This window comes from Falco biarmicus, chromosome 3, assembly GCF_023638135.1.
Source record: "Falco biarmicus isolate bFalBia1 chromosome 3, bFalBia1.pri, whole genome shotgun sequence".
Lineage (NCBI taxonomy): Eukaryota > Metazoa > Chordata > Aves > Falconiformes > Falconidae > Falco > Falco biarmicus.
The window spans coordinates 33,226,533-33,370,711 of NC_079290.1; the positions used below are offsets into that span (position 1 = coordinate 33,226,533).

Below are 144,179 nucleotides of genomic sequence, written 5' to 3' on the forward strand. Positions count from 1 at the left end.
TCTTATGATCACAGGGCTTTTCAACTGACGGGTCTACAAGTACTATTCATTTACCTTGTAAGTAAAGTGGTATTTAGCCCTGAAAGACAAAAGTGAAGTAATACATGCTGTTCAAATTGGCAGTAAAAGGAGTGTTCTCTATAGAGCATTGTAACACTTCCCATACTGGATTGAATGCTCAATTAGTTTCATTAGCAAAAAACACCAAACCAAACAAAAAAAACCAATCTTATTGCAAAATTAATAGATAATTTTTAAGCAAAGGAGACTTTCATTTCCAAGTTTCTTGGAAGTACTGAAGCATCTTACTTGCAATGAAGGACCTACTGCAAAGCATACATCATTGTGTTTTGTGTACTCTTTATTATGCTAGTAAATCCTTCAGTTCCCTAGCGTAGGTCAGCATACCTTTTGTTTTCAGTGCGTAGGCATTGTTATTAAACCAAGGCTCTTGTTAGGTATTGTCTGTAGTAATTCACAAATAAATAGCAGCACGCTTTGCTCCAGCCACTGCTCCTCTGTGTGTGAAATACATGTTTTCTTTTTGGAGTCTTATGCTAAAAGAACTACTATCAGTCCTTTTCCTCTTCCTTCACTCTCCCTTCTCTGGGGAAACAAACCAAACCATTGACCCTACATCAGCTGCTAACTGGCCAGCTGGAGAGCGGGGAGCTGTGAGAAGTCTTTTTTGCTCATAAGTCAATTTGTTGTTTCATACAAATAGCTGAGTTCAGCTTAAATTACCAGATCTACAGTTGGTAGTAGCTGGTGTTAGCACTTTTTTCCTTGAATCCAGACCTTTTGCTAGAAACAGTTGGAATCTGGTTGTTTTCTGGAAATTCTATCTGCTGAGAAGAGCTATCAAATTGGAGCAGAGGGCGATGGGGCAATGGCAAAAAAATATGACATGCAAGTACAGCTTAGTGGTAAGTTACAGCTTCATAACAAAACTACCACTAGGATATAACTTAATCTGTTTAATTCAGTCAGATCTCAAGTGTATGTGATACAAAGTATGTGCTTGCGGTGATAAAAGTCACCATGGCTAGACAGATCAAGTGAACAATATTGCCAAAACTTTATTTATTTGTGATAAAGGAGGGATGTTACAAAAACTGTGTGCATATCAGATTTGCTGGTCTAAGCAACTACTTTTTCGTTAGGATTCTCAGTCTTATCAGCCTTATCAGCCTTTGAGTCTTACTTTTTATTATGCTTGCAAAAGATGTCCTTATCAAAGTTACTGCAATATTACTTTACTGATTCTCAGTTTTAATGCAATGCTAAATACGTGGGGGGGAAAAGAAATAAAAACATGCATGTGACATAAGGCATCTCACGTCACTGTAGACAAATAAAATGGTATATCCAGATAGGCAGGTAGAAACTGGTGTGTGTTGGTTCTGCTTATAGTCCATGGTGGCTGGATTTTAATTTTGCTCTGGTCTGAAAGCAGAACAGCTGTACAAATGAAAAGCTGTGTCTAAGCCCTGCTCTCCAGAAGACATTATTAGCAGAAACACAACATTCCTTTAGTGAAAAAGTTACACACAGACAGGCAGGAACAAGGTCATGATGAACTGCCTGTACCCATCAACAGAGCCTAATCATTTTATATTTTAAGTAAGAAATATAATCTAATTGGTGGATGCATTGTTGCATGGTCTGCTTGTGGTCAGAAACAAGAATGAGATGGCAACTGCGCAGATGTCAGTACTTAAACCTGCTGTTGGTAAAAGTGTTTTCAGATTGTAGTCCACAAGTTGTATTTATGTAAGACTTCTGTTCATACCAACGGATTCATCAAAATGGAGGTAGCAAAAGGTGTAATTTGGGAGTCTTTTCTGCAAGTATTACTAATAATTCATTTTAGAACAGAAAATTATGAATTTTGAGGTCAGGGCCATATTTCACTATAGGCCACTTTTTCATTGTATTTGCAGTAGGTTTCCACTGCAAATCTCAGGACTGATTTAATGTTCCTTTCATCAGGTACCATGTTATGACATGATTGTTTGAACTGACACTACTTGCAAAAAAGCAAAAACCTCCATTTGTATTTTTGGTAAAACCAGAAGGAATTCATTCTTGTGGCTTGGTTACCTAAGAGAGAGCAGCACAGTAGTCGTATTACAGATGTTCATTTCAATGAGCGAGGAGAAATTCTCTTGTACGTTAATTGCTTGAAGAGCTCATACATAAACAGATTTTAGCTAATAAAGGAGAGCTAAATTTTGTCATGTTGCCTGACCTGAACTAATTAGATTATATGTCACAGTTTAAAAATATAAACAATCATAAAAATAAATGTTGCACAGTAAAAAGTATTATATTGGCAGAAAATTAGGATTTTAATTTTATTTCTATAAATATTATCATACAAGACTGTTCAACTTGTGGGTGCTCAGCATTAAAACATAACTTGGAAATACTAAAAAGCAAAAATACTGATATTTTGATTGCTTCTTTTTGCTTTTTGAGAGCACCTATAAAGAAATCTTTGTTAAAAATTATCTGAATTGAATACAAAACTTACCAACATAGTTTTGTTTTAAATTGACATCATACATTTGCAATCAGACTTCCCATTATTGTAATAAGTTGATACAATTGCTGAATTCCAAAAGTTATTTTGAATACAATATTTTGGAATTTTAATACAGCAGTTATTAAGCTTGGTTGATAAGTGGACATATTTCCCATTACAAATGAACGCTGCTGATACTTCACTCTCGAGAAGGAAAGCTGCTACCCATTATTTCATTAATATGATTACATGAACAAAAATGAAAGGCATGACCAGAAAATCTAACAGGAATTCTTATGAAAAAAAACTCAATTGAGTTTTCTGGAGACCATATCTTCTGCCTGCAGACTGGCCAATGAGTTGCCTAAATGTAATTTTTTATTTTTTTTATAAAACTTCCAGAAATTACTTTGGCCATTCTGCATTCTTAAAGGTGGTGAAATAAAAACATGACTTCTATCTGTCTGATTTGATGCTGGATTCCTTAGGCCAGCAGAGGTCCTCCTGAAGCCTGTTGTAGTCTTGTCCACTACAGGCTACCTGGGGACACCTCCTAAACCGAAGCCGGGTCCATAGAGGTTTAAAGCAGGAGTCTGGCTTTAGGAAAGCTTTTTTGATACATTTCCATGGCAATATACATTCCACCCACCCCATGCTTTAACTTTATAGAGCCTGGGGAAGCATGAGATGTTTCCAGAAATGAGATTTCTTGAGTTTCTTTGGTAGTTTCAGAAATGAACAGCATGAAAGTTGTTCAATATTAAAAAGCGAAGAGATTTAGGATGGAGTTTTCAGATGCACCTGAAGGACTTTTCCTTTGCTCTGAGCCCTTTATTTTCTTAGGCATACCTGAGGACACTGCATGTAGACTACGGTTTTGTCTGTGCTTTGTTGTGGCACTGTGTAGTTTTGAGTGGGATGTGTAAATGAGCTAAGGATATGCATATTCAAGTAATACCCCATTCAAAACCAGTCTTACCAAAGCAATTTTAAGATTACCTGAATCTGAAATTCACAAAAGATGTATCAGTACATATAGGCCACAAAGAAAGAAATAGCAGCTTTATTTTAGGAAATTACATGTTTTTCTGTAACACGCTAGTATCTTTACAATTGTTGAGACTCTTGAGAAAAAGGTGAATGATGTCTATTAACTAACCAGTGTAGTTAGCTCATTAGTCTGTGGGGATGCGTGAGACTTACTAACAAGTATGGAAAGTATGACTGTACATGCGGTAGAGTTTCAACAGGCCCTGTCTTGATGATTATCCATGCTCCAGTGGAATAAAACTCAGGCTCAGTAGTCATAGAGGCTGCTAAAGCCTCATAAGGAGAGAATGTGGTTGAAGTTCAGAGTTCTATATTAACAACAATACTTAAAAAAAATTGAAACCCACAAAGTTTAGGTTTTGGGGGACTCTCAGTATATGCTTTTAGAGTGAGATAGGCATTGCCGTTGCTTGTAGGTGCTGTGAAAATTGGAGAGGTGAAACAAAAGGAATTAGTCATGACATCAAGGCTGAGGTATTCTGCGTTTTTAGGGTTTTTTTTTACAGGAGAACTTAAACTTTAAAAAAGTAAATGGGATGCTAGAGAGTTAGAAAACTGGATGTGGTGGAGTGTATAAAAACTTTGAAATATAAATGAGAAATTAAAACAAGCTTCTGGCAGTTCAAAGCAATATCTGAGAAGGAAAAAGATCAAAGACAAGGCTTACTGTACCTGAAACAGAGAAAAGAAACTCCTGCGGGGCAGATGAGGGAAATTATTTTGCAGAAGAAAACTAATGCAGAAAATGTTGTGATTTTACTGTGTTCTCACTGATCAGTTCAGTGCCTTTTTCAAGACATATCCCCTCCTTGCTTCTCCGATGATGTTGGGGAGCTCAGGATTGTTGTCTCAAATACCCTGAGGAAGAGTGCAAAACAGTCTTTCACATATGATAGCTAATGCATATCTCAAAGCTTTTGTTATGAGTTCCATGTCTTTATGGAGTGGAGCACTGAAACAGGCATTCTTGATCCTTTTGACTAATCCTCTTTTTACAACTGACAATGCTGTCAATTTGCTTTTCACTTTCTTGTTGACTACAACTGCACCTGGGTGGTGGATGATGCTCTCTATATATACATGCTTATTGTGGAATTCAGTTGTCTGGTTGTTATGACTGTCCTTTAAAGAAGGCTGAAGAATGAGTGACTAAAGCTCTGATGGATCCAGGTTGGAAGTCTGAAAATCTTTGTGAAGATCACCCCACGCATCTCTGTAAATAGGCTTCTTATTCAAGGAAGTAAATACTTGGGAAACAGGCCTCTGTTACTCATTAAAATCAATTTGGTAGTCAGTGAAAGAAGTTTGATGTGATAGTGTTTGCTTTACCTTTAGCAGATCAGGCATTTAATAAACTAATCTGAATATGCAAAACAGTTATCAGGTCCAGAAGCAACTGAGGTTTATAATACCAGCAGAATCTTGAGATTAAATTTTACTATTTTATGATAGGAATTGTGTGAAAACATTGGATAAAAATCAGCTTTCTTAAATTTGGGGGTTTGATGCATAATTACTAAAGCTACTATTTGTTTCTTTTTGCTGTATGGTCTTGGATGGAGGTTACAAAGCTAATACAGGAATCAGCTTCCTCTCTCACTGATCAAGCCATGTGTCATTCTCCTCCACCTCCTCCAACAGATCCTTTTGATCTACATCATGCTTCTAAGAGTCACCAGTTTTTTGTTCTATGGATATCTAGTTAAAATATTTGCATATCTTTTATTTCCTCCCTGTTCCCTTCCCCCAGTGTGTACTTATTCAAACACTCCTGACAGGCTGCCTCTCTTGGCAGCCTCATTTTGCTTATGTCCTTTTTCATTCTGGGCTTGTGTTCTCCCCTGTGTTTGTTTGGCAAATGATCTCCTCCTCTTGTTACAGCTGAATTTTCTCTTCTGTTTCTCCTCAAAAAGGTGCTCTTGACAGCTGTCAGCCTTTAAAAGAAGTAAACAGAAATCTGGAAGCAAAAGTATCCAACCTTACACTGTCTGTGTTCGATTAAGAATAGCATTCAGTTTAATTCAACATTATAAGTTTCCCACAAATAATACCTATTTCATTCATGAGTTTATTTGATATATAGATGTCATTGGTTGAGCATATCTCTCTGTTCTTACCTTACTCTGGTTCTGAATTTAATTTTTTAATTCAGGTGTTTGTACATGCCTTTTGAAACCACAGTTTCCCCTACCCCTGCCCCTTCACTGCCCACACACACTTTTTGTCTGAATTATGGCTCTGCTTGTTGAAATACTATTTGTAGTACACTCTCCTCTCTCTGAGCCATCAGCCTAAAAAAACCCCAGTGCCTGGTTTATTTTAGCTTTGTGCATCACTTATGGAAAGACAAAAAATAAAGCATCTACTGATTGACTGTGTCATGTGAAGAATAATGGTGGTGCTGCTGTTGTTATGACAGCCTAAAGTCATAATCAAGACAGATTTTGTTGGTGGAAGCAATATCTTTTATTAGACCAGCTTGTATCTCTGGCAAAATTAGACAAGTTTTGGGGCATGTGAGTCCTTCTTCAGGTCTGAAATAGAAGCAGCATACTTCAAAGCCAAGTAGAAGTTGAAAGTATTCTTATAGCTATTACGTTAGTTATATCTCAGACCATCTCAAAGAGAAAGTAGCTGATGCTTCTGAAGGGAAAAGGATGTTGGAGGAAGGAGCAGTGAAAGGAAGAGGAGTCTGAGGAAGCGAGACATCTTGAGAGTGGTGGGAGATATACGGTCTGTGAGTTCATGGGTTTTGGTATCTAGCAAGTTTATGAAAGCACCCAGGTTTTTATTTGGAAAATGTTGTAGGATTCCTTGAGGTGCAGGCCTAAGACATTCAAAGTGCAGTGATTATTTTCTAAGAAATGTTCCCTCCCTGATAACTGGGTGCTTCTGTCCTTTGCAGCTTGAATTTTGCTTCTTTTTTCTGGTGCAGAGTAGTTGCTTAGTTTCACCTGCGTAGTTACCCTGAAAGCACTTGATGCACTCAAATGAAACGTATTATGACCCCAGAAGTACAAGCATAGGAGTTGATGGTTCTGTGTTAAGGGGTATTTATTGTGCTAGTAGTGGAGACACGTTGGTTATGTTTTGTACTTGGGAAGGGCCTTAGTATATTTAGTTTGTTTTGACCACAGGAAGCTTACTTCTCGTAAAGGGTTTAGAGAGGTTGGGGCCTGCATAATTAGAAGGGTGGTTCTGGAGAGCCCTGTTTCAAAACAGGATTGTCTTCTAATAAATCTTTCAATGATTGTGTGTGTGTAGGTTCCAGTACACGAAATTGCAAGTGGGAAGGATGTGCAAGAGCTTGATCAGTATCTGCTACCACTACAAGGTGTCAACATTGTGCATATCTGACAGTTTGTCTTGCTTTTCTACTTGTGGCAGTCTGATAAAATATATTATTAATACATACAAACAAAAAGAGTATGCCCTTGCCTTTTAAAAAACAGGTCGTAATGGCAAGAACAGGGTAAATGATGCTAACATTAGTTTTTGTACAGTCTGCATCACGATGTGTCAAGTATGTTGATTGCACTATAGTTAAAACGACATTTATGCAACCGATTGAATCACTCTGTGGGGGAGGATTTGTTAATAGTGTTGCATTTAACCTACTCTCTAAATCTTTTTCTTTAGTTAGGAGCCCAACATGATGATCTACTGATCTTCTATACAATACTATAATCTATACTGATCTACACTATACAATCATCAATAATGTCTGCTAACCTCATCCACATGTTGGCCTTTTTCATTTCTGCTACTGATGGTCATTCTTGGTGACTACTGGCAATGCTGAAACACAGTATCTATATTGTTTAAGTGAACAGCTCACACCGTCCTCTTCACTGTCAGGCATCCAATCAGTGTCTAAACAACCAGACACCTGTATATAGTACTTTGGCCTTTTCCAAGAAATGCCTCCTCTATTTGGGCAATGGTTTATAATCCAGTTCTCTTCGGTTTCTTATAAGCTGTCCCATGATGTCTTCTCTTTCAGCCAAAAGTTTTCCTCAAATCCTTGTTCCCTGAATTTTTAGATGTATATTCTGCCCTTATATGACCAAGTTCTCCACAAGAGGGAAGTCTTCAGTTTCCTCAAGTACATAGTACAGCTGGATAGTTTGCCTTTGTGATGCATCAGTATTACACCAATTAATATTAACAATATTATTTAGTATTAAACCTTGGAAGATTTAGTGAAGTGGTCCTATGAGCACCTGTAATTCTTTGTGGCTTGGGGATGACAGTGCTTCGTAGGACGACTTCAACATAGCTGTTGCATTTCTTAGTGGAACACAGGAGAAAAGAGCTAGTTGTTACTTTGCAAATTGCAGTGAAACTGGTCTCACTATGTCACATCTGAGAGAAGGATCTTGGCAGTGTGCGGTTACTGATCCCAGGAACTTAGAGCCTGGGGCTAAATCTGGGCAGTACTTTTTTTGAGGGTTAGTTGGTTAAAAACTTAGAGTAGTAAGGAGGGATGAAGTCTAGACAGACCATGGATTTTGGGAACATAAAGATATAACTTTTCCATGGAAAATATAATAATAATAATAATAATAATAATAATAATGATGATGTAGCATGGGGAATCACAGCAGTTCTTAATCTGTAGTTCTTCCTGACCTTGAAGTTGTGTCACTCTACTTCTCACCAGAAGTCAGCCACAACCAAATCAATTAATACCATGGGATTTGCTTATCTCCAGTTGGGACAATGTGTTTCCAAAATGTCTTTCCTCTTTTTCCACCCTACAACAACATGAGAAACATGGAAAAGTATGAGGTATTTAATAATGGTGTTGTAGTGTGCTGGTGTTCTCAGCATTTATGGACTACTAGTTTAAGAATAAAAGCTCTTGTGACCTGTAAATTATAGTCTGATTTCAAAATACTGACCAGAAATATTTTGTTTTAAATAATGTCTTCTGTCATGATAAAACTTCCCACAGTAGTTTCTGTATTTTCCATCTGGCTCTACCAGAATCTTTCCATTCTTTCCAAGGGGAGACTTATGTTGTAGAAAGCCATTTGTAAGGCTAATGATGTATCTTAATACAGCATATAACATGAGATTAATTTTTAGTGCTCTTTGGAAGACAAAGTCTCTGGAAACAAGCAGTCCCCAAGATTATAGCTGCAGAGGCTCTCCCAGGGTGACACTCTCGAAGGTCCTCTCCTTCCCCTTGGGCAGGACACTAAGCCAGATCCCAGTCTTGACAGATCATGTGGAATTTGCCTTATTACATAGTTACATCCCATACAGGACACACTCCTGAACACAGTTGCCCATCACGCCCAGGAGGATGAGAGCACAGCAATTTCATTGTGTGGGGTCTGCAGCTGCCCCATATGGTTTGTCCATCTCAGACTGCCCCAGCCCTCAGTCACCACCAAAAGCTTTGAGATGGCCCTTCCCAGGGCAATGTGGGGCTATTTCTGCTGAGGGTTTGGCTTAGAGTGGAGGACTGCTTTCCTTTGCAGGCTGTGGCATGCAGGACTTGCTGGCCCCAGAGCACTGCTGCAGTGGTGAGGCTTGATCTCACACTGATATAATGAAATAGCCATTATGGTTACACTGGCCAGGGTCTCAGCCTCTTTGACAGCCCTGGGCTTCCCTTTATGAAAGGGGGAATCGATAATAATCTTTAATTAGAAAATGGGGTATTAGTCAGCATTGTTTAAAGAGATGTCATACATTATAGCCATATAGTAATTAAAAAAAAGAAAGGAAGATTTCTTCACTATTTTGTTTTTGTCTTTGCAGCTGTGGACCACACATATTCAAATATGGGTCAAGCAAACTGCAAAACATCCTTGGTGACAAGATAACAGGGTAAGGTTTTCACTACAGAAACAAATTTATCAAATATTCTTAGACTCAGTCTAAACTTTGGTCATAAAAGAATGGGGAGGCGATAGATGGCATAAATTCGAACGTACCATTTCTGTTTCAAGTAAGCACATTCAGCTTATTTAACAGAGGTTCATCTATTTCAATCAGCATGGATCTTGGCAGTCATATTTGGTACACATGGCTCAGAAAAATCTCTTTAAAATACAGAAATCCTGAAGTGCATTGCAGAAAGCCAATACTGTGGACCGATTACCTGAAGAACAGAAGGGTGTTCAGACCTTTGAAGACATAGTAAGCCAAGGAAAACTTATTTGGTCAGTGTGTTTTAGGGGAAGCTGATGACTCAATACTTGACTTCTAACAGTATTCATATACAGTCCTGTACCACCTCCGTGTCCAAGTCTTCCACTCTCCTTTTTCAGTCAGGCAAGTCTGTGTTGCCTGCGTGCAACAGTATTACTGCTAGGTACCTCAGTCACAGGTTTTTAGAGCTCTTTTATCACTTGTGCGTATACAACTTAAAACCCATTGCAACACAATGTCTTTTGGGTACTTACCCAGTCATCCTGTTTATGCTCACAAACCGCTCAGACTAACGTCAATGATTGAATTAGTAGAACTAATCCCATTTTCTCTGTCACCTTATTTTCAAATACTAGGAAATTAGTTTCTGAGTGTGTGATGAGTGGGATGTTCTTGCCTTCACTTTTACAGCCTGGCAAAGAAAGTCAAACAGATGAAGTCTCTTGTCAAGGACGCACCAGAAGAGGGTGAGGTAGCTGGGAAGAGCTATTTTCTGCTGCTGAGTCCCTGTGCTTTAACCCCAAGGCCAGACAAATGAACGCAGGCAGAAGCCTGACCTGAAAATAGCGTATTTTCAGTTAAGATCACTAATGAGGATTTTAATTAGTTGAGTAAGCCAGTGTCAATACAATCAGTAAGCCAATCTCCATGACCTAGCAGCCTACTTCTTTCTAAAGGAAACTGTATTGTAGACATGTGGATATCGGGCACTTCTCAGCCATTTTTTACCGTTTATTGGCACAAGACTAGCTTCATTAATTTGTATTTTAATTAATTTTAAATAACATGGCTTTTCTTATGGTGTAGATCCATTCTGAACTCCCTCCTCTGGACTGGGGCAGCCACCCACTTCCAGCAAGGGCTGGTACCACTGTGTGGCTTGCTTGCAGGGACCTGCTAGCCCAGTCTCCTTCTTCCCTGGCAGCTGGGCTTTCCCCACCCAGCCCCCTCCAGGCTGCCATCACTTGCTTTTCATCTGGTCCCAGCAGTCACCCTCGCTGTGTTACAAAGGGAATTTTCTGCTCCGTGCCAGTGGTTGTGGTAAGGCCCCTTCCCAGCATTGCTGAGGGTTTTCTGTTCTTGGCCACCTGTCTGCTCCTGAGGTAACAATAACTGAAATCAACTTTTCATCAGACATCACACCTTACTATGATTTTTAGCACGTTACCGATAGTGAAAGGCTTGGAAATGGCTATATTATTACAGATTTAAATTAATCTGGACAATCTAGATATATTCTGTGATGCAACAGGGTCTTTATTCTTTCAAAGTAGCATAGCCATCAGTGGAAGCGGTTGCTCCATTGAGGTGATTTGTTATTTCTGTGGTGTGAAGTCATGGTTACAAGAAGTCAGGGATACTTTCTAGCTGAAAGTGTGTGAATATGCAATAAAATAGGGAACTTTTGAGCTTCCAGATAGCTTAGGTTGGCTGTGTGCATTCTAAACAACAGCCTTGCAACAATCACCAGCAATCACAAGTGCAATACATTGTGCAAACGCTGAACAGGAGACTTCCACATTCTACCGTGCTTCTAAGTAAGACTGGGTGAAAGAGAGGAGGAAGGCTGAAATAAAGAAGGAGAGAGAACAGCATGATAGCTGGCAATCATCAAGGCAACAGCAAGGATGAATTAGCAAACCAGAAAGGGAATGGAAGGAAAAACAGGTAAAGAAGTTTCTTTGCAAGCTCCCTAGGAACAGAGGAGAATAGCTGGAGAGAAAAGGAAATGTGGAAGGGATAAAATAGTACTGCTTTGCTGTACTCTGTTGTGTGAGGTGCAGGATGTCCCTGTTGTGACTGCACTGAGAAAGCTATACTAGCCTGGGAATAGGCTACATGAAATGACCATAGGACAGAGCTAATGCTGCTACCAAGAGCTACTTCACCAGTAGGATTGATTGCCTTGCACAACAGCAGTATGCAGGAAAAGCCCTGTGTGATCCAAGCCTGCACAGAACTAAGCGAGAGAGTCCTGCCGCTGGAAACGGTGTGTTGGTGAGGGCTGCAGGAGGTTTTTGCAACTCCCCCTGTTCCACGGGCAAGTCTGCATTTCATAAGAGTGAATACAGACTGAAACATAAAATACAGACATACTCTCAGGAATAAGAACGCAGAGCAAATTGTCAGGCTAGGTCTGATAAAGAAAAAGTCTAGAATTAAATCAGACCAAATCATCTACTGACAGTTGACTTAGGTGAAGGACGACAGGTACAGACACCAAGTCAATAACCTTTTAAAAGCTTTTACCCATTTTCTAGGTGCTATTGGGAATGAAATGTTAAATGCACAAGAAATACTACAAGCAATCAAAGACAAAAATAAAAAATGTTGTAAATTACTTCCTAATGTCTTGGTTATACAGACTATTAAGCAGCAATAGAGCAGTTTCAATTTGTATTAACTTCTGCCATTTATAGCAGATGAAAATGTGGTTCTACTTTTAGCCAGCATCAGTGTTGTGCTGGTAATTAAAAAATACTACAGCTTAAAATAATTTTCTAATTCAGTAACTTTTCTTCTACCCTTCTAATCTGAGTTCAGAGTGAGTGAATGAAAGAAAAAACAGTCTTAAATGCTTGCCAATTAAAACTTTAACCAAGTTCTGTGAAGATTACTAGATTTGTATTTCATGTCTGAAACTTTTTACAGAAGCATGAATTTTCTGAAAAAGAAGTGACAGTTTTTAATGGTGTTTGTCAGCCAGCCAGCCATGCAGGGGCAAGAAGAGCTTGCATACATATCCAGGATTTGCACACTTTTCTAAACCAACCCTACAGGTTTTTGGAGCCTGTTTTAACTGTTCCAGAGGCTTCTTTCATTTTTTGCTCATCCTTTCCTTCCTAGAACAAACTCAGATCGATTGTTTTTGAGTTTTTTCTGCATTGCGGGGCATTCCTACAAAATCTTTAGCTCAGGTCTCAAACGGCTTTCTTCTTTATATGGAACACTGCAAGGAAGTTAAGTTACTGCAAGGAGGCCCGTACCATCCATCACTCATCTTTTCAGGGAAGAGTACTAGATTTAGTAATGCAACGGTGAGGCAAAGCTGCCTCTTGAAAATGTCTTTGGTCAAATTTTCAGTTAGAGTAAGTCGTTTTGACCCCACAAATATTGGTTTGATTTTTGGTCCATTTCCAATATGCTCAGAAGCAATGGTTTTGTTTCCAACTGTGGTCTAATTTTTTTCCACGCTTATTCAGATGTCACTCTTTAAAAGTTAAAGACTTTATATGAAAACAATATGCATTTGGAAGACAAACATGGTTCCTTTAGGACAATGTATCCTGTTTATTCCTAAAATGGAACTATTTTAGTTTCCTTGAGTATAAAGCTATAATGAAAACTAAAAGGAAGGTAACAGGTACCAATTATAATAATCAGTCTGCATGGGTACCAAACCTGCAATTATATTTTGCAGGTTAAGTGATCACACCACAGAAAATCTGGGAACATAATAAATAATTTGTTCAATCTTAATTAGGACAAGTCATTAAAGTGAATTTTGAGGGGAAGGAGGGGGAAAAGGAGGCAATGAAAAGAAATTGCTGTCCTTAATACTGTTTTATAAAGTAAAACCACTCTCAAGTGAATCTAATTATGGGGTTGAAATGGTGAAGAAAGGAAAAGTAGAGGAAAAAAGCCAGGGAAAGAAATTGAAAAGAAGTTAATTGTTGGTATATGAAGGGAGAAAGGGAAAAAACAGGTTTATAGCTTTCTTAAATCTTTGTGGGTTTTCTGCTAGTGTGGCTGTTGCACAAATGTTGATGTTGTCCTTACACACCCATCGCTGATTTCTTCCCTGGTTCCACATCAGTTCTCTGCACTCCCGTGACAACATTCGGAAGGACTCTAATGACAAGGTGATGGGCAGTGCTGAGAAGGTACGGCCAGAAGTGGCTCATCAGCCAGGTTTGGAAACTGCAGGGTGACCACAGCTGCACTCTGATTACCCTCCTTGTTTTTCTCTTTCTGCTTCATGCCTCATTCTGCCCTGAAAACAGTGATTGTGTTTTGATTTTTTTCCGAGTATGACACAGCTTTCAGTGGCATAGCTAGACCATATATAAAATCAGATCAGCGTTTGGAAGTGGATATCCATCCATAAAAGTAGAAATTAGGCAGGTTTGCTCCTGTATTTAGCCTTTAAAGTGTGGCTTTGCATGGTTTTATGTGGTGGACGTTTACTGCTGGCTCAGTTACTGCAACCTTTCACTGCCTTGCACAGGCACCTAGCACCTCCTATGGACCTGTCAGGGCTTCCGAGACATACAGGAAAGTTTATTAGTGACTTCTTGGAGAGCTCAGCATGGGCTGGTTGAGGGGCCACCAAAAGTCATTCAGTACTGCAGTATGTAGCTGTGCTCATATACGTTTTATGAACCCCTATCTTTCGGATCCAGCTATGCTCTTTTAATTTCTGTGTAACATCACTTAGGAGGTAAAGGGGTGGCAATTTTCAGGAATTTTGATCTGATCAGCAACTTGACTGGTGTTAATGGACTTGCTGGGAAGCTTGCTCAGTCCATATGACTAGGAAATGAGGGGAGATTTGGGAACTAGGTAAAAAGCAGGGGGAATCAAAAGGCCACCATATAAAAAAATCACAGCACAACTGAACAGACTCAGTCTACTCCCCTGAGATGTCAGACACATCAGAAAACACCGTCTCTCTGAGAGAGATGCTGAGCTCTTTATTCTCCTTTTATTTCTGTCTATTGGAAAGTAAGTTAATAAACACAGAAAGGCTTAGGAAAAATGTTCATTTTGTTTGTAAAATAAAAAAAGCTGGGTAAATCCTCAGGTAATGTTAATTACAAATCTCCATTATTGTAATACTTTTCATCCACTGTGAAATGGTCAGACCAACTCTTGCCATAGTGATATGAGAGGATCAGTTAACACTGTTCACCCCTAACCTAAAATAGTGTTACTTTGAAAGTATGTGTGGCTGAAGTAAGCTGGAATACTTCCAGTAAAGCCAGCATGATTTTTAGCAATTTTTATGCTGTTTATTTGCAGTTTGCATCCAATACTATGGTAGTATGCTTCTCATAATTACCCACTAAACCAGATACTTCATGTAGTAGGCTCATGAAATGCCTTAAATCAAAAAGAAATTGTTTCCTGGATCATTTTCTCTGCCCCACGCTCCCACAGTTTAAACCTGTTTTGGCAGTCATTTACTACATGACTAGTCTCCAGGCAGCAGCTAGATGGCTTGTGAAGATGTTTGTAAAATTAAATGCTTTCTGCATTCAAAGTCCAAACGTTTACCTAGTTTGTCTTGATAGACTGTAGGAGGACAAGTCGGTCAGAGGAGAGGGGATAAAATCATGGTCATGTTTCTCCTTGTGATTGCCGGAACTTCTCCTGGGCAGTTTGGTCTTACCTGGCTTTTAGCGTCCTGTCTTTTGGAGAAACAAACCTATGTCTTGAGTGTGCAAGGTACTTGGTTGAATTTCTTGGTTCAGCATTTTATTGTGGAAGAAAAGAATTGCTGTTTGCTGAACAGAATAAACATATCCATTCTTTTTATTCTAGAGAGTTTTTATTTCCTCTCTTCTCATTCTTTTCTGCTTCTGAGACCCCCAAAAAAGGAGGATTACAGGAACATCTAAGGCTGGTCAGACCCAGACAGTGGTCCAATGGTCTCTGAAAGTTTGTTGTACAGCCAAATTCTTACCTGAAATAAGAATCAGATTATGTAGATATCTATATAGAATAAATCTATTCTCCAAAAGGCCTCAGAGTTCTTAAATCACTTGTCTTGTACCAAAACACACTGGTCTGGCAATACACACTGTCCCGGAAAAGCAGAAACACCTTAGTGACTTGTACATCTCATTTCAATATTTAGTCTATCTAGGATTTGATCTATTAGTTACAGTGAATATTAGGAAAAAATCCTGCTCACTGGTATCTGTTGCTAAATAGGAGCCAATATAATATCTGAAGCCAGGGCCAATGTGCTCATGGCAGCTAAGGTCATGCAGAAGGTGATGAGGTACATTTTGGGTCAACTGGAATTGCTTCAGCATCTGTAACTTCTGGCTCAGGTGCAGGGAGTCCAAGCAGTGCTGCGGGATGTGCCTCCTGCAGAGGGAGGCAGAGGCACGGCTCCTGCCCTGTGAGGTGACAGATGCTGTTGTGAATGACCTGAGGGCCACGATGCTGTTAGCCAAGCCTCGGGGGCAACCTAACAGGGCTCAGAGACTGCACAGCTGACAAAGGGCGTGAAAGGGAAGTGGGAAGGCTGTCAAGTCTGCTGGTGCTTAACACATTTTGGAGAATGAATAGCTGAGATACATGGAGGGAGGGAGCCCAGTAGGCCAATATACATCCCTTTACTGTCCGGATTTGTAGCAAGCACTACAACCAATACAAGTGCTCTGCCTGAGAGAAAAATAAGCAACACAAAGAAAGGAATTTGAAACGTCCATACCCTCCTCCACTTGCTACCTTTTGCTGGCAACTGCTTATAGAGATCTTGCCTGGTCTGTGCATATGATTCACTTGCAGTCAGAGTACCTTAATGTATCGAGGCAATTAGAGGCAGCAGATAGATTTCATAAGCTGAGATGAAAGGCAAGGATGGCTTGGTATTCCACTAAGCAGGCAGAGCTAGGGGATTACTCTAGAAGGCAGTTAAGGCAGAAGTGACTTCAACAGAGTAATATGGAAGAATTAGAAATATATATATAGAACAAAGGCCATAACTGCCCATGTACTGAAATCACGTTGGCTAGATGTCAACAGGCAACTGATTTGACCTAAGCACTGTATTTTCCAAAGGGTGTCTTTGTAAATAGCTCTTTGCTACCAAACAGCAGAGGGACTTGGAGATTTCACAAGTTTCATCTGAGAAAAAAAAAGTGTGAGGATGGAGATCTGCTCAGACATTCATTCAGAACAATTTATTTTCATTTCTATACAATAGCTGATTTATTATCTATTAGCTTGTTTATTATTTACGATTAATTTAGGAGTTTTGAAAAGGTTGTTCGTCATTCTTTTGAATTAGGTATTTATATATGCTGTTATATATAGGAAACTGCCAGGATGAGAAAAAATTGTCTTCTGCTGCAGACACTAAGGCAATCCTACAAGGAAAGAGGAATGTCTGAACTTTAACCTCATCTTCATTTGAATCTGCAGCAGGCTGTTGTACAGCATTATTCAGAATATGTAGCTGACACTCTTCCCTGGAGCGCAGCCTGTCCTCAGGAGGGCGGGGACAGTCCCATGGCTCTGAGCCTGCTGCTCCCAGAAGGTCTCGGAACCACGGGCTCGCTTTCTTTCCCGAGAGCATCAAGCAGAGGAGTTCTCCCTCTTGTGGAGTCAAATGTAACCTCACTGGAAATTTTAAATTCTGCTTCCATGACCACACACACGCTGGGACAGGCAGGACCTAAATTAGCAAGAGAAAGGTGAATTAAATTTGCAGGTTTCCTTATGTGATGGCGTGGAATGGGCAAGAACAACGGCTAGGCAGAAATAAGGCAGTATCATTGTAACGAGCGTATTTTGATCTGAGCACATACTGTGTCATTGTAACCACGTTCTGAAATTTCTTCTTTTGTGCTGTTGTAGAAGCACATCTAAGTGCGTCAGATGTCTTGTTCAGCATCTTGTCCTTGAACTTATGGTCATTACCATCAAATTTGCCTTTCTTCTATTTCTAAATGACTCGCTTGACTTCCTCTCTAAAGAGGAAGGATTTATTACAGTTTTAAACCACTGCATGTTCCTTTTTTCCTGGTTTCTGCATGTAGGTAGAACGCTCTTAAACAGCCCCAAGCAGTTGGTTTTTTTCCTAGTTTAAACTCTCTTTGCCCTCCGTCCAGCAGGTGTGGCTCAGTTGGTTTTGGCTCTGTGAAATGAACATTTCTGTACTATGTAAATATATTGCTGAATTAATCTTTCTTCTGTTTGTATGCTGAAGTGTATTCAGTTCCATCACTTGACAGACACCAGATTTTGGGTGACCAGCTTTTTAAATACCTACTAATTTCTACCTCATCTTTTATCAAATTGTAGCATAAACCAGTTCATTCTCATTTATTCTTCCTGTTAGAAGAGGATTGACTCACAGTCATGTGCTTTAATGTTGACCTCTCCTGTTTCAAAACCTTGGTCATGTAAACCAAATTCCACTCCCTTCCTTTGACACTAATACTGACCTTTCTAGGTAGCTAATAACCAGACATTTTAGTAGCCAGTTTGTCTTTCATGTTTTTCAGTGACATCAATTGCATTCAATGTGTATTCCTAAACAAGTGCTTCTAATTTCTTGTGGTTATAATCCAGGCCTTTGATGTACAAGACAGAGAAGTTATTCTCCCCTTACTCTGTGGCATCTTGTTTAGATCTGCAGTTTATTTTCCTCATTTGCCTGCCTTTTTTTTTTTTTTTTTTTTTTTTATAATTTTAGAGCTGTTGAGCCACTTGCACTTCACAGAGTTGCTTGGCTGCGGCTCCACATAAGTCAAAAAACAATCCTGCAGAAAAAAAAATGGGAAGATTTGCAAAACCTGATTGCTTATCAGCTAGAGAACAGGGACTTGAAAGATCCAGTACTGCAGCTTGAAAGATTGTGCAATATTACTTCTGAAGTCCCTGTTACACAATAAAAGTAAATTTCAGGAAAAGATATTTAGGAATTGTCTTCAGTTTCAAGTCATACACGTGCCAAAGGCACTTTGTCCTGTAACAGAACTGTGACCTGGCCTAGTGTCAGGTCCTGCATCTCTCAGGTTGTTTCACACTTCATTATCCTCTTCCTACCTAATGTGTGAAGGCATTTTCTCACCTCTGTAGCCAGGGAGCACAAAACAGCCCTTAGGGTTCTTCAGGCTGGTGCAAAGCCCTGGCATCTGCAGACTTTCTATAGCTGATAGTCTTTCCTCTGTCAACACCAACTTCTCTTTTCCTTTGCTGACACAGAAATGGAATACCATACCAATTCTCTTCTGTTTTTATTCAAAGAACTATGATTCTTCATATAAAGCAAGAATCCTGTATTTTCCTGATTCCTAAAGAAGAGCTAGTACTATTCCCAAGTACTGTATTGCCCCAGCTTTTGCCCCTGAAAGACCCTTCCCAGCTCTGCATGTGGGCTGTTCTCCAGGGTCTCTTGCCCTTGAGCCTGCCAGGCTCCCATTATGCATCGCAGCACAGCCTGCACTTTTCCACGGCCTACAGCTTCCAGTGGGTTCCAGTGTTATCCATACCCCAGTCCCTTCTACCACAGAGATGCCAGCTGACAAACTAGATGTCGAACAGCTGCCTCCTGATATTTTATGTAATGATGAGATACTTTGCCTGCATGCCAAGACTGTCTCTGAAAAAGTAAAACTGTTTATTGTTTGACTGCATAATTGAGCATCTGTGAATAATGTAAAAAAAAAAAAGTGTTTATTCTTACAAGAAGAAAGAGTTTGGGTAAAGAATTTCTCATAACTGTAGTGAGAAAGTGTCCCATCTGGAGTAACTAGAAATTTTTCCTTCCACAAATACTTCTTCTGTTGTGCTACAGAGAACACAAGTAAGAGTTAGACATTTATTGCTCTCCTGACAAACCAGCTTGCAAGATGTAAGGCAGGCAAATTTCATTCATAGTACCACTTTAATGCTTTAAAACCACACAACTACAGTATTTGCTATGGATCAGATGTTTATTTAAAACACTTCAGCGTCTATGAGTTGCTTTAGATATTTGACAATAGACTTACATGTATAATTTGTAAGAGATGAAAAAACATCAGACATTAAAATTTCTGGGATTCCTATGTCCATAGAGAATTTTAATAACATTAATCACATTCATAACCTTGCACCTGACTACTACTTTCCTACTGTCCAGAAAGAAAGAAAATGAAGGCTTGTGCATCATACCCAGAAAGTGAACAGATTCATGCAAAAAGAGATTTTGGGAAAACAAAACAAAACAAAACAAACAAAGAAAGAAGTTTCTCAGCTCCAAATTCTTGATGCAAATGGCCTTAGCCTGCAGCCCTTATTACACTCCCCATAGCACCTGCCAGCTGGTATCACCTGAGGTGTCACCTCAGGTATTTCAAATCACTTGGGAACTTTGGTTCTGCAAGGAAAACTTTGGATGATGGTATAGTGCTGTCTTGGTGGGACATGTAGCTCAGCACCAAGCATGACTTTGAGCTCTGTGGAGGCAAAGCCTGTCATGTTTGGTTTGATACTGACTTGTAGGGTTTGTACTTTTTTTGTGCCCTGATACAGTCTGGGACTGTGCCTCTGTTGTTAACCACTGCTTGGCAAGAGATGGGGCCAAAATGCAGTATTTCCACACAACGGTAGAGCAGGATCAGAGGGTGCTATACTGTAACAGAGGCATGTGTTGTGTGTGTGAAGAGGACATGGGGATGTTCTGAGCTGGGCAAACTAAAGTATGCCATAGGTCTTCTTTCCTCTTTGTGTTTTGTGATTGTGGTACTTAAAGGATTTTAGTGCTCAAAAGCAGTGGCTTCCCAAAAGCAAAACATGCATCTCTAATATCTTCGTCTTTAACTTAATGTAGTGTGTTTTTATTGTTTATACTTTGCGTCAAAAGAAAATCCCGCTGAAAGGAAACTGCCACAGCAGATGGCATTGAAATGCAAATAGTAGGTTTCACAGGAGCCCTATCAGCAAACACTGTATTGGAGATGCACAAAATTACAGTCCTGTAAATGACTTCTTTAAAATGTGGGGAGGGAATAAAGAAAGGTTTAAGTAGCAATGATTGCCTATTCCATTTCTCTTTTTCTGGGAAGACATCAATAAAAAGACAATAATGCTAGAAACTACAGGGACTTGTATAAGATTAAATTACCTTTATTGGGGCTAATTGAATAGGAATGATGAAACGCAAATTAGAAACAATGTATGTTATATTGAAATACAATTACAGAAAGGAATTACAACTTGCCGACAAGGATAACAAATGGCGCTACATATCAACAAACCATATTAGAGCTGGAGTGACTGTTTTTATGGTCCAGGTTGCAAGGCTGATGGCTTTTTTTTAATGGCAGTTATTGTGTCTTTCATTTTGGGAGACTAAGAATTAGGGCTAATTGCACATTCCCATGTGCCACACTGAAAAACTTCAAGAGAACTATCCCCGTTCTTCTCTTTTCTTTCATGGCACCCACTGACAGGGGCACTTGTCCAGTCTGTGCACTTGTCCACACATGCCTGCGCTGGGTATCGTGCAACAGCCACCTGTGTGACATGAGGACCAGGCAGCCAGTGCTGGAGGCTCTCTGCGTGCTCAGGAGACCTGAAGGTTACCTTGCCAGCAGGAACTGTCGAGGCCAAAGGGTTGGGCAGGGGCTCAAGGGATTTTGTAGACAGCAGGGTTTAATTTCTCCTTGTGAATTCCTTAAATAATTTCCACTGTAGAAAAAAATCAGTGTGATTCATGGGGTCACACCTTTGATACTACTAGGCAGGCAATGGACACTATGAAAACATGTTTTCCCTGAATATATGCTAGCTGGAACACAACTCAGTCCCTTACAGTGCTCCACAACAGGTTGTTCTGCTGGAAAGTGAAAGCACTTCAGTTACAGTGGCATAATTTGTTGAAAATAACTTTTCTGCAGAAGGGTAATGAATGTGGGATAACACCAAACTAGCATCATATCCACATACTGGACTGTTTTGTACAGGTATGTGTGGTTTTGTTTTCAGGACCATGTGGTGAAGCAGATGATCTCAGATATGCCATTTACAAAAGCATAGCAAGACTCCATAAAGAAAAAGAATTCTAGGAAAAATTTTTCTTCCTTTCTTCTGACCAAGCATTCAAGGATTTAGGAGACTGACTAGGACAAGATGACATTGCTTACCAGAGGGCCGCTGTAGATGTTTAGGTAATTTTTCAACTGAAAGACAGACTCCCAAATAATGTGCAGGGATGCCTGAAAGGGTAATACCAACGATAACAAGGGAATTGATTGTGTTGCTGTAGAGAGGAACTATCACTAGGAAAAGGGAACATAAACAGTATATAGGGAAGAAGAGGTTAACCTGTGGAGACAAAAAGTATTCCTACATTTATTAAAAGATGCAGTAAATATTGTACAGATGTTTTGCAGATTAAAGTTAGACATGTCGATAATAAAAATACAGCTATTGACTGCATGACTGCTATGTACTGAACCTTTTGACTTCCTACAGTCAGTACAATTTGCTAGCTTCTGTGTATGCTGCTGGGAGACTCTGATTTGGCACACACCTGAGTATCTCATCATTTTGTTGTTTTCAGGCCTGCACAAGCTCAACTCCTTTCCAATTAATAAGAGATCAATCTTCAAAAGCAGTGCTTTAAAACTAAGCAGTAATGGGTAGTTTTCCCTCTAACTTAAATTGCAGATTTTTAATAGCTATTTTGATTGGGAACTAACTCAACTAGATTTTCAATTACCATGTTGATGCTACAGAACTAACGGACTGGTTTACAACCATTTTGCCTGGATACTTAACAAATATACCACAAATAAGGAAATTTGTAACAACTCCTTTATGGGTTTATTTTTCACTAAAATATTCGTCACCGGCTATGGTAATGAGCTTTTTCAGAAGTCCAGGAGCTGACATTTGAATACTGAGAGGTACAGGTATAAACATTTCTTTTTTCTTATAAGGATTAAAACTGTAAATTGATGAAAACCAACTGCTACATTTCAGAGAAGGAAAAAGCACATGCAGAGCTGTGACGTTGACTAAACTGGCAAATGCTGATAGGGATTAAACAGTCATTATCTATAATCTGATTGTAATCCTGGCTTTAATAGAGTCAGTAGCAAAACTGCCAATAAGGCAAGATTTAATCTTTATCTTCCAAATATTTGGGGGGAATGTTTGGAAATGAAGTGTGAACATGCTTCAGGAAGATTTGGTCTGCTCTAGGAGACTGCAAAGTTTGCTAGCAATAGGTGCTTAGCATATTTTATGCCTTTGTTTGAACCATGTGGTTTTTGTAATCAGGATGTTACACTTAAATGGAAAAAAAAAAATGTGTGGCTAAAAATTGTGCAGAAGGTTAGGAAGAGAGAGTCACAAGGAAGAAATATTTAAATATTTAGATTGAGTGTTTATTTGGATTTCTCGTAATTTTTACTGCAGCACTGCAGAATGAAAATGCAGGTCACAGAACCAACAGAGTGCAGCGAAACGGGAGCCAGCATGTGGTTCTGTGTGCCTGGGCGAAGCTGTGTGTTTCCACCCCTGCTTCTTGGACAATCACTGGACTAAAACTAGAAAAAAGTTTTAGCCATGCTTTTTTTTTTGTGCAGTGTCCTAACTGATAGCCAGATGTTCTTCTACAGTCAGTCAATAAACTTGCATTTTATTGTCTATGACCACTATGCAGTGGGAGGGAACAATCAAAATATATTTGATTATTCAAGCTTTTGAACCTTTGCATGAGCAAAATTTTGGGCATTTATGGGTTTTGGAGGAATTTTGCTGAATTTGTTAAGTCATGTAAGTTTGAGCAGTGCGAAGCTCTCTGGAGCCCCCGTCACTAGCTCTGCTGAGGTCTGCTGTGAACAATACAAAAGGGGGTTGTTCCAGGATGAAATAAGAAACCCAGACATTTATTTATTCCTCATCTATTTTGAAATAAAAATAGTTATAAGGTTGAATGAAAGGAAAAAGAAATGGTAAATAGAATTTCAACGTCACAGCAACAGTACCAGAATAGTCTTGTGGAAACTCAAATGGGTTTGCTCCTTCGATTCTTATCTTGTATGTTGAAAGGATATCTGTGGCTGATAAATAGTCTATAACATGACTGGCAATGTTATGGTTGTGGTATTAAGTATCACATAAACACATACATACGATGGCTTTTAGGGCTTGTTTCCTCTCGTTTACTTACTTTAAGAGGCTGTGGTCTATGTGGCTGCATATATCTCAAATACATTAGTCCTGCAACAGACAGACCCACACAGCTCCAGTAGTTGAAGCAGTAGTAATGAATGAGGAAGAAAACATTTTCCACAAGGAGATAAAGAAAAGTTATTAAGCCCTAGCGATAATAAAAACAAAGGCTTCTTAACGCAAAAATAAAGAGGTAGTAAAGTTATAATATGGCCTGTTTCCAATATATTTGTCTGGATTTAGGAGATTAAGTCCTTGCAAGAAGGATGTACTTAAAACTCTGAGAAATCTGCAAATATTCTACGTGAAACATGCTGGTATCTCTTCCTTAAACAGCAATGAGACCAGCACATTTGGCTGAAGAGCTGTCAGACTTGTTGTTTCAGCACCAGCAGAAAACCCGCCTAAAGTGGCCAGATGAGGAGCCCCAGACTCTGCTGCACTATGGAGAAGTTGCCAAGAAGCTTTCTCAGGCAGCTGCTTACTCTGCTGTTCTGGTTGGCTTCAGTTTCAAAGCAAACTTTTAATTTAGTTTCACCGTTGGAGGCTCTCACAGCCCACTCATCTTTGAGACTATTAGAGTAAATTGGCTATTATGCAAGTATGCTATACTGCCTGCATGGAAAGACCTAAAACACCAGGAATTTAATGTCTCTTTTAACAGAGGAGCAGAAAAAAATTCCACTGTGAAAAATGTGAATGGTGGTGTATTAAGGCAGTATAGCTCATCTTACTGGTGCAAACAGAATCCCTCTGAGAAAGGTGTTCGTACTGAGATTAGATCTTTTAGTAAATTACCTGATGTCAAACAGGACCGGTATGATAATCTATTCATAAACCATGTGTAACACAGGGCAACAGAAGAGACCAAATAAAATAAACAGCAGTCAAATGCTTCTGAATGATTTCACCTTCTTTTTTTGTGCATATCCTCCCCCTTATTTTATAATCTGTTAGATTTAAGGATTATTTATTAAAATAATTTGCACCAATTGTATACGTCATGGTTCTTCAGGTTTGTGTCACAAGATTCATTTGTATAGTGACAGCAGGAAGAAATCAATATGGCTATAGGCATCCAATGGTGAAAATTTAATTTTGGTTGCTTTTTCACTCCTAAGAAGAGTCCCGCAACATCAGCCTACAGCAGGGTTTGAGACATGTTCCTGCCATGTGCTTCTCCAGTGACACTCTGAAAATTCACATAAAGACTTAAATAACTCCTGTCTCTATTGTTACACGTGTAGCCATTCTCTGTTTTCTAAGTAATACTATTGCATTTATTCCTCACTAATCTTATTGAGAGAGCACGAGTGTGAACTAAGCTGTTCTCTTTCCACTGAAAAAAAACCCCTCGTGAGGCAAACACCACCACCACCCTGAATGAGTTTTTTAAGTTGTGGGCATTTGAGGAAGATTTCTGCAGTGCAGGAGAAGCCCAGGAGAAACACCAGGCAGAGGTGGGGTGTTAGACTGCCCAGGTACAGATCCTCGGCTGCCCCGGCCAGGCACGGGGCCAGGCTGTCACTTACACCGAAGGCGAGAGCAGGGGCTGGTGTGTGGCACTTTATACGAACCAAGCTCAGACTGTCAGGAAGGTGTCCTTCCCTAGCTCCAACATAAAAAGGCCTAAAAAAAAAAAAAAGAATAAAAAACCTCAACCAGAGAGTGAGCCAAGGAATATTTTGTAGGTTTCTGACAAAGGCAGCATTAATGATTTTATTACTCTGTTGTACACGCTCCTCCCTTCTCAAGTGGCTTTAGTTTATCAATTGGTGGTGCTCATGAGAAGAAACGTCAGATCATAACAGTACTTCCACTGTAAATGAACAACTGGACATGGCAAAAATTTGCTGCGTCACTTTTACAATGCAGATTAATCATAAATGATCTCTTCAATTATTTAAAATACATCTTATATTTCATACCTTGCTGCTGTAATCATTGATGAGTTTAAGCCACTACAGCAATACATGGCCACTGCTATAGGAATTATCCAGTTAGCACAACTAAGGGTTTCACTGCCAAACACCTGTAACAAAAATGAAAATAATAGCAAGGCCCGTTACATTAAGCATATGGACAATCCTGAGAAACTCTCATGAAAACACAACAGCCCAAATATAGTGTCACAGCCCATGCTTCCTTATGACACCTGATAATGATCTGGGAAATCAGAATTTGGAAAAACTGATCAGTATCAAAACAAAAATGGTAGATACACTAAAAAAAGATTTAAAAAATGTCTAAGCCTAGGTCAAGTCAATGAGAGAAGATGTGTTGACTTCAACGTACTCTGACAAATACTGACTATAGTAGTCCACGAGTTATAACTGTACTTTTGTATAAAATATTGATCAGGTTTTAAAAAGCTTTTCACTGCACATTTTTGTGTTGAAAATATTGCTGTGATCCTGCAGCATTAAACATCACACACTCTATATTAGAATGATAGCAAACAAACCCCTGGCTGTTAAACCACCAGGACTTTCCATAGCTCAATCTCTGCCTGGCCCTGGCAAAAGCATCTTCTACAATGAAGTACTGTTAGGAGCAGGATTTACAGAGCATATAAGAGGATTTTACAAGAACAGATTTATTGATATATTCTTGTCCTGGTTTCAGCTGGGATGGAGTTAATTATCTTCTTAGGAGCTAGTGGGGTGCTGTGTTTTGGCTTTGGTGTGACACTTTTCTGTTCCTCAGGCCTTGTTAGTGAAAAGGCTGGAGGGGCAGAAGGAACTGGGAGGGGACACAGCCAGGTCAGCCGACGCAAACTAGCCAAAGAGGAATTCCATACCATGGGACATCATGCCTGGTATATATACCTGAGGGGCTGGCCGGGGCGGGCAGAGGGTTGCCTGGGGACCTGCTGGGCATGGGTCAGTGGGCGGTGAGCAGTTGCGTTGTGCACCTCGTGTTCCTTTCTTCCTTTCCCTCTGGATTTTATTCTTTCCCTCCTCCTTTTCATTATAACTGTTATTATCATCATTGTCATTACTACTGTTCTTTCATTTTTCTTCTATTTCAATTATTAAATTATTCTTATCTCAACCCTCCAGTTTTACATTCCTTTCCCACTCTCCTCCCCATCCGTTTGGATGAGGGGGGAGTAAGCGAGCAGCTGTGTGGTACTTAATTACCAGCTAGGGTTAAACCACAACAGTTCTTTATATGCCTTCTAATATACTGGTACTCTTACATGAAAACAAAGTTTAAAAGAAAGCGACAACTTTCAGCATCAAGATATTTCAACTGTTTCACCAAAAAGTATGCTACCAGCGATTTTTCTGCAGTATCATCCATAAGTGACTTTTGTTTTAATTATTTTATTCAACTTACCAGAGCCAGTGCATCAGTTGTGAGGAGACTTGACAAGTCCACACTACACGGTATGCTATATTAGTCAACAAGTAAATAATAGTCACAACAGACATTGAAATTGCAATATTCCTGCAAAGGAAAATGGCAAAATTATGTCATGTTTTTTAATCAAGGAATATTTAAACAGAAGATTGTTCCCAGAGTCAAACATTGTGAATGGATACCTCCATCACTTTTTGTAATCCATCATTTTATAATTGTGGGGTTACGAAATAATTTGCAGCCACATGTGGAAAAGTTCCATAAGCAGCTTAGTTGGCTGCTTGCGGGTCTGTCACAAGTTTTAGAGAAAATTTCGTACATTTATATCTGTAATTTTATATTCTGTCTTTCATATGAAGAAATTTAAGACAGCGCTTAAACAATGAGACTTAAATGCACACAGGTGTTTTCTTGATCATAGCATTTTTTCCTAACCATAACCTATGTATGTCCCAATACAGGGTGGACTATATCAGGCTGAGTAGGTGAGGCACAGAGCTCCCACAGGACATTCCTACAGAGGGGAAGAGATGATATTTTAGTGCTACTATGGATTTTTTAATGTTTCACTCAACCTTTCGTCTTCAGCAAAATTAAACATTCTGCCCATAAACAGTAATGCTGAAGATCACAGGATAAAACAGCCATAAACCTGACACAGTCTTACTTCACAGGTGGCAAAACCAGTCCTGGAAAAATAAAATAATTGTTCTGTCTAACTGAAAAGAAGTGGGGAATTTTAGAGGAATTTTAGATGGACCCACGCTTTTCCCTCCTTTCAGCAGGGATCTGTTCTCCTGTTTTAAAAATTCTGGTTTAAAGTCTAAGGTGTTACATACATGCAGGCAAGTGAATTATCAGTATGATACAACAGGTGAGTGAGGACAATAATCAGAAAGAGCTGTCATACTTGTTCCTTCTTTTGAAAAAAAGAAGGTTTTTGCAGAGAAAACAGTTGGACTAATTTCCAATCAGAAACAAATAAGAGTGGCTTGTCTGACATCACCTGTCTTACCAGGACACTTCAGCAATTTAAAGGAAAAGCACACTTTTACCTCTCGGGATCCTGCATCTGCTCAGTGACATAGTTGAGCATGTCCCGTCCCGCATGGGAGAAGGCGGCAGAGTAGAGAGCCAGCGTGATCATCTTTGGGTTAGTTGCAGAGCCCTTGAATGGAGCTCCCAGGTTTTCTGTTTGTCCTGTAGAAACAGCAGATATCAATTGCCTGTTATGTTTTAAGAATTATGACATAAATGGACATTACATAGAAGTCTCAGATAACCAAAAGGAAGTAAAAATCCGCTTAATTCAGGCTTCGTTACTATTTCTAAAAGTGCATAGCTTATATTTTCACTTGACAAATAGGAAAGTTTCAGTCAGACGTTCAGACAGCTACACTTGTATAGGGAGACAGCAGAAGATGTTTACCTGTGTTTTGTTACTTGGATGTGATCTGCAGTTCTACCAGAATTCACAGCATTCTTGTCTCCTGGCATCGCTGTCTAGCCTACGGAAGGAGGGAGCCATACTGAGGTCATGCTATGCCCTGGCAGCCAGGCAGAGGCACTCAGAAAACCCAATTTCAGTTCCTGAATCTGTCTCATATTTCTTCCTTGCATCTGTGCTTTCATTTTCACCAGATGAATTAGTAGCCACTGGAGGGGCAACTCCTGGAGGCATGGTTCTCAGTGGGATGCTCTGCCCCACCAAGGCATTACACAAAATTAAGAAAGGAGACATGAAAAAATCTTTCCTTTCAAAATTCTTTTGTAGTTTAGCTCAATCAGTTGAAATGACAGCCTGCAGAATGCTGCAGTATAAACGAAATGTTAGTGAAACTGTGTGAGCCTTTCCTGTGATTCTGGAAAGGGGAAGAAAAGCCTTAGTGAGTTTGCAGAAGAAAATGACTGTTTAATATAAATGGAAGTGGATTAAGTATTAAGGAAGACAGAAATATGCCGAAACCTCCATTAGGGGAGAAAGTAACATCTTTGTTGTAAAATGAAACAACTTTACTCTGTGGTTAAACCAAGGAGTTTATAGATACCACAAAAGCAAATCAGTCTTTGAAGAGCAGTAACTACCAGGAGACTGTTCGAACCAAGGATGGTGAAGCTATGAGATGTACGCACACCTTGGAGATAAAAATGGTTGGAAGGAAGAAAAAGAAAAATCGAAAAGGAACAGGAAAAGTTGTTGTTTTTTTTTAATTAAAGGTATCTCATATTCATAATCAGATACGTTCACAGTGTTTTAAAACAAGAGGCATATCTGAGCACATCAGAAGGAATACAGCAGGGCTAAAACATTGTAACTTTTCATTAAAACAGCTGCTGGGTTTAAAAGAGTGCATTGACTCAATCACAGCTTCCTCCAGAAATCTACATCATTCCTCCTCCCAGCCCTTTTTGTATTTAAGTGCTCTGTTCTGCTTAAACAAAGCAGAGACAGATCTTTACTACCCCTAAAAGCCCTCAGCCCTTTGTGTTCCTCACAATGATGTTTCCTCTCTGCCTTTACCTTGCCTGACCCCATGAAGCAACGCCGAGGAACCCACGTGGGCTATATGGATGCAAGGGCAGAGGGAATGGCCCCTGGGCCAAACTGCACAATGGCAGCTGCATGGCAGGGAGCAGGCTGGGAGCTGTGAAGGAGGCGGTTTGAAAGCACGGGTAAATCTGTGACCATGGGGACAGGGCAAAGCTACTATAGGGGTGACATCACAGACTCACACTTTTCTAAAACTGCAGCAGCTATATGAAAGGAACTATTCCTTCGTGTAACTGAGGCCCTTAAGCAATGCTTTTGCTCTGCATCTTCACGTTCCCACCCCTAGGACCGAGTTCGTTTGTTCAGGTCTCTTTAGACTTGAACAAACCAGTGATGACAGTTCTCTTAAAGGCTGGGGCAGTTTACAGTGTAAGAGTTGATACAACTGCAGCCAAGGAAAGGAGGTGGCCAGCAGACATGGAAAAGCAAGCACACTCATTAGATTTTCTAAACTGATTTCAGCAGCAGAAAAAGACGATCTCTAAACTGAAGAGGGGAAACCATCTTTATCTCAACTGACCAAAGATACCACGGCTATTTAGGATTTTAATGGGAAAGAAAAATGAAGAAACCTTAGTAACTAAGCAGCAGAGCTAGAGTTGGAAGAGACTTCATTGTACCGGAGGCCCAAAGTAATAAAATCAAATTTATGGCCATATGCAAAGATCAGCTGTAGCACTGGAATTAACTAGCCTCCAGCTTTTCAGCATATTCCGTTCATCCAGTTACTGCTGAGTGGCTCATCTGTCCTGTGATGTCTTACAATACCACAGTGATTCACAGGACTTCCCTTGCTTCTAGGAACAAGCACGCCCTGTCGCCAGTGGAGGAAAGGACGAGCGCTCCCTCCCTGGCCCTCTCCCCGCGGACCCTGCTGTGGCATTGCTGCCGCGGGCAGGGTGAGGAACGATGTGAAGGACACGTCCGGCAATTCCTGCTGTGCTGTCCTGTCACAGGACAAGTAGCAACACTAGTCTTTAACAAGCACGAGTGGGAGACACTAAGGCTGGCTCTAAACTAGTTAGCACTAGTTACTCCAGTGGCTATTTGCTATTCAGCCTGAGCAACACAGAACTTGGCATGTGTTGGTTTGTCACACTAAGGGTAGAAGAATAACTAAGCCCCATTACGTAACAAACCATGAAATTCCTCTGATCTTCCTATGACAGTTTTTTCCAGAATAAACAATGCTTCATATGTCAGCCTTACGTAGTCTGATCTTCCTGCACAGATTATGAAACTCATATCTGGTACATTTTCAAAAGTAGTGAATGAAAATTATTCTTACCTTTACCAATTTTGTAAAGGCCAACAGATATCACCAAGATAAGAGCCATAACTTTTGCATATGTGAAAACATGGTGTACAAGGGCTCCCCGCTACATTTTAACACAATTAATAAATGTTAAGGAACCTGCAGAAAAAAAGAACATGCATGAGAGGAGCACTGTATGCTTTACATCACTTAAAGCATATTTCAAAACTGTCTTTCCAGATACCAACCCTCTTTCAAGGAACAAAACAGAATCAAATTTCATCATTTCAGGACCACCTAGATTTATTAAAATGAATAAAATACCTGGTTTAAAATTTACACAATGGTTTTCTGAAGGTTACTGTTTTCATGACAGTAAGAGAAAACACACCATCTTTTGAATTTTAGCACTAATACCTGCTCCTTTTAAATAATCCTTAAGTTTTATTAAAGTCAACACAGTTGCTCACATGCGAAAGGTGAGATTTCTTTATTCTTTATATACTTTATTAAAATTTAAGTAGGAAAGCAAACTTCCAGCTGTTCAAGGAGTTAGTCAATAGGACCCCCTGGGAAACTCTCCTCAGGGACAAGGGAATGGAATAGAGCTGGCAGATCTTTAAGGATGCTTTCCATGGAGCATGAGAGCCCTCGTTCTCCAGGTGTAAGAAATCAGGAAAGGAAGGCAAAAGACCTGCATGGCAGAGTTGAGATGTGGTGGTCAAACTAAAGGGCAAGAAAGAAACGCACAGGCAATGGAAGCAGGGACGCTCCTGGGAAGAGTACAGGGATGCTGCCCAGCTATGTAGGGATGGGGTCAGGAAGGCCAAGGCTCAGCTGCAGCTGAACTTGGTATGGGATGCAAATCATAATAAGAAGGGCTCCTACAGGTACGAAGAACAGTGATTTTGCCTGTTTTTATCTGGTAGTCCAGAAACAGTCCAGAAACCACATACCAGTGAATTTTCTTAACTTTCACTGTTCCATACCTTTTTAACGGAGAAATGTGAGGCCACTGTCCTTAATTATAGATCCTGAAGCTTTCATGAACTCTCAGTTCACTTTTATTATTGTCTTAAACTGTAATTCTACATTATGTTATTGAAGTAATTTTAGGGAAGAAAGAGACACTGTACCCCTGGAAACGTTCTTTAATATAGCTGGAATTTCCCCTACAGGTGTACTTCTCCCTAAATTTTGCTCTCATCCCAGGAAGAACTTTCTTTATTTCATTATTATTTGTTTCATGAAATCACATCCATCTGAAAACTATCTGCTGAGGAACCCAAGAGAAAAAGAGAGAAAAAGATACCCAAACCCTCCAGACTCAGGAGGTTAATGTTAATATGAAGATAAAGAAAAGAGCTTTAGCTGTTCCTAGAGATGAAATTGGTGCTGCAGTGAATAATGCAGCTTGTGTAGTTATTACCCTTACTTGACTTCTGGGTAGAAGCCACAAGCATGCATAGGGATTGAGTTTTGAACACTGTTCCTGGAACACTTTTTTATAAGAAAGTCCAACAAAACGTGACTGTAGAAGCTTCCCATGCCAGTGTTCGCAGGGCAGGTTCCAGGTATGCTGGAAGCTGGGAAAAACAACATAACTGCATCAAATATAGCTCCATCAATAAATCAGCCTTGTGCACACTTCGCACCCCTCCGGGACTGAGGTCCTCAGGGTTGGAGAAGGGAAATGTAACAGCTGGGACTGCAGTGACTGTCTGAATTCTTGGGTCCTGCTGACTCATAACGATGCTTACCTAGAACAATGGATTTTTTCAGTGCCTGTCTCAGAAGTTTATTTCTCCTTCCCTTCCCCTCTTCACACATACTCTAAAACACTTCCAAAGAGAACTTCCTCAAAATACTATAAACTAAAGCCAACTTCTCTGAGTAGAACAAAACTCCTCCATGGGACACTGGCCAAAACATTTTGATCACAAATTTATGGTGTTAAAATGTGGATCAGTGGCCAGTTTAAAACAAACAGCCTGCCCTCCTCAAACTTCCTAAGAGGCTTGCTTTCCTTTGTAAAGCCTTCCTGGTTTAGAAACACTGAATAACGTATAATTACATGTGTTCTTTTCCAGCTTTTTTTCTGGTGCAACTCAGTTTTCTAGTTGATCAAATAACTAATGAGTCCTGGTGAGGATTAAAGATTAAAAATTGTCAAACTCTCTTTAAAGATTAAATGCTTTTCTCATCCCAGTGGCACTTTCTCTAACTGCAGGAGCACTATGGGAACACTGGAGTAAAGTTAAATATTAATTCCTGCCATAGGTGTTGAAGCATGACTGCTGAGTCTCCCATCTTTTGTTGATTTCCTCTTCACACACAGGTAACTCCTCTGACTTCTCACTTTATCCCTCTAAGAATAAAAAATGCCACCTTGGCCTGGTGGGAAGAATTTCAGGCATCCAATACATCCGTCACATATTGTCCTTTAAAATTCTTGGTAAGCATTCCCAGTTTCCTACTGTTAACACAATTTTTCTGCTTGTGTGAAAGAAAGGAGGGAAAAGAAGTCATGTTCCACACACACACCCCCCCACACCATCCCCCCAAAAATACAAGCTAATACTTCCAGAACCTCCTGGCTCCATTTCTACTTCCTATGGCTATGTGAAATGTTTGCAGAACCCCCCTCCTGTGATCACAGCTGTCCGGAGAGTGCATCAGGACAGCAGCATGCTAGAAATTTGGGCAGAATTCTTGTGTTAGTACTACTTTGGCAGAAGAGCCATTTTAAAACCAATTTGTGCTTTTTATACCTGATGTGGGTGTTATTTTTTTTTTTTTTATTATTATTTTTAAATGTGGGTCATTCAGAGCTCTGGCTCTAAGCCAAAATGCACAAATGTTTAAGTGGGTACAGCTCAGAGGGAGCGAGAATTTAAAATGCAGCTGTTCCTGAGGTGATGTGAATGTGCAGCTATGCAAGTAGTGGTCGAAACCAATGGCTATCATTTTTCCTGAAAAGAAGTGTCACTGATGAATGAAGTAAAGTTACTTTCCTGTAAAGTAGGATACATAATGCAATTTGCAGGTTTTCACTAGTACAGGTAACCTGTGTACATGATATCAAACCTGAACTTTGATGTCTAGTATGGATGACCTGGTAGCTAAAGGGAATTTGAGCATTTAAACTGCCAATACTACTTGAATCTAGTAGAGCTTTTGCAATCTATAGCTTTCATGAGAGCACAAAGTTAAAGGTTAAATTATTTTCTTAAGTAACACAAAGTTTTGCCTATTTTTTCTTCTCTCTGGTGCTCACAAATGATTATTTTGGATCTCTAAAAATGTGTAACCACAGCTGTATAGGTAAATATTTTGTTCCTAAATAAGTGACAGTGGATGAAACCATTCTGAAAGAAAAACAAATGGAAGAAGAAACAGTTCAAACTTCTGTACTTTGAGAGATGTCACATTAGCAAAACTTTTAAGCAGACCTTAAATTAAGTCCACAAACAGGCACAGCCTGAGAATCAAAGGATAAGAGATTCAGTTTCCATAACCAAGATATTTAACTTCACTCTAGTTGTGACCCCAGTTGGTATCAGCTGAAAATCCGCAAGAAAGTAGCAATTTGAGAATAAAATCTTTTGAACAGCTTATGCCTCTGTGTGTGTGTGTCCTGCCCCCTCCAAGCCAACAGCAATATTCCCACTAAGCTAAGACACCACACTGATTTCATTTGGCGGGGTCACAATGTTGATAGCTGTTACCGATTTCTTTATCCTGGACTATGTCTTCCTTAAATAAACAAGGTTTGACTGAAGCAGGACTCATGCTAGTTCCCAGCAAAGTCTTCACGCTATTTAGCAAAGTAGCAGAATATAGGAAATAGTCTCCTGTACAGATCTTCCTGTATAACAGCAAAAGGATAAGAATTTTTTATTGATCGTGTAAAGAATTTACTGCTGTTAAATCCAGGCAGTGATGAAAACAATTTGAGGATACGCCCAGTGTCTGTTGCCATGGTCTAACCGTTTCCCTCATTTATAGCTTCTGCTATTTTGTTGCCCTACTGTCACCAGTGTCACTTCATCCTTATACTACCATCTCCCCTTTCTGGGACCACCACTGCTGCTTTGGCCCTGAACTGGTGGCCCAAAAAGCTTAAGCTGAGAAGCCTAGCTGTTTAAGCACGACTGCTCTGTCACTTAGGCATTTCTATAGGTCACATTTTGAGGGTGCACATAATCCGACCAAAAGCCAGTATGAGCTAAGGTCTGGGAGGGCTTCCATGCTGGCTGAGGGCATCAGAGCTGTAACAAACTGACTTCTTACAGAGGGGTGGCCATTTTCAGTTGGAAAATCCTGTATTATAATACGTAACAAATCCTTATGGTGAATCCTCTAGCTGAGAGGAATTCAGAATGACTTCCTAAGAACGGAAAGATTTAATTTATGCAATAATTAAAAAAGGGAGGTTCTTCGCATTCTGGCATTCTGCTTTAGCATGGTTAAGTATTTAAAGGCTAATCCTACTGCAATAATAAAACTTCATGGCATCAAAAATATAAGAATGGGTATTTTAGTAGCTCATGTCTATAAAATCTGAAAAGCAAGACATAAAAGCTTCCTGACATGAAGGAAGGTCCCTGCTGTCTTGGTCTCCGTGGACTGTGACAAGCAGAAAGAGCTACTGCTCTCTGGAAATCAGAGATCCAGACAGGCATCAACATGCCATTGTGCTCCAGAGGCTGCAGCAGACTAAACGAAACAGCTGCAAACACTTGTCTGTGCCTTGTGTCAGCAAGTGATCTCTACTACAGAACTTCAGAACCCTGTTTTCATGCAGGCCCTGCTCTCCCTTAGGGACTCCTTCAATAAATGGAGGAAAATTTTCCTCTCAGAGAAAAAGCATAATGCCTTGAGAGCACAGACAGGCATAACAGCTCTAAACCCTTTGCAGTTTTGTTTACGTCCCAGCTGCATGCCCAAAGAACAGAAAAGAACTTGCAGACTGACACCTGAGAAATTAAAACAATAAATACCATATACACGTAATTCCCAGTAGCTCATTTTTTAGTCAAGCCACTGCCAGAAGTCATACAGAAAAGTGAAGGATAAAGGAACAGCTTGATAGTAGTTGAAAACCAGAGTTGAAATCAAAAACAATTCTTGCATAAATTAGTGCAGGACTGGTTTGGCAGGGCAGGATTTTCTCAGACGCTGCCCATCCTTCAGGGATCTACAGCCTCATGAGTGATTGCCTCCTCCTTGAGGAGGTAATTAACTTTTGCCAAATGATTAAGCAAGGCTTGGTCGGGGTTTATGGAAGTGTGACATCTTATGAACTGCTCCATAGACTTATTGAGGGACCAAGCTGCCTCTATTTGTTAGGACATTTTGAAATTCTCAGTTTTTCATTCAAGAAGAACTAGTAAATAAATCAGAGAATCTCTCTCAGAGACCAAATATTGTTCCCTTCAGCAGATTCCCTTGGAAACTGAGGGCATTTAGAAAGTCATCTCCTATCAAAGATGTTGGAACATGCTGGACATTGAATTTACTCCTTAATATTATTTCAGATAATTTCATGGACTTTTCTTTAGGTGATTGTGGCAGTGAGTTTCTACTGCCACATATAGCAAAGTAAAACCAGACAATAAAAATGATAAACCCCTAATGTTTTCTAGTTTCAGTTAGAAAATTAATGACATTAAAGATTATATTTAAAACCAAAATCTAGCATATTTTAATTATGTATTAGAAATCAATATAAGTGTAGAAACTAATTTTAAAAGTCACAAGCAATCTCTTATTTTCTCCAAGTACACTCCCTGGGGAATTTTCTCCTGCAGGTAGCAAATTGACCGAAATACCCCCCAAAACCCAACCATATACAACCATATAATAGTTACTGGAACATGAAATCATATGAGCCAGCAGTTTTCAACATGATCAAAAATGTGTATATCAAACCTCAAAACACCATTGCTGAGCATGAGCATTGTCAGGTCTTAAAGGGAGTATTCATGGCAGATTATACTGTTGAACATTTTCCAGTGAGAGAGATCAAGCAAACAAAACAAAATCATGCATTATGAAGGATCAGCATAAAACACTCTTATCAATAATAATAAAATAACCAAACAACAACAACAAATCCACTTTGATCTCCTCTGAAGAAAACATATCCTCCTTAGTAGGAAATGAGCATTTTTTCTTTTAGAAAGATCAAGCAAACAAAGCAAGATTATGCATTATGAAGGAACAGCATAAAACAAAACACTCTTAGCAATAATAATAAAATAACGAAACAACAACAACAACTCCACTTTGATCTCCTCTGAAGAAAACATATCCCACTCAGTAGGAAACAAGCATATTTCCTTTTGGTGTTTAAACTTTATGTTTATAAAAGTGTTCATTCAATTAATGCTTTGCATGCTCCAATTGCAGTACTGTGGTCAGAGGCTCGTTTTCCCATAGGAGGGACTTGCTCCACACCCAGCACTCCATTCCCACCCTAAGGGAAATCATAAAGGATATTTGAAAGAGAAGCCACTGTAGTCCAAATCTAAGAAAGGTATTAAAAAGAGAAGGTAGCAGCTTACCAGAGGGTAGGTGGATCTTTGCTTCATTTAGCAGAAAGGCTGCTGTAATTGAATAGTGACTCTCTAGCTGCTGCTCTAAATAAGCATACACCTGTTTCACCAGGACGGGTAGGTTAACACTAAAATGAATATCCTCTACTCTTATTCTTGGTTTAGCCTTGCCTTTAGCTGCTACTTTTATTGCAGTAGCATGAATATTAAAATCAATGAAAGCTTTCAGGAAAGAAGATCCCAGAGTCTCCTGGCATGTGGTTTGTTCAATCAACCTCAGCTGAGGTCATTAGCAGGCAGAAGCAGGCAGCTTACATAGCAGCTGCTCTCTGTTCCTTAGAAAGTTGTGATAGCATAAGACAAAAGGAAGGTTGGGAAATCAAAACCAAATCCTTCATCCATGTGTCACTGAAATCAACAACACCACTTTCCCAGATGTTAATGTGAAAAAAATGCAGTCTAACTCCTTCTTGTTAATTTAGAAAGCCACAATCAGACTTTACTAACACTGTACACAAGGAAGACCTTTATACTTCTGGCATAACCTGCCAAACCAGAAAGATTTTTAGAGTGGCTAAATTTGAAAAGAGTGGTAGTTAACTGAAAATCCTAGGTATTATTTCATTTCAAACAATCTAATATTTTTTCAGTTTCCTTTATTTTTTTGATATATTTTCTTTTAAATACTCACTATTAAATATTTATCAACTCAGTTATTTTTATTAACCAGAGAATTATATATCTGTGGCTTTTCTAATAATTTGTGACATGACACATACACAAAACAGGCTGATCTGATCTGTGTATAAATATAAATTTGTTATATTTGTATAAATTGTATATAAATATAAAATATGTGTAAAAATAAGGTCTTATTTTAACTAAATAAGCTTTAAAAAATACTTCTAAGACAAAAAAGAAGCAAAGAAAGAAATTACTTACCCAATGTATTCTGCTTTGTCTTCTGAAACAATATGTTGCCCCGTCTATAAAGTACTTTTAGAAAGGCAGTGTGGTATACAGCAAAATAGCTACCAAAACAGGTAAATATCCAGAAAATAAAGTCCTCTGGGCAGAGCAAAAAGTTAACAAATGCAAGAACATTAACGTGGGATTTCTGTTTTTCATGAACAAGGCCAATAGTAAGGCAAAAATTTGTATTGGTATGTCAAAGGGCATGTGGAAGGAGCTGATAACAGCAGATCAAGAGTCCTAAGACACTGGACTGAGTTGAAGGCGTCAGGTAACAGGACTTCGTCAGAATGGGCTACTAATCCAGGAAAGTGGATTGACAGGAAAGAGAAATCATTGAATTCAAACACAGATACCCTTCCAATCAGCCTCAGCATTCCAACTGGAAAACAAGCAGGAGGGTTGCATCATGTTGTACGTTCCATGCTGTAACCCACAGTGACCCAAAGCAATAATAAAAACAATTCAAACCTTTCTGTTGTCAGTGCTCCTCCTATTTCTTCCTTTTAAAGTAACATCTTGTAAAAACATGCTTTTTGTGATAAAGGCAGGTCTACAATTAATGTTTACACAGAAATGGCTGTGCTTTTTAAAAACACTATTCAAAGCAAGTATATGACAAGTATTTGGAATAAATGGCCTCCGAGTTGCTTTACTTTTATCTATGAAGGATGATTATTTATCCCTGAGAGCTCTCAAAGTCCTCCTGAAAAGACTGCACAATTCCAGCTGCCTGCTAGTCTGTGGTTACATACATTATAATACATAAAGAAACATTTTGGCAACAGAATTGCTTTGCAGGAATGTGTTCTCTGCTGGAAGAGCAGAGACTGAGCACCATGTTGCTTAATCAGGGCTGTGGGAAAATTACTTTGACAGGGCAATTAGAGAAACCTGGGACCTAATAGAGGCATAGTATTACAGAAGGCTTTTTTTTAGGGTAAAATACAGCTATCACTTTCAGGATGGTTGGCACACACGGAATCTACTTTACCGCGGCTCCCTAAGCAGCACACCCTGCCAGCTCAGCACATGCTGATAGGGGTAACGGAGGGTGGAGTGGAGCAGAGACACTGTGGCCAGGGTCTTTGTACTCCCTGCTGGAATGGGAACTTGATGGAACTATGCAGCCGATGAGATGTCCACTGCTAAGTCAACGTTTGTGGTGAAATTGTGTTCCTCTGATGCGATAATCTCACTGTAATACCAATGCACACCTCCATCCCAAAATTACCTGCCTCCAAGGTACTACCACACGTCACTGGGCACGTGTACCAATCAGTACCAAAAATATGTATGACCAGTGTCACTCAAGCTCCACCTAAACCTAAAGAAAATGAACTGGTCCTGGACTGAAATAAATCCAAAAGGGGGGAATTGCTGTCTAAACTCCCAAATTACCAAACTCTGATTTAGTGTTTATATGTTAAACGTTTCTGTGCACAAAGATAAGGTCAAGCTGACACCCTCTAAAGTCATCAAAAATAATGAATGAAAGGACTTCTAATCAAGGGAGTCAACCTTAGGAAACAAGTAACAGATTGGGGAAAAGAACACTGTTATCTAAATTATGGAGAAAGAAGCCTCCAAGTGAGAAAGTTCTGGCCAAGCTGATAAGGTGTTGCAATCCACAGAAAATTAGTTGAAAACAGGACAAAGGTTATTGTGGCACTGGGAAATCACGACATCCAACTCAAATAGCCCCCTCAAAAAGAGCGCAAAATCCTGCTTGAGCAGCATGCATAGTTAGTGAAGAACTTTAGCAGTGCTATCTGAGGTTGCGTACTAATTTGTGTTAGAAGTGAGAAACTTGTAACCAATCCTGTGTCTGATGAATAAGCAATGTACTGTGAAGTATAAAAAGTAAGCAAAGGAGGGGAGAAGTTAGGGAAAGCTCCATCGTAACTTCTGGGATCAGTTGATGGGCTGAACCTGTCTTCTCCCCCATAGGGACACCTGACAGGTAAGAACTTTATTCTATGACTGACTCATGCCAGCTGTTATTAGTGTGTTGTTTTAAGCTCGCTGCTTGCTTTGCAGTCAGGGTATTATCACCGGCAAACTTGGAACCTTATTCTGTCACAAACTTGCATTTTGTATAACAAAAATCTTCAGCTGAAATTCATTTTTTATGAATCTCCAGGGATTTGAGTAGTTGTTATAAGGGATTTTACTCAGTGATGCTGTCAGCAGGGGTCCCTGAACAGGTTACTCACATCACTCTCCAATACAGTGGGCTGTCAAGACACAGGTGGTGGACAGGCTGGTCAGACGCAAGGGTCTCATCTTCCTTGGGAAACTGACAGGCTGATCAAATAGAAGGGATTGGAGGAAAACCCCCTTCTTAACATGACAATAGGTATAAAGAGAAAATGTGTAAAACAGGAAACATTTATTTGTCATGTATAAACAAAATACTTCTATGAATTGAGGCAACAAGTGTCAGGTGTTTGGCTTTATGACCGCACTCCAACTGACTAATTGGTAACTCACCAAATGCAGTCTAGACGAACTCAGTGTCATTTCTGAGACTCAGCAAAGGCACAATAAAGACAAAGCAGTACAGATATAAAACTACTATACAGAAACACGAATTGTGTTGTAAGAAAAATATTCACATGGTTTCATATAGAAAGAATAAATTTAAAGATGCAGTCTTAGAGAATTAGATACATCTGGATAAGGTTGAAGTCCTAGCTGTTTGTTATCTTTCAACTTTTGTATTATAATTCTGGCAAATTCCTCTCCTTGGCTATCTGAGGTATCAAGCAGTTGTCGTACTTTTGATGTCCTTGTAGGTTTGGTGCTTATAAGTTCATAGTCTTCTTTCATGAGTAAAAATCTTGAAAGAAGAGCATCCAGTGACTGATTCAAACATGCTTCAGTCATCTGATCGATAATTTCCTCTCTTTTACTTTGGATCCACTGATGAGCTACATTCTGTTGTATGGTTTCCAAAACAAAATCTGAGATTGAAGAGGATTGAAAAAAAAAAAAAAGTATTGTAAATTTCTGTCAACAGATAGTGCCATAGAACAAAGAACAAGCTGAGAAAGAGCTGTTTAAAACTTGTTCGGAAAAAAAGTTGGTCAGAAATACACTAGACTACTAACCATGCTTTTAAGATTTCACTATTATATTCCACATTTAAAATGTTCCAGTTTCTCAGATTTGGTGGTTAGTGTTTGTTTTATCATAGAATCACAGAATAATTTAGGTTGGAAGGAAGCCTCAAGGAGGTCATCTGGTATAATGGCCTCAGATAAATGACAAAGGTGGGGCAACTTCAATGATAACTCTGGTTGCTCAGGGCCCTGACCAGCTGAACCTTGAGTGTCTCCAAATGATGGGACTTCTACAGCCTCTGTGGGCAACCTGTTCCAGGGTTCAGCCCAACCTGGTACTAAAAAGACAGAGGTGGTAACTTCACTTTCCAAGTGCACTTTTATTCAATTTTACTGAAAATAACACTAGTTTCCTGTGTGTTTTCCTCAAGTTGAGGATTCACACAGTGAAAAGGTGCCGCACTTTATGTTGGTTTTACTTTGCAATATAAGGCTACAAGGACAGAATTACCTGCATTCTTAATTTGTAAAATGCTTTGTTTCCATTTTACAGATGAACAACAGTACCAGTTTGCATTTCATACAAACATTTATTTGACATTAGGACACTTATTGTGGGTCTTGGAATTAAATCAGTGTTTGCTGTACCTGAAGAAACTGGTGATGTCCGCAGCATATGTGATGCAGAATTTGAGGCATCTGAAATACTCTTTTCTGGCAAGGGAAAATAATCGTATGGATGCACAAGAAGTTTGGCACTCTGAGTTACAGAGATATTTTCATCTGTGCTCTGACGGCTGAGAGACTGTAGACCTTCAGAATTTCCATCTTAAAACAAAAAAAAAAGGGGGGGGGGGGGAAGGGGAGAGTGAGCTGTATTAATTCTATGTTGAAATAAAATACAGCCATCGGAGACTATTTAGAGGAACTCTATAAAACAAGTAATAAACAACCTAAATTCACATCAGATACAACACATTATTCCTTACACTCAGGTTCTGAGTACATTCATGTCCCTTATCTTTTAACCAGGCCCTGACCATGGGTTTGGGCATTTTTTTTTTGTTTTAAAAGAACATTGAGAGGATAAATCTGGTAGATGTGACCTTTAAAAAAATAGCTCTGACAGAAAATTTTTGCAGGGACTGGAAGAACAAAACTCCTTCAAGTTTTTGGAGAGGCAGCTAGGAGTCAGCATGAAAGCAGACTGATGAAGTTTGGCAGTGTAATCAAGGTGGAAATATTTCTTTTATTTTCAGGTGGAGGGAAAGAACATGAAAAGCAACTGTAACATTCAGTGGGAGGCCAGTGGAAGCTTTTGGTAGTCTGTCAAAACTGCAGATGACTTCAAGAAAGCTTCACGTAAACTTGTGCAAAGGAAGGGAGAAAAACTTAATAGTTTCTATTTTTAGGATTTTTTTTATATAGCAGAAAAAGATGATGGATATGAAAACAGCAGTAGGAATTACTTAAGGAGGAGATGACAAATAGCTGATAAGCAACAAACTGCAGGACATATGCCTAATTCTGCATACAGTTTTCGTTACAGACTTTCACAGTGTCATTTGATAAAGAGCTTCAGAGTTAACTAAAAACCAGAGATGCAAATGTATGAATCCAGATGAACATCTAAAGACACAATAAGAAGAGGTAACTCTATGGACAACTTGGGATTTACAGGTACCTGTCCAATGGGGGAACCTGAAGGTGTATTCCTAGATCAGTGTTGACCTGTAGAAGAATATGGCTATAAGTACATGGATCAGGAATAGGATAACGTGAATGAAATGACACTCTCATTATTTAAAAAACAGTGCACTAGAACTCATAGTAACTAGTACTTTATTTCACGAAAGGGAGAGAAAGCTGGGCAGAACTTTCTCTGTAGTGTGAAGCAGCATATGTTATCTACTGCATGAATGAGAAAGGATTAGGAGACAACCACTGAGTGAAAGATCATTTCAGAAAAGGATTTTAAACAGCTCTGCTGGGATAGATTGTTGTAGATCTCTAGGCACACGCAGATTTTTAATAACATTACAGACAAAACTACTGGGATTATACTAGTATGGTAGAATGACCTTGATCAGAGACCATAGCATAAAAAGTACTATCATAGAATCACAGAATCTTTTACGTTTGAAAAGACCTTTAAGATCATCAAGTCCAACCGTAAACCTAAGACTGCCAATTCCACCACTAAACAACATCCCTAAGTGCCACATCTACACATCTTTTAAATACCTCCAGGGATGGTGACTCAAACACTTCCCTGGCAGCCTGTTCCAATGCTTGACAACCCTTTTGTTGAAGGAATTTTTCCTAATATCCAATCTAAAACTTCCCTGGCACAACTTGAGCTGTTTCCTCTCATCCTACCGATTGTTACATGGGAGAAGACTCCAACACACACTTTGCTACAGCCCCCTTTCAGGTAGTTGTAGAGAACGATAAGGGCTCCCCTGAGCCTCCTTTTCCCAGATTAAACAACTCCAGCTCCCTCAAACAGAAACATGCTAATTAGATTTGCAGATGTTATTCAGAAAGAACAGGTTGATCCAAGTTACTCAGAAAGAACCTAGTTGAAGTGGAAATTCAGTAGCAAAAATATGAGATCCAGACTTTCTGCTTCAAGCTGGGGCTAATCGTTTGGAATTGAGATAAGGAAAAAAACCCTAGGTAGATTATTATGTAATGAAGGATCTTGTGAGAAAGGAGAAATAAAATTCTAAGGTATATAAAGTACAGGGGTTTCTGAGACAGAAAACTTTTGTCACCATTCTTTCAGGATACTAAGTACAGAGGTCTGGTAACGGTTCAATGACTTCAGTTAGAACATGCACAAGGAGTAGTAGGATACCAGGAGAATGAAGAAGCTTATTTAAGAAATGGACTTCAAAAGAGTGTATCCTGTTTGTCTAGCAAGACAAAGTGTATTAAAGAATTACTCTCTATATCAGAAAAAAAATAATGGGAGAAGAGGGGAAAGATCTATTTAAACCTTAAAAAAATGCCCAAGCAAAGTGCATGTATAAGCTTGCTAGGGAAGAGGAAAGGAAAAAAAAAAAAAAGAGGAAAAGGGAGGCTGGAAGTTAGAAGAAAAGTCTTAACTCTGGAGGAGCAAGTTTCTGAAAAAAATTTCTAATTGGATTGGTGGAAAAAACAACTAAACTAAAATCTATAGTATTAACTCCTGCCTTGGTGCCATGCCAAATGCATCTCTTACCAACAGCTACCTGGGAACAGATTTTCACCTGAAACAATTGCATCTGATTTTGAAAAGTAAGAGGAATGTCGGTTTTGCTTTCTGTTATATAACTACCTGACATAGATATTGGCAAAGAAATAACAAACACTTCTTCTGTAGTAGTATATACTACATATAGTGTATATAGATAGATAGATAGACATAAAATAGTGTAGGCACTTTTTTCACAAGCTTTACATTATCTATACACACATACAACAAAGTCTAAGCAGTGACTCCACACAAAGATCACCAACTGATCAGTCAGATAGTTGTACCACCACAATGTCATCAATGACTTCCACAGGTAAACACGACAATTTTTAATAGGAACCAGCAGCAAGAAGGGCTAATATTTATCATTATCTTATCTCATTACACTTAGAGACCATGCTCATTTTCAAGCCAATATTACATTTTCTAAAATTCATCACAACATTCCTATTAAGCTTGGTAGCCAAAAGTTATTCTTCATCTTTAAGATTTTTATGCTATAAATGCTTGGGTTGAGGTACAGCTGAAGTACACTGCACTTGCTTTCTGCCATTTTCCCCAGTAACTCAAATTCCTTAAGCTTCGTAAATACAGCAGGAATTCCAAGGAAGAAAAATTACATATCTCTCTAGTACATTGAGTACAAGTCCAGAATTGTGGACATGTTCAAACAGGGGCTAGAAAAAAACCTGCCTGCAGCACCTCAGCACACTTTTTGATGCCCTACTTACAGCAGAAGTCAAGTGCCTTGTCTGCTTTCACACCACTGCTCCCTGCAAAGTCAAAGGATATCCATTCTTTTGAAATATACGTTTGTGTTCTTTCAAGAGAAGAAACTTAAGTGCAGTTTTAGTTTCACAATGTATTGCTATTCCAGCTGGGTCTCATTGCATTTTTCTGTCTTCTGATGTCAGCAAAACCTTAAAATGGCGTTTTGTCTCAGAATTTTCCCAACTTTTGTTCAGAAAAGGTGACAGCTATGAAAGGTCTGTGCAGGTATTTTTGCAAGGAATCTAATTATTAAAGCATTTTTAAAAATGGAATTAAAAATGATTGAGAGGCTGGGCTGCATTAAAAACTTTCAGTTTATGTATCTTTAAGAGTGCCTCAAAATGTTTTAGCCTTTTTATCTTTATAATTAATTCACAAATGGTTAACTAAACTGCCTGAAGTCTGAAGGGACAAGTAAATGCTATCTCTGCACTCATGACCATGAATGGGAAAACTGAAGCTGTGAGCTGTGGGGATTGCTCAAGTGACAGAAACAGAAAATCAGAGCTCAAATACTCTAGTTTTTTACCCAGAGCACTATGTTTACAAAACACATCTCTCTTCTGACATACGGAGATCCAACTTTCTACTATGCAAATGCCATGACACAGCGGGAGGGTAAAGTTGCAATTGCAACTTAAACTTAAACTCATGAGTATCTCTACCTGATGACAGGATATTGCACTTGGGAACCGACTTGAATCTTGATATATCTGGAGAGATGCTTCGAAGGGGAAGTGCATCACACTGTATGGAGCCAGAATGTGTTTCCTGGAATGATTCCAGTTGTATATTGAAAAGGCACATTAAATAAATACAAAGTTGCAGGTTTTTTACAGAGTACTTTCCCATCACTGTTTTCCCTGCTCAATAGACAGCACAATTAAAATGCAGTAAAGCAGAAGAAATCGTGTAATCCTAATACTTGTGTTATTCCATAGCTGACAGCAATTTCATATACGAGTTTAACCATTAGTAAGAACCAAAATCAGAAGCACTAAGAATTGAAATATAAAAGCAAATCTATATGACCCTATGTAATCAAGCTCCGCAGAGGTGTAAGGGAGCAGAAGACAATCTCTTACAAGTTGCAGACATTGTGTGCTGCATTCCTTCTCAAAGCGCTGGCTTTCCCACATCTAGAGAATATACCAAACACGCCCTTCTTATTTCTGCTTACCCACCCCTTACTATTTTAACCTATATAGCTATGCATTTGTTACATCCCAGCTCAACTAATGCACTTTATGCCTTTCCTGACTGCACAGGAAAGTAAACTGCAGAACGATTCCTCCTTACTAAGTTAACCCTCCCTTAAGCTCTCAGGATCTTTAATGATGCTGACATACTGAATGCAATACATAAAATATTTACCTCTTGGGGATTCAGAGGTATATTTAGAGATACCTGCTCCACATCTGCTTGCTTTCCACTCTTGTAAATACATCGTGATTCATACAGTGACTGGAAGAGATATATTTACTTGTATTAAATTTCTGCTATAAGACAAGATGATAGCTTTATACAAACGCATGCTTCAGCCAGATACAAGATTGAATAAATGACAAAGGAGAGTACATTTCTTTTAGCAAACAAATATTACCAATTTATTTGACCAACTCATGACTGTAACAAAAGCCACTTACCTTTGATCTTTTTAACAGAATTACTGCTTCCAACATAGCTATTTCATCAAATGTTCGCAGGACTGGCTCAAGGTCTATTAAACATTCTATTAAAAAAAAAATAGTATTTTGCTGACTGATTTAAAGTGGAAATTAAGTTTTCATTTTGCTAAAGGTACTTTCTTACATTTACAAAAGTAATTTATCTGTTGATACACATCAAACCACTTATGCTGCTAAACAGAAGTTTCTTGCTTTCACCTGTTAGAACAGTTTCACATCACCAAAATAAACCCTGTGCTGATCTGGCCACCTCGGCACTCAGTATCACAAGAGATCTGGGACTGTGCCAGACAGCAAGTCTTACATTGCTGTAATGGATAGATTGGTGGGTTTGCCATGTTTCAAGGTAGACCCAACAAGCTTGATTAGCTAAATGGGACCAAGCAGCACAATACCTCAGTGTGGGTCACGGTCTTCCCACTCCACCAGAGGTATTAAAGATCTACATGAGAAAAATAAACAAACAAACCCTTACTACAGCAATATCCAGAACAGATGCTGTGAGGCAGGGCCAGAGAAGATGGGACAGTCAAGGCACTGACCTATCACATCCAATGAATCCAAATGATACTGTCCTTGTTTTCACCAAAGGCAGCAATTCAGAGAAGCTAAAATCATCTGCTCACATAGGGAAGCACATGACAGTCCAAGAAGTAAGTTACAACCTGTGCTATGCTCCCTTGCTTTCCAGTGTTTAAAGGTTTATAAAGATAAATATTTCAAATGTTGAGATGACTGTGTTATAAAAATGTTTTCTTTGAAACTGTGCTCAGATACAACAAAACCTCAAGAAAGGGTAATGGCATAGCTCAATTCTATTGCATTTCTATGGATTCTGCCGATTCATCAAAACCTGTTAACCATGCTAGCATTCTGTCACACTGCATCCTTATTAACATATTTTTATTTTTTACTACAATTTTACCTCTCTTCTCCTGTATTAACTTTTTTCCACTAGCATCTTCAAGATATACATTCAATACTGGAATTCTTATTTTCTTGACTAAAACAGAGTTTTACAGGTTTGGCAATCCATTTTCCACACTGAAATACTAGCACTGCTAATTCTTGTTGATTATAATTAAACTGTAGGTACATATTCCAAGTACATGCAGAAACATGGGGATAAGTAGTTGTTATCTCTTCTTTATAAGGAGAACAGACAGGTTAACCGAGGTTTTCCATTTAAAGTTTATTTAACAAAAGGGGAGGTCTGGTGTTTTGGTTTTCTCTGCCCTGTACTACGGTAATTGCAAAATTTCCCAGTGAGCTTTACTTCCCTTAATTTGCAACAGTTCTGCAACTTCCTCTTTCTTTTTGTGATAGTAAAGTAGAGGAGAAAGCAATGCATGTTTTCTTCAAAGACATCTTACTACAGACGCAGCACTAGTAACAGAACCCAAGTTAGCTCACATCCCAGGTAATTAGCCCTTCAACATGACCACAGACTTTGATTGCTATTTTGCTTTGCTTAACTGTCAAAAGAAAATGAGAATACATAAATAAATATTATGATGTGTCTATCCTTTGTCATTTTAGAAAAATATTATAAATGGTTATATTTCCTTGTTTGGGAAAAAAATAATCCACAACTTAAAATCACACAAACCGGACTCACACAAACATAACCTGACATTTCAAAATGTTCTTAATGCAGAAATAAGAACGCCTCAAAAAAGGTCATGTAAATCATTTTGGACTGTAAACGCAACATGAAGATGCTGTATGTGTTTAGATGTGCCTCCATTTTGTCTTTTGCCAAACTGATCCCAAAAAATGGAGTCAAAAACATTTCTAAGCTATCTGAACAGCAATTTTCTAACAATTTCCCACTCAAAGGAGTATGCCTATAAAGGCTTTCAAAATAGTAAACAAATTTCTGTTCACCAAAGCTACAGATGTAACTTTAAGATTGTGGACCTCTCTACTCATAACATCAAAAAATCCAAAATCAAAATAAACCATAAACCCACAAGAACCAACAAAGAAACCCTGATATTTCAGGTTTGGTCATTGCATCTTCAACCTAACCAGTGAGAAATTTAAAAGACAGAATTGTTTAAGCCAGAGCAATTTGTACTGTTCTAAATTTGAATACTTTCCGTCTACATTTTTGCCTCTCCAGGGTGATCCAGTTTTCCCTACAGAATTAGGTTCACGTTTTCTAAAGGAGAAGGAAGGAAGATTTTAAAGCACATGCAAATTAAACAAGCACAGCAATGCAGGTGGAGGAACCACTGTTGGCTTCACTACACTGATATATGTGATGATAGCAACACTTGCAAGAGCAAATTTCACAGTTTAATCATTTTCTGCCAATATTGATGGAATTACCTTTATGCAATGGCCAAAGAAGAACCAAAAGTAACCACAGAATTAAGCATTTTGAGGAGAAATTGTTACACAGGATAAATTTGGACTCAACACACACCAAATATGTCAGTTAAGTGCAAGAAACACAGGTTTGCAAAAAGCAAAACAGAACTTTTCTAGTTCACACTACACTAATGTCTACAAGCTCACACTTCAGTCTTATTCTCTAAATTCTGCAATCCACTGTAAAAATGGTTGGAAGTATCTATATTTGGTCTCATGGACAAAAAGCTGAACAAAGGAAAGATGGAAAGAGAAAGTTAAGTGGGTTCATCCAGTACCTGTTCAATCTGGACAGTGGAGCAATCAAATATAAACTCTCAGTGAAAAAGATCTATACCAAGATGCAAACACAGGATGAAGTCAGTATAGTTTATCTGATATGCAATGTTTTGTTGGTGTGTTTGCCAGCTTGCTTACAAATCTCACAGTACTCATTCTACACTTCCCTTCTTAAAAAAAAAAAAAAAAAGTTCCCTTCAACAATAAACAAAAAACCCCCAAGTCCAAGTAATTAAAAAAAGCATGCTGCTTTTGTACAGGTAAATTAGCTGGAGTCTTTTGCATTTGTCATCTCTAACAACTTGGTTTTACGGCACACACATAGTTCCATTCATAAAAGTTTGTTTCTAGATGTGGTGGAAGCAGACAAGCACCTTATCATATGCAAAACTGAGCACATACTATCTCTTGACACTTTTAACATTCCCTTTTGTGACTGTAATCTTGCTCTGTAAGTACCATGTTCAACAGAAATCTGGCAATTTACAAATATTTTCTTATTATGAAATGTAAACTCACTTAAGAACGATGGTCTTTCATCTGGGTTTTGTGCCCATCCACTTTCTATCAATCTGATGATGAGCACTCGATGAGGAATGTCCATTGACAAACTTTCTTCACTTAAGTCTAGTCGCTGTCCTTGTGACACACTATACATTATCTGCAAGGGGTTTATAACTTCTGTCAAAATAGACATCATACAGTCATTAGAAATATATGCAATATAAATAGCTTACTATAGGAGGAATAATTTAGTTTGCAGACATAGTATTTATACATCGCCAAAATAAGACTATACTTTTTTATTTAAAAAGATTATTTTAATTTATTGAACAACACTAATTTAAAAAAAAATACAGAAAAACTCTCATTTGAAAAGTAACTCAAAGTGTTCTTCAACAAGCTTACAAGTTGAATCATTAGAATTAACCCCTAAAATGAAGTTCCCAGGTACCAGGTCTCAGGTTTAGCCTGTAAGTAAAGCTGGAAAAATAAATTAAAGGAAGACATGACCTTACCTTCAAATGGCTGTTTCCTTGACATCACTTCCCACATAATAATTGCATAACTGTTTAAAGTATAAAAAGTGTAGAAGTTATTTCAGATTAAACTGAAAGAGGGTAGATTTAGATTCGATATTAGGAAGAAATTCTGAACTGTGAGGGCGGTGAGCCCCTGGCAGGGGTTGTCCAGAGCAGCTGTGGATGCCCCATCCCTGGAAGTGCTCCAGGCCAGGCTGGATGGGGCTTTGGGCAGCCTGGTCTGGTGGAAGGTGTCCCTGCCCATGGCAAGGGGTTGGAACTAGATGATCTTTAAAAGTCCCTTCCAACCCAAACTACTCTACGATTTTGATTACTCACACTTAACACAGTTTGCCCAGCTTTACATTTTACTAAAAACATTTTGCTAAAATGATCCTGCATACATGCATAGAACTGACTATAGCTAACTACAATGATGACCTGAATATATGGAAACTAGCAGGAATTTTAACCAGTGGCTTCAACTATAAGTAATTAATAATAAGTACAGAAAAAGTACATGGCATGTAAATTCCTATTCCAAATCTGTATTAGCTCTGCTCTATTAATACATTGTGAATTACGTATATGCAGTTTAAATGTCAGTATGCAAATTAAAGTGTGCTCCAGAGTCCCGGCTGCTCTGTCCTAACTGCAATACTGTGGCATCTCCCCAGTCCAGATGGACACTCTGACATTCCCACGGGAAGCAGGGTACCAGCAGGGAGGATGGCTTTCACCCACACTTCTACCCCAACACAAAGTCAGTCAGGTAAGATAAAGACTTGCACTCGGGAAGCACCCTCCACCTTCCCCCACAGATATACATGCTTTCAACATATGCAATCTTCTCTATAAGGAGAGATGTCACTTACACACAGCATTCACTTCACAAAAAAGACTTTCAAGAACACCACCCTGAACTACAGCTAGGAGACTGAACGCACATCTCCTTACTCAAACCAGTGACATTTTTTTCCATTCACCTCAACATGAATGGGAACTGGTTCAGTGAAAACAAACCTGCTCCACCTTTAGTAGACTAGTCACTCTCTTCAGTCATCAGGATATGTAAAAAAACCCCGTAAGTTTAAGCAACTTTGTAATTTAAATAAGATCAGATTATTTCATTTAAATAGAATCATAGAATCATTTAGGTTGGAAAAGACCTTTAAGATCATCAAGTCCAACCATTAACCCAGGACTGCCGAGCATTGAATTTGTTTATAAAAAAAAATCAATGCAGTTAAGATAAATAAAAAGAAATACAGTGATGTAAAACCTTCAAATCTGGCTTTCCTATTTAAGAATAGGAATTTGGTGTCAGGAATAACACCAGTAGTTCTAAAACTAAAATGAGAGAGCAAAAATATTTCACTGCATAAGAACCTAATTTCCAATGTCAAACATACCCTTGTAAACTTACCTCTACTCCCTTATTGTTTCCAGTAAATCAATTTTAAAATGGATTTAAAAGTTTTAAACATTTTACTTGAAAAAAATTGAAATCCAATTTGCACAGAAGCAATACAAATGAAATTATGCAAAGAATTATTTTTTTGCTAAAGAATTAACACTTATCAGAATAAATGTTTGCTGAACTACTCAAATAACTGCACAAAGATAGTGTTTTCCTGCACCACTAAGAAGTACAAAATTTTGCATATAGGTTACATGTAACTGCCTCTAAGCATGATATCATCCAACAGCTACCAATTAGGAAGAATCAAAACAATTAAGGAAGAATAAAGTAAGTGATGCTTAAAATTAATCATATAAATTGAGCTTTCCTAACTACTTATTCCATTCATATTTTAACATCCACCCCTGATAAAATTTATTCAGGTAACTTCTAATAAAAGCAGTCCTCCTTGTTAGAAAGCCTGCTTTTGATGCATTCCTGAGAATTCATGCAGACTGATTTTTTTGGCAGTAAAAGTTGATGCTGCTTGACTGTTGTGTGAACAATTTTTTTCTTTAAGAAAGATCCTTCCTCACAGATTAACTTTGATATCTCAACAACATTCAGCTGCATCTGCTGTGGACAATTAATCAGACATCCAACCTTTAATTCAGTTTAGAATCTCTCTACAACTAAAGACTGTCTTCTTAATTCTACAACACTGCAGCATACCAACTCCTGCTGATTTTCTGTTTGTGTTTTCCCTTCTTATTTCTGCTTCATAGCATCTCCTTATGATCCGGAGCACAGATCTTCCTGCGTGACCTTTCTGGTGGTCGTTTCCTTCACGTCTTCCTGCCTTGAACTGCCTTCCCTCTTTATGATGTCTCAGTTTCTTTCTTCTCAGATAATCTCTTTTCTTCCTAATTCATCAGTTTTCTAAGCCCTTCTACTGATCTTTTCTCTCTTATTTTCTTTCATTTGGTTGCTATTCTTCTGCACACATTTTTTTTTTCTTTAAACATTCGTCTTCCTCATCTCCACTCAGTCATTAAGCCACCAGCCATACTTTCTGTATGTTACACAATATACACTACTCCTTTTCAATGTCTTCCTAGTCCAGATTTTCTCATCAAAGGGCGAGGAAAGCAGGTATGCTACCATCTCTATTCTTTAGACAGGAAAGTCCAGGAACTTTGTGTGACCCTTAAGAGTAAGGGATAATTAAAGAGAAATAGTGGTCTCCCTGGAAGTCAGGAAGACACTCTGAAACTGATACATCTCTCACCAAAATACAACCCTGTCAAAGCTGAAGGTAAAGGTGGTAGAGTGCAATAGAGAGATGGACTTTGTCACAGAGATATGCCTCTTCATGCCTCCTTAATCTCCTTTTACACAGGTGTCCTGGTTTCAGCTGGGATAGTTAATTTTCTTCTTAGTAGCTGGTGCAGTGCTGTGTTTTTGCTGTGGTGTGGGAACAATGTTGATGGTACACTGATGTTTTTAGTTGTTGCTGGGTGATGTTCAAATTGAATCCAGGACTTTTTCAGTTCCTTGGGCCCTGCCAGCATGAGGGCTGGAGGGACACAGGAAATTTGGGGGGTACACAGCCAGGACAGGTGACCCAAGCTAGCCCAAAAGGTATTCCATACCATATGGCGTCATGCTGAGTATATAAACTGGGGGAAGAAAAAGGAAGGGGGGTACATTTGGCATGATGTGTTTGTCTTCCTGAGTAACCGTTACGTGTGATGGAGCCCGGCTTTCCTGGGGATGGCTGAACACCTGCCTGCCCACGGGAAGCAGTGAATGAATTCCTTGGTTTACTTTGCTTGTGTGCGCAGCTTTTTGTTTACCTATTAAATTGTTCTTATCTCAACCCTGGAAGTTTTACATTCCTTTCCGATCCTTCTTCCAATCCTTCTTCCCATCCCTCTGGGTGGGGGGGAAGTGAGCAAGCGGCTGTGTGGTGCTTGGTTGCCGGACGGGGTTAAACCACAACAACAGGACAGTTACCTCCATGATTGTTCAAATAATCCTTGAGCTCTCGAAGCCTTTTCAGATTAACTAATTGTAACTAATATCCTAAGAGCAATTGATGTTTTGTTAGATGGGTCTCCACCACTCTACTCCTTCCTGTTCTGTTACTTCTACTACTCAGAACTGACACAGATCTACCTCAACTTTCATAAAGTAAATTATTCCTTAAGGAGATCTCTGTAAATACTTCCTCCAACCCCATTACCCTGTTTTTTTCCTAACTTCTTCCCAAAACTATGTTTTTTTCTTTCCCCCAAGTATATTCTGCAATTTATATTAACTGATCTGCACAAATTACAAGGGTATGTGCATCAAGCTGTGTGAAGAGCTTTTTTCCTTCCCTACACTGTCTGTATGTGTACACTCATTTATAGAAACCAGCCTCCTCTGTCTGTTTCTGTAGTTCTAACTTAATTTCTGGAGCATTACACTTGTCATGGTGTTTCCTAAAGAAATGAGTCATTAAATCCAGCTACCAATTAATTCTTTTTTTTCCCCAATTCATTTTGTTTATACACCTATGATAGTGCTACTACCAAAAATAATAAAATTGCTGAGAATATGTTAAAATCTAAGTTCAGTAAATCAAATATGAATTCAAATTGCAAAGATCACTTGAGAACACCACAAGTTACCTGTAGATATCGTGTTTCACACTTGCACGGGTTTTCTGACTGGGATTGTAATTTTCAGGTGGCATGTAGATAATTGTCCCTCCTTCTGGCAAAGAAGTTTCACTTCGTGATTGCGACATGGAAATGACACGCCATTTTGACATGCCAAAATCTGCAATCTGGAAAGGACAAATCAGTTGTTCTGAGAAGAAAAACTGGAATTATTGGCTGACCATTGTTAGAAATTCCAGAAATATGCCCAAAAGAACGGGTCACTTAAAGTCCTTAACCTAACACACAAAAAGTATGTGGGTCGTCCTAGCAACAGTAAACACTGGCTTCAGTCCAGAAAGCATTCCAGGTCATGACTCATGCTATCCCTATAGCCCTGCCCTATCCTGTTGTTCTTTTGAGGAAGGACTCATATATCATATGGCTGGGGAATCTGCTATGAAAGTCTGTTCTGTATAAAGAAAATAACTTTCCTTTGTTAAAAAAAGCAAACAAAAAAAATCATTGAGTACTTCTAGCTCCCTTGTTGTGAAGAAAGCACAAATTCAGTATAAATCATAATAGCTCTATGTAACTTAGGTTGCAGGTATTCCAAGACAGTTGCTTTCACAAGAAAACTTTGGGGTACTCCACCTCACCCCCAAATCAATGAAATATTAATCTTCCATTAATTCATTTGATATTCTGAAATTCTGTGCTGAATATTTTCTTTATCGTGCACTCTGGGGCCTTGTCCTTTCCTATAGAGTTTACAGTTCCTCCACATAAAGAATTAATTGACTGCAGTTTACATTCTCAGACATCTACAAGCCAGGGTGCAAGATGTCAAACTAGGTTACTAGTAGGGAGACACACAGCCATAACTCACCTTCTGGCTGAGTTGCAGTGTCTGGCATACAAGGGAGACAGATAAGCAGCTAACTACGAGCTCTGCACTTGTTCAACATTTGTGTGACAGTGAAAACATTTTCAACAAAGATGGCTCTGCAAGCATTGTGGCAACTAAGATAACAGAAATAAGCTTTCAGGAAAACATACAGTCGACATCCACAGTGAAAAATAACCTTTTTTACTCTACAACTCATTCTCATCAAGCCTTCCTCACTGTAGGAAGTCACATTATCTTGCTCGTTCAGTAGCTGGGACAGCCAGAAGCACCCTATGAATGGTATCACTTTTATACCAATGCAATAATTGTTCTATTTGGCATGCATGATGACCTTCCTTGTGTTTCCTGACAGTTGTCCTAATTTAGACAATCTTGCTTCACCCCAAAAAAACCCACTTGAACCCTCTAAGGACAGTCTTCCAGAGACTCTTTACAGGAGGCAGGGCAGATAGGCAAGAGTTAACCTCTTCCCTTCAGTTGCTCCATCAAAGCAGCTGTTTAGATGTGGTCAGGCAGAGCACGGGACCACACTAATGCTCTTTGGGATTAAAAAGAGAATGGATAAAAAAATTACTTGGACCAGTTCGCCAGTCAGGTTTATCAGGAAGCTTGAGAGATGGCAATACCAGCACAAGCGAGTGGGAGGAGGTATGACCTGCTAAGGGTGTGAGTGGAGACAAAGCTACGTAAGGCACCGTGCTGCCAAGAAAAATGTGCTTGCAATGGAGAAAAAGGAAATCAGCTCTGGATCTCTGATCTTTGCTCAAAGGACTCACAAATAGATTCATATCTCAGTAAGAACCGAAGCATTTGCCATTCAAATATAAACTAAGTGTAAAATATCTCTTATTTCTTATTTACTTGAACAGTATATTCTAGCCTATCAATTTTAAAAATAGAGGATCTTTTACAAAAAGTCCCTGTGACTCTTGCAATTACGGAAGCACCTAACCATTCCGTTAGATGCACTTTTAGTGCCTTTTTCATATCATGGAAGTGCTATTTTAAAAGGCAGAATTAAAGTTTTAAACTAATGTTACTTCTCCATGTATGTTTGCTCTTTGGTGCTTCACAAAAGCCATCTGCCAACATGTTACAGATTTCAGTTAAGTTTTACATGTTCTCATACTATGCTAACAGAACATATATGTACATATTGCATGATAAATATAAAATGGGGTATTAACATTTGAATTTGACCTACTGTCCCCCAGAACTAACTTGTCTGAGTACCTCAGACAGGAACACTTTCTATTTTCTTCTCACGAAAGGGCCAGATGGAGCTACCCTTGGAAGGCTGTCATACGAGAGTGTCACTGCTACTGAGTATCACCTACTGCTATAGCAGAAACAGCCTGAATTCTGGCTTTCCCATCGTTTCAGATGGATAGAATCCACATTTGAGCAAAGGAGAATTTTCAAAAGAAAAACTCAAAAGTTCTGTCTGCAAGGATAGAAGAAAACATCTGGCATACAATTACAACCCCTCTGTATGGCTGCATCCTCACTCTTCTTCCTCTACAATAATTCAAACACTTTTGCTCATTCTGGATGCTGAAGAATATAAGAATTAAATAACTCTACCTTGACATGAAACTCATCATCCAGCAAAATATTCTGGGTTTTCAAGTCATGGTGCAGCAGTGGAGGATTCATGTTGTGTAAATAGTTTACTCCCAATGCAATTTCATAAAGAATGCGGAATCTCAGGCACCAGGGAATGTTAGGATATAGATCTTTCTGCCAAGATAAAACCACAAAACCAGAATATAATCCTCCATCCTTATCTAACAACACAACACAAAGACTTTTATAATACGAAGAAAGTAACTTGGACAAGCAGTAAACTTTTAAAACATACATTATATGAACTCCTTAAAAAATTGTAACTAAGCATTAAGACCGGTTAGCTGTTAAAACAAATACATAAATGTTAATCATGCAGTGTTATGTTTCCATTCCCTAGCATTCATGTAATAGTTCATAACTGCTATAGATGATGTATTACACTTACTACATTACTCATTCATATGAAAGTATGATTTGCAGATGAACTCCTGTATGAAACTTGCAACCCACAGATTATGAATACTACACAAAGGACGGTAAGAATCATATCTTCGACTGACACTGGGGGAAAAAAAGAGGCTGTGGTGAAACTAAGTGCAAAATACTACCTTTATAAATATTAATACAGCAAGGAAAAAAAACCACAACTACCTTTGTAAATATTAATACACCAAGAAAAAGGCAGTAAAACTCAACTGGCATCTTAAAAGTTACATTGACACCAATGCCTTTATGAAAAACACAGCTGAGCTCTCTAAGGCATAAAACATGTACTGATTAAAGGTACAAAAGAGACTGCAGTGCTGTTGAGACACAAATGCAGTAGCTTTACAGTAGCAACACTGGATGCTCAGACCAAGTTAATTGGAGCAGCTGAGAGTTCAGCACAGGAGAACTTACTCCTGAGAGTATCATCTGGTAGAAATAGCCATCTCTGTCTTCATTTTATTTTAATAAAGATTCATATTCAGGGAAAAAATACTTATCTTTGTGTGATGTTTACATTGGCAATAATTCTGAAACCCAGGTTGAAGTAAGCATAAGTATTTAAGCTTCTAATTTGAGAACAGCAGAGGTTTGAAAAGTGATTGTATATAATAATTCAACATGAAGCCAGTTATAGGTTATGACATTAAAAGGAAAAGTGTAATAGAACTAAAGTCTGCTGAGTTTTGTTGTCTTTTTGGGGTACAGAAAATCCATCTGAGCACCAAAAACTACTAGCGATAATGACTGTCCTTTGATTTGAAATATTATTAATAATACACTTTACTATATTACTTCAAGTATGGAAATCACAATCTATTCAAAACAACCAGGCATTGTATTTAAGACTGTAAGTACACTTACCCCATGTAAAAGCTGGTTTAATGACCCATTTGTCATATATTCTGTTACTATCCCCAGAAATTCAGGCTCGTTGCAAATTCCCAAAATTGGCAGAATGTAACTAAACCTGGCTTTGTGTAATATCTCTGCTTCTTTTAGAAGGTGGCTTCTATCACTTAAAAGCAAGCAAACAAACAAAAAACATTACCATACCTGTACTATGAAACTCAGAACAAATCTTGGTTTCACTATGTTATCTTTAAAAAATTATGTACCTATACGCAGTACCACCACCTTTCACCATTTTATTCTTACTATGCTGTTTTGATTACAGGATACTGTAAGGCAAATTAGAATCTGCAAATGCAAATACAAGATAGCTTCCCCAGGTTTTTTTTACCACACAAATATCTCTACTTCCATCACACATTTAATCCATGTTTCCACTAAATAAGGAAAAAGTCAGAACTCCAACTTCCACCACCCTGTGTAACCGTAACAGTAATAACCAGCCATACTTGTCCTATTTTACTGGCCATCTTCAAACCCCAAGTTTTCGCTGAGGCTCAATATTAATCTTCTACTGAGCGGAGATTTTAATACTCCTAACTCTACAACCATTTAAATTGTGCACTAAAATAATATGGGCTAAAGAAATGTACCTTCAGTTTCTGAAGGAAAAGGAACTACCAATTATGTTTTGTTTTCACATAAATTTTTCCTTCAAATTGGGCCCCTGCTTTGAATCATCATCTGGAAAAAAACATCCCCTGGTTGCACAGGAAGCAGGAAGGGACCAGCCTCTTGTTTGGATGTCTGAATGTGGCTGTGTGAACGCTTTCTGTTACATCAAACCTCCTCATAAAAGTGAGTTAGATGCATCTTTACAAATTCAGACCTTGTAGCATGTGGATTTGAGAAGCCCAAGTTTTAGTGAAGATTGATTATGGTTCTATCCCTAAAAATGATAAACTATTTGGAATGCCTTATATCTCAAATGTTCTTGAAAAAAATAGGATTGCTGACAGTGAGAATACTTGGACCATGAATATGTTAATTCTAAGAAAAAAAGATTTAATTTTATACCAATGGAGATCGGTATAGGTGCAAGTACAGGACTTTTACAACACATCTAAGATTGATCCTTTGAATATGAGCCCGTCTGATTTAAAAGCAATACAGCTGTGCTTAGGGCATGGTTGCATACAAACCAGAGCTGTGCCAATCGTGATTTGCTAAGTACAGTGCCATGTTAATGTGCTTATACACCTCCTGGGTGAGAGCTGGCATGCATCCATCAAGCCAGGGCAGACACCAAAGAGTTCACGTCAGTCTGGACCCATCAACGTAGATCTAGCCCTCACAAAGAAAAGGCCATCAGGGCACATGGGGAAACGAGGAAGCCTGGAGAACTAAAGCCTGCTGCTTTTAGGACAGGAAAACGTTGAACTTAGAAGGATGTGAAATCAAGGGCAATTGTTAGTCCTTATCTATGTGATGGAAAAAGGCTTCTGTTACAGGAAACTCTAGGAAATGGTCAAAGTGAAAAGGCAGCCTTCAAGAAAAGCATGGGGCAAAGACATAACTCCTTCCCTTCTTCCTGTCCAGAAAAGACTAGGTTTGAGACAGCTAGGGGTTTTCCCAGACTGTGAGGCATATCTGCATGGGATTCAGCTGTAGCCTGGAAAAGAGTTGCAACATGGTGAGGTCTATTCCCGTGTCTGTAAGTCACTTCACCTTTGTCTGCTCTATACCAGGAGGGCATTGAGTAATGCCTAAATCAGTACAAGCCTACAACAGCTTCCCAACCAGCTTTGCTTTTTTGGCTGGTCACACACCAGGTTCTGGGATAACACAATGCAGGCTTCCTGTTTAAGGAATTAACTGCACCACAAACTCTTCCCGGTTCTTGACAGCATTTACAGGGTGGCATTTTATATTGCCTACTATGTAACCGACAAATCACTTGCTGCAGACACACCAGTATAACGCATTTCTTACAGGTTTTGGTCTTCTTAGAGCGCTTCCAAGCTTTGCATGGTGTACAGTAGGCGTCTAAATTATTTTGATTACCTCAGTTGCCCTTTTCATCATAATTTCATGGGTTAGATGTTGCTAACCTAAATTCTTGCAAGGCTAAAAATAATATTTGTTGTTTTCTCCCATCTGAGTTGGGAGGATAAACATTGTTCTGATTAGCAGGGATTTAAGCTGGCATTTAAATTAAAGAAAAAACCCATCAATAAACTTATCAGAGAACATTGTATTCCTGCTTAAAAACATAACTGAGATTCCATTTCATTTTGGCAAGATTTCAGAGATAAAGCTTGTGTATACACACCTGGGGAATAAGAGGTGAAATAGCTTAAAACAAGTTATCTTATATTCTAGCACGCTAGGTCACAAGACTAGAAGCCTTGTTATTTTCAGTGAAGCTATTCTGCCTAAATAGCTAATACTAGATCAAAGAAACCTGAGGCAGTAAAGATTAAAGACACCTAGATAAGATGTAAGAGGCAGGCTTCAGATAGCCTTAAGAAGAGGCAAGTTTGCATTGGTAAGATAAAAAAATTGGCACTATAGGAAGTGAATGAGACAGAGATGGATGAAAAATTATTACCTGCTTCCCCCTTACATGGAGTGACAGCACCTGTAATAAACTTGTCACTTGAGCCCCAGGAAAATTGGGAACACAAGGATTAATAGTTGAAGAACTAATGGAAAGTATCAGTTGTATGTGGGAGCCTACAAGCCTTTTATTTTAAATTAACTTCTCTCAGTACTGTGAGAACCGGGACAAAAAAGACCAACCAAAGAAACAAAAAAAGGAAACTATCATGTATTGTCTCAGAGAAGCTTGTTCTAGGAGCTAGATGCAATCTCTAGTGGGTACAGTAATACATTCCTTGTCTTCTCTCTGTAAAGAACGAATCTACAGTAACCACTGTATTTTAGTATCCTGGTGATAATTCAGCAAAACGTTTAGCGACCAACAGACCCAGAACGAAGCCGAACTGTGCAAATCCCACCCTGAGGGGGAAGCAAGGCGCACGTTGCAGAAGAAAAAAACCTTCAAAAGCGGCAACTTGCTTAGTGTCTGCCACGCTGGGCCTGAAGCCACCCATTTTCAATAACCGAAAGTGAGGAAGCTCCGGGGCTGGTACGTGCTTTCTCGTGGCTCAAGCTAAATCACCCACCGCGGGACGTCCTTTACCCCTGGATTTAAAGCAACGCTGCCTGCCAAGACACCCCGTCCGTGAGCCACCAACGGGAGAAACCCACGGCGGCACCTCCGCCGCGGCAGCTCGGCCCATGCCCGCACAGCCCGGGCTCCACCACCCGTGGCTGCGTTACCCACCGACGGGACGCCCTCACCGAGTGACCTGGGCAGTGTAGGAGCGGGGGACCCCCTGCTTGGTTTAGGGGAGAGGTGTGCTCTGCTCGGTCCCTGGCCACCACCCCGGCGGTGTCCGCCCCCCCCCGTTACCTGTCTAGCAGCGGCCCCTGCAGGCATTTGAGGGCCACCGGGACCCTCCAGTCGGCATGGCGGGCGGCGGACACGGTGCCGTAAGCGCCGCGGCTGATAAAACGCAGATCCGGGAGTTTGTTGGAGGGGATGGAGGGCAGGGCGTAGCTGATGGCGCCCGCCCGGCCTCCGCCATCCCCGCCGCTCATCCTCGCACTCCGCCGCCGGGGCGGTCGCGCCGTCTCTCCGCCGGGCGCAGCGGAGCCCGCAGCGCCTCTACTGCCGCCCCGCTTCCCCGCCCCGGCGCGCCTCCTCCCCAGCCCGACGGCAGCCCCCTCCTCCCTCGGCACCGCCGGGGAGCCGCGGCCCTTCCCCACGGAGAGCGGCGTCCCGCGGGTGCCCGCCTCGGGGAGGGCGGAGCGCCGCGATGAGTCGGGCGGGGGGGGAGGGGCCGGGGGGGAGCCGCAGGTCCCTCGGGAGCGCAGGGTCGGGGCAGCAGCCTGCTCCTTCGGGGGAGCGGGGGCGTCGTGCCGGCAGGTATCCCCCGGGGGAGAGGGGGGAACCTCCCCCTCCGTCCGGGCGGCGGGCGGGGATGTGCCATTTCTCTTCCCGAAAAACGATGCGGGACGCCAGGGCCGGGCCCGGCAGGGAGCGCCGCCCTCCGGAGCTGTGGCTTGTGCCGCTCCGGGTGTGGTGTTCATCGCTCAGGTGAAGGGAGAGGAGACTTCGCACTTGCACTCGCTTGTCTTCTCTGTGGCTGTCCTAGGAAGATTTTTCATGATAGCGGCATTTCAAAAAGGTAATTTCGAAATTTCCAGAAAGCGCAAGTTCACCCTTGCCCTGGCTCAGAGCCAGCTGCCTGATCAGCTGATGAGTTTGCAATAGCTTTACGTGAGGGTTACAAAGGAAGGTTTTGCAAGGCCTGTTCACCAAGTCAAGTTCTCGTAGACTAAAAAAATGCCTTAATTTAATAGCCTGTAGCTTTTGACAAGGAGTGACAGTTAAGCAGGATGAAATAGAGGTAAATGGAACAAATCCCTCACCTTCCCATGTGTATGGATCTTGGGCTAAAAGTCCGGGACTTCTCACCTCTCCTCTTTTCTCCCTGTAGTGGATATAGACCAGAGAATGAGGGAAAGGGGCTAAGTTCTCAGGCTAGGATACCGTGCAGTATTTCGCAGCACGCGCTTCAAGGCATGGCAATTATTTTTCAGTTCTCTCTAGGTCCTAGTATTTTAGACAGCTTTGCTATGTTTTTCCAATTTTTTACATCTTGAACAGTTTATATCTTCCAAATGATGCAGCACTACTAACATACTCTGCATGAAGCAAGTACTGACTTACTGTGTTTTCAGTTTTCATTTTGCCTGCGTCCTTTGGACACACTAGGTGGTTTCCCAGACGTGTAATTGTGATGCAGTGTTTGCAATACACAGGTTTTGGGTATCTGTTTATGCATATCCTTCTCTCTATTTACCATGTCAGTAGTACTATTTATCATACTATTTCAACTTTGATACATAAGAAAGATTTTGTTTCCTAAAGAAAATAATATGTAATGGACACACACTGTAGGCATGTACTACAAAGCCACTGTGCAAATACATACTTACGGTATTTCCCTCCCATGAGATTCTGAATGTCACTATACTAAAAAGTTCAAGATAAAAAAAAAAAAAAATTGCTCATCTGCTTGCCTTGTACTGGTTGATTTCACTTTTATTTGTAGTTCTAAGTGTATTCACTTAGGAAAATATTGTGATTATAAAGGGTAACAGTGCCAAGAGTATTGCCACGTGTTGTTACAATGTATATATTCTAAAGTATACTGTTTTGTATTGGCTAAAGGGCCGGTCAGTTTCCGCTTATGTCAGTGGGTTTTGCACCATGCTAAGACAGCACGGGGTCAGTTTCTGTGAGTTGAGTGGAAGCGGTATTGACATTTTCACCACAGTAAAGGAATACAGGGTGAATAACAGGAATAAGTGGTTAGTTACTTCTTTCTGCAGATCTTTAGGAATTTTGTAAGGGCAGTAAGGGCAGAAGAATGCTCCATTTGAGATGAGTTCTGTGGCTGTAGTACTGTGATGTTTTGACACACCAAACCAGAAGTTCCAAAAATACAAAGTTGTGACTTGGAGCTCCCAAGACAAAGAGGGGCTTCTGAGGGTAAAACTAGAGTAAATAATTACTGCTTCTGGAAACCCCTCTTTATTTTCATTAGTATATTAAAAGGCATTCTCTCAAATTCCATAAGTGACATCACAGCAGGCTTAAAGGTTTCATTGTTGAAGTTATGTGGCATAAACTGCAGCAGAAATACAAAGTAATTTCAGTGCAAATTAAAGCTTTAAAATATTGTTGAGATTGTGTTGACACTGTTAACTTGTAAAACTAAAATACGATGTGATGTCAATTGAAGTATTATATGTGGTGTTCTGATTTTTAGATTAACTATATAATTGACTTTAAAACAATATTGTAATGGTGTTTGGCAAAGCGATGTAACAATACCTGTTGACTTTCTATTTCCAACTAGAAATTGGGTCGTAGCCTCATATCTGGGAGACCTGCATTACACTCACTACTCATTACATGCAATTGATTTTAATCACTTTATATTTCTCAATCAGTGTAAGACTTGTTTCAGCAGATCATCACATATAAAACGTTATACATTATAGGATAAACATTATTGTTTTCATTGTTACTGATTTTTATTTTAAATCCCTTTGGTATCTCTAACTGTAAGCAGGATCCGTTCTTGTAATGTGTGCAAAGTGACCTGCAGGAAGAATCAATGGCAGATTTAAGGATAGTCAGTGGCTAAATGGTACACTCTGCTTAGTTTTTTATGCTTTCAGTATGCTGAAGATTGAGAAAATAAGCATTTTCTTGTAAAACTACATCTGTCTGCTTATCCAACCGTAGTGGCAGCTCAAACTTCAGTCACAGAGGAAGTGCAGCTCCCTCGCCAGTGAAGAGTATGTGATGGACTCCTCAAAGGTGCAGTCATTACAAGAAAAGAAGGGTGATGGAGACAATGCGTAGTGAAGCTGCTTGTGCCAGTGCTAATTTGTGTGTTCCTGTCTGGTGGTGGTGGTGCGATACAATGCTTAGAAGAAACATGAGCTTATCTGTATCTCAAAGCACTGGCATTTTCCACCCCAGTTTTCTGGAATTGCATTGCAGAGTTAAATCTGTGATAAATTCTAAAGCAGTGAGCAAGTAGATTTTCTGGATAAATTAACTTGATTATTTCTGTCTGAATAATCCTGGGATAAAGAAAGAATGCGGATCAGAAAGTCAGAATCTAGGTCCCAGAGCCTGAGCATGGGACAGGGGAAGAAGTAGGTTTGTGTTTTTGTCCTGTTCCTGGGGCTGGCTTGTCAGACCATGTCAGAAAGCTTTGCTTGTTGTTGCAGAGGGCTTTAGCAAAGCACAGCTCCTAACGGACTGTAATTTGAAATGTGCAGTTGACAGTAGAGAAGATGCATAGTATACTAATAAAAGGAAGTGGTAGATTATCTGATAATCACCTTTTAATATGTTATTTATGCAATAAACTGTATTTGGGCCTAATTAAGGCTACACTGTTTCTAGCAATGCTGCTGCTACATTTGAAGGAGCAGGTGATGCAATCTTTAATTTGTCCTCTGTCTCGTTATGTCAGGTGATAAATGACCTGGTACAGCAAGCTGTGACTTTCACATTACTTGTTATCTAATGGACATAAAAATAAAAAAGTACTTTTCATATTCAAAGTTCTTCCTTATGATTGTAGACAGCTGCCTCTTGGTTCCTTCTTTGAATTTTTGACTTGTGGAAGATTATCAAAACCAGTGGGCTGTATCAAACACTTAGGGTATGACTGGGTGTTGGGCTTAAGGATGGATCTCAGTCTGGATATGTCAGCTAGCTGTGACCTATCTGAAAAAGAGCTGGGAAGAGATCTAACTGTGCATCATATTCTTCCACCTCAGCTGTGCTGTGCTTCCCATATGAAGTGATGCACTATTCAGAGAGGACAGCTACTAATAGCTCCCACCAAACAGTGGTACCAGGACTGTGATGGTCACCATCTGTCCTGCCTCATAACTACAACTATACTTTGGCGTGTTTTGGCATGTCAGGGCCCTTCCTTGTTTTTTTTAGATTTTTTTTTTCTCCCCTTCTTTTGGGTGATATTTACAGGTATTCTGCAAGTAGGATTGTTTTTATGGCAGGTTTTTAAATGACAGGCTCAGCAAAATGGAATTATTATCTTGCCCACAAAATTTGGGGAGGGTTGTAAAGCAAGCTGCCGTATTTTTAGCAAGGTAGTAAAAAAGTAAATGGTAAGTGATTAAAATCAAATATTGAAAGTGGTTATGTATTGTAAAGATAACTGAACATTTGTCCAGGTCACAAATATAATTTCTTGTGAACATGTAACATTTAATATCCATCATCAAGATTTACTGCATATGACCCACCTGAGGACAGGAAAATGCTAATCTTAAATACACTAATCTGTATCACCTAGATAAAATTATTTACATGATCATATGAAGTAATATAAAAACATTGCAATAGTCAGAACATGGACTCACACATTTAGCCGTTATATCTCTCATACAACTTTAGTATATTTTTACTCTTGGACTTAAACACGACACACCCTGTTACCTATTAAATATTCTGAAACATTTGGGGAAAAGACATTATTTTTCTTTTAACTCTTGATAGTCCCTGAATTTTATTTGTATATTTAGGATTGTATAAAGGACCTTGGTTTAGAAAATAAGTGATCAGATTCAGTAATCACAGTGCCTTTGTCCTTGTTTTTTTGGTGGATTTTCCAAGCTTTATATGAAAAGAGAATGGGTATTTGGTTTGCAATAGCTTTTTTAAACAGAACATTTTGTCTGCATTTTTTGTGCTATCTACATTACAGGACTGAAGGAGTGTGGTAGTAACTTTTTCAATTGTTCTTACCAGTGAGAAATCATTTCTGGTCCTGATATTTTCTGAAACAAAATATTAGGTGTTTAGATTCTGGCTGAGATCCTGTTTTGCCTGCTGCCACCCTGGTAATACAATGGTACACTTGCTCAGATCTATTAATAATGAGGGCTACAACAGTTGAGCACCGTGGGAGCCAACACCCTTTGCAATCATCTGTGTAGTCTCCTACCAGCCTTGGCCAACCCCTCCTTGTTAACATGTGCCACACACTAGCTGGGCTGTTCCTGGACATCTGAATTCTTTTGAAAATTATTACCTCTTGTTTTAGATGACTGCTGACACAATTTTGCATTAAGAGATCTGCATGAGGGTACTTGTATCCAGCTATTGCAATATGGGGACACTACCCAGCTTGACTGAATCAAGGGGCAGAAAATGCTAGGAGCTTTTCTAGACATTTGGAGGGAGGGAGGGAGCGCTTGGGAGTACGATACTTGTGAGTCACCAGGGATTTTAGTTCCGTGTTGTGCTACTGCTGGTGATGGCATGTCATAAGTATAATGTCAGGATAAACTGGTGCTTTTGTGAAGATAAATGATACTTCATTTCAGCACTAGCAGTTTAACAAAGCCACCTCACGCTAGAGTCATTTTGCCGTTTATTGGCTGTTTTCACCGAGCTTCCTCTTTTCTCCTCTTGCTTGTGGGACATAGGCAATTTTATGATGCCAGTCCTCTTCCTAGCGACTTGCTTTGCATGAAGCCAGTGAAGCTATCTGTGTGGAAGTAATGCAGAGACAAATGCTCAATAAAGAAGGAGGAAGGGAAAGAGTGGGAGATTTTGATGGATTCTGCTTGCACACAGTAACATTGTGGTGCTTTTCTGTACCTTTCTCAACACATGCTGCCTTGGATTTTCTGGGGCCACATGCAGCCTGGGTGCGTCCTAGGTGCTGAATCCATGCTAATAAATTAAACATGTACTGGACCATTTCTTAGCAATGAGGCCAGTTAGCAGGGGATGACTGTTAATCATCCAAAACAGAGAATCTGCATCAGAAATGCCTGTTCATAATAGTTACTGGGTCCAATTCCTGAAGCTTACAGACTGTTTAGAAAAGTGATATTTCTCATAAACCCAAAGGGATTATTCTCCCAAGGGATTAGACTTCTAACAAAACTATCTTCTGGCAGCAGATTTGAGTGCCAGGGCCTGGGAGGATTCCCTGACACCTTTTAATTTATTAGCACAGGTAGTATCAGGTATTCAGTTGTCTGCTATGTTCAGGATCAGGCTATGTTAAGTTTTTTAGGCTGGGGTATTTCCTCAAATGCTTCAGCTTCTCCCTTCCCCCTACTTCTAAGTTTTAACTTTTATTTTCATTTTCAGTCTAAAATGCTGATGTTCTTGGTGTTTCCTCCAGAATTATTTCAGCTGAGAGCAAGCTGAAAAATTTACTTTCAGCAGTGCATTAGAGCAAAATTTATTTTTCTCCCTTTATCTTTTTAAATTTAAACTGTTATACAACCGTGGCAGATTTGATGCAAAGCACCACCTAGAGTGTCAAAAATCTCTCAGGTCTGTAATTACAGTTCCCAGAAGTACATAATCTGCTGGAAATCTGCCCTGTTGCTTGAATCACTACAATTCTCTCCAAATAGCTGCTAAGCTTTCAGTCATGACAGTCATGCAAGATAACATTCATTGCTTTACTACAAGACTACAAGGAGAGGTCTAGATAATCAAATGGATGCATAGAACCAGGTGGTCAGGTGGGGGCTGAAGATGTCAAACATTAGTGTTTTGTTTTGTTTTGGTTTTTTTTGCTGGCACTTCAATAAGGGTAAAAAGTTAGCGTGTTTATTTGATAACACCTAAGTGTCTTGGAATCAAATTAAGATGCAGCCTAAATGAGAAGCTACAACTTGTAGGAACTGAGCATACTTAGTACGCTACAAGACTGAATTCTCCATAGAAGCAATAGCCCTAGTTTCCAGCTCTGGGTTTGAAATCCTTCAGGCTTGAACAAAGTCAAGTCTTGCCCAAATTCTGTGACTCTGAACCATCTCCAACAGATACGCTTTCATTTAATGAAAGGTAATTTTTCTTGTATAAAACTAATGGTTATGGTAATACTTTTTTTTTATTCCAAAGAGAGAAATAAATCCTCCCTAGTGCTTGTGGACTACAACATTCAACCCCATTCACTGATGTTCCGAACCTTAGTCATTTTGTTAGTAAGTGCAACTCATTTGGGAGCAGGTAATTCCTGATGAGTGTTCTGTTGAAGGTCTATGGCTTTTAGCAACAGTACTTATGTCTTGAGGAATTTATAGTAAGCCAAAATCAAACAACCCTCTTAACCATTTCCTCAGTTTTAGAGCATAAACACATTGCCTTCTCTTCCTGTTTATATACGTAATTAGCATGTGTCATCTGGGAATAACGTAAGGCATATTTTTAGCACAAATGTAACAGTTTAGGAGAGGGTAAATTCTGGAAAAAATCTTTAAAAAATAACCCAGCAATGAAGGTGGAATATTTTAATGAAAAATATATATATAAAGCAGGTATTAAATGAGGACCCTGTATACCAGCCTGCATGCACAAGGTACCAAACACCAGTCGTACAGGTTCAGATTGTCTGAATGCCTGTAGGACCATTTCCCAAGTCTCCAGGCAGGAACACATGGGCCTCTTCTGTGGGGTCTTCCATCATTGACACTTGGTCAATATATGAAATGCCTCTAAAGATTTACAGGCCTGGAGTTACCACAGCTAACCATCAAACAGGGGAAAATAGCACAGACAGGCTGAGATGGTAGTTGGGATGGGGCAGAAAGACATTTTTTGGGTTTGGGAATGCATTTGAAGTGACCTGCAGAATGAAGTGTCTGTATTGGAATGCCCTAATGTACTTTTAAACTAGAAAGAACAGTCCCTCCTTGTTAATAAAAGGCTTGTGCACCTTATTCCTTTTCCAGTGCAAAGAGCTTGGACTGAAAAAGACAAAATCCCACAAAAAATTTAGATTGCTTCTTAAAACTGTTTGACTTTTCAGGTAATAGCCATCCAGTAGAACTGCATACTAGTTTTCTACTGTATTCTTTAAATAATGTTTACTGTATGTTTCACATGCCACCTTGTGGTCTTCAATTAAAAAGAGAAATTTTGTTTGATTTGGTAAACAGCAAATATGTTTCTGTGTAAATATTTCCAATAAGTAAATCTCTAGTATAGATTCATATCTGAGAAAATTTATCAAAACCAAATTTTCAAAACTTTTGTAAAGAATAGGTTTAAAGATCATCAAATACAAATTAGTTTAGAACATGACCTTCAAACTGACAGTATTTATATTGTAGTAATTGTGCTGTATATATTCAAAATAAAGATAAAATATCGGAAGAAATATGCAGGATGTGAATCCTTTTTGTCCCCAGAACCTGCAGGATGATGGACTGTTTGCCTGTTACTGTTTCTTCCATCTCACTTGTGGGGTCCTCGGCAAAAAGGCAGGACCCAGGACTGTCCTCTGCCCAAGCTGGCTCCGAAGGGCTCTGAAACTGATTCTGCAGTTTTCTGTCACCTGGGCTCGAAACAGTGGCATGGTGCCCTTGTGCTCCCTTTTTACTTCTGCTTGAGTACTTTCTGCCATTTCACTCGTGGCTTTCAGTTTGTGCTGTGCATCTTCTCATTGGGTTTGAAGAGAGCTGAAGGATTGGATGACAGAATTTCTCTTCTCTGCCACTTGCAGTAGTTGCCCCTTCAGGTCAGCATTTTCATCTTGCAACCTTTCTGCCCAGCACATCTGCTTGTGGAGGGGAGAATTTTCTTCAGCCAGCCTGGTGTTTTCATCTGTTATCTCTGTGAGCTGCTTGGTAAGTCCTCACACCTTTGGCTGAGGGTGCTCACAGAACAGAGTCCTCTGTCTGCAGCCAGTTGGGTGTGAAGGTCCTCAGCTGCCTTCTATGAGGAGACCTCACTGCGCTAGTTCTGTGCCAGCAAAGCTCCAGCAGGCTCTCTCCTCTCCTCAGTCCTCTGTTGAGGAAACTATTTCATGCCTAGTTCCTCAGCAGAGCTTTGGATAGGCAGTAGCACTGGAGTATTCATCAGGTGCTTGATGGTGTCCTGCAAACCTGCGTCTTTCTCTCAGCTGCTCAGTGAGGGCAGCTAGCTTGGCATTTTTCTGCTGGAGCCTCTCTGCCTCCTTGCACACTTCTGGAGACCTTGTCTTTCTCAGGAGGCAGCTCTCTGTCTCAAGGGCACTGAGCTGGTTCTCCAGGTCTTCCAGGGCATGCTGCAGGTGGCCACTCTGCTCCAGCAGCCAGCTGCAGGCACTACCAGGAAGCACCAAGTCTTCCCCCGCAGGCTCTGGCACCTGGAGCAGAGCACCCACCACAGTGTGGCATGTCACCTTGCTGCCCAGCGCTGTGGCTTTTGGTGGGGGGGTGTCTCTTGTAGTGCCAACCAGGAAGACTGAGCCTTGACCTGGTGGCTGGCTGCTGCCAGGGCCTGGGGCCCATTTCTCTGAGGGGAGCTCCTGCTTTCGCTTAGCTTTTATTGCTGAGCACAACACCATTTGGTATGACATATCTTTTTGGTCAGCTTGGGTCAGCTGTTCTGGCTATGTCCCCTCTCAACATCTTGCCCAGCCCCAGCCTACTGGCCTTTGGGTGTGGTGGGTTTGGAGAGGTGGCCTTGGCGCTCAGCAGTAGCTAAAATGGTGGTTTGTTATCAATATCTTTCTAGCTAAAAAATACAAAGCAAGTACTATGAGGACTTCTATGAGAAAGTTGACTGCATTCCAGCCATACTTACTACAATCTCCATTTTTATTCCATACCATTGGTGTCATCCTCAGGTCCACATAATTAAATACATTTTTATATCTTCTAACCATTGTTTTGTATCTAATTCTCATTACTGAAATCCCTTCTTAGCAATACAGCTTATACTAGTGATACTGAAAAACCGGCACAAAGGAAACCCTCTAGACTTTTCCAAGTTTAGAAGGCAGGCATTCTTTATTGCAGTGCTGGGTGCATGGAGATTAGTATCTCAGATCATACACACCTATCTGACCAGCGTCCTCACTTTACAACAAAACACACATTCATCATATTTCACCAAAATCTAATACATATTATAGCTACTTCCCAAAAATGATTTACATATGCATAAGACACTTGCACATGCACACTTAGCTCCTGGGGTTTTATCCTGGAGTCTGTTGAGACTCCTGGTGGCTGGCAAGTTGGTGAACTTCAACTGAACTTTCTTGGGGAACATGTGCACTACTTGTTCTTATATAACTTCATTTGTTCCCTGTGCTATATGGTTTGACCATAATGCTCTGTTATCCCACTTCTCTTGCCTATTATTATATCCCACGTGTCTCAGAAAGCTTGTTACATCTCAGTGAGCTTATTTAATAGGTTGAGTTAATCATTGCTTTAGTTGCAGCCTCTGTTATTGATTCTTTATATCTTAATTATATCACTATGTACCGAAGATACAGATTTATACATTCTCATTAACTGTCCCGTAATAGATAGATATTATTCTCCTATTCCATGGGCTTCCTCCACTCCTTCAAATGTTTGTAAAAACAGGCTATGGTTTGGCCCTCATCTATCAAGGTGAATTCTCAGGACAGTAGCAGCAGCATGTTCAATTGTTGGACCCCAACAGTGGCTTGGTTTTGGTCATTGTTGCACTCACCCAGGTCCTTTTGAATCTCACCCTTTGTTGGTTGAGATCGTTCCTGCTACATGACTCCCTACAACATACAGCTCGCACCATGGATTATTTTTTCTCCAAGGAAGCACAAAGATGATGGTGTCCCCATCCTTCTGCATTACCTACTAAGCACATCCAGGTCCTTGAGCAAAGATAATCCCACAAATGGGTTTGCCTTTCCCAGGGGAGGAGTAAACTACACTGCCTTCCTCAGCCACTTCTGTGTGCACTATGGGGACCTTATCTCCTCCCCCAGCATGTTGGGAGTTTGTTTGCAGGATCAGGATGGTTAGCAGATCCTCTGGTGTTAACCAGCCATGTTGCTTTTGCTAAATCTATATCCTGGTGTTTCCATGACCCAATGTCCAACTTTCTCAACATAGTTTTAGCAGTCCATTGTATCTCTCAGTGTTTCCAGATGCTTGTGGGTGATAGAGGATGTGATACACCCACTCAATGCTGTGTTTCTTCGTCCAGAAGTTTACAAGGTTATTTTGGAAATTACTCCCATTTGTCCATTTCTCCATGGTGGAGCACCTACCCAGTCTGCAGCTCATGGAGGACCGCACACTGCAGCATGTGGATGCATCCAAGGGAGGCTGTGGCTCCATGGGAGCCTATGCTAGAGGAGGCTCCTGACAGGACCTGTGGGCCCTGTGGAGAGGGACCCAGGCTGGAGCAGCTTTTTCTGGCAGGACTTATGGCCCTGTGCGGAATCCATACTGGAGCAGTCTGTTCCTGAAAGACTGCACTCTATGGAAGGGACCCACGCTGGAGCAGTTTATGAAGAACTGCAGCCCATGGGAAGGACTCACGTTGGAGAAGTTGTGGAGGACTGTCTTCTGTGGAGGGGACAGTATGAGGTGGAAGGAGTGGCACAAAGAATGTGTAATGAACTGCAACCCCCATTCCCCATCCACCTGCATAGGTCGGGGGGAGGAGATAAAGAAGCCAGGGGTGAAGTTAAGCCTGCGAAGAAGGAAGTGGCACAGAAAAGGTGGTTTAAGATTTCCTTTTATTTCTCATTATCATAGTCTCATTTGATTGGTAATAAATGAAATTCATTTTCCCCAAGTAGAGTCTGTTTCGCTCCTGACAGTATGTGCTAAGTTATCTCCCTTTTCTTTATCTTGACCCAAGGTCAAGAAAAACATCTTTCATCATGTTTTTTCTCACCTTTCCAGTTGAGGAGAGGGAGTGACAGATTGGCATTTGGCATTTGGCCAAGGTCAATCCACCACAAAAGGCAAGCTTGTACATCCTTTGGCAGCTTCAGAGCCATCTTCCCTCTTTCCTGTGCTAGTTACCTCTGTCAGTCCCCTGGGATGCTCCAGGACACTGTTGCAGGTCCATGCAAGAATCATCCCAGTTGCAGGACATCCGATAGCTTGGCTTGTTGTGTACGTACCAAAGCCCACCAGTGTTTTTTGCCTGCTTAAGCTCCCTTGCAAATATCCATTAGTGTAATGGTCTTAATTAGTATTCTCACAGGAATGCTACGGAAATTGTTTCTTTCCAATATAGCACATCCGTGAATAATGACTTGGGGACATCATAATAAGAAAACAACAAATGAACCAGGACATTTTGTGCACACCATGTGCCTTTGAGAAAAGAGTTGCTTTATCCACATGGGCTGTTATTACAACTATATAAAAAGAAATTCCTTTCCTGCATTGTTCTTCAAATTCCTCTAAAGTCTCACACCACATGCAGAAGTTGCTGCACATTTTACAGACAAAATACCACTCACTCCTTCCTTGAAATCTGAAGATCAAAGTCTTTGCATTGGACTCAGCATGTTCATTCAACATAGCTCTAGATACTGAGGAGAGCCTTCTGTTAAAGTCATGGCCTGCAGATGCAGGGCATGATATGGTTGTATGTTTGAACAGAGAGTATATAATTATCTGAGATGTGCTCTGGGTGAGAGCTATGCATGTGCACCCAAACCTTTGAAAAGCTCCAGTGGTTTCTGCCAGGTTGTCACTGCCAGGAGATGTCTGCCTTCATAGATAAGGCTACACCCTTAACATGTAAGCAGCAAAGGCAGTAAGGAGGAGTGCTTTTAAATGTAGAAATAAAACTATTAAAAAGAAGTAACAGAGCATTGAAAAATATGAAGAATTTTAGTAGAATTTCTATCATACTGTGGCCATGGGCATTGGAAAGGGGGTGAAGAAAGAAGCAACAGATCAGGAACATAATGTGGATTCAATAAGCACCAAAAAAGACAACATAAGCATTCATTTTATCCCTGATCTTTGTCCTCCTGATGTCTGGTGAAGCCCTCTTTGCCATGCAAAATGCCAAGCATATGGCTCCAGCCAGTTGAATGCTTATGTGCATGATTAATTATGCAGCTAGTCTCAGTGACTTCATCGGCTGCACCAAGGTTGGCTTCTGAGGCATGGGAGCACTCACCACTATGCTGGTTCTCAGATTATCTGAGCAAGGGGACTGGTTGGGGGGTGTGCTCTGGCACCCATCTAGCCTCCACACACAAATGGTTTTGCACAGGTATAAAGTATTCGAAGAGCAAGGGCATGTGGGCGTGAGTGGGTCTCCTGTCAGCTTAGGGGCTGAACAGGGCCAAAGCAAGCACCAGGACCAAGTGGTGAGGGAGCACTTCTGGAGACAGAAATTAGCCACAGAATTTGGTGCTGGTCACACCCCTGACGTTATGCACATGTGTGAATGCTTGTATGGTTTGGGCCATATTCTTCAGGCTTTTGATGCCAACCTTTTAAGGGTGCAGCCCATCCTGTGGCAGATGCTCTGCCTTTGTATTCTGCTTGCGCTTTTGTCAGTATATTATGGGCTCTGCTACATTGTACACAGGATTATGTTTAGAACGCTTGACTATGAATTTAAACTGCACATCGACAATGTATAACGAATTCACCTTTGTAGTTGCTGTACGAACAGTACTAGTTGATTTAGCACTGCACACTATTTGAAGTCAACACATTGGCATTACCATTATAACAGGGGTTTCATGGCAGAACACAGCAGCAGTTAGTGGTGATGGCCACTCGATGTCACTATAGTCATTCAAATTCATGCTTGAAAAATCCTTGTTAGCTGTGTTTTGATACTGGTGAGAACGTGAATGTGACATTTCAGATAAGCAGTATGACACATCTTTTCAAACAACTGTATAAATAATCGGCTTTATTAAAACACTCTCGGGGATAGATTTTTCTTCTGCATGTTCTCCAAGTACTCACAGAATATAAAGATAATAAAATGTTGTGATCTGCATTTCTTATTTTTCATAGAATCCCTTTAAAATATGAGCTAGCTAATTTAAGGTGCCATCTGCATTACAGATACATGGGCAGAAGTTTTTATATATCAGTATATTTTTAGGGATTATCTCTCATACACAAGCACATTTCAAGGCATCTTTCAGTATTTTACTTTTCACAGAGCTGTTTATTTGATGCAGTTTGAGGTTTTCATGTATATCTTACAGTGACAGAGGAGAGCACCTATCAGTTTGGTAGAGCAGCTGGACAAAGTTACTGTTAGCTTAGGTAATTTAGCCAAAAATTGTTATTAAAAATTGTACTTGTGCTTAGAAGATGTGGAAAGTATTTAAAATAATTGCTCAGATATTATTTCTTTTGTGGTGTATTATCTGATTTGCATTTGTTTATGAAAGGAAAATCAAAGTAAATGCTGATGGATGCAGCTTTTGCATTACTTGGGTCATATGCCATATTTCTTAATGTCAGGCCAACACAGACAGCTTAAGGGGGCCAGAAAGAGATTTAAGAGAAGTCTTCAGTGTACTTATGTAGGTGAAACCCTGCAAACCTGGGGAGCAAGTGTCTGAAAGGCAGGGTCATTTAGGTATGATTGCCTAAACCCCTGAAAATGCATGGGTTACAAAGGGTGAAGAGATTTCAGACATATATACATTTTTCTGAGTCAGGTATTTATTTTATGGCCTCTTCAGAAAATGCATGAAGTCTTGAAGACTAGTTGCTTGTCAGCACAGTTTGTTCTCTGCCAGCATAGCTTGAGCTCCTAGGAACCTTGTTTAGCTTTGGAAAAAATGGGTCTGTATTTCTCTTCCCCTTAATGCCAAGGCTTATATGAGAAAGTTTGTGCTGCCTTTGCCAAAGAAGACATATCCTGAAGAGTGGGATTTTTTTTCTGGATTTTCCATTTTACTTGATCACTGGCAGAACAGCTTGGAAGCCACAGAGGCTTGCAAAACAGGAACAGTGATCGAGGGAAAGGTGTTAAGTACTGTGGTGGTTTGATGAAACACATCTCTTCAAGGACAAGACTTCCTGAAGAGCTACATGGTAAAAATCTGTTCGCTGGCTCTCCAGGTGCCTGGAAAAGATGAATGCTTTAAGTTCAGAAGTCAGATGAGGACCCTTTGAAATTCAGGCAGACCTGAGTCTTACGGCAAAGTACGAATGTTAGTGGCTGTATTCTGTAGCTCTGCTGTCGCAGCACGATCCAAACTAGCCAGCTGCAACAAGGCTTCTGGTATGTGCTGGTAAAAGCCTTGTTGCAGCCAGCTAGTTTGGATAGTGCTGCAACACTGCCTCCATTATTCTTGTACTACCTTCTCCTGTACACCTTGCATAGCCACCATACTTGTCTTACAGCAATCTTCACATAAGCAAGCATGCAGCTGGTAGAACCTTTTCTGCTCCAACCCATTTACTCAGAATGAACAAAGCAGGCTGAGGATCTTGTCCAAGGGCTGTCACATGGGTGGACTGTGATAAGGCAGTCCTGAAAAGCTGAATTATTGTGGCTTTTCTGGTATAAAACTAATTTAGAGTACGGTTTGTAGATATCTTCAGGAGACATCTGCGTCTGAAGGCTCATACATCATGTAGGTGGCAGATCCAGTTCTGGAGCAGTGATTTCTTGCAATTTGTTTCCAACAAATGAGCCACTTCTTTTTCATCGCTCGCTCCTCGCTCTCTGGCTGGTGAGTCACAGCTCATCCCTGATGTCTCGTATGAGGAGATCTTGCTTGTATTTGGAAAGCTGGGCTTCTCTTCCCTAGTCATATACCACATACAGAGGTTTCATTAATCACTGCCCTTCTATGAAATGAAAAAGAAAGTCACCATGAACGAGCAAGACCTGACAATTCTTATTAATATACATTTGTCTCAGGATACTTTGCGACAGCTCTACCGTTAATGCACTTTGCCAACAGAAAAGTGCTGGGCAAGCTTATACTGCAACAGTGTCTTAGTGTTACACACTATTCCACATCTGTCGGGCAGAAGAACATAACTAAGCTACTGACACAATGCTCAGGCAAGCAACTTTTTACAAGTGAAGCACTGATGATGATTTAGTATGGAGTTATATTCCTTGCTTTGAAGCTCTGTCTTTGTGTATAAAAATCACACTTAAATTATGTCATGCTGTTCCAGGTGAACATCAGAATATACTTGTGGAAGCCAATTTTTAAATGAGATCTCAATTTTTTAATTTATCCTGCATGCCAATAAAGCAGCAGAATTCCCTGAATATTTTGAGTAAGTGCTACTGTGAGTTAAATTCTGAATCTACCATTTTGGAAACCATGACTCTGGCCTGATTTTAAAGACATTTTTAATAGAAATAGATGAAAGTTTGCTTTTGTTGATAAAAAACAACAAATTTGTTGATAGTTTTATGAGGTACCAGATTTTCCAAGGGACTGAAAAGGGTTTGATCATGTAAATCAGTTAGATTCCCCTTCTCTGCAAAGGAAATGTCTCTGTTCATAGCAGACTTTCTTCCAGTGATGTTATAGCATCAAAAACGTTAATGCACTGGAAGTAGGCCCTCAAAAGTAATACTCTAAGAAATGGTTCTTTTGGGAATCACATATATGCTAACCATATAATGAATTCAGGAGTATTTTTAGGAGTTGCTATCACATGAGCAGTTATTGCCATGACAGCATGTTCTTAAATATTTTAAAATTGTGTAGATTATAAAAATATTAATGATTTCTTATTATCTCTTCAGCAGCCAAACTGTCTCAGGAGGGTCAATCGAATTTGTACAGAGGCTAAGCTGGTAAATAACTTATACCTAGAATCCGGACACATAAATTTTTCAGTTCAGACTGGGGCCTGCAAGCAATCGGCTTAATTTTTCTGTTTACATGCAAAAAGGATTTTAAAATGAAATGGATATACATATATAAAATAATATTTTGGCAAACCATATAATGCGATACAAAATACCTGTAGGCAGAAAGTGTTCATGTCATAAAATTAAAGAACTTGAAGACTGGGAGAGACTTTTTCTTTTTTTTTTTCAGTAATATGAAGAAAGGTGTTACTGAAAGGGACATAATGGCACTTCTGTATTTCCAGTTTCAGTCTCACTGCTACCTGCAGCAGTGGAGGAAAAGGCTGATGTGTTGGGGCACAGCTCTGTGCTGATGCAGTTACAGAGCTGGGCAAATATAAATGCATCCACGAGTCCACTGCAGCATGCTCCCCTTTCTGGCACAGCCACACTGCAAGCCTGCGAGCTCATGCGTATGCATTAGCAAAGCAGCTGAGCAAGCAGTCAGTAACCCTGTGACGAACATGTCAGAAGAAGAAGAACAGGACATGTTTCTAGCTTGGCAGGATTTGGCTGCTGCGGCAAGTGGCAGGGCTGGGAGCTGCTTACCTTGCACTGGACAAGACTCAGCCTGTCAGCTGTCCCCACTGCAGTGACGCTCCCAATTAGGTGGTATTTCACTGCGGCTATCTCACGCTGGAGTGAGTTCCTGCCAGTCAGCAAAGCTGCATAACCCAAAGTGACACTTTTGATGGAGCACCACACAGACTCGGAGTGCAGGTACATCTGAAAGGGAGAAGGGCGGTAAGGGATGTTTTGTGACAGCCATAAGCTCCATTATAAAGTAAACTTTATAGGTAACAGATTTATAAATACAGATTCACAGATAGATTAATTCCTTTGCTAACAATTTATACTTCACAGTTATTGCTATTTAATGACATTGAAGTTAAATATATCCTGCTAGAAAAATTACGCGTGATTGATAGGTATATCTAGCTTTACAGGTAATCTCTTTTATTAAAATAAAACTTAGTAATTATACCTTGAAATTGTTAGTCATAAAGTTTATTTATAAAGGAAAAAATAATGCAAACAAGCAAACATACAGACACAAACCTGCATGCTGCTTTCTCAGAAAATGCTGCAATAACTAGATATAAACTAAAAATTCTTATAGATAACTTTTTAATCAACATTGAAATATATAGACTTCCATAAAAAGACTAGAAAGAGAGCTTTTTCTGGGTTCCCTTGATCACTGAATAACACCAAGGAGAGCCTCAGACAGAGGCACCTCCTGGCCTGCAAGTAAACCTGACAGTACTGACCATGCCCCACCAGGAGAGTCCGTGGCAGGATTATAAAACTAATTATATCATCCTTTTGAGAAAACCTGGTCTATTAAAACAGAAACTACTTCCTGCTACCATTTCAGATTTTGTTTTATTTTTGATGCATCTCAGAAAACATTGTCTTCCACATGATTTCAAATACTAACATCTTCTGTACTTTAAATAAGTTGGGACAATACATAGTCTCTCAATCTTTTTGTGAAATACTTTGACCTCTTTATCACAAATGCCTTCTTCTTGGGCTTTATAGTTTTTTTGCACAATAACTCCCATCTCCATGTTTTAATAACAGTCCTGTGGATCCTCTTCTTACCTCTTCAAGTATTATAATTTATTATAAAGTTTTAGTACTGCACAGTAAAGTCTTCTGATTTATATTTGTATCACATTTCAGCCACAGTTTTTAGTTGTCTCTCTGAACCATACACACCTAGGAGAGTTGATCACATACGCTTTCATCATTTAGTGTCCCTTTTAAAATGTTTGTTCTTTTGTTTAAACCCAGCAGTTTGTTCTTATTTTGTAAAAGTGGTTTTCTTATTTATAGATACAATATCAAACTTCAGTTCAAATGGCTTGTATCCAAAGCCCTTTTTCCAGATGGAGTTTTTTTGTCAGATGTATCATGGGATCACTAAAATTGCAACTGCAATTAGCAAAAAGCTAATGTTTATACCCCCCTCACTTCCTCTGTCTGTCCTGGAGAAGCAGTGGCTTGCTTTATAGCGCTGTATTTAAATGAAGCATAAACCCTAAGGCACACTCTGAAGGAGGGAGAGGATCACTTATTAATGTGGTATCATATTTTTATCAAGGTGTTCAGTTGTTCCGAAAGAAAATGTGGTCATATTGTCCTATGTGCATGCAAATGTAGGAAAAGAGGATTTGTGCTCTGAAAAGTACAGTTCCTGTAGCAATTCGTTTACAAATCTAGATGGCCTCTGTGCACTTTTCTCATGTGTATTTTCCATAGTTGATTCTAGGGAATAATGCAATCTAAACTATCACTTTTTCAAATAAACCTCCCCCACCCCCCACCCCCTCGCCAAACAACAAGAAAAAAAGAAACATGTCTTACCATAACCTCAGTTTAGGCACACATATATGAATTCAGTAATAAAGTTAAAAAAGGGAACAGTTAATGTAAGCTATTATAAAAAAAAGTAAGAAATACAAGCAAAGAAAGTTAAACTAACAAAAGTTGGGTCCACTGGGGCCTTTTGCTTTGCTATTATGTATTTTTCCACAATATATCACAGTGGAAAAAATGCAGTATGTATTCAGAGCAGAGGCATAAGGAATAAAGGCTATGCCATGCTTTTTCTGAAAATTATATAATTTCTGCCTGACTGGTAGTCGTGCTGTGAAGATTAATTAAAGTTTATGAAGCACATCAAGATCTTTGGAGAAAAGGCATAGTGCTATGACTAAAATACAAATGCTTTTGTCTTGACATGCCATCTTTGGTTTGGCTTGCATTAATTCTGTATTGAATTTATCCACAAGGAAATACAAAGGGGCTTGTGATTTTTTTGTTTTATAACCATTCATGTGAGAGAATATTTGTAGTGATATGGAAGGTATTGGTCATCTGATATGCCACAGTAAACTTTTCTTTGAGTTTAAGATAAGAATATACTCCATAATTTATTTCATTCTTTTTTCTTATCCCCTTCAAAGTGTGTGATTGAAGTAGTCACTATCATTATTCAACAAAAGTTCATATTAGGCTGCAGCAAGTTCTCAGATGTAATTTTTCAGCTCATTTTAAATATTCTCGTTTTCTTTTCTGGATATATTTTCAAAGGCTTGTGCAGCAGGGAATTTGCAAGAATTACACAAGACCGTGACTGAAGCCATGTTTGTCTATGTTTTTATAAACAAATTATACAACAGAGAGTGCAAGCAGGGAGTCCCATGTACATTTGTCTGGCTGTGCAAACTCAGCACATAGAAAAAGTTTGATGTGGTCAAGAATCATGGAGCTGAGCACTAATTTTATATGACTCACCCCTATGCAAACTTGTAAATGCTTAGCCTTGGAAATCACTCTGTTAGGTTAATCCCATGTTTCATTATTGTTTCTAGGGACAAAATCTATTGTGATTTTAGTTTTTAAGTATTGACAGATTGTATTGCACAGTATCTGGCTGCTTAAGGCAACCTGTACAGGGTTGAAATCACTGCAATTTGGTGTTACATGCATCTCTAATTATAGATAAACCTTTTCTATATAGAGGCTAAATCAATGGTAAAGATAAAATCTCTGAATGCATAACTTTGGTGGAGACAAAATTTATAAAAATCAGTAAAATAAGGTTGAATTTTCAGTAATCTCTTGACTTTTTAGCTGATGACTTCATGGTATTATAATCCCTGACTGTGATGATACAACCTACAAACAAATTTCTCTTGGTGGCTTGTTGATTCAGGAAGCAACTATGTTACTGAAAATCTTTGTACGAAAAAAATTCTGTAAATTTTAGGAAAATCAACTGTCATTGTAGTCTTCTTACTTGTAGTTGCCTTTCTTATTTAAATATCATAATTTTAATGTTTCTTTTGTCTTGATGACAGTTTTACTGTTTTATTCACGTTTATAGCTATGATGTAGTAAGTCAGCCTTCATGAATCACAAATCTAGAACCTATCACTGGTTCTTGTTTATATATTATTTGTTTTAGTTGTGTAATTTTCTATATATTCTAAATTAATAATTACTCTTAGTTGCATTTTAAATATAATTTTAAATATACATGATAAACTTAGTCATTTTAGGGTACATAGTTTGCAAAAAACCTAAATGAGAAAGTGGTGCCTCCCACATTGTGTCTGTTCTATGGGTTTACAAATTCTGCTTGCCCTGTTGTGAGTGTGACCCAAAAGCATGTCTGGGTTGCTGAACAGAGGGTGTTGGATCCCAAGGCATACAGTTGGAAGTTGTCACCACGGGGGTATACAGGACAGATGATTCTACAGAACTTCAGAATCGTTCTTGTCATTGGTAATTTTGCCTTTGAAGGTCTGGTTAATCATGCATGGTTCCCATATTTCTTGGGAATGACTAGGAATAATAGCTAGAATCAGCCCAGTGTGTGGTCCAATAGGAAAGTAATATAAATAAGCAACTAACTTGGCTTTAAGCTAATCTTTCCATTTCTTTGTTACTTTGAAGAAATTTGATTTTAGACCTTCTGTCATCTCTAATGTACAGAGAACCACATTTTCAACTGATGAAACCTTTAAACAGAACATCTCTTTCATTTCAGAAATAGCCACTATCCTTTGTAATATTTTTCTCCCTGTTGTTTAAACTGTAAAAACATTTTTTTGTCTATTAAATTACAGCTAGACTTGGTGTAACTCAACATCTTCAGGTTGTTCTGTCTTTACTCTTCAAGCTGTAGTGTCTTATTAAATAAATTTAAAGTATATTCCAAGTTTGTTCTCCGTTCTGTTTTAAATATGATCATAAATCACACTGAAGCAAAAATTTGGAATCCTATCGTACCTGCTTCTCTGGGTAAGACCTGTTTGCCAGTAATATGGAATCAGTCATGATATTTCTCCGCTTAAAGTGTGACCCCATATTCAAAATGTATGGTTTGTTTTTCATTTTGTTTGTTTAATTTGAAAATTCCTGTTACTATTGAAACATTTTATATTTTATATTGAGTCCTCTGCCCTCTAACCTGAAACTTTTTTAAAAGTCCCAGAAAAGCTAGTAAGGTAAATATCCTGGTAAATATCACATTTCAACTGACAAATTATATTGACAAGAAACCAAAACTGCTTGTAAAATAGAGTAAAAGGGCAAAAAGATACATTTCTTTGCAGGCTACACTTAGCAGTTGATTCTTACATATACTCAGTTTTTGGATGATTACTTCACTTAGACGATGGTCTTCACTTGAAGGCTCTTTGAAAATATGAAGCAACAATGTAAAATATTTTTAATGCAAGTGAAAAAAAATCTGTATTTCCAGTTCCTAGTCTGTTCCGTCAGACACGTCTATAAATTTTTAGGTTTATGCCTATATATAAAGCTACACAGACGCATAACTGCAGCATTAAGATAGAGGGAACCTGTTCTCAGAATGCTTCATGATTGTCCTCTAAAATCAACTGGGGTCTACAATGCTGCCAACTTTTATTTAAAGGATGGAATTTATGCCATTAATATCCCATGATTAGTTGTACTGAAGTCAGGCAAGACTATGAGAGCTGGGAAAGCTAATTTCTACCTTTTCCTTGAGATGTCCAGTATTCTCATGTTAGTATATTAGTTTCACACTAGTAATCTTTTTCATAGCAGTGTTGGCGTAGCTAGTTCTAAGCCTTTTCAGTTTTGTTGTATCTTCCCTTGGTTCTGTGTAAAGTCAATGCAGTCTCCAGTCACACGTGACTCCGAGGAGATGCCTGACAAAGATGCCTTAGGTTAGGCTGAGTAAATAATGCTTTTAATTACAAATCTGTTTCTTCCCTAGACCTTGCCCCCTTAGCAGATGTCACACTCAGAAGTTCTCTTACAGTGACAGAACCTCAATGTGAGTTTCCTAACTAATACAAATCAGAAGCCCATCTACCTGCACTGATAATATATCTCATCTGAGTCTGTGGCCTTTCATCTTTATTTTTATGCTGCCTTCTATTTTTTTTCTGAAGAATCAATAAATGAACTTGGAGAAATTTCTGCCTTGCTTAGCAAGTGTAGTTTCTGCGGCTTATTAAGATTACTCAAGGTGTAAATTAAAGACTGAATGACCACATTTAAAACAATGGCCAAAGATCTTAAAAATGTTCCACAGTCCTGGAAACAGTATCTGCATGTACTTATATGCCAGGAAACAAATAGAGTAGAATAGAGTATAGTGAAGTTACACAAAAAACAGTGGACAGAGTCAGAGTCCATAAATGACAATTCTGATGCTTAGAGGTTCAAGCCTCTAAGTGAATCTTTTGATCTCTTATTTTGTACTTCGCCTTAATTTAGCATTTTCCCTAGAGCTTCGCTTGTTTCAGTATTTTTGTTCTACCCTTTCAAAATTCCTTAGGATCAATGATACCATTAGTTCTGTGTTTGTTTTAATTCTCTTCTTTTATTGTGTTTTCTTCGCAGTATCTGTCTTCTTTCATTATTTGCCATTTCCAGCATTTGCCTTGTTTCACTATCAGTTGCTTATTAGGCAGTTTGTATTTCCAGTACTTGTCATTTCCCTTTGCATTTAATTTCAAAATTTGTGTCATGCCTTTTCTTCTTCACATGACTCATAACTCATTTGCTCCCAGTGTTTCTCCAAATGGCTACAGGATAGATTCCTGGGTAATGTGGAAGATCACAGAGTCCAGAGAGATGACCCACTGTCCTTATCAACATACATCTTCTTGATTTTAACTGAAAGGCAGAGGGTAACAGAATAATTTAATGCATTAGATAATGCAGCTTTCTGACTTTGACTAGCATTAAATTATTGTCTTTGGACAATATTTCTTGATGTATTTCTCAGTCATTTTGGAAAGACCTAGTAAGTATTTGATATCTGAATATATTCAGTACTGATTTTTAAAATACTTATATACCATTATTCTGCATTATTAAGAAAAGGACATATTTTAAAATACTTTCTCCATTGTGCATATTGCCAAATAGAGTGTAATTAAAGTATATAAGATTTTCTGTTTGCTTGACAAATAAAACGAGGGGGATCCTTATGTATAAATAACTTTTGAGTGTGTTACTATACATCATGTTGCTTCAAAATCATGTTTTGTGATGCTGCAGAAGTTTAATGTATCTTATAGGCTTCTTGTTATGAATTTACAGTTAAATCCAAAAAGAACAAAACATTTAAAGAGAATTTACAATGAAAGATACCTATCTGAGTGTCTTATACAAATCCTTAGCTCCTATATAGTATTTTTTAGGTGCCCACTATCTCTTTGAAAGGTAGAGGCAGAACAAGGACTGTGTTAGCGAAGAGCAGGAAGATGTAAACATCCCCAATGGCATCAAGAATCCAATTGAGGGGATGGGCACACACAAAGAAAACAGGAGATGTGGTTTAGATGCTCAAGGGTGATCTGTGCAGGGTTTCAGTTTTTTAGCTTACCACTGTACTAGTTTCACTCTATTTGTGTTTCATTTCAATGCCTCAGGATGGGAGATGTCTGACAGCTCTAGGCATTAGCCTATCTCTACCTCTGCCTCTGCCTCTACCTCTACCTCTACCTTTACCTCTACCTCTACCTCTACCTCTACCTCTACCTCTACCTCTACCTCTACCTCTACCTCTACCAGTGATGCTGCTTCTGTAGACCCCTCTGCATTCTTAAATTCTTCCCTCTTTTTTTCCCACAGGAAAAGTTGCAGTCTTTTCCCTTCTTTTCATTCACTCTGGAATAGAAAGTGAGCAACAAGCTGCTCCCCTGCTTCCCATGTATCAGGTAATCAGGTTTCTTTGCCTTTTAAAACACTGCTGAACCTGGGCTCCTCCACTTGGACCATTTCTTCTTACATCAAGAAACATGAGCAAGCCTGAAGTCCTTGGGAGGATACATGCCTGAACCCTGGAATGTCTGGGGTTTTTTGGCTCTCCTACTTAGAAATAAAAAGTCAAGCTGCTAGGCCCCATACCTAGTGTCTTTTTGACATGTTTATTCTCACTTCATATTCAGAATTTTTTCTGACTACCAGCAGATGTCACTGCAGTCAAAAGAAAGTTCCGAGGTGATTTTTGCTATGAATAAAATTGCTTTCCTAACAAAATACAAATGATAAACCATTGTTATTTCTAGTGCTACTCCCAGTTGTTTTTTTTTTTTTATGTGGCAGATCAAATCCTTGAGAGGATGAAATATGCCTTCAGGAAGGAATTCAGGTTTTAAGTCCAGGTTATTAACTTATTCTGAAAGTCAAGTGCTTAGAAATTTCTCAGCAAAGTGTTTTTTCATTGGAAAAAAGGAATTAATTGAAATAGTTTGCTGAAATGTGATGCTCTAATGAAAAAACTGTTAATAAAAAACCCCACCCAAATATATCCTGTGTACAGTAGAGCCTGTTCAGCATTAGGAAAGGAGATCCAAGGTTAAAATACTTCATATTGCTTTGATTAGGGATACACTTTAAAAACAGAGGACTAGATGATCTGGGTAATTCTCCCTTGCTTCACAGGCAGTACTTGAACCCATCTCATGTAACAGGAGAAAAGGAGAAACCTCAACGTAGATGAGGTGAAAGAGCATCTTTCCATTCAACTCTGACTGTGATACCTTTGGAAGGAAGAATACTTTATGGAGAAGGATAATGTCATAGGTAAGGCTGAGGGCTATATATACAGGTTCTTTCTGTGGTTCTGCCAATGACCTTTTATCTGATATGGAGAACCTACTACCTCTATACTACATTTTTCTCATCTTCAAAAAGAGGAAAATACTTACCTCAAGGAATCCACAGATATGAGTTTATTAACTTTTTTAAAGGAATATGAGATCTCAAAGGATTATGTGAGTGCACAACATTACTGATTGTCCCACTCCTGTGTTACAGAAAACTGTTATGCAAGAACACAATGAAAAACTATTTTCCTTTTCACTTTCTGATTTCTTGTGCCGATTTTATATTTTGGGGTGTGTGTATAGATATTATACTTAGAAATTACATTAGGTCATTTCCAGGTTGCTAGTAGAAGGTGGCAGACCTATCTATCCCATATTATGAAGTATCTTGAGAGCTGGCATATTGGAAATCTAGATCTCTGAACATGCCAAAGAATTTTAACTTCAGTCTTTTTTTCTGTCTACATTTCACTTGACATGTTTACCTTTTTGTAGGATATTACTGAAAGGTTTTTGAATCCTGGAGGGGTAGATTTTAACCAAACATCTGAAACATGTTATTGAGTAAATCTCCATGCTTCTCTCAGTCATTCGTATTGGACATACTCCACTTCACATGGTTAACTGCATTATCTGTTTGGAGAGAGCATAAGGGAAGATGACTTAATAGTCCAGAAAGCAGAAAACCTGCTGGGTGTGTGGGAGTGTGAGGTTCAGATCCATGGACTGAAATAAGCAAAGCAAGAACGTCATGGTTGGATTCTTACTCCCACGTGCCTGCCTGAAACTCTTTTAAGGTCAGTGAACATCTGTCTTCCGTCTGAATTTGACCAGATAAGCCTTGTCCTTTACAAGTAGTGTGAGTGCTTCTCAGTCATACTTTTCTATTTGGACAGATCAACAGTTTCTGACAAACAACTATCTTATCACAAAATTTTCTGTCAGTTTTACTTCAAACAAACCTACTCTGCAATAAAAAAGCTCAGTGGTAGAACACACAGGGAGTGACTTGCTGAACAAAAAAAGCCCCATTTGTTTAACCAATTCTCTCTGTTGCCCAACATCATCTAGGTTAGAAGTTCCTGGTATGTGGGCTGGGGGTCATCATGGGATCATACTAAATATTAAAACCAAAGAATGCATCATTTTTGCCTGACAGTGTATTTTTATGAGCAGCAGCCACTTTCCTCCAGGGACCTGCTTTTCAGTCAGAGGATATGAACCATACCTGCTGCAGCAGAGAAACTGCTGAGTGAAAAGGAATATGTTCCATGGACAGAGATGTGGCTTTTGCTGGCGGTACTTTACTGTGTTACATGCCTCACGATGTAATGATGTAAAAATTTGGACACAGAGGGAAGAAAAGCATTAGACAGACCAACATGAGGCATGGAGTAACGGTGAGTTTCACACAGGTGAATATTTGACTCTTCATTAAATTTCAATGGTATTTGTACTGGCTATGAAATTAGACTTTTGCCAGACTTGGGCTAATAAAGGGCAATACCAAACACACCTAGTCATGGAAATATGAAAAAAGATGTTACTGTGGAGAAAAGTAGATATAATAACTGATCCTGTTCCTATGGTCAGACTTTGCTGCAGCAGGTGCCAAGGTGTTGGTGTTGGAAGGTGTTGGAAAAGTGCTGGAACTACAGAAACTGCAGCTGGCTCTATACCATCTCCTGGCTTCTGAGCAGAAGGAATCTTTGCTCCTGCCAATATAAAATAGGTCCAGCAGTGGTTCTGAGACAAAGCAGCGCTACTGAATAACAATCAAATTCACTTGAAAATCCAACTCAAAGCACTTGAATGAGCAGTTTACCTGGGGGCTGTTCCACAATTGCTTGAAGTCACCAAAAGGACTTTCACAGAGTTCAGCAGGTGCTGAATCAGGCAAGTTCTTAGCAGAAAGGAAGACATGACTGTTTTATGGGCTTCAAGAAAACCACAGCCAACGAAATCTAAGAGCTACTGTGTTATAATACCTTAATAATGGTATCTTACTTTGCAATTGAAGGAGATTGGGAATGTAGTCTCACAGATGTGAATGCCCAAAAGATACATCTGGATAAACACTATGGACATGAGGTAGACACATCAATGGACTTATTTTTCTAGTTTGGATCAAAAGAGAGTTTGTCAATTCCTTGCTGTCTCAGAGTTCACCCTATGAATTGGTCTTGGAGCATGCAGACTGGATTTTTATTTTTTTTTTCAATAAAACTAATCTGGTAGAAATGCTGCAGGAAGATACCTGCACTCCCACTGCTGATGGGTGTTGAACAAGTGGGATCAGACTAGATCTAGTTTTCAGCAAGAACTTTAAACTGAATGTGGACATCACATCCTTGTGGTCAACTCTTCTACCTCCCAGATTCTCTCCTTGTGAAACACTATCTGCTGAGGTTAGATATAGCTTAAATGAATTAAATTCAATAATTTGTCTCTGATTGAAGAGATCTGACCTGAACATCTACGCATGCATTAAGGTCTGTGAGAAGTTAACCTTCATTGCAACTTACCCTTCCCTTTTGTATTTATGTATCTTGTCTCTGTTTGTGGCGTGTGGAAGCAAACATTGCTTATCACCTTCTATTTTTCTCTGTGCTTAATTACGTTGCAATAAATGTTAACCCTTTATAATTCTTTAGAATGAGCAGAAGCAGATGCTGCTACAACCTAGATGGTGTTTTTTGTCATGTCATTTCTATGCTTTGTGTGAGTACATCCTGCCACTTCCCTCATTGTCTGGTGAGTACTACTTTCGGTGTTGTGAGATTCATTCATTAAGAACAATTTTAATGACTAACACCTACTAACTTCAGGGATTCATTGTCAGTTGTTTTCCATAAGTCTGCCTTCCAGAAACTGGCCTTTAGTTCCCTAGACTGATGCATGCAACCAGTTGCTGGCAAAGCAGTAAGGCCTGGGATGTAGGTCTGAGGAAAGTGGTACCCTGAAATCAAAATTTGAGGACAACTGTAGCACTAGAGAAAATAAGACTTGTGAGATGATCATGCCTGTGCAAGTAGCCTGCTACTCAGTGTTCTGCCAAATGGAATAAGAAATGTCCATTCTTTTTTAAAAAAATCATTATTGATTTTGATTTTTTACTAATGGACAAAAGAAATTTGCCACATATGATATCTAATACGGTTATAACAATATTTAATTCCAAGCAGTTAATTCAAGGGTATTTTTTTTTAACGTTTCAAAGATTTTTTTGCTTTGTATTTGATTTTGGTTTACACAATGTCAGATCTTAAGTTGCAGTTTGTTTTCTTTGACCAGTTTTCAAACTCAAGCTATAAAAGTCCAACTTCACCAAAACATGGGGGTCAGTGCAAGTCTTTCTACTGACTTTAATTGGTGTTAGAACAATATGAGCCATACCACTGCCCTTCTTTTACCTATGTTTCTAGTAGTTAACCTTCTGGATGGTAGTAGGAGAGTAATAATCAGGTAAGCACTACTTTGGGATTCACAGGCTGGACCTCCCTGGGGAAGGAAAGAGGAGAAAGACAATTCAGGTTGTGGAAAAATGAAAATGAACTAACAGGAACAAATATACTACCTATGATCTGACCCCTGTTTTCCCAGATACGAGAAAGGAAGAATACCTCCAAAAAGTTTATTTCTATCTCCAGCCTGTGTTTATCGAACTCCCTTGTTTGTTTCTGTATTCCTGAAGGGAAGGGAACTCTTCTGTTGGACCTCTTTTCACCAGAACATGGTGCAAAGCAGACCTGATAGCAGTGCTTTGGTGCACTGAATGCACAAGAAAGCCAATTACATTGAATCTGCAATTAGATACGGTTTTGTGGACCTGTTACATTCTCAGGAGATACAAAGTTGTTTTTTCTGGAGAGGATATGTAATAACAAAAGCTCTACTTAGAAACAACGCTAAAGACAAGCTCTTTGATCATGTCTTGTAAAACTGATGTAACTATCATGAAGAAAATAGGAGGTGTCACCAGTTTCCTTGAAGAGGCACCAAAGCATATAAATATGCAATGAATCCATAAAAGATGAGATGTAAGCTTTGTTAACAGAAATGTTACCAGCCTTTTGCTAAGACAAAGCTAAAAGAACTTCTGAAATAAAGTATATTGTCCTTCCACCCATACCACTGTCTGATTGAATGTGACTTTAGGGGATGTCACTTGCCTGGGAGTGAATGCAGTGGCTCTTACACTTTTGGAAGAGAGCTTGGATGTTAGGTGCCTGATTGCTAAGCTGACATTGCTTCAGTAAGCCTGGGTTACATGCTGTACCTGCTGTTCTTCTCTTGGGAACTGCGAGCAGGAACAGACGGTGACTTAACAGGCTTTTCAAGATACTGTTCACAGTAACACTGCATGACATAAGAAAACAGCAATAAAATAATCCACACTGGATATGTTGTAATCTTCCTACATACAGCTCAGCACTGTCCAGTTGTTAGCCATCCACAGCTGTCTTCAGACTCCCTCTGCCCTGCCTCTCTGCATCATAGGAAGTTATGATAGTTTTATGGCTGAAAGTTAATTCCGAGCTCTGTCATCAACATACCTACTGACATACTAAATTTTTATCCAGATTTAGCATGTCAATGACCAAAAAGTCCAGACATGTGGATTCAGTCAGGGTCTCGATCTCAACTTGGCACCAGAAGGTAAGCAGCTGAGGTCTCTTGGACCTCAGTGAGCGCTTCTAGCCCATTTCAGGGCAAGGTCAAAGAGAGCTTTCAGCTACCCCTGAACAAGGCTTAAAACACAGATGAGCAGGGGGAAACATTTGTACCTGTGTACACTTGTTTCAGCTCCAGCAGCCTCTATTCCCAGTTACAGGGCAATAATCTAAAATATGAGAAGTGACAGCTAGTGTAATTCCAGCTTCCTTTAATATATTCCTACATTCTGTGATTGTAGCTAGTCTGTTGATTTTGGCCTGGTTCACATGCAGTCAGCTACCAGGTCCCAGGTGGGAGCTGTGACTAATGACAGAGATACAGGAAAAGATAGCTACAGCTCTCTGCACCAGGATCGCTGTCTGCTTCATCACACCCAGATGAGGATGATGGTGGATCAGCATCATGGCTTACGTGCTGGCTCACTTTTCCTGGCAAACCCAAGCCCATCCTAAACTGGGGCATTTCCCATAAGGGTGCTCTGACTCAGCATCTCATTCCTGTGACAACTCAGATTCACATTCAGTCTCCTCCTGACACAGATGCTGTCTCAGGAAGTAGCTTTGTCTTTCTGCTTCCAGAGTCTCCTCTCTTGAAGGGAGTTTTGAACTCAAAGGGCCAAGATCTTGACATCCCAGTTTTCATTTTCCTGGGAAAATGTAGTCAGGTATACATTTTCCCATTCATCTCCCAGATATTAAGTATGTTGAAAGTTTTTTTGCAGAAACATTGTATCTCTAAATGTTTTATTTCTTGGTTTTTAATTCTACCTCGCCGTTTAGACTTATCTCCTCCATAATCACATATGAGCCTCTGGTAAAACAACCAGGTGGCACATGCAATGCTCACAGCTTAATATAGTATAGGTTACATTCTCTGTGCATACAGCTATTTTATACTTGTGTGGACACTTTCAAATATGCAACTGTGGCAATGCACCTTCCTGAGAATTTTTCAAGTATACCCAGTATGTATGTGACTTCTATTAAAAAAGAAAGAAATAATATAAAAAAATAATCATTGAGGTGTTTCCTGCAAAGAAGCAGTCCACAACAAAGACACTGAACATCTAAAATAAAATAACAATTATTTATTCTGTTACATGGAGAAAGATGTCCAGGAGTGAGCTAATAAGTGTAAAAAAACGTACTGCTAGAATTCACAGAAAATTCAGGGCAGCCTAATGCAAGTTCTCCCAGCATTCAGTATTGATTGTGATTGATTATACATATATGGACATAAAAATAGGAGCATATGGCTGGGAAAGACAGTTTAGGTCATGATCTGTACAGTCCGGTTCATCCAGGTCAGAACACCCAGAACTGTGGGCAACCGAGGAAAAATCTCAGGTTCAAAAGGCTGCAGAGATTCCACATGTACCTAACACTCTAGACTGCAAAGCATGTCCATCACCCTGTACTGAATTTATAGTCTTATGCAGGCTGTGTCACAGCTGTGCCAAGGGAAGCGTAAGCAAGAAACGAAGAACATCTCCAGTCTTTGGACTAGCATAGTATCTGTTAAACAAAATGTCCTCAAAGACCAACTACTTTCTATACAGAAAGGCAAGAGAAAAAAGATCCTTTAAACCAAACTGGGCAGAAAAACCTCTCTCTTGATCAGTATTTTCTTTAACCCTTAGCAACAGCCTGAAGCAATGTGACCCTCAAATGTATCTTGTAAACTTCCTCCCTCAGCTATGGTGAACATTTTCAGCTTCAAAGCTGAAAGCAAAATCTGCCTCCCCTAGAAACTAGAACATTCACATGTGGAAATCCTCCCTGGCCTCCAAATGTGACAAGTAAAAAGCCCTGAGAACACATTATAGATGCAATACAAGCTCATAAAGATCCAGGTACTTAGGATAAGTCTCTGCCTAAGTAACACATGACATATCTGAAGTCTGATTGCCCATGCTCACAGCCTGATTCAGAAGCTTACACATGGTCGCCTAATGCCATTTGAGATGCTGTATCTTAGATAAAAAAATCTGCACGTCTGGCAAATACTACTTAGATCTTGTAGAAGAACTTCCCTGAGCTGGCAGCTGGAGGCTGGGAGCAGTGTCCGAGGACATGGCACTAGTTGCCTCTGTCTAGAGGACTGAAGTGAGCCACCAGCTTCCTAGGCCCAGACATTTTCTCTGTTATACAGCTCTTTCTTTTCTGAAGTTCATCTTAAAACAAATTTAGCTTCACTTTCTCCCATAGCTTATGTGGCTACTCTTAAAAGTTTGCTGTTCAAATATCAGGAATTTCCAGAATAGATTTATTCATAACCAGTTTACAGTAATTTGATTTTATGTTAGTGCTTCTATTTAGCTTGAGATACACTTTTTCTCCTTGATATTCATCCAAAGACATATTTCTAGAGTCCTTGTATCCTCTTCCATCTCTTGTTTTTCTTGGCTAAACAATGGAAACTCTGCAAGGCCTCATTGTATGGTTTTCTCTTTACTTAATCAATTCCATAGGTTCTGCTTCTCTTCCAGTTCAATTTTTTCTTTCTTGAGCATAGATGACCAGCCTAGTACATGATATTTCAAACAAGACCTTTACCAACACCTCGTTGCTATGGCACTTCTGCATTCCCCATATTGTGTTAGTGTCATGCTGTGGGCCTGTTAGCATACATGACCCCTCAATTCTGGAAGCATTTTATAAGTTTTAGTCACTTAAAAATTATAAATCTGAGGGTTAAACTATTTATCTTGCAATTTCCATAGAGATAGGAAGGTCGATGCCGGGATTTTTATGCAAGCAGGAAGTTTTACATGGACTGTTTCTTTTGTCTTTTGTTCACTTCCCCATTTCCTCACATGCTGCCAAAGTGATTTTCCATCAGCATTTTGCCATATCGCTGCAAACAGCCTTTTGGTTTCTCAGGTTCTCTGTATATCTGTAATCAAGGACACTTTTTACCACTTTCTTCTGTTAGCAAGAAAGGAAGATTTATGTTTCATGTATGTTTTTTCCTTATTTACAGTCAACATAATTTGCTGGTAGGTGTCCCGTGTAGGTCAAATGCCTGAAGGCACTCATGTCAAGGTCTAAAACCATTATCAAACGACCAGCGGACTCTGGAGAGAAAAAGCTGTCACAGTATGCCATAAACCTACGCAACTTTAAATGATGCATTCATACATGGTATGTGATTTTTGTTACAATGTCGCAGAGACAGAAATCCCTCTTTGCAAAATATAATCAAGATATTGCACATGAAAACACAATGCTTCACCATGCACTTTCAGGAAATAGAGTTCATCTTTATAAAACAGAGATGTCCATAGTTAAAGGATATCATAGATGAAATTTTAGATTTAGTTAAGATGACGGGCTAGGACAGGAATACAAACAAACTTTCCTATCACTAAATGTTTATGAAATCACAACTCATCATCTGAACAGCAATTGGCTCACTTCTTACACTATCTGCGTAGACATTTAGGTCCTGGAATGTGAGATGGTTTTGCATTTCAAGTTAAACAAGATACTTGCAGAGCGGATATAGCAGGAGTAAGTTCAAGCTAGTATAAACTGGTGTCACCTATCTTTTGAAGCACACGAACATGAAGCAGGGGAAAACATGGAGGAGTGCTAAACAGGAAATGTAGGTAAACTCCTTATTATCATGCTGTGCTCCACCCCAGCACAAGAGTATCACTGTTGTGCACAGAACATTGGTGAAAGCTTTTACTGTTTTCTCCTGCTTTGCTTCTATAGATACACAATTCCCTATTACTCCATTCAGTGCCCATAAACTCTATAATTTTTACTTTTCTTTATTGGCACTGCTCTTGTTCTGGACTCAGTTATCTTCTTTTCTTGACCAGCTCTGCAGTCTTCTATTATCATCTGTCCCACATTAACCTGTGTGAGACTTTACTGGGATAAGAGCACCTGAAGGGGCTTTGGCTTCTGTGTTGTCTTACCACTCACTGCTACAACATAGGAATATACATGAAGACTCCTTCTTTTTACACAGGTAAAGACAAAACTCCCAAAAAAGTAATATTTATACTTTTTGCATTACAGTGACACATCTCAGATTCTCTTAAACAGAAAATGTGAATGTTTTTGTGGGAGTGACAAATCTGCTATTCAGCCCAAGAAATGAAACAGTAAAGCTAGTACTAACAAAACTGTTTCATGATGGTGACATAACACATAAGCAACCCATGAATAATTTATTTTTGTGGGCCTGCTAATCCAGGTGCTGACAAATTGTCTCCAGTATTTCTGTCACTTAACAGTATCCTTAGACTGCTTTTAATTATAGACTTCATCACCTACCATGGAAGTACAAGGGGCTGAAGCATATCTCCTTCATTCCCTAATTTCTGCTTCTGACATCCTTGTGGAAGTTGCTTCTCGAAAACCTTCTCTTCTGTATTTGGCTGTTATAAGACTTGTGTGTGGACATTAACCTCCATCCCTGACGCCTTGTGAATTTGGGTCCCGTCTGGAATCCTGGCAGCCGGCTACCTGTCAGCGATTTAATGGAAGGATCTTGACGTCATCAGTTTCAAGCTCTCTGAGCAGGAAAATGAGATGGGGGTTTCATATTTCAAAGAACAACAGAGCTCAGGGATGGTTTTTTAAATCGAAATTCTGGCTGCAGGAGTCATTAAATATAGTTCTGCTTCTCTTCTAGACTGTGAGATCAAACAGCACAGGCAATAGCAGGAATATTTGCTCACTTACATGTGCAATTTTTGCAGATTGGTTGGCTTCACTCTGAAACTTACTATAAAAAGGACATAAAAATATCTTTCACATGTCTGGATTTGTGCTGAAAAAATCCCGTACTAAAACGTTTTTTTTTTTTCCTCCAAAGTGTTTGAACTTTTTCTTCGTTGATATTCAAGTTTAAAACTTGTTTTTCTGGAGTCTGTTGATAGCTGATTGGAGAAAGTACATAGTTTGAAATTAACTCACTTTTGACTAGGTGAACAGTATTTGATTTGAAGGATCTGGTATGAAAATCATTAATTTTCACCATAATCCAGCCTTGTAATGCTGAAAGAACTCATAAAATGTCATGGCTAATTTAGTTGCCTCCAAGACTATAATCCAGAAATCTTGTCTCCATGCTCACCATGCTCACTATAGAAGCAAAATTTTCACTAAATTCATCAAACTAGGGAACAATGTCTTTCACCTTAGGATTGAGATCATATAACAAAAATAAGTGCCCTATTCATGACCTATAAAAGGGACAGGGTTTATATCCAATTTATCACATCTCAGATTCACAAACCCCAAAATATGGAATCAGCCAGTTTAATGCAGTAGGGTACTGAAACAGAAATTCAAGTTGTGGTGTGTTGGGTTTTTTTTAGGGTGCTTAACCAGGAGTATATGTGCATGTGTAATCTCCAGTTATTGTGTCTGGACAATGCTGATTTGTTGCAGTAAGAAATGTGGAGTATTTGGAAACAATTTCATTAATTAAACAAAAGGCTGTCTTAATGTAGGTTAATGTATTACATTTAAGGAGTTTATTTCAAAATCATACTCTTTACATGTATTGAGTAGCCAAAGTAAGAAAGAAATAGAATTGTTTATTAATATAAAATACCAAATTAATTTCTTTTACTTCCTGGGAGTTTTAAAGTAATAAATTCAGAATGTTTCTGAATAATCAGGATTTATACATGTTTACACCATTATTTCTTCACTTTAAGACATTATTTATTGTGTTTTCAATAAAAAGAAACCTCCAAGCTAATGGAACGCTGAATTTTTTCTCTGTAGATGACAGAAATAATCTGAACATGAATGTGGAAATATTAAAAAATGCAAGATATGCATCACTTGCATAAAATATATCAAAAGAATCTGCAAATTTTTGAGACACAGGACTCTCAAATCTGAAGGACAACTTTGGGATATACCAAAATAGAAGACTTATAATAAATATGTATGGGATCCAGTCAGAAACATGCAGAATCATGTCATCACAGTACAGACCCTGAAAGGCTGCCTACTGTACTGCACAAAGCAAATTTCTGGATCATAAGAATTCATCAGCACATTGGGGAGTCTCACTGAATCCTTTGGAACAGGCAATTGCAAGGACCCTTGCAATGAAGGCTCATGGAACTGTTTATTCTAGGACTGACTGTCCTTTTTCAGAGGTTTGATTCTCCATGTGAGTCCTACTCCATGAAAAGTCCCCATGATTTTTTTTTCTAGGCAACATTGTGTGTTTGAGCAACAGCTGACATCTAGAAAAAGAGAGTATATTAAATCCTAGTGTAAGTACTTCTAACAAAGTTGTGTTGCTCTTTAGGTGAAGCTGGTATTTTGGTATTGCTAGTCCTTTGCGCCTTTTCACAAATAAATGGAATCATAGAAACAAAGAATCATAGAATCATAGATTGGGTTGGGTTGGAAGGGATGATCCATGAGCAGGGACATCTTCAACTAGACCAGGTTGCTCAAAGCCCTAGCCAACCTGACCTTGAACACTTCCAGGGACTGGGCACCCACAGCTTCTCTGGGCGTCTAGTTCCAGTGCTTCACCACTGTCATTGTAAAGAATTTATTCCTTATATCCAATCCAAATTTACCCTCTTTCAGTTTAAAACCATTGCCCCTTGTGCTGTCACTACAGGATCTGGCAAGAAGTCTTTCTTCATCTTATAAGCCCCCTCTAAATATTGAAAGGCTGTGTTAAGGTCTCCCCAGAGCCTTCTTTTCTTCAGGCTAAACTTAGAGGCTTAAATACCCTCTAGAAAGTTCAAAAAAGTCCTCCTACTATATTTCAGCATAGAAATGATAGAAAACCTTGGCTTGCTGCACTGCACAGAACTGTGGGATGAGCTTCCTAGAAATAAGAGACATACATGGCCAAGGACAGCAGATCCAAGTCACTTGAATCTCAGATGCCTCCTCACCCTCACAGCATGACTCATTCGAGGTTAGGCTAGCTTTAGAGGAGCAATTCAAGTGAGAAGTTAAGCCTCTGCAACGGAAATGTACATGTAGAAAAACTCCTAAAGAAAATTGCAAAGTTCAATGATTTCAAGAACTACCCATAAGAAAACCAGTATTTCTACAGTGTCAGAATTTTCTATTAAAAATCTAGAGTTTAATAAATCCTAAACCTGATTTCTGATGTGAGCCCTCACATTCTTTTGAGCTCAAGGTTCACTGAACCATTTGTGTGAAGAGGGGGGGGGCAGAGCTGAGTTTTGCCAACTCTAAGCCTTTAAAAATGGGCTTCTAAAAGTGCTGAACGACCTGCTAGGGAGTAGTTAGCAGGTCCTATTGTTCTTTGTAGTCCTTTGGAATTAATGCATAATAAAAACTCTCTTTCTGAGATTGTGTGTAGCAGCTGGATAGAAGATGAGAGCTGCTACTGGAGCAAGGCCATCTATACAGTGTGAGAAAGTAGACTTGGCAAAGGGCTCTGGCTGTACCAAGTGGGTCCCACTGGCAGATGAAACTTTAGGAAGCTGAGTTATCTTATTATGCATCTGTTCTAGTTTATCAAGGCACTCAGGGCATTGGTTGGTCTGACAGACCTCTTGGATTCAAGCTAAATTACACCCCATGCCAGCACTGTATATGCTGAAATAATAGTTCTTCTATTATGAGATTATTATGAGATTTAAATTTATACATTATTAGAATTTGTTTTTCAGATAATGTTGCTGTTTTAATGGGTTCACTGAGTACTTCTCATTTACTTTTCTAGTCTTAAACATAATTATACAGCACAAACAATAAGAATGGCATTGATAATGAAAGCTTTGCAGTACTTACTGTCCAAAAATTTTTACATTTTGAGAAGGTACTGCTTCTAATGAAATTTTTACAGCGTGATTTATTTTTTTTTAATGTTCTCGCTGTATTTTAAAGCTTAATAGGTTTATTTTCTGAGTCAATAATCCACTTTTGCACTTCCTGTGGGGTCGTGTACTAAGTAAACCTATTTGCATTAAAGATGGTGACATTTTAACAGTGATTGGCTGCAAGATTTGTTCAGTACTTTTGCCAAGCAGCAGTATGCGCAGCTAGAAGAATTCTTGAAAATACCTTGTAAAATTTTTCTTTTGGTGCCATGGGCACCTCTCCAGATATTCTTTCCACTGTTCTCTTGCAGCCTGAAGCAACTCTATTGGTTTGTAGCCTAGCCTTGTTTGTTTGTCAAGACATCCTTGCAGCTATAGAATGATTGCAGAGGTGAAGTTTGCATGCCTGGACACTGCTACTCCTCCTACCAGCCTAATTCTTCACCATAGCAGTTACATCCCTCAAGACTGATTACAGAGCACTGGAACCCCCTCAGTCCATCTAAATACATACCTTTGCTGTGGCCTTTCGGACCCTGAATCCCCTGGGCTGTTCCCTGCTAAGTGAGTAGTTCCAGTTGTTCTAATGCACATCACTGTGCGGCCCAATGTACAGGGCATTTTCAAAACATCAACTCATGCATGTTGCACAGTGTTAGAAAGAGCCAAGGGTCAATTACACTCCTGGCTGCTCTGTATATTGTTTTGGCTGTGGCCAGGATCATTTCTGGCCTCACTGTTTCCTGGGAGTGAAAGGGATTCACCAATATGCATGTCAGGGTGAGCTGCCAAAAGAACATTAACGGGTGTTGAAGCAGTGCCAGGGAGCATGGACATGAGCCAGGGGGTCAGCTGGCAAGGACGGGACCCCCCACGTACAGTGTATAAGGACTTCCATGTGCAAGCCTGAAAAGAGAGCAGGAAGAGGTGAAGGAGACTCATCAAACCAAGAACAGGCGACAGTGCTCAGGAAAAATAGCATCAGCAAAAGGGAGCAGTGCTCACTAGACTTAAGTTTTTGTCAGAAAGGTCAGGAAGCAGCTGGTAGCTGAAAAGGAACAAACCACCTCCAGCACAACCCGGATGCATGGCAGGGTGTGCTTGCAAAGCAGTCATAGAGTGATGGGCATCCAAGGATGGGTAATATGACCTTTTTCCCTAACATGACCTAAGTTAATATGACCTATTACTTATTTCCTAGGGATTGTCAGGAAAATAGGTCAGCGATTTGTGGGGATGATGAATTGTCCTCTTTGGCTGCAGATAGATATGCATAGAAAGAGCTCTATTTGATGACATGAATTAATCATCAAAATTTATGGGTTTTGACAGGACATTGAAACCATAAGTACCATGAATTTGATATTTTAAAGACCGAAAATATAGGCAAGGAGAGATATTATATATGTGGATTTCTTAGAGAAGATTCATAAGTGAGTATGCAACAGACTTGGGTCTGTGGATCTTTCTTTGAACAGTGACAGGCTGACATGCATGAGATCTGTTCAAAACTAGCAGAAAGACCAGCTAGATGGGGTGAGTATTGTTAGGGAATTATTAGGGAATCTAAGACTAGGGCCAGTGGGCAATGCAAAGAAGGTGGCAGTGGAGGATAAGCCATCTGTTGGTGAGCTGGTGCATGCATTTTGTCAGATGTTACTACATATCTCAATTGGTTGTGTGGCCAGGAGTTGTTTTCTGACTGCTGAGGAAGTATCATGGCAGCTGGCAGCTGGGGTGTGAATGAACATCTTAAGATTTGTGAAGTCAGTTGCATTGAAAAGATCAAGGAGTAGCAACTGGAGACTTGAAATCTTGTTGTGTAAAAAGGACAAAAAACTGTGTGGAATTTATACTCTGAACTCTGGGGAAAATTTTAGGATAGGGCTCTGGATCTCACTGGTTTAATAAAAAGCACAAAACAAATCACACGAATAAGTATACACCCCACCAGGAAAAGGAAAAAGTCCTGCTCAGCAATGCAATCATGTTTAGAAGATCAAGACGTATGGGGATAATGAGACATGCCAAAAGTCAGTCTAGCCAGACTTTGTAAAGGAAATTAAACAAATAGCAAAAGGATATTCAGCTGTATAAATAAAAAGAACACAGGAAAGCATAAGTGAGTTCACTACACAATAATGACAGGGCAGAGACTAAAGCTAATCTAGCCATGTCCCCAAAAGTAAATGAACACAAATACAAACTGATGTCCTTGGAGCTTAATAAGAGGAGTTTCTTCTGTAGGCTGGAGTTCATTAGTTGTCATTGGTAGAAGAGTAAAACTACCTTATACTATGGTCCACAATAGTTAATAGAAGTCTTGCATGAACTCCAATGAGGTTGTCACGTTAAGAAGGGGGGATTCCTCGAACCCTTTATATTTGATCAGCCTGTCAGTTTCCCAAGAAAGATGAGACCCTTATCTCTGGCCAGCCTGTCCACTACTTGTGTCTTGACAGCCCACTGTATTGGAGAGTGATTTGAGTAACCTTTTCAGGGACCCCTGCTGACAGCATCACTGAGTCAAAACCCTTATAACAGCTACCCAAATTCCTGGACATTTATACAAAATGAACTTCAGCTAAAGATCTTTAATTATACAAAATGCAAGTTTGTGACAGAATAAGGTTCCAAGTTTGCCGGTGATAATACCCTGACTGCAAAGCAAGCAGCAAGCTTAAAACAACACACTAATAACAGCTGGCATGAGTCAGTCATAGAATAAAGTTCTTACCTGTCAGGTGTCCCTATGGGGGAGAAGACAGGTTCAGCCCATCAACTGATCCCAGAAGTTACGATGGAGCTTTCCCTAACTTCTCCCCTCCTTTGCTTACTTTTTATACTTCACAGTACATTGCATATTCATCAGACACAGGATAGTTTCTTGCTTCTAACACAAATTAGTACACATCCTCAAATAGCACTACTAAAGTTCTTCACAAACTGTGCATGCTCTCCGAGCAGGGTTTTGGTGTCTTTTGTGGGGAGCTATTTGACTTGGAGGTCACAATTTGCCACTGCCACAATTACCTTTGTCCTATTTTCCACTAATTTTCTGTTGATGTCAGTGGATTGCAACACCTTTTCAGCTGGTCTCCTCTTATAGCTAGACTTGAAGGCTTCTTTCTGTGTAACTTAGATAACGGTGTTCTTTTCACTATGTTCTTTGTCTCTCATCCTTCTAAGGCTGACTCCCTTGGTTAGGTCCCTTCATTCGTAACAGCTTTAGAGAGTGCACCAGCTTGACCTAACTTTATTCACAGATTTGTATATATTTAAACATGAAATCAGCATTTGGTAATTCGGGAGTTTAGACAACAATTCCCCCCCCCTCTGGATTTATTTCAGTCCAGGACCAGTTCATTTTCTTTACATGTAGGTGGAACTTGAGCGACTCTAGTCATACATATTGTTGTTACTGACTGGTATCACCTGCCCAGTGACGTGTGGTAGAACCTCGGAGGCAGGTAACTTTGAGATGGAGGTAAGCATTGGTATTACAATGAGATTATTTCACCTGAGGAAAGTAATTTTGCCACAGTGGTTGGCTGAGCAGCAAACATCTCATAGATTCTTCACATGACAATGTGCAGCTTCACTATGCAGCTTATCTATGCAGCTCATCAGCTGTGGTGCCATCAAGTTCCCGTTCCAGCAGGGAGTACAACAGACCCTGGCCACAGTCTGCTCCACTCCACCCTCCGTTACCCCTATCAGCATGTGCTGAGCTGGCAGGGTGTGCTGCTTAGGGAGCCGCGGTAAAGTAGATTCCGTGTGTGCCAGCCATCCTGAAAGTGATAGCTGTATTTTACCCTAAAAAAAGCCTTCTGTAATACTATGCCTCTATTAGGTCCCAGTTTTCCCAAATTGCCCCCCCCAAGTAATTTTCCCACAGAGGTGAGTGTCAATCATTCATAACTAATTTTTCAGCAGCACACATATAGAGCTGAGTGATATTGATATGAAAAGCCATCATCAGGTCTACAGATAAATGGCTCAATTGCAATTGTGTGAAAAGAATAGAAGCAGTGGGATTGAGGGGTGTTGATTCCGTGTGTATTGCAGCTTTGATATATCATGTGAACTACAGCTATTTAGGCAGTGGATGAACAAATTACCAGTAGCAATGTACGTAACATGTACATCCTGGGCTTGGATCTCTACTTTCACCTCTGGTTGCCGTTATCTGACAATGCTGTTGCATGGCATATAGAGATGCCAGGATAGACAAAGGGTTCTTATTTACCAAATTTGTACTATTTTACAGGGGGTGACAGTAATGAGTTTTCCAATATCCAGAGACAAATAGGTCTGAAATATTAGATATTTCACTTAGACTGTGCTTGCTAATTCCCTCCTGCAGTTTTTCAATTGCATATACTGAACTGACACAGTCAAGTTTGATCTCTTGTAGCACACTTTTTGCAGCAGCAGTTTTCAATGCTGAATCACTTCCCTTTCCTGTAGGTAGTTTGAACTGAGCATTGCAAAAATTGACGTGGTGGTTCCTCTTTCCTGGGCTTAGGGAAACTGCCGTATTGTTATAGGGAAGAGAAGGTAAACAATACTTTGAAAATTTTTGTAATACCTCTTTATGAAGATGATTTACTACCTTCAATACATAAGCTCCTACACATTGAATCAATGCAGAGGTCCCAATGTACTGGACTGTTTCCTCACACAAAAAAGCCTGAGTCTCAAAACCTGATCTAAAAACTGTTAATTAGGAAATTTCTTCCATATATACTAGCTGATTTTTTTTTTTTGTCTTACAAGAGCTTGGAATGAATCAGACATATAAAGTGTGGGGAAGAAAAAATATAATTTCCAGTTCTCAGATGGATTTATTGGAATATAAAGTGTTTAAATAATTGCCTGAGGCTGCACTAGTCGATTTGTTCCACCGGGAAGAGTTTGTGTCCAGCCCAGGATCCTAGGCCCACAAGCACATCCCTTCACTCAAAGTGGTGTTTTTAATTCAGAATAGTTGACTCTGGTAGTATAGGTTAATCACAAATAAAGCACCAACACAAGCACCAAAATGTCACTTTAAAGCCTGCAGTCTTCTGTTAGTATCCAGCTGTTCCAACAGTGGATTATAGGAAGGACAAAGAAAGACTCTCACAATTCTTTGGAAAACAATCCTTAGAGTACTTCAGCTTAATACTGTGCAAAGGTACTCCCTCAGTTGCCTGAGTGCAATGAAAATAAAGATGGTATAAATGAAGCCACAGCAGCTTGAATATGATTTCAAAGCCTGGGTAGCTCTCATTCGAGGAAGTCTAACTTGAAACAGGTAAACTAAATAGCTCTGGTAAGTCTTCAATACAGATTTATGCACCTGAGAATCTGAAGATTGAACTCAGATATTTTGAGACTCAACTGCAATACTTTATCCATAAGAAATATCCCTTTCTTTCCAATAATGGAAAATTCTAGTCTTGGATAGGGAAGGACTTACGTGATAAGATGTCTAGCTGAGTGTTTGCAGTAAAATTTACACATCTAGCATAAACAAAATATTTATCATGATTTAAAATTTTAATTGCATTATATATAAAATATTGAGTCCTAAGACATATTGATGTCTTAAGAAAAACAGAACATACAATAATACTAGAAAGTAAGATCATTCCAAAGATGTCCTTTTTTTGTGTTTTTAAGGTGGTTAATATTAATTTGAATTTATTTAGGTGGGTTTTTTGGGTAGTCAGACACTTTTTCTCTGAATATTGAAAGTTTCTGACAATAAAAAACAAAATTAAAAGCTTTGGTAAAATTAAGATTGTTATGTAATGGCCATTATGGTGTACGCTGTTTGTCCTAAAATGTGATCAAATATTGCTTACAGCTATGAATAATTTTTAAAAAAACGGTTGTTGTTAACTTGAATAAAAAACTTGTTGATTTAAGACAGTCAGACCAACATTGACTTGATGAGTCCTGTCAGTGCTTTTGGAGATAAATTTCCTTCCAGTGGTGTACAAAATTTATAAACTTTTTTTCTAGTACTAAAATGTTGTCTAGATTATATGGACCTAGCACTTAATTTTTTTTACATTTACGAGGGTCACTTTGTACTGCTGCTTCATGCAGATTGTTCCTACTTAGCTTAATGGTCTCTTTCTTTTTTCACTCCTGACCTCTTGAGTCTACTGCTGTTTGTAAAATCTTTTCTGTAATCACCATTTAGCAACCATTATTTAGTGACCATTTTTATTGATTTTTTATAACTGTGTATATCACTGGAAGAAATGTTTAATGAAATAAAATTAATTCCTATCTTAGGGCAGTGTTAACAGAGAGAACTTTCACAGGAATGTATTTCACTTTGAAAAAAATAAAGGTTTAATAGCCTATCTGAACACCACCTCCCCCCCAATAAAATGCTCTTCTACTTATAATCCCCCTTGATTCTTTGATCTGTTAACTCTTTTGTGTTGTTTTTATTTAAAAGTCAAGACTAGTGCTGAGACAAATATTTTTAAGTCAAAAATAAGGCTAGGGCTGGTTAAAAGGGCTGTTTTTTTCCTCATTTGTGGAGGAATGGGACGGCTGAAACCTGCAGCAGTGTATGTTAATTTCTGCATTTCATCTTGCATTTTTAGTGCAGAGCAAGGGACAAAGGTAGGTTCGTCTCTGCTCTCTTTCACAGAAATCCTCATTAGAGTCTGTGTTTTCAGACAGTGAAACCCCTGGCCACGTGAAACCATAACCTTCATTCTTTCTGTTGAATGTTGACCTGTCCACCTTGGGCAGATGAACTATACCTACCTCACAGCTTGTATAACTTTCTGTCCATTTTTGTCATACTTCAGCAAACTCTGCACCTGTGCTTCTGTGTTGTACTTTCTAGTTCAATATACGCTGAGTGTAACAGAACCATAACGGGGATTTAAACTGAAAAGTTTGCAAGGAATGGTAACATCATATTTTCTATTCCTCAGCAATGAATGGGGAGAGGCTAAACACGAATAATGGTTTATAGTATAAAACACCTGTTAGCAGCTGGTGCTCTGCCTTGAATCTGCAGCCTGGCAATGCTGACAGATTACCTTTTTGTGTTGCTTGGTGCCCATCAACTTGCTGCAACTAGCTGTACTTCAGGCACCGTGCGTGTTTACACTGAGAAATAAATACTTTAACACCTGCATGTTAGAAATATAGAGACACATTCATCTTCATTTTGTGACGTGATTGCCTTTTGTGTTAAGAAATCAAATACCGTTAGCTATGTTTCAAGAAAAGGAATTGGAAGTACCTCCAACTCACACACTTATCTCACTTTCATGATTTGCTGTCACTGTAGAGACAAGCATTGCTTCAAACAAGTGATCCACCTGCCAGAGTATAACACTTTGTATAGCTAAAATTTCACCTCTAGATGACAGACTGTAAGTACATTCCCAGGGTGAGGTCATAACTGGTCAGTGGTGGGGAGGTCCACGTTCTACCCCAGCCATGGTACAGTGGCATCTCTCATCCCCTGATGTCCAACCCCGGTACTTTCTTGCACTGTTTAGCTTCTTTCAGCCACTAGCTTGAATTTTACTTAAGGCACTACTCAAACCTTTATGTAGTGTAGTTTAGTTCTTTTCGTAGTTGTTTTTTCCCCTATTTTTATTCTTCAACATTTAAATTTACTTCCTTTTCTGGGACTCTTTTTACTCATACAGCTTCTACAGCTATGCCATCTGGCTTAATGTCATTTTTCACCTGAGGTGATGCTTCAGATTAGTTCAAGAAAAGTACTTTGAGAAACTTCAAAACTTCATCTTTAGCTCTGTACTAGAAATTTGAATTCAAGTGCTTAGTTTTTTACTTTGGCTCCACAGCCTTCAAAGAAGAACCCATTCAACTTGTGATTTGTACTGGGTTTGCATGGCAATGTTTTGGTAGTGGGGGGGCTACAGGAGTGGCTGCTGTGAGAAGCTGCCAGAAGCTTCCCTGTGTTCGACAGAGCCAATGCCAGCCGGCTACAGGACAGTCCTGCCACTGGCCAAGGCTGAGCCCATCAGTGATGGTGGTAGCGCCTTATGGGATAACATATTTAAGAATGGGGGGAAAACCCTGTGCAACACCAGGAGCAGCCAGAGGAGAGAGGAGTGACACCCAGGTCAGTGCAGGAGGGGCAGGGGGTGCTCCAGGGGCTGGAGCAGCTTTCTGATAAGCCATACATCAAGCCTTGGAAAGGATTGTACTTCTACAGCTAATGTCTTGGTTAAATATGTGGAAATAAGCACTCACTGAATTGACACATAATTCACCTTGTCTATATTTATACACCTTTTGGTTGATTCTTCTCTGGACAATTAGATGACCGTTTTTATTTCCACAGATGACTATTTTTATTTGTTTCCTAATTTTCTTTGGCAATTCTTATTTCCCCAGTGCAAATGAAAACACACATTGTAATGTTACTTGTCAAAAGATTTCTTGAATGCAGATGTTGGCAACATCCTGCAGAAAAGGCTAATTGAATAAAGTTGTATTGAACCGCTGTGAGAAAGAAAATCGTGTAAATACATAAATGAGAATATATTACACCACTAATATTCAGGTACCACAAAAATATTTAATGTTGTAGCAAAGTATTTGAAATACGTCATGGGACACTTACCAAAAGTTTGCTTGGCAATGAACAAGCACAAAGACAGACAATTAAACTTGCATGCTCATTCAAATGGTTATAAAATTAGGTCTTCTGAATGTTCAACTGTGGAAACATACTTTATATTTCACTACAGATAATACGAAATTAATCTTAAGAGACACACCAAAGTTATATGGATGCACGTGATCTGTTTGGACGAAATAATGACTTGATAGTGAAGAATACATGTATGGGTTATACTCCTGATTCTGGAACAACTATGCATGTTATTCTACCATTTCCTCCCCTCCCCACCCCCCCACCCCCCCCTTGCCCATAATTCCCTGGATTTCAATGGAATGACTTGCAGAAAAAAAAGTTTTCACTGAACCTGAGGAACTATATCAGATGTTGGGTTGGAATTTCTCTTAGCTTCAGACTGTTAGACTTTAAAATAGTAATAACTTTCTTCCTTATTTTTGTTAAGATAGAACACAACTTTTTAAAGTGATAAATTCTTTCAGAATTACTGGTTTTATGCAATACCATACCAAAAGGTGCAAATTGTTTAGATAGTACTTGTAAAAATAGACTGTATGTTATGTAAAGATTCATATATGACTTTTAAGTGAGGTTTTGGTTTTCTTTTGCTTGGCAGATTATCCCAGCTCTGAAGAATATCTAGAGCTTCTGGTTTTGTAGCATTCAGACAATCAGTGAGCCAGACTCGTCTCACTTTACCAAAAGATGTTTTGATCAATTTCTGTACGAACATTTGTCTTCATATAACTTGAGTATGGCATGAACACCACCACATGACTGGAACAAAATAAGGAATACTTACAAACTAGCTTATGTGAATTATATATTGGAAAAAAAAAAAGAGTAAAGGTGTTGTGATAAAGAGAGAGGAGGTGGAGGATAATGACAACAGTCCTGGAAGTCTTTGCACAAAAAGAGGCCCCTGTATCCAACTTGGCTAGCAAAAAAATGAGAAGCACTAGAGATGAGTCATCCAGCTTTCTCTACAGGCTTGGCTTCTGCACATGCGTAGGCATGAGTGCGCGTTTGTGACACATGCAGAACAATCTACCTCACACTGTGGGTCTGACTATGACAGCAGCCGCTGAATGTGCTCCAAGACTGAACATCAGCGAAGAAAAGTTATTTTATCTGGTCTATATGTAAGGCTCATAGTGACATCCTGAAAGGTGTTAAACAATGTGAAAGCTGTCAATGGTAAGCCCGTCAAACCCAGAATGAGTTATAAATTTTTCAGTGAAATAGAAGTGTTCCATTTTTTTATTTCTGTCAAGTCTGGGGCAAGAGTATACTGGTTTGGGGGACGTCTTCAGTGAAATGAATGTAGTTGTTAAAAATCTGATGCTTTCCTTTTGAATCAAATCTTTACAAACAGACATATTTTACTTTATTAGTAATCTTGTAGTAGAAAAATAGATCAAGCTTGTAACAAGGGTCTTAAGACAGATTCTTTTTTCACTGTACTTCAGCTAAAATGTTAAGCCGTGTGTCTTTTTATAGGTTTTATAGCTGCTAGTTAAAAATACATATGCCACTCCCTGTAAACATAAGTGAGAAAAAGGAACAGTCTAAAAAGTGCTTTATGGCTACAGATCCTTAAATAAGTGACATTTAACACTACCAAAAAAAAAAAAAAAAGAAAAAAAAAAGAGAAAAAAGAACAAAGAAGAGGGCCAATTTCAGCTCACAGGACTGCAAAGGAAACTTGAGAAACTGCCAGACTGCTGCACAGAGAAGAGGCAAGGGGAGGACTTACAGAGACAACACTCACCTGTGCAGAGTGTTGCACTTCAATCACCTTGCACGTAAGATCAAACACAGTCTGAGCTGAGTTCCTGGTAAGCCTCCTCCCCTGGGGGAGGGAGATCCAGTTCTTACACTTGCACTTTCAGGGGAGGAACTTGAGGAGCAAGACTTTGTTACAGTCTCTAGGTAGTGGGAGTCTAACGCCAGTGGAAGGCTTGTACTTTGGCTTGGCAAGCTGGTGTGCTGAGCGATCGTGGGTAAAGAGCCAGTCTGAAACTTTTAGCCATGTGGTTCTGACCATTTCAGGAAGAGCTTTCCTTAGAGGCATGAAAGCTTTGTTTTTATTCCATGCCATTCCGAAGTTCTCATCTACCTCACTGCAAAAGTACATACAAATTATACAGACATAAACCCAAATATATTTGGCTGAAAATAATTATTCACAGCAAATTAATTGCCATTAGAGCCATTTGGTCCAAGAAACACTTTTAAGGTTCAACAACTTTTTACATCTGGTGTGCTTACTGTCTTGAAATATTAAATAACTGATATTCATTATAATGCTACCCATAAAATGAGAACTTCACATTCCTTGTTCCCAAGGAGTTTATTTATCTAAACAAAGTGTCTGGCCACCCCTGGAAGCAGCTGGTTTCCATTCTTCATTCCACATATTCTTACAGTAAATAATTAAAGTGTAGGAGAGATGTTGTCCTCCTTCTACAGGTGAAAAACTAGGGTTCAGGGAGAGCAAATAATTAACTGAAGTAACAGATTCTGTTGCAAAACAGAGGCTTGAACTATACTCCACAGGGTCTAAAGTCTACATACTGAATTAACCATAAAATAACACATTTGTCTCTAATGAGGATAAATATATTATCATGCTATTGCCAGCTGGTACCACAATCTAAAAAAAAAAAAAAAAAAAGCAGCAAGCTAACAATTCCAGGATAAGATGCTCTGCTGAATGATTAATTTTATATTTGTACTGCTTTATCACTAGCATTTGGGTGATTTGGGTGTATATTTATTATGTGGCATTTTTAACACATCACAACTTGGTCTGAAAGGGTTTTAGCAGATTTCACAATCTCCATGAGCCAGAGAAGAGTTAATTGCATTTGTGTTATCTCTAGATAAACATTCACATCAGACTTTCAGTAGTGCAAATCTCACATTTCCAGTAACTTATTCTGGTGCTTTACTACCATTACATTACAAAGGTTTTCCAGGTATCTAACCTGAACCTTCATGCTGTCTTTTAAGATTCTCCTGTTTACTGTGAACATGAAGAGTATTTTATTCTGTCCCTTACTATAGATTATTGTAGTGATATGCATACTAGTAACTGCCATGCTCTCCCTCCAGACTCCTTTTCTTTAGGCTAAGCAACCCAAATTCATTAAATCTTTAACACCTACACACCTAACCATTCCTGCTGATCTGCTGAGGACTTCCTGCTTTTGTCCCACATCCTTCCTGAATATACTCCAGGGGACATCTCAGTGGAGACAGGTAAAGAGGAAGGACCTCACATGCGGATCAAAAGAAACTGCTCACTACAGGAGGCAATCTGTCTATCTGTCTAGCTAGCTACCTTTTTTTCCTGCCTAATATTTTTGCTGTTTTGAAAGCTAACCTGTAAATGCTGGTGCATGACAGAAAAAACTGGGGGGAGATGGGGGTTTGTGAGGGGAAAAAACTCTCTTGTGTATAATTCCCTTACAGGGCTGGGTGGGTCCTGCTCACATTTTTTATTGGCACTTAAGTCAGTGTTTGCAAAAATGCATCTTTGTTTCCAAGGCCTCAAGCAATTTGAAATTAGCCTCTGTGACTGCTAGGTCTGGAAACTAACCAAGAAAATGGTTCTTTTTAAAAATCTAATAATGAAATGGAACCTAGAGTGCCAGGAATGTTTTATACATGATACTCTGCCCTGCCGTGCTATTTATCTTCATGGCTACTATACATCGCTCTTAAGTTATACCTCTCAATGTTGCAGAGATAAATGCCTCATCACAACAGTTCATTATGTATTCTCTCTCTAGGTATACCTTCCATGAAATAGAGACGCATTACCCAAACATTGCCGATGCAAGACAATTTGGGAACAGTTGCCCGTTTTGTTAGAAAACAGCAGGCAGCAGTGGCAGAGGACATTTAGGACCAAAACCCACAGGGCCAGAGCTGAAGGCTAGAAACATCCTTACTCTAAAGGAGCTCAAACACTTGGCTCCTGCAACTTAATAATGGTCAAATAAGCCAAGGTGGGATCCTGAGCTTCACTGTTTGCTTGAAATTTTCCTCATCTCTGGTATACTGTCTGAGTCTTAGGGCTGGATTTTTTCCATAGTCTGATTAGAGTTGTCTTTTTTAATGGAGAACAATGTCAAGGAAGATACCAAGTATGTAGCAGCAGCTATTTGATGCTCCACCACAAGCTTAAAGTGTTGGGAATGGAGAGAATGAGTGATAGGTCAGAGAGCTGCAGAGACCAGACGTCTCCTGGAAGACGCGGTGTAGCTAACTCCATCAATGATATGCGGACGGAGTCAAGAAGAAGATGGACACAAGATATGGAGGATAACAAGCAGAAAGTGCAGCAATCAACTATCTTCAGGACAGCAGAGCTGAAAGTTTGTCAAGGTATAAGTATATATATGCATATCACGTTACTAATAAAGGTGAACAAAGCTTTCAAATTCACGTGATGGTGCTTGCAGATCTCCATTTTTGTTTTAGAACAAAGATATTGTCATGATGGACCAGTAAATGTTTTTTTTCTACATTTTGTAGAAAATTAATTTTGTAGAACCTCTGATCAACCTGGATATGTATGGGAGTTTAAGTGCTTGTAATCAAGTTATTACTATCTAATGGGTTCATTTTCAGGCAGCTAATCCTACAGTTTCTACATTAAGACAAAAAGGAAGTGCTTTAGCTTCAAAAATTTCAGCATATTCTAATTCCTTGAGGAAAAAAAAAAAAAAAACTAAGATAGTAAACAGACCTTAGTTTGGAGGGTAAAACTGTGCATTTAGACAATCTCACTAATTATATAGAATAGTTGTTCACTTTCATTTTAAAGGGAAAAGTACACCTGTGTTTCCATGGTATACTCAGTATAGCTCTGAGGATTTTATTTTCTATTAGCTAAAATCACTCTCCTTATTTGTAATCTGCATCAGGTTTGCCTTCTGAATTAGTACATTCACCTAACATAATTTTCACCAAATAAGGAATACATGTAATATATGATACTTAGCCATTCTGCAAGCTTTTATTTTTTTTCAGATTACAGCACTGTAACAGCTGCCAACAACTGAGCAGAAAAAGCAGAAAAAGAATGTTCATGTCAAGTATAATATGAGAAATGTTTAAAATCAAGAAGAATGTTTGAAAATGCAAAATTTTGTTGTAAAAAGCTGCATATCTTATTTGAATACTGTATTGTGTATGGGAGCAGCACAGAGGACTGAGAATTTCTGTGACAAAATGTCATCATTACTGGAGTTTATTAATATTTTTTAAATATATTTTATTGACTTTTGGGTTTTTTTTGTGATAGTGCTTTTTTTCCTGGGGATCTCAACATACTTCACAGAAACTAGTTTAGTGCTTACTTAGTACAACAATAATTTTTAAAAAAATTATTAAATGCATTTGAATCCAAGATAACTAATAAGTGAAACTTACACTGAAGGGAAATGAAAGTGGAATCCTGAACCATGTCTTACCTACAGTCCAATTCCAGTCTGTCAGATGAAAGTGTTGTCAAGACACTTGTGTTTGACTCTGTCTCCCTCTCTAGTTAGACAAAAATTACTATGGCTTTTAAAGAATAATCATTTCAAATAAAGTAACCTTTTCAGTAAATTACAAAGTGATAAGTTAATACAAACTCTTCCACTGCACAAATACGTTTGCCTTTCCTGATATCTTATTTGGAACTTTTGCCAGCATGTTCAAGATTAAGCAGAGATGATTTTTTGCTGGGTCAAAGCCTTAGAGATTATTGTGCCAGGAAAGGTCTCACTGTTTTGCTCTCTCTTTCATTTCCTATTTCTTGCTATTTTTGATAGCAGCTTCTAAATTAGTAAATATCTCACTTTAGGGAGCAAGCTATATGACCTGAAATGTATTAGGCTTTTCCAAACTGAAAATGCTGAAGTGCAGAAAGGAAAAATATATTTTATTTGAAAAGCACTATCTCAGCTCTTATCAAAGTGTAAAACCAGCAGGAAAGGTTGATATTTACAATTTACTGCCCATTTTACCACTGATCACTTTGATGCCATACTACAGGGCTCCAGCAACGGGACTAGACTGCCTAAAGAGTCAGACAGCTCTAACAGTGTGATTGCAGACCACATCAGTTCATAGGATCAAAATCTTAACACATATTGCTTTTCCTCTCACACTTCATATATCTTCATTCCCTGCAACTCCATTACAGTACTTGGAACACTTTTATCTTTCTGGTTAGAGCATCTTCTTGAGCTTAGCAGCTACTAACAGTGCAAGTAGAGCTGCTAGTCATGCTTAGCGTATGAGGATACCCCAGGCACATACATATGCCCATAGCAGACAATGCTTGATTAAATCTTTGGATAATTGGAAGGGTTTTTAGGAATCTGTACAATGTATGTCTTTTTTAAGAATGTTTCTACAATTTCATTTTTTTCCCCATTTCCATTCTCTGCATGCAGCCAACAGGAAAACAGTCCTCTTCCAAGGCAAAGAAATGCTTTGTGATGGGAACAGTTAGTAAAGATGATGCTTCCCTTTTAAATGTAGTTCATGGCATTTCTTAGTTTTCTTAATGAATTCTGCTGTGGGAAACAGCCAGAAGAAGCAGCAAAGAGAAGGGGAGAAATCTTCCTGATCACAGATCCTTAACAAGACGGAACAACACCTGAGAAGGGTTTTACAATTTCTAGCACATTTCAAATACTGTGACTCTGACATGCTTGACATCATACCATCATGGTGATTTGCTTCTGTAACTGCATGAAGAATAGGGAAGACATATTGATTTTGTCCAAATCGGATCTGCTTAATGATGTTCACTATTTTACTGCTGCATTTACCCCTGATATTCCAGCTTCTGAGTAGTTGCAATGAACTCATATTAAAACCAATGAAATGTCACAGCACTCTCCAAACTAGCCAGCTACAACAAGGTCTTTTACCACCTCATACCAGCATACATGACACTCTTCATGTCAGTCCCTCTGCTGCCTTCTCCTCATCTCACCTCTTCCAGGGAATGTGTTCTCTCTCTTTTCTCTGCTTCTTCCTCTCTCCCCTTCTTCCTCAGCTGCTCTCCCTTCACTGGCTCTCAACCACTTAACAGAACCAGCCACACCTGCACCTTACCTACATCGGCCAACTTGACAACCATGAAGCCAACCCACAGCTGTATATTATCAATGCTAATTAGCCCAGCCTCATTCCTCTACAATGAAATGTTTTCCCCCATTGCCAATTAAAAAAACCCAAACAACTACCCACAATAAAAGCAACAACAATAAAAATAATTTCTCAAAAATAAGCCACCTTCTCTTCTTTTAGAAAATGTTGTTTTCACTTTCCTTAAGTACAGATTTTTTAACCAAAATCTTACTGACCTGAAGTCAGTATAGGTGATAGTCTGCCTCAGAACAGTGAATACTTTGAAGGTCTGCATCTTGCTAACCACTGGGATTTAAAGTATTTCATTCCAATAAAGCAGGTTCATAACTGGATTATGTATGGCAAATCTATTTCTGGTTTCCTGTCTTAACAGAGATGATAATATAGAGATATTGGCAGGATAGCAGAGTTTCCATAGTGGAGAAATAGTTGAGGGCAATGACTGGGTTGACAAATATGAAAATACATCACCTAACATAATTTGATTTGATTGCTACTATCACGTTGTTGTTATTATTTAAGTTACATTCACAGATAACAGTAACCTAGATCAATGAAATTGAAATAAGTATAAAAATTAAATTTGCTTTAAACTCTTTTCTATTTCTTATGTTTTATTCAGCTTGGCCACAGGAAATAAATGGGTTGGTTTTTTTTTTTTGTTTGTTTGGTTTTGTGGTTTTTTTTTTTTTAGTTAACACTGTGGAGGTATAATATACAGCATTTATTGGAAGGAAATCTTGTGAGATAACCTAAAACTTGTACAGTTACCACCTGTAGGTATTATTAGATGCCAGGCTCAAAGTTGTAACATATTTTATAGCATATTAGCAGGTTCTTTGTTTCCTACATGTGTATCACACATATAATAAATAACTATTACTGTTTTGTGGAGAGGAAGCTCCACAAGTGGCCTGTGAGCATAGGGTGCTGTAGCAGTCCCTTCTGTGGTTACCCATGTACGTTGGTAGAGATATAAGTACTGAACAAAAGCAGGACAAAGAGTGGAAGGGTAACCAGCTGAGGAATGTGTGACTGTCCCAGGAACTGGTGAGCTCCAGAGGCCAGCAGTCCTGCTGGATCTGCAAGAACAGAGAAGCTCGGGACACCAAGGGCCGGACCAAAAGTGTGGAAAGCCACCAGCACGTATGGGCACCAGCAAGGAGCTGCATGATTTGGACCTTGTGTGGGAAGGTGGAGACTGTTGTTTGCAAAGAAAGACTACAGGGTGATGTTCATGTCTGGTGGGATGAGGGAGTCTTGGGATCTTTCTGAAGACCAGCCCAGAAGCCACTGGCACATCTGGATGAGCTGTTGCTTCTGCAGCTGGGGTTCATGCCTTAACTCCAACCAGATAATTGAGGAAATCCAAGTACTTGGAGAGTGAACTGCATAAGAAGTAAGTGAATGCACTGGGTAGAGAGATGTTTGCTATTAATAATAATGGTTTAATTATGTTAACGGTTACAGCTTAATTAATGAAAGGTGTTTTAATAGACAGTGGTTGTTATCTGTGCTTCTCCCTGACTCAATCAAGGAAATCAAGGAAAAGGAAATCTACAGCTAGTGTATATAGTAAGGTTATATAGAAGAAAGATTGGATCTAATTAGGGTAAGAATACTGAAACTCAGAGTTTTTCCTCAAGAGTTACATAGAATTCCTTCTCACAAAAGCCAAAACTGATTTTGCTGTCATTTTTGTGTGACCAAGATTTCACTTTATGCAGTCTTTTGCTATAAACAATTCTTTATCCTAAAAAAGTATAGAAATTAGATATTCAGAATTCATGAATCGTCTTAGTTCTGATCTGCTAAAAAAACCCCAACCAATAACACTGTGCCTTTTTAAAAAAATGTGATTTACCTGGCAGGGGAGAAGATGGAAAGAACGGAAAGGGGAGTAGGGATTTTTCACAATCAAGCATGAGACTAAATCAACTGTCTTGTGTAATCTGGAGATGACCCAGAAATATTATATTCTAGACGGACAGGAATTATTTAAATAATTATATCAAAATCAAGAATAATAATCTGAGACTATCAATGTTTTAAAAAATTGCCACATGACAATGCAGTTTTACCCTGGCAGCTTGTGTCTGAGGTTAGGGGTTAAAAATGAACAATTTGTTTAAGCCAACAGAATGTTACATTAGTGCCTCCATTTAAATATAATTATGGACAATTCGAGAAACTGTTTTTATTGATGAAATATAGTAAAGTAATAAAATATATACAAAAAGCAAAACTTTATTCAAACTTTTTATCTGAGATTTTGAAAAGTCATTAGAATTTTTTTGTTCTTTTGTCCTCTTGTCCTGGCAGGATAAAAATGTCTATTCATCCTGCAGATCAGCCTGGTTTGTGAAACATTTTAATAATAACAATCTGATAGAATGCTCCTCCAAATCAGCGGAAAAATAACCCTAATTTACTATTTGCTGTTGAGTGTACCCTCAGTTATGGGAACAAGAAAATGGCAATAGCTGTATGAAGTCATAGTGATATTGCATTGTAACTCACATTTTCAAAGACTGGTGTTTGGTAGGCTGGTGTCACACTTGTTTTTCTGGGGCAAAGCATAACCTGTATTCCTGCAACCTGCAGAGTCCTGGAGACTGAATAAAAATCCAGTGTCTTGAGAAGATATGCAAAGTCCTGTGTGGGTGCAGGTAAGAACATGCATACAACAGTGGTTTTGGAAAATTTCCAGGCTGTCAACATGTTTAGGAGCCTGTTCTGTCTGACTGTTTAGGGTTATTTTCTACATTATTAATAACTACCTAAACAACATAATTCTTCTAATGTTTCTTATCCCAGAATCACCAAAAACTGAGTGAAAAGTGTGCCTGCTACTTTTACTTAAAATCAGGAAATGGTATTTATTACGACACCTACTGACGGTGGTCAGTTTGTGTGGTCAATTAAGATCATTGCACACCTACAGGAACGTGCAGTAATATCTCCCTTAAAAATATTTACATTTTTTCACACCTTCATCCCCTTTTATATGCACATGCTTCATACTTATACCTGCAGGATTTGGAGGAAATTTAGTCTTCTACATATAAAAATAAAATACATATGTATAAAAACTTGGTAATACCAATGTGAAATAATGCATCCATTTCTGAAGCAGTGTTTAATTATATTTCATCTAACACACACACATACACATTAATTTAGAAATATCATTATGAAGCACAATAATCAGGAGAAAATCTCAAGACGTCATCACCTTAATATGGATGATCTTCTGATTGCTTTGTTTTCAGTTCTGATATGCTACCCTGTTGAAAATATTTATGAAGTAAGCATTATTTAATGAGAAAACTTCTAATTGTTGTGAGATGATCATAAAATATGAATAAATGCCAGAACATTAACTGCATTTGTTCTGCAGATAGGAAACTAATAGTAAATGAATTAATAGCAAAATTAGGCCATCACAGATAAGCATACACAGAGAATAATTATTTTGAAATGTGAATGCAGCTGTGTAGATCTGCAATATCCATTTCACACTCAATCTGGAGGTTTTGAAATTTCTGGTTTGCTCTGGCTTGGAAGAAAAAGAAAATACTTCTGGATTTTCTATGAAATATCTCTCAAAATTTTGCAGCTCAAGTAGAAGTTGCATGGTAATTTTGAAAATTGTATTTAGAACGGTAAAATAGACAATTTCTTAAACAAGTATAATTTCAAAGAAAGAAAAAATATGTTCTCCATATATAAATATTTAAAAGATTATTGAAACTCTTCATACCTCTTCCTCAGTATGTTTTGTTTAAAATAGCTATATTTTTAGGATAGCTTTATTTTAATGCTGTAAAGCTTTTGAAATATTTCCAGCTCTCATGAGCACACCTCCAGGGTGCCTCTGAATGCTGATTGCAGTCTTTAACTGCAAGGTCTTTACAATTCATTTTCCCACTGGAACTATACATCTTCAGCCTTTGTTACTCATCATTTCTGCCTTCTGATTTTCTGACCTTAATTTGCTTTTTGATAGCATGGTTACATAGAGGCCAGGAAAACAAAGGAAGCCTATTTGGACTTGTTGGCAGCAGCACAGAATTCCAATTTTGGGTTGATAAGTTCCAGGAGAGAACAGTCTGAAGCTGACAGATCATTTTCATGGACCCCAAATTTTTGTGGTCAGTGGATTACTGTAAGCCATCAAAACTTCTCACCATCCACTCAGTATGCATCTTCACCTTTGAATCAGAGGTGAAAGCACTGCAGTAGGGACATTGTTCCAGGGACCAGCTATGTCTGGTCTTATGCGCTTGAGTCTCTTGAGGCACTAGAAGTTTGCAGACCATGATTTGTTTCCACAATTTCCACCTATGGGTATGAGCATATTAGAGACATCCGTACCTAAGGACTAGTGACAGAAAATGCCAACCAACCTCTGAGGCTGGACTTCTCTTGCTCAGATATTGTCACACACTGGAAGAAAAGGGTCATGCTTTCTTAAACCAGGGAACACTGTTTGATAAATAAACCATGGTAAATGGGTAAAGGGGCAAGCTCAAACCTCTGCACCCCCCCAAAAAAATATATCAGCAAGTATTCTGCTAGGGAGAGTGTGTTTTAAATCTCTGGTTTGTGTTTTTCTTCTCCCTGAAGCCCTCCAAGAGCTATACTTCATCACTGTGATGGGTTTGCATGGCAAGGTTTTGGTAGCGGAAGGACTACAGGGGTGGCTTCTTTGAGAGGCTGCTAGAAACTTCCCCTATGTAATGAATGCCAGCTGTCTCCAAGATGGACCCACTTCTGGCCAAGGCCAAGCCTATCAGCAATGGTGGTAGTGTCTCTAGGAAAATGAATTTAAGGGGGAAAAAAAGTAATTGTGTAACAAATTGCAGCCAGAAGAGAAAAGTGAGAATATGTGAGCATACACCAAGATCAGTGCAGAAGCAGAGGCAGGAGGTGCCCCAGGTGCTGGAGCAGAGACTTCCTTGCAGCCCATGGTGAAGCCCACGGTGAGGCAGGCTGTCCCCCTGCAGCCCGTGGAGGTCCATGCTGGAGCAGATATCCACCTGCAGCCTGTGGAGGACCCACACCAGAGCAGGTGGGTGCCCAAAGGAGGCTGTGCCCCCACGGGCAGCCTGCACTGGAGCAGCTCCTGGCAGGGCCTGTGGCCCCATGGAGAGGAGCCCAGGCTGGGGCAGGGCTGCTGGCCGGGCTGTGACCCTGTGGGGGACCCACGCTGGAGCCGGCTGTGCCTGAAGGACGGCACCTGGTGGGGGGGACCCGTGGTGGAGTAGTGTGTAAAGAACTGCAGCCTGTGGGAAGGACCCACATTGGAGAAGTTAATGGAGGACTGTCTGCTATGGGTGGGACACCATGCTGGAGCAGGGGAAGAGTGTGAGGAGTCCTCACCCTGAGGAGGAAGAAGGAGCAACAGAGGCAACGTGTGATTGACTGACTGTAACCTCCATTCCCTGTCCCCTGCACCACTGGATAGGGAGGAGGTAGAGAAAACCAGGAATGAAGCTGAGCTCAGGAAGAAGGGAGGGGTAGGGTAAGGTTGTATTTAAGTTTTGGTTTTATTTCTTATCATCCTGCTCTGATCTGGATGGTAATGAATTAAACTATTTCTCCCAAGACAAGCCCGTTTTACCTGTGATGGTAATTGGTGAGTGATCTCCTTGTCCTTATCTTGACCCACAAGCCTTTTTTTTTATTTTCTCTTTTCTGTCCAGCTGAGTGGTGGGGGGGGAGTGATAGACCAGCTTTGGTGGGCACCTGACATCCGGCCAGGGTCAACTCACCACAATCGCTCCCCACAGCTCGAAGGTGAAGTCCTGCCCCACCTTTGCCCACCTGCAGTGGGGCAGGCTGAGGGGCTGACTGCAGAAAGGGACATCGTAGGTGGTGTGAGTGGAGAAGCAACCATGGCAGGAATGTAGTACATGGGATTGCTCTTTTTTTTCTTCTCTTGTGTCTGTCTGTGGCTGTAGCTGTGATTTTTTACCCTTGTCCAGCTCTTTCTGTGGCTTTTTGGGGGAAAAAAACCCCAAACAGCTGGACTGCATTAGTAGTTTGCTGAAGACCAAGTGGGAAGGTGTCCTAATTTACTTGCAAAGGGCCAAATGAAGAGATTCATGGTCTGAATCTAATGAGGAAGACAAGATGGGAGAGAAAAATTGTGTAGCACCTTTGTGAACCTGATAGGGCCACAGACCATGTAGATGGTGCAGTAATTATTTTGCATTACTTTGCTTCCTTTTTGCTTTCTACTGGTCTGAAAGCATAAAAGTTATCACATTTTGTCTTATCAAACTATCCAATTTCTGATAACAGGGACAGCTCAGAGGAAAATATAAAGAGCATGATAAACACTGTCATCTGAATAATCTTTTTTCTTGCATATCTTCCTGTATTTCAGTAATCAGTAGTTAAAGCCCTCTTACCAGGAGTTTCAAGAAGAGTCTCACATTTAATTTTTAAGTAAGATCCTGCTATATTTAGAGAAGTAGAAATAAAGCATTTATTAGATGCAGTGAAAACCCCTTTTAATGAATAAATACAGTCCCACCACTTGAGGCTGCTTTGTGACACCTGTCTCCAAGAGTTTATAAATAAAGTTTGTTCTGAGTGGAGCTGGACAGCCTCTCCCTTCCTCCCTGCCTGCTGAAAGCAGGATGTGTTTTCTCTTTCTGTCTATTATGGCCTTCTACATAACTGCAGAGTATTCTGTCTTTTCCTTCTCTTTTAAAGGTAACAACCAAAGATTGTAAATCTGAAACAATACTTTTTCTGTCATCTTTCGCCTCCATCCCTTCTACTTGCTTGCTTCTGTGGTTTTATATATTGGGACCTACTGGTGTCTGGCATGTCTATCTTTTGTGTTTGTTGTATTTTCTGATGAAGGCACTGAGAAGGCCAAGAGCAGAATTCTCTTCTACTTACAAATCAAAGATGAAAGCAACCTGACCTTGTGATTTTCCAGCTGAATGGGAGTCAGAAAGTTGAAATACTGCTTACTAAGCACAGGAACTATTATTTTGCTAACAAGCTTGTCTAAATTAACTGGAGGAAAAGAGTATAAAATGAAGCTTAAAATGTTTAGGTTTGATTTTTTCTTTGAAGAGGAGGTGAAAGCTGCATAATTTTTCATTATTACTATTTGCTCCCCCAGAGGTAAGGTTAGGTCAGCATTTGCAGTTTAAACCCCTCTTTCCAGAGGTTAACAACTCAGCTGTAACACTTCAGTCTCAGTTTAACATTTGGCAGAGTTGCTGCCTTGAAATAATACCTCTGGTACATATATATAATACCTTCTCCCAAAGGGTCTTGGAGCACTTTAACACACGAACTGTGTAATGGCTTATTTCATCCATTGTTAAAATTCAGCCACTTTTGAGGTAGAATATAGTCTCAGAATGCAGAGATCTATGCAACAGTTTAGATAAGGAAAGAATGATCATGCTGAACTGAAACTACAAGAGGAATTATTATATTCTCATACCTGCAAAATTCAGAACATTTTGGTTTTCCTGGTATTTTAAGTGAGTGACATTTTTCATTTACCTAGAAATTTTGTAGTCAGAGCAATGACAAGATTTGAGATCAAATTAAAAGGACAAAGATTTTCTTATTACTTTGAATTCTTCCAATCATTCCTGCTTGCAAAACCTTGTCTAGTACCTTTCTATTCAATGAGATTATGGTCTTAGTTATCTAACTGCTGCTTAAGCACAATGGAACATTTTTAAAAGTACAATAAAATTTAAATCTCAGATTAAGCTAATAAATGTTAAACATGGCTATAATTAGCTCAGTACTTTCTAGTAAAGAATCAGCATTCTGGCACTGACTTGAAAGAAAGAGGACTATTTGTCAGTTTGCTAGTTCAGCAGGATGAAGTAATAACATTATTGTCAAGAACTTGTCAAGACAGACAGTGGTTGTCAAAATATCCAAATCCATGTGCTTGAAGTTAGGTTCGGGTTCACTGTTTAGTCACTGAAATAAAAATCAGGTGATTTTCAAACCTGCTGACCATAAAGGGAATAAGTGAAGGAGCTTGAGCTATCCGATTATGGACTGGAATTAACAAGGGTACCTTTATGAAAAAAAATCCTTGAGAGGGACCTGTGGAGTTAACATGTCAGAAAATCAGGACATGATTACAATATTGAAATACAAAACTGAATTAAAAAGTGTGCATTGAAAAACTAAGCACTTACCTCTCTGCCCCCTTGCAGTGCTGTCTAAGGCTGTATCTATACCACTTAAGAAGGGGCACTTGCTTGCAGTCAAGTGGGCTGTTTAATTATTAACATGCTCTTTGGAAGAGTTTTTTCCCTTGCCAGAGGAATAGCATTCATCAGGAACAGTGTCCAAGAGACAATTTAGACATCGACTTCCCATTCTGGGAAGTGAAAGGGAGGATTTGGGCTTTTGGGTGTACCTTGTCCAAAGACTGAACATTGACCCTGGCTTGCTCTGTAGCCCGGGTATGGACATGGCCCTGGGCGTCTCCGGTGCTGACTGTCCAGACCTTGGTGAAGTGTAAGCAAGGGCAAAGGACCAAGTCACTGCATCTAGGGCAGTTCTGAGGAAAAAGTAGGAAACATTTAGTCTAAGGAGGGAAGCCCTAGAGACTCTCAGAGCTCTTCAGAGCCTCAGTTGGTGGAAAAAATTGCTGTATGAGGTGTTTAAATTCAGCCTAAATCTTGCTTTAGGCCTGTAGGTCAAAAGAGTTTTAATATGGGGACATAGCATGTCTAAACATATGTTAAAAGTGATGGCAAATGAGCTCTGGATTGAAGCAGTACCTCAGCACTAACCCTGTGTTTATCTGCTTGCTACCACTAATCAATTTATAAGACTGTGCCAGCAGACTCAAAGTGCTAGCAGAATCATTTTGAATCTGTCCATGATATATTATTTACAGGTACCGAGAGGCTGTGTTCTGATCTTGTTTTTCATGGAATGAATCCCAAACAATGTCAAATGAATTTTTTCAAATCAAGATTAAGCCAATAACAACATTAAAATACCTGTTGGTTAGGTTAGTTTATAGATACCTTAGAACCAAGATAAAGCTTATGCTTTGATGGTATTCTTCGAGAAAACATTAAGGTAACAAACATAGGTCTTGACACCTAAAAATGCCTTTGTGACAGTCAATTCAAAGGAGCTTTGCAGACTTTGTAGCCCTGAAGCTGCTGATTCTGAGTGACAGTTAAATCAGATCTGGCTCTTCTCTTACAGCTTAATCTCTCTTAGCTTGGGAAAAATGTAAAAGGGCCATAGATCAAGGAGAGGTCTAAGCTGGCAAAGAGAAAAGACAGGGAAAAGATTACCTAAATTTTCAAAGTGACTGATGATTTTGGATACTTCAGTTTTGGGGCTCCTGATTTTAGACAGCTTAATGAATCTTTATAATCAGAGTGCAGTTGCTCAGCACATTATGTTTGAATCCCCAAGGAAAGTCTTAAAAACACTTTTAAATCCAGACTAAAGCCAGAGAATTTCAGTGGAAGGTGAAATATTGCAATGCTCCCAGGTTTTTAGAAAGAGGTCAGTAACAGCTGGGGTTTCCAGATGTCTTGCAACAAGAATATTTTCCCTTCTCTTTTTATTCTTTTCTTCAACAGGCATCCAGTTCAAAGCCCTCTAATCCTCTCTGCTTGAAGTTCCTTGGTCTCTGGGAGCAGTGCGGTTTGGCTACCCCCACTCTACAAGCATGGTATGAGCGTTATCTCCTCCAGTGACAACACTGAGCTGTTTCTTCCTGGTTGCTTTTTGTTTTATATAGAAATGCTCTCAAGCTTTCCAGTATATACATATGAATTACACCTCACCTCTTTGATCCACTGCCATTGGATGGGACAGAGGGTTCTTCCTCCCATGGAGCTCCTGTCCATGTCCTCCTGAAGCCATTCAGTTAGTTCTTTTGTGCCAATAGCATACCCGGTTTTCTCCTGCTGCTGCCTCATCTCCTGGGTTTTCTGTCAGGCCAGTGCATGCCTCCAAGGCTTTCTCTTCCCTCCAGAAGCTAAGATAGTGTCCCAGCAGCCTTGCCCTCAAGGGATGAGCTGCCAGAAGGGGGTCTGGCTCCAGCTCAACATATGGAGGCTCATTTCCACCTTACCTGCTCAGGCTCAGACCAGGAAGTCCCTGTGTTTCCATAAAGAAGAACAGCTCCTCTTGGCTTCCATGTTGTGCTCATGACCCTGACCCACGACTTCACAGCCTCTCCTCCCAGCCTGACATCAGCCAACACTCTATACTCTGTGCATCGGCAGCACTCAGGGAGCATCACATGTTTGCTTGCTACTGAGATCACTGCAGACCACTGCACACTTTCCACTGCAGACCACTGCACACTTTCCAAGCTTTAGACTCCCCAGGTAATCCACACGGTAAGGTAAGTAAGGTTTGGAAAACAAAACCATTTTATCCGGCACTTCTGCCTAATTAAAAAAGCTCCCCTCTGCCCTGCTAAGCTGGCGTGCTGCACAACACTCCCGGGATAGCAGAGGAGCTACGCAGTATTTGCGTGTGTTTCACAAATGGACACAAACTGATTTTTTTTTTTCACAATTTAACTTCTGCAAGATAAAAAAAAAAAAGAAAGTAAACCCCCAAATTATATGTATTTGGGACATGTTGTATGGTAGGAACTTCCACGTTTTAAATTTTCCTATTTTCTTTCCCACAAAAAAACCCAAACAAAACAAAACAAAGCAGAAAAATGAAGAAAAAAACCCCAAATACAAAACAACTAAAACCCCCAAAAAACAAACCCCAATTTTCCAGAAAAATCCAAAAAAGTGTAAGACTTGCCCTGGGGATTTTGGAAATTCTGTCTTCAAAAAGCCATCAAAAGTCTAGTGCAATGGCTTGGGAGTGAATGGTGTGGGTTTACTTTCAAGTTACAAACTCTGGAAGCATTGGGATTCTTGTCAGCCCTATGGTGATTCTGCAGGCAAACTTGGAGGGCTCCAGCTCTTACTTGTTTATGCATCAGTGAAATGCTTGATGACTGAGATCTTGCTATAAGAGACAATTTTTTACATACTTTATTTTTTCATTAAGAAAGTCAACACAAAGTATACAAACAGTTCTGATGCTAAACCAAGAAATCATTTTCTAAAATTGTGACTATTAGCAAGGCACAGTGGATGGACACCATTAAGCTCCCCTGCTACATGCCTTGCATTGAAACTGAACTCAAGGCTGGGTTTTTTTCAGGCTTTTTGTGCCAGTTTATGCTAAGAAGAGTGCTTGATTGCTTAAATCCAGATGGAACCACCTCTCATGGATTACAGAGTATGTGAACACTAGAATTATTTTTTTGCTAGATCAGCGACATCCACTGATTCTGTCCTTAACACACTCTTGTATTATGAAAAATTACATTTGTCTCTGGAAACTGTATGATTCCATATGGGATACAATGTCTGGGCTTAATGAGGTGCTTTATGGACACAATTCAACATTAACTTTGAATTTCCTGGCTTTTGTTGATTTTTGTCACAACCTTTACATTTTTAAAACATAGAATCATTACATTAACAAAAATAATCTGTATTTTAACCAAGATTTATTATACCCCAGTGAGATAATCCTTGTTTTCACATTTCAGTAATAAAACAATTTATTTCCATGCAGCTGAACAGTACAAAAAAAAAAAAAAAAAAAAGGTGCCATAGATCTGAATGAAAAATAATAGTTCCTAACAATCACAACAAAAAAGTAGACCTTTACAGGAACTTAAAAGAAATCTTAATCAGCCCCAAAAATGAATATATAAAATCTCTCATTCTGACAGGTTTGTGATATACTTTGCTTATTCTTAAGTACAATGTAATACAAAAACATTGATCTGACCTGCTCTTTTAAAAATTTTCTGGAAGATCTAGGATCTGACATCCCTCCATGTATTCAGCTGCTGGGCAGACTCAGAATGAGTGACACTGAGTGGTCAGCTACCACGAGCTCCTTAGAGGGAGTTACTGTTGTATCACTTACTATTTTGCCATCTCTCATCTTTGTGCAGATACCCAGATGACAAGAGTATGGCAAGGCATGTGTATCCTAAGCACCACTGGTGGCACATGGCTTGTAAGGCCCTCTAACTGATATATATATATATATATAAAGTGTATCAACATTCTTCTTCCACTGGGTCCCAGGTGACCTATTTTGATATAACTAGAAGCAGATCAGAGCTGGGACGCTTCATTCACTTGAAAGGGAGGGGGGTGATCTTCAACTACTGACAAGAAGAGAAAGTAGAAAGGCAAGATCCCAGACAAGGTTTATTACTACGTGTTTGTTCCCCCATACATCTAGATGAAGCAGGTATAAATACATAAACCCACCCTCATCCAGTCAGTCCTAGGCGTGGCAGAGTCCTAGTTTGCAGCAAGTAGCCCTTCCAAGCCTTTTGGATAGCAAATATTTTCCTCTTGCTTATTCTTCTGTTTGCCACATTTCATCCTCAGGAGTAAATCTGACAGAGCAGTCACCTTTATCCACCTGGAAAGAGATCGCGATTTATCCCTTTATCAAATGCTTTAAGACCTGTCCTAATCCTCAACCCATTACTGAGGCTCTGTATCTCCCATGAATACGTACCTATTCAGCTTTCTCATTTCAAAGTTTTCAAAAAATGTTTCTCTGTGTTCATTGATTGCCATACCATAATTCTGCATGTTTTCTTGTCCCGCTTACTGACTCCCCTGTTCTTCTCTGAGTGTACATGCAAAGATAGAGAGGATTGAGACCAAGATCTTGCTTTCCCATTGCTTTCTCCAGTCTGAAGTCCAGTGTCCAGTGTTGCATATCAATACCAGGGAACTCCCCCCACTCCCCCCCACCCCTTTAGTCTCTTTCTCCTTTATGGGGGGAGTCTGTTCCCTTAGTGGCTTGTTTGGACTATTATAGTCCAGCAATTCCCATTTTTGGGACTGAAAATATCATGCTTTCAGGACTCCCACCTTTTGGATTCATGACCTCAAATTTCTTAACTACTTTTCCAGTGTATTTCCATAGAGATCACCTTTTCAGATGGTCATACCTGCTGCTTTTGTACTGGTATCCATTCCTAACATGATAGGACTCTATGGACTTAGATCATCTTCCACAGTAAGACTCCAAGCTTTCTGAATCCCCTCACCAATTTTTGCATGATTTAATTGATGTTATATGTACTCTCAGTGCCTCAGTTCTGTCAACCACAACAAACAATGAAATGGATTGAGACATGATGAAGACAACAAATACTGGCTCAAACATTTCCCTATATGTTAGTAACTTGCTCTGTTGATTTTTCATGTACAAGATACAAGATCATGCATCCACACATGGTACAGGATACTGCAGATGCAAGATAACTACTCGCCCAGAGCCCATAAATTGCAAGAGACTCTAGTTAAACATCTCTGCAGGATAAAAGTCTGAGTCAAACCCCTTGAGTGTCTGAGCTTGCTACCAAAGGAAGCACAGACATATCAGACTTCTAATGTAGTGGCTGATTACACTACCCAAGGAAGCCTCCAACTCTGACTTGTCCTTGGAAACCTGCAGCTCCATTGACTTTGAAGACAGCCTCAAAAGATGAGCCTTAGTAAACTAAAGTTAGTTTCTGTGAGAATCCCTGGGATCTATTCAGCGATCTCCAGCAGCTGGATAAAGTTCTAGCAAACTACAAAGACTTACATTATTTAAATATAGATTGAAATTACTTATTGAAAGGATTATGTATAAAGAGATCACAGTAGAGTTTTAATGAACTGAAAAATCCATTTGTATGTTTTCAAAGAAATTTTCCTGGGATAATTACGTATTTTCCTAAATCAGTCTGAGAGTCAGACAACTCAAATTGCTGGCAAACCAATGAATAGGAGATGACTAATTCCCACATAACATTGTCACCTAGGCACTACTATGAATAATGCATTGCAAAGCATAAAATAGAAAGCACCTGAATTAAACCATGTGTCTGAGAATGTCTGAAGGCAAAGAGGGTGAATGAGGAAGGGAAATGTATATGAATAACTACAGAGACTTCTCAATCAACAGATTGAGTCGATTTGGCCACTTCATGGAACTTTTTTAGACTGCATGCTCTGGATGAACAAACTATATCAGGTAGCATAAAAGCAAACAAAGGGCAAAGAAAAACAACACAGGCAAGAAGAGCCAGTCTTTATTTTTTATTCTCTTTTGAGGGTAAACTTCAACTGCCGAGTTTCTCTGTGGAGCCTGGTGTGAATATACTTCTTTTATTTGCATTATACAATGGTTGTCTTCACTTGAAAAACAGAAACAGAATGCACGCTAACAGCAACTTGCACAGCCACCAGCAAAGTACAATTAATTTTCTCAGACCCTGTTACAAAAAGTCAGATGCCAGCAACAAAACCCCTGCTGAAAGGGGCATCTTCTGTTTCTCCTCTCTTCTTTGCTGCCTCACTCCTAGACATGTAGTCCTGCTACTCATTTTGTATCAGCTCCAACATGTTGAAGCTGCAGAAAGCAAAACTAGGAAGCTAGTTGTTTTTGTTCCTTGCAAATGAATTTGAATAACTTAGAAAGGACCTGACAGAAGCCAAAGCTGGTCAAAGAGAGGGGACAGGGCTGCAAAGCCAGGGAGAAGAGATAAGAGGATAGGATATATTTTTATTGGGGAAGAAGGAATATGCAAGGGAGAATGGAGCTGTGAAGCAGAAGACCTAGAAAATCTTCCACCTCAGTACAGGTCTGAGGTGTCACTGCACCATGTTACCTTTTTGGAAAATAAAATCTAGTATCCAAAGCAGCCTGCACAACCTCAGCAAAAAGATTGACCGGGGCAGAAAGCTGCTGGTTATGCTTGCCAGGAAGAACCAGAAGCAGAGAAAAGATCATTCCCATTTTGCTCAGACTGAGCTGTATGGGCAGCTACTTGGTAATATTAATGGATGTGTGCCTGTATTCTAGATGACTTTTCCCTTTGATTATATTCTGAACACACTCTGATGTCTGATGAATAGACAGAGCAAAGCTAAAGTAACACCATCTACATTGTCCTTGAATGGTGAGTCTGTGGTTTTCTGGTTGTCCTTTTGGATGGTTTCTCCATAAGCAAACCTCATTGCCAGGCAAATGAACCATAAACCTTATCTGTATTCTTCCACTCCTTTACCTTCCATAGCAGGTTGGCTGCATATGGGCCACCTATTGGGAATGGTCCCCTGCTAATGCTATTTTCTCCATTACGGCCAGGAATAATTTGGGAGTGTGCAAGTTGGAAGAGGTCAAAAACATGCCAAGGTCTGTTCTGAAAGCAATCTGGTGTCTGGCACTGTATAATTTACTTTACAGATGTAGCTCTGGTCTGGTTTACATGTTACAAATCTATAATTCTCTGCCTGAAGTTTCATCTTGGGTACAATAATTATTCTCCAGTGGTAACTGCTATCATTCCTCCATGAACCCGTAGAAAACTAATAGAAAGATTTCAGCCTATTCCTTGAAGATTCTATGAAAATATGATAGAAACACAGAGAAATTTACCTTGGAACAACTCTATGGAGCTCATCTGGGCTGATCTTCTGCTAAAAGCAGAGATAGCATCAAAGTTACCAGTACCTCCAGTTCCTTTTCTGCAAAGCTGTTTTCTAGTCTTTGGCATCCAGGATCACAGCACCACAGAGTCATCAGATGGCTGAGGTTGGAAGGGACTTCTGGAGGTCACCTGGTCCTAAATCTGTGCTCAAGCAGGGCCACTTAGAGCCAGTTATCCAGAGCCATATACAGGTGACTTTTGATCTCCAAGACTGATGACTCTACAATCTCCCTGGAAAACCTGTGCCAGTGCTCAGTCATCCTCACAGTGAAAAACTGTGTCCTGATGTTCAGGGGGAACATCCTGTGTTTCAGCTTGTGCCTGTTCACACCTGAAAAATGTCAAGGTCTACACACAGTCTCCTTGAAAGAAATAATGCAGACTATTGGAACAGCTAGTGAGTTAAAACATGAATAATAGGTTAATCTAGATGAAGTCTGGAAGTTCTTTCCAACCCAAATTATTCTATGATTGAAACTAATATATGTGATTTTACTAATATGATAAAGAAATTCTGGGGTCATGTAATACTTAAGCAATTATAAAGCAGAAACTGACTCATAGTTGCGTGAAATATAATTGAAGGCAGCATCAGCATGAATTGATTATTTTCACTGACTTCTCAAAGATGTCTACTGTATTAATTTAAATACTTGTCTTGTCCAAAAACCTAAATCTAAATTTAAGATAGTCTGCAGAATAAAAGTCAAACTTGCTTAATTATGATTAAAATAATTTTACATCAGTATGTGTTTAACACAGCACTTACACAGACATAAAGGGTCAAAGTGTCTGGAATTTAAAAAATTGAGAATGTTTCAGAGACAGAAAGCAAAAGAATTATTATAAATTATATATTTGATAATATATATATTTATCATAATATATATGATATATCTCTTTACAGGCAGCTCTGTTCCTTCCTATTTCTCCTTCTAATCACTCCAGTTCACTCAGGAAAATACATTTCTCCTTGACCTTTTATTTCCAGCTATGTTGAACAATTTATTCCAATTAAGCTACTACTGTATCTTGTCTCATAAAATGGCATCATATAACTTTGAAACCATGTCACCAATACATTACTTACCAGTCTTCCTGATATATCAGCTTTTCACTAATCCTTTTTTGTGGGTCTGTGATTGAAGAAAGAAGTTGTATTTAATTCAGGCCCCTCTGGAATACTCATCCAGATGACTAACTTTCTCCTGGACCTGTTTGAATACTTAACAGTGGTCCACAATATCTGGGCTAACAGAAGTGGAGGTTTCAATTCAGCCTTTCTTTATGTAAATCAAAAGCATTATTTATGTTCAGATCAGTACCCAAACCATGGAAAGAGAAAGATGCAAATGAGATGACCTATATAACTTAGACAAAGACTGGGTTCAGATTGCTTGGTTGCCTTGTGAGGGCACATGGTTATTGAGCCATGCTGATGTAAGTACAGCTGCTGGTTAAAAGCACAGCACGTCCAATATTAGACATTCTGGGAAGACGATGAGTGTTACTTTCTGACTTACAAATTTATAGCTGGGGAACCCAGTCCAGTTGAGATTGTTACGTCTGAAAAATCCCACTCTCCAGATGCCACTTCATGAGTATAGCTAATTCATACCTGTGTCAGTCAGCGTATGTATACACCTACAAAAAGGACAGGGGGAAAGAGCAGCTTCTCGCTATGTTCATAGGAAAATTCTGAGCTTACCAGATTCTCATTCCCATTATTTTGAGGACATTTTTTTTTTTGTCTCTGAGCATCTACAGACATTTTTTACATTGTGAAAAGCATGAGAGGAATCTGACCAACAAAACTAATACAAATGAATTATGTTGTTAATCAGTACGTGTCTCAGGACAGTTTGAGCCTCCTGTATATATTCTACCTTATTACTTCTCTTCACAGGGCGAGAGAGACCAGAAGTCTCTCCCTTACCTATGCTTTCCTCTATCCATGTGGGATTTTATATTTTTGTACACAGCAGTTGTTGTGCATAAATGGCCTGAATCAAATGAGCAGACAGATCATTTGCAGCAAGTGAATCTTGTTTCTCTAAGGATTATATGTTTTCTAATACCGCTTCTAATCTTCAGGCAATAAAATGAGAGAGAAAATGGGAAATTGTCTTTCCTGACAAAAATATGAATGACCTTCTTTAGGAGCCACAGCAAGTTCTTCCTGCAACACTGAGCCACATTTTGATAATTCTCCTGTGATTTTATCATGATGTGTAAACAGGTAATGTCCCAAAAATCTTGGATTGTAAATACTCCAAGATACTGGCAGATATCATCTGTCAGAATTCATCCTTAAAGTTCATGCCCATCTCATTCCCACCAATGTTGGGTGGGATAAGGTTTTGCCCCCAGTTTCTCTGTTTTCCAGAAAAAAGTGTGGAAGTTTTAAAGAGGTTCTCATTCTCTTTCTTGTTTTGTGATTAGAGGGAAAAAAGAAAGAAAAAAATCCCATTTCTGAAATATGATTCTGGGCATAATACTCATTTTAGCATTTGTAACAACTGAACCAGGATAAGGAGAAAGGTGCATGCAAATTTTGACCTTATCAAGTATAGGAATTCAACAAACCCAACTTGTTAATGTGAAAGGAGCAATAGTAATGGTAGTGAAAAATGATTCATTGATGATTCATCCCTATACAAAACACAGGGTAAAGAATGAGAGGGTTATTGAACGAAAGGGAAGAGTGCTGGTGAAGACAATGAAAAGAAAAAGTAACTTGACATAGAAGCTTTGAAAAAATAGTATCACAGAACTATGATCTAAAAGGATAATCAGTGCTAACTGATTTTGAGTTAGGCTCAGAACAAAACCTGCTTCTAGAGCTCAGCAAGCCCAATATAATATAAGGACACAAAATACTGGGATGCCACCACATACTGCAATTTGATTGAATATTTTGAGTACAGTGTCTCTCCTCACTGGATGAACCAGATGATATGGAGAATAGGAGCAATGTCTACTATAAATAACAAACATGTTGCTGCAAGGAGCTGAGTAAGATGGGGCTCTTAACAGAGACACACAAAATTTGGCTAGTCATGAAGATGCATTAGTTCCTCAGTAAATCTAGCCTGAAACTGCTTGGGTCACACCCACATCCATCTCCTTAAAACTTCCAGCTAAGGTGGAGGAAAGTCTTTCTTAGATCAGGCTCATTGCACAGCAAGTTTGATATCACTGTAAACTGCATTTTTCAGCAAAACCCTGTAAGCTTCAAGTTTAACAGGTTTAATTTTTTCAGTGTAAAGAAAATACTTCAATGGCAATCAACATTCTGAAAATATGCAATCATGAAGGCAGTTTTTGTTGATAGAGACTTTGTAATCACTATTATCTCACAGTCCATCCTTTACACCTCATGTTCTTTTTTTTGGCCAAACTCAGTGTTTACTTTTAAAGGGCAACTGTATATGTGGTGCTGAAAAGGTAAGGAATGAGAAATGCTAGTGGAAGGTGTGAAAATGAATAATGAGAAGGAAAAATGGAACTATTTATGGTCACAAAGAAGGTTGTCTTGACTGGAAGCTCCTGTGTGATAGTGTATAAGTAGAGACTGAAATTACATACTTTTGCCTCTCTGGGTGGGCCCATCAGATATGCAAAGGCTAGAGTGAGGGCAAGGATGAGGAAGAGAGGAGAGGAGAGGAGAGGAGAGGAGAGGAGAGGAGAGGAGAGGAGAGGAGAGGAGAGAGGCAAGATGAAGTTCTTGTACTTCTAGAGAAGAGAAGCTTTGCAGGGTCCTGACTTCAAAGAAATCTTGAAAAGTAACAGCACCAACATATGATTGTGCCCCCCCCTTTTCTTTTGTTGTTGTTGTTTTGGTTTGGTTTTTTTGTTTTGTTTTGTTTTGGTCTTTTATTCTTGTTTTTTGTTCTTTTGTTCACAACCATTGGGAAAAATGAGTTTATTGATTCAATTCATGGTTTGCTCCTCAGGATGTTTTTTATTTCCAGAATAGACTCAAAACCCTTTGTTCTGAAAGGAATTTGTTTTATCTTTGAGCATGATTTCCATAGGGAATCATCACTTTCCTGAAAAGTACTTTCACAGTTTCGGTGTACCACATTTGTGCTGAGAATTGTGGTTGGGAAAGGAGAAAAAATAATTTTCTTTCTTGGAGCATCTGAGGTTCCCAGTACTCAGAATTTCAAAATCTTCTTTAAGATCATATTGGAACAAAGTTACAAAATACTGAAGCTCTTTTCATTTTTCTGTGAGGGAGTTTCTTTTAGGATTGGATGATTTAGTGAGCATAAACCTCTAAGGTATTTTGGTTTTGTTTTCTTTCAATATAAAGTGACACAGACAATATGTCAGTGTCATTTTTTTTTTAAAGAAAATGCTTTTCTGAAAATATTAAAATAGAATCATTCAGCACACTTCTCACATTACTTACTTCCCAATGTTCAATTTGAAAAACTCACTGTCTGTTCCTGAAATTTTGATTTTGATGGAAAAGTTTCCACTAGACTTTACCCAACCAGCTCTATAGACCACCATGAAAAGGATGGTGCAGCTCACCTCTTGCAATTCATAAATGAAATATAAATGGTTTAAGTATGTGCCTCAGGCAAGCAAAAGCTCATCTACTGCCAATTTTGAAAAGGCACCTTTTCCCTTGCAGTAATGTGTTTCTGCTCAAAACTGCCAGATGTCTCTCAGAGTGTGCAGTGATTTGTTCATACTATCAGTTATTACAATATGGATGAGCATATTGATAAAGCAGACTCATTTAGTAGTCGAGTTTAATAATGAAATCGTTTATTTAAGACTAGGATCTGAATCAAAACCTTGACACCAAATGCCCCCTGACTTGCAAAAGGAACTTTACAGTCCAAATCATAAAACTCATGCTTATCCCTAATTTTACTGCACTGAACCAAAATTATCAGTGATACTTCACTTATTTTTAAGCAGTTCATTAGTTTGATTTACTCTGGTGATTGCCTAAGAGATACTGTAAGTAGGCAAAAAGTTACCAGGAATTATGTGTTATTCTGCAGCTTTGTCAAGCGTGGTTATATTAGGGGTTAGCTGGAAGGTGGGCCCCATTTATTTCAGCCACCGCTAGAACCATTGTGGCATGTGAGGATGTTTTTTAACCTAGAAAATAGGTTAAAAACCCCCAGCAAAACAACAATTTTTGTTTCCATTTTATTTTATCAAAATGGGGTCATTTATGGAGATGGGGGCTACTCCAGGTAAAATAATGATCCACAGGGTACTTAGCACAAAAGAGTGAAGGAAACAACCTCAAATTTCGTTTTGGAAGTGCATCATATCATATTAGAAATTCAGATAAACTTCTAGCATTCTCACTCAAAGCCAGTGGAAAAAGTTTGGTAATAATTTGTCAAATGTTTGAACCACTTACATGAGATCAAAATTATTAACCTGATGAGTGGGTCTTGTGAAGCACATTCCTAAATGAGAGATTGGAGCCATGGAGTGCATTTTTGTGAACTTACTGTAGATCCTTGTAATGCCAGAGATCTTTAAAATCTTGGTCTCTTTTCTCTTTCCCCTAAATCAGTATGTTTAAGATTAGAAATTAATACAGCTGTAATGTAATGCATTGCAATTATAGCATCTTCCATTTGACATTTTAAAAGCTTTTCAGTATGACAGCCATATTTAACCTCTTTTTTTTTTTTTTTTTTTTTTTTTTTACAAGGAAGGAAACTGAGGCTTAAACTGCAGGAGGGCTGGGATGATGTGTTAGATGCAAGTGGCTTGTATTTCAACAGGTGAGTGAGAAGGTGACTGCTGCACAATCTCTGGGGCCAGGTGGCAGCTGCAGTCCTTAACCATACCCCATCCTATTGCTACACCAAGAGCACAGAGAGAGGAGGGGCACCAGGGAAAAACACAGTCATGCAGAAAACAGGCAGGGTGGGAAGAGAGAGAGAGATTAGCAGGAGTTATGAGTGTTTGGAAACAAAAGGATAGAGGATTAATCCATTTATGGTTCAAAATGTATGGGTACCGTCTTTCGCAGTGTAGGTGACAAGTATTTTCAGACTCTGCAGCAGGGTTAGGCAAAATTCCCTGGAATTGTCTTTGTCACCAAGGAGTTGCTGTGTTTCTTAAGCTGGAAAGCTCTTCAAGGTTTAAGCAATATACATTCTCTAGGGTGGGATTCAGTCTGCCTAATTTATGGGTGGGATTCAACCTGCCTAAATCTACCCAAGCTTAGTCATAAGCACCTAAGCTCCCCTAACTCCTAGGAAGCCACTCAGCATGTCTATTTTCCAGGACAATCCCAGTTAATGATTAAGCTGGACTGAAGCTGTCCCTTGCAGCTCTCCGTGGAGCTTTCATGTCCCTGACATTGCTGGCATGGTGGAGCAGCTTCAGCTGAAGGACTGAAGCGTGCTTCCTTCCCTCGTGCAGATTACAGTGTTTGTATGGGATGCTTGAGATGCAGAGTACAGCCCAGGGCTCCTGTCTCCTGGTAGGATGCTCACAGGAAAGTGGGCAGTATCTTTAATTCTCCTGCATATGGATTTAGCTGTAGGCCTTGCCATGGGAAATGGGCTTGAACACTGGTGGCCCTTTGCTTTTGCTTAGATGGTTGTAGGTAAAAGAAAGATACCTATTTTCCCAGTGTACTTTGGGTATAAGAGTCTGGGAAACTTTTAGGCTAAATAGGAAGGTACTTTAGGTACTGTAAACAGATCTAAAAGTAGCCTACAGACTATACTGTATGCAGCTTATGAGGGTTGTAGCTGTCTATACCCAGCTTCAATCAAGATCATAAGCTTTCATCTATTTTAAAATTTCTTGTGTACACTGGTGCCTCATCAGAACTGGGAACCAAAATACATCCTCCCTCCTCTTCCTCTTTTCTAACCATGAGTCCAGTACTGCTTACACAAGGTCTTTTTTTTCCATTCCTTTTTCCTCTTGTTCCCTTTATATATTTATACACACACACACACCCCACCCACCCACCCCCATCCTTTAACAAATCATTTATCAAGGAAAAATATATTTTTACCCTTCAGTTCTGATCTGCTTAAGCTGACAGGTACTATTATTATGGTGATTGACTGTGCATTGACATAAGTTGTTCTGTTTTCTTTTTCAGAAAGAAAATGCTATAGGTTAAAGCATTTTTTCTTTTTTTGTTCTACTGTTGAAAGAACATAATTTCAAGAAGAATAACAACCCTCTGTGGTGGACTGACCTTGGGCTGGTGCCCACCATAGCTGCCCTATCATTCCGCTCCTTAGCTGCACAGGGAAGTGAAAGTATAAAGAAAAGCTTGTGGGCTGAGATAAGGACAGGGAGAGATCACTCACCAAATACTGTCATGGGCAAACCAGACTCAGCTTGGGGAAAAAATATAATTTAATTTATTCACAATCAAATCAGATTAGGATAATGAGAAATAAAACCAAATTAAAAAAACAAAAACCATCCAACACACTTTTCCCCCACCCCTCCCTTCTTCCCAGGCTTAGCTTCGCTCCTGATTTTCTCCTCCTCCTTCCTCCAGCAGCACAGGGGACAGGGAATGGGGCTGGGGTCAGTCCCTCACACGCTGTCCCTGCTGCTCCCACCCTCAGGGAGAGGCTCCTCACTCTCTGCCCCTGCTCCAGCCTGGGGTCCCTCCCACAGGAGACAGTTCTGCATGATCTTCTCCAATGTGGGTCCTTCCCACGGGCTGCAGTTCTTCATGAACTGCTCCAGTGTGGGTTCCCACCATGGGGTGCTGTCCTTCAGGCACAGCCAGCTCCAGTGTGGGTCCCTGTGGGGTCACAGCCCGGCCAGCAGCCCTGCCCCAGCCTGGGCTCCTCTCCATGGGGCCACAGGCCCTGCCAGGAGCTGCTCCAGCGTGGGCTGCCCGTGGGGGCACAGCCTCCTTTGGGCACCCACCTGCTCCGGCATGGGGTCCTCCATGGGCTGCAGGTGGATATTTGCTCCACCATGGACCTCCACAGGCTGCAGGGGCACAGCCTGCCTCACCGTGGGCTTCATCATGGGCTGCAGGGGAACCTCTGCTCCAGGCCCTGGAGCACCCCCTGCCCCTCCTGCACTGACCTGGGTGTCTGCAGGGCTGTTGCTCTCACACAGTCTCCTCTGGCTGCTGCTGGTGTTGCGCAGGGTTTTCCCCTCATTCTTAAATATATTATCCCATAAGGCGCTACCACCATCACTGATGGGCTCAGCCTTGGCCGGCAGTGGGTCTGTCTTGGAGCTGGCTGGCATTGGCTCTGTTGGACACAGGGGAAGCTTCTAGCAGCTTCTCACTGAAGTCACCCCTGTAGCCCCCCACTACCAAAACCTTGCCATGCAAACCTGATACAATGATCATGTGCTATAAAGTTTTCTAATTTATTAAAATAAAAATATTATTCAAGAGAATGTATACGTACACGTAGAAGCATTCTGGAAGAGTTTAGACTTAAACACACTAGTACCACTTGTCAAGGTATACCTCTTTTATGAATAATAACAATATCATTTCAAATGTGTGTGATGATCACTGAAGAATGGGACAGTTGTTAAATCTGGACCCAAGCTTTTTAAGCAAATAGTTAAATCTCACTGATGTTAGTAGGGCAACATAACTCACCCCAGGTAAAGGCAAATATAAAAATAAAAAGACAGAATGGTGAGTTGTAGAGAAGATGAGAAGATTACACAAGATTCCATGATGTTAAAAAAGCAGTATTTTTTCTGTGCGATAATTTTCCCTTTCTGTTTAAAACTTATCAAGAGATAAAGTTTTGTTTTATTTTTGATAGTCATGTGACCCAAATGAATGATTTCAAAGGTATCTTCAGCAGCTGTGATTTGATCAAATTTGAACTAACACTGATGGAAGAGGTAAGAGCCCCATCCTCAATACTAGGGAAACCCACAGCTGAATTCCAAGTCCTTGCTTCAAGCACTAATTTTATTGTAACACAACTGGGAAGAGTTCCAGCCAGGGAACACTTTTTCACTTTTTCTACCTCCATTCTTGCAAACTGATGAGCTGAAACTTTCCAAACATTACAGCCAGAGGCAGATCACTAAACTAGCAAGATTCAGCTTAAATTACTAAAACTATAAGCAACTACAAAGTTCTTATAGTATGGTGATAATCATACATGTTGTGACATGTGTCTATTCTGCTGGAATAAATATCATATAAAGTTTTACTGCTATCTTTGCCACTATTGTAGTAATAAATGGCAGAAATCCCCACCCAAGCTTCAAAAGCTCTCTTTACAAAATTCTCCACTGGAGAACTGCTGGAAACTTCTGCTTGTGTTAATAATGAATATACTTCCTATCGAATGGTTCCAATTAATCAAGTAGTTTCACGCCTATTTTAGGCATCACTTAAAGCAAATAGTCTGTCATTTCTTGTGATAAAGCAGCCAGTGCTGCTTAACAAGATCATTTTTAACCAAATCAAAAGATATTATTTAACTTTTAATTTATCCCCAGTCAAGTAGGACATTGCCTAAACATGTCTCTCAAGGTAGCTTTCAATTTGGATTTTTGACTTGAGGGCTAAAGTGCTGACAAAGAGCTTGCACAAGGCTGTGCACCATCTAAGGCTTATATTGAAATGATAAACTGTGATATTTTCTTCCTGGTTTTCATCATAGAAGTGAATTCCAGCTTCATTAGGGACTTGACCCAGAGTAGTGCATAGAAGTCGTCAAAGCTGAACTCTGTACATAAGAATAATTTATTATGGAATTAAACATGCAAAAGTAGAGCTCAGAATGAAGATTATTTTACAAGTGAAATGTCACCAAAACAATGAAATAAATAGACTACATTGGCTTCTTAATCCCAGTATGTTTTACAAATATGGGAGTGAGCATCTCCTGTGCCCCTCTATGGATTAACAAGAAGGTGACTGCAGTGTAGGCACCCCCCTAAAACCACAGTCAAACTGTGATTCATCCAGTCTCGTACCTTCTGTCCAGCAAGGCCAGTACCTACTGCAGCAGGGGAAGGAAAAACTTGCGGAGCGTTTAATGACGATCCTAGTGAGGTTTCATCTATAATAGCTGCCAGCAAAATAGAACACTCTCAAACCCAAAAAAACCTGTAATAGTGCTCTTAATGAAGACAAGGGGAGGGAGGTTTTGTGTTTAATTTCTCTGTTAGAAATGTTTTCCACTTCAGAACATTTGTATGAGTCTTTGACCAGACTACAGAAGTCATTTAATTGTATCTACTCCTTGTACTTTTGCATTCCTGCTCCTCTTCGGTGTCTTCATCTGCAGTGTCACTGCTATGAAATTGAAGCAAAACGGCAATGAAGCACTTACATGCAAAGTTCAGGAATCAAAGCTTCGGGCTGATGGAAGTGATTCAGCTGGCTGCCTCTCATTAAATGCTCAGAGAAAGACTGTAGCTGGATTGCATGGCAAGGTTTTGGTAATGGGGAGTGCTTACAGGGGCAGCTTCCCTGGTGTCTGATAGACTCAATGCCAGCCAGCTCCAAGACAGAGCAGTTTGTGAAGAACTGCAGCCCGTGGGAAGGACTCACGTCGGAGAAGATCATGCAGAACTGTCTCCTGTGGGAGGGACCCCAGGCTGGAGCAGGGGCAGAGAGTGAGGAGCCTCCCCCTGAGGGTGGGAGCAGCAGGGACAGCGTGTGAGGGACTGACCCCAGCCCCATTCCCTGTCCCCTGCGCTGCTGGAGGGAGGAGGGAGAGAAAATCAGGAGTGAAGCTAAGCCTGGGAAGAAGGGAGGGGTGGGGTTGGATGTTTTTTTTTAATTATTATTTTTGGATTTGGTTTTATTTCTCATTATCCTACTCTGATGCGATTGTGAATAAATTAAATTATATTTTTTTCCCTGGGTCAAGTCTGTTTTGCCTGTGATGGTAATTGGTGAGTGATCTCTCCCTGTCTTTATCTCAGCCCATGACCCTTTCGTTATATTTTTTCTTCCCTGTGCAGCTGAGGAGGGGAGTGATAGGGCAGCTATGGTGGGCACCTGGTGCCCAGCCAGGGTCAACCCACCATGATCATTTAGAAATAGAAATTGCCTGCAGGTGCATTATATTAAATAAATATCTTTTTAAAGTATATTTATTTTAGTCATATATCAAAATTATGGTAACTGTAATGTCACAGTACACAAATATTACCTGATCTCCAGCTTGCATATTTTACGACTAGCAGTTATTACTATGAATACTGCACTGAATACACAGAGCTCTGTCCTTTCTGATAAGTTGCATTAGCTCTAACATGTAGGAAAATTATGCAATATGTTTATATTTTATGAGTGTATCTGATTTTAAGCTGCACTTAGGTACTGACTCTAAGCATTTTTTAGTAGGAGGTGGTATGTGCTATAAAGCTTTATTAGGATGTAAAATACTTCATTAAGCATTATCTAACATGTCTAAAACAAAACGTGGCTAAAGATGTGGTACTTTGGATGTTATTATAATTTCCCCGAGCATCATATGTATAATTACAATCCCAAATGATTAATTTCCACACTTAAATGTAAGCAGAAAATGAAGTTCTTAGTTTGAATTCAGAATATAAATATACTGCAGTGACTGATTCTGATGTCCTCATGTACTTTCTTGCAGGTGTTTCGAGCCCTGTTAACTTTAGTAGGGTCCACGTGGGAGAACAGGTCTACTCAGGCAAACTGCAGTAGTAGTGCTGACTTCAGACACTGCTAAACCCGCTGGTGTTCAGAGCCTGGGGAGTGCCTTTGTCACTATTGTATACTTCTTCAGGGGTAAGGAATAGTTTTAAAGACAGTATTTCAAGATTTGATGGTTTTCAGGCACGTGACAAGCCAACTACCCCTGACAAGACTTGCATTTTATAGAGATTATTTTCCAATGGTTTTTGCCATTTTTCTTTCTCATTGCTGGAGGAATGTGAGTGAATGACAACACTCCCTTGTAAGTGATAAAATGAGTAGAGATAATGAGTTATCCAGATCATCAAAAATAAACCTGAAAGTTGTGGGGTTTTTTCTTTCTTGATGCTTTGGCTCTATGCTACGAGGTGCTTAAAACCGGGACTAATCCCTTTCCCTGCATAGGCACAATCTTAAGTGTTTCCAGATTTTTTTTTGCAATCATTACAAAACTCAGCACCCATTCAAAATGTTTCTTAGATCTTTCCTGTCTTGATAATTATACAGCAGGTACCAATGCTTGCTAATACCAGTCTGTTGCATATGAGTGTGAGGCTGCTACAAATGAAAGGAGAAATAGACACCTGGAGGATAGCAGCTGTGAGACCAGCCTTCTAACACTGATCCATGAATGTCAAGAAATATACAAAATGTTAAAAGTATGCTTTAATCCTTAGAGCAGTGAGCTTTCAAAACTCAACATTAGTTCTAATCATCTCAGTATAAGAAAACTGCTGATACTCTTTTTTAACTTGTTCCAGGGAGAGGATGTCTGAGCTTTTGCTGCGTAAAGGGAGATGCAAGACAGAGTACATGCACCCACACCTCACACCACACAAATACAGGAATCCAGACTGTGTGACCCATGTTGCCTATCTGTGTATGTCTTCTCTTTTCTGTTCTTCCCCAAGATATTTTTTCCTTAGAGGGAAGCTATTTCATACTCCTTTTTCTGTAGTATTCGGTAGCATCTGTTTAGGATTTGTATAGTATTTAATCCTCAACCTGATATCAGCTTGAGACCTTCAGAAGCTGCTTAGGAAGACAAAAATTATTACAGATGTTGACTGAAAAGTGGTGAGGTGGAATTTAAATGGACATGCAAAATACACTGATCTAAAGTAGAGG

At 39.4% G+C, this 144,179-nt stretch overlaps 2 protein-coding genes and 1 long non-coding RNA gene across 11 annotated transcripts; 1 reads left to right on the forward strand and 2 right to left on the reverse strand.

Moving 5' to 3' along the window:
• Window positions 1-19,418: 19,418 nt before the first annotated feature.
• On the reverse strand, window positions 19,419-33,352 carry LOC130146832 (Y+L amino acid transporter 2-like). Its single transcript, XM_056333360.1, is given in 6 exon segments — window positions 19,419-25,279; window positions 25,579-25,682; window positions 26,993-27,033; window positions 27,036-27,103; window positions 28,072-28,216; window positions 30,856-33,352. Coding segments are annotated over 6 exon segments (756 nt in total). The 5' UTR covers window positions 30,905-33,352; the 3' UTR covers window positions 19,419-24,930.
• Window positions 33,353-40,727: 7,375 nt separating this feature from the next.
• RIPK2 (receptor interacting serine/threonine kinase 2) lies at window positions 40,728-62,514 on the reverse strand. Its single transcript, XM_056332577.1, has 11 exons — window positions 62,139-62,514; window positions 58,673-58,826; window positions 57,338-57,493; window positions 54,874-55,031; window positions 50,794-50,843; window positions 50,294-50,455; window positions 47,078-47,163; window positions 46,806-46,895; window positions 46,097-46,202; window positions 42,068-42,247; window positions 40,728-41,320 (listed from the first exon to the last, which is right to left on the reverse strand). The coding sequence occupies exons 1-11, from the start codon at window positions 62,324-62,326 to the stop codon at window positions 40,998-41,000; spliced, it is 1,653 nt and encodes a 550-aa protein (XP_056188552.1). The 5' UTR covers window positions 62,327-62,514; the 3' UTR covers window positions 40,728-40,997.
• Window positions 62,515-62,653: 139 nt separating this feature from the next.
• LOC130146498 (uncharacterized) lies at window positions 62,654-116,465 on the forward strand. Of its 9 annotated transcripts, none has more exons than XR_008820930.1 (5): window positions 62,654-62,916; window positions 86,571-86,656; window positions 87,384-90,301; window positions 96,054-113,055; window positions 115,119-116,465. It is a non-coding gene; the product is annotated as an uncharacterized LOC130146498 (long non-coding RNA). The 9 variants fall into 9 exon arrangements; XR_008820928.1 differs by lacking the exon at window positions 115,119-116,465 and having other exon boundaries at window positions 96,054-111,924; window positions 112,458-113,115; XR_008820927.1 differs by lacking the exon at window positions 115,119-116,465 and having other exon boundaries at window positions 96,054-110,465; window positions 112,458-113,115.
• Window positions 116,466-144,179: the final 27,714 nt, after the last annotated feature.

Bases quoted from the DNA above. Each gene is read 5' to 3' on its own strand.
- RIPK2 (XM_056332577.1), bottom strand. From the start codon at position 62,326: ATGAGCGGCGGGGATGGCGGAGGCCGGGCGGGCGCCATCAGCTACGCC. The intron at 50,456-50,793 runs GTAAGGTCATGT...CTATTTTGACAG, and splicing joins AAGGAAACAGCCATTTGAAG to AAGTTATAAACCCCTTGCAG. The intron at 47,164-50,293 runs GTGAGTTTACAT...TTTTTTTAATAG, and splicing joins TGAAAGACCATCGTTCTTAA to AATGTTTAATAGACCTTGAG.